We start from the raw sequence: 121896 nt of genomic DNA, 5'->3' as shown, positions 1-121896 counted from the left end.
GGGAGTTAAAAATCCACCCATCTTCAGGTTGCTAAGCTCGAGAAACCCTGATTGAGCCACGACCCCAATCCGTTTCATTCGTTGTTGTTTTTTTGTGAATCCAACTAACCCAAAGCGATTTGGTTAGTTTGTGGCGCCAAATCAGGAAAAAAAAAGGTTTCAAGAAGTCAGGACCCGGATCCGCAGCTCGTGGGAACGCGCGACCCGGCGACGAAGAGGCTGGCAAACACCGGGAGAATCCCAGCTCGGCCGATCCGAGGTTGGAACTGCACGTCTGAACGGCTCCAGCTGGTCTGGCTCGCTCCAGCGGCGGCCCCGACCCCAGTCCCTCGCCCACCCGTGTCTAGACGGGCCCCTTCCGCCTTCCCGACGCTGCCCGTTGGCTGGGCTGCCCCGTGGCATTCCGACGTGGCCAGCATCGGAATCCCGGGCAGCTTTTGCAGCGCAGCAGCCGGAGCGAGCGCGCAAGCGAGAGGAGGGCCGCCCAGGAGGAGGCGGCGGCGGCAGCGGCGGGGACGAGGGATCCGGAACAGGCGAACGGGGCGGGCTCCTGCTTCCACCGCCGCCCGCCCGCCAGCCCGCCCCCCCTTCGGTCCAGCCCTTCCCCGAGCGGCGCTCCCTGCCACAGGAAGCCCCGCCAGCGGCCTCCGAGGGCCCTGCAGGGCGAGCCACAAGGCCGAGCAGGTCCAGGTGAGCCCATCCCGCCCGGCGCCCGGCGCTTCTCCCCTTCCACCTCGCCGACTTGGCCGCCGGGGCAAGCCAGGCCGTGGGAACGGGCGCGGGAGAGGCCGCGGGAAAAGGGGACGCGCGTCCTGCTGGCTCCGCCGTGGCGGGTGGGGAGCGGGCATTGTCTGGCCGCGGGGCATTTGCAGCGGGGAAAGAAAGGAGCGAATGCAAGCGGGTCTGGGGGCGCCGGGTTGGTTTGTTTGTTTGAATGCCCCCCCTCCCCTCCCCTCCCCTCCCCTGCCCCGCCTAGCCGGAGTCCCGTGCAGGCTCCAGCTTGCGGGCGCGCTTACTCTCGAGTAAGTCCCGGCTGGAAGGCGACACCCGGGAAAGCGTCGGCTCGGGGTCCAAACCCCGGACTCTGGGAACGAGGGTGCGGGGCTGGCCGCTCGCTCTCGGGGCTTCGGTCCGGGAAGCGTGTGTGTGTGTCTCTCTCTCTGTGTGTGTGTATTTTGCAGGGTTCCGCCCGGCTGGGGCTGGGAAGGGAAGGAAAGAGGGTCTCTGAGCGCGCGCCGAGTGCGTTTTCTTGTCTCCTCTCTGCGGAAAGCCCCACCCACTCCCGACCCCTGTTCTGGGAAATCTAGCCTTGGGGATGACGGGGTGATCTAAATTCTTCCTTTGCGGGCGGGGGCGGGGAGGAGATGGGGGGGAGGAGGATTAAGAACCTGGAGCAGATGTGTTCTGTACATGCTCTTTGTACTCTGGTCTACCAGCTTGAGCGCTGGCATCAAGATCTAGGGTTAACTTGAAAAAAGTATTTTTTTTTTTTTTAAAAAAAGTCCTAATTCCTTTCCATTCTGGGTTTGGCATTTAAGACCAAGAAAGGCAAAGACACCACTGAGTGGTTTTTTTGTTTTTTTTTTAAAAAAAGGGGGGGGGTTCCTGGTTTGTTCCCTAAAGACATAATGGCAAGGTGGGTTCTAGGATCCAAAATACAGGTAGTCCTCGACTTACATCCAAAACTGAGCCCTAAAGGCAGTTTATTAAATGCTTTGGCCCAATTGTTAAGTCAGTAATGCAGTTTGTGCCAAAGGGAAAAATAGTTATGTAGTTCCATAGTTTTCTTCTGCTCAAAGGGTTTCCAGTGCTCAGAGCTACTGGATCCAACTGGCTGTCTTGCTAATAAGCTGGAAGGGACCTTGGAGGTCTTCTAGTCCAGCCCCTTGTTCAGGCAGGAGAACCTATATATCATCTCAGTGGTAAATGTGAAAAATGTCCGTAAGTTGCTTTTCCTGTGCCATTGTAACTCAAAACGGTCACTAAATGAATGGGTGTAAAATCTACCTGCAACCAAGGACAAGATGAGAATATAAAATGCACTAATATAGGGTAGAGTCCTCTGCAGTGTGATAATTGTGTATGTGTGTGTTGAGAGGCAGTAACCAACTTTTTTGTAAAAAAAGAATCTTTTGCATTGCTTCGCATCTTTGAATGATAATCACATCTTTAAAGAAATGCAGATTTACTTTGCAGGCGTTTATGGATTGATGAGAGCAGAACATAAAGTCTTTGTGAGCACCAGCTTGAAATGTGCAATAATGCTAGATTAGCTACTCTCATTTTTCCAGATTCGGGTTAAGCTTTGGATAGAGAAGGGCCCACAACTTGCCTAGGAGCCATCAAATGCTTAGAAAGGACATTCTTTTTTTTTTTTAATCAAATAATTTTATTACCTTTTGCGAAGCATGCACGTTAAAAAAACATTAACGAGAAAGATAAAAAAGGAAAATAGGGATCAAAGTGCGAAAAGGTATAAAGAAATAGAAAGGAAAACAAAAATAGAACATATAGAACACTGTTGTTCGATTCTTAGTTTAAAACTGCAATAAAATTTCCATTTTTCCCCCTCCAAAAAAAAAGAAAAGAAAAGGGGAAATTAAAAGTTGCGGGTTTTTTGGCCACTATTTAAATTTTAACAATCAACATATGCATTTGTCGAAATTGGATTTTTCTCTATTTCCTGCAAAAAGTCCGTAGAGGGCTTCCAATTATAAATGAAATTTCTTCAGTGGTTTTTCTCTCTCCCAAGGGAGGGCCGTTAAATTAGCCATGGTTGCCAAGTCTGCCATCTTTATTAATCATTCCTCTTATTGTGAGAAGATGTTTCTGAGGAGAAATTTCCTGACAGCTGAAACAATTCATCAGTGGAACGGCTTGCCTCCAGAAGTTGTGGGTGCTCCCAACACTGGAGGCTTTTAAAAAGAGATTGGACAAGCATTTGTCTGGAATGGTTTAGGGCAGGGGCAGGAAACCTTGGCTCTTTTATGACTCGTGGACTTCAACTCCCAGAATTCCTGAACCAGCCATGCTGAGGGGAAAGGGAGAGGTTTCCAAGCTGAGCCAGGCTGGCTCAGGAATTCTGGGAGTTGAAGTCCACGAGTCATAAAAGAGCCAAGGTAGCCTACCCCTGGTTTAGGGTTTCCTGCCTAAACGGGGTTGGAGTAGATGACTCCAAGGTCCCTTCCAACTCTATTACAGGTAATCCTTGACTTACAACAGTTTGTTTCGTGACCGTTACAGCAGTACTGAAAAAAGTGGCTTATGACCGTTTTTTTCACACAACCATTGGTCACGTGATCAAAATTCAGACGCTTGGCCACTGACTCATATTTATGACGGTGGCAGTGTCCCAGGGTCTCACGATCCCCCTTTGCAGACCTTGTGACAAGCAAAGTCAATGGGGCAGCCAGATTCACTTAACAACTGTATTACCAACTTAACAACTGCCGTGATTCACTTAACTTAGCAATATACATTTTGGGCTCAAGCTGTGGTCGTAAATTGAGGACCACCTGTATTCTGTTATTCTGATGGTCTGGAGCATTAAAATTCTGTGTAGCTTCTTCAGGCCTGGGATCAGAGTCAAAACAGTCCCTCCCACATGGTTAAAGTTTATCTTTGTGCCTGGTGGTATCCCTTAGCTCATGCAGTAGCTGTTCATTTATTTATGTTTATTGCACCCCCTTTAATCCCAGAACAAGCCTTCTATCACAGTCTTTATCCAGCCCATTTCCCAGGGCAGGGTCTTGTTTCAGGACGTTTATAGGAATGTTCTAACTAAATAGATAAATTGTAGAACAAAACTAGATGCTCTGAAGCTGATAACATCAGAAATACAGGCCTTACAGCTTAGAGGCCCAAAAGACTCTCCTGTGTTGTCCAGAGGTGCTATTATTATTATTTATTATGGTTGATCGCACAGTAAGATGTTTAGATTGGATTTAGCATTTTTATCTACTTATTGAGTCCTTCCCAAGGACCTGGGATAGGCAGATGGGGATGGTGGATGGTGTTTAAAGTCTTTGTGGCAGGAGGTCAGTTGTTCCCGGCAAAGCTGCCTTTTGCAATTGACTGATGATGATTGTGTCAATGCCGACAAGTGGTGCTCCACAGTTATTTTGGGATCGCCCCCAAAGGCATCTTTTAACTAATATTGGGATTAATTTTGCTTTCCCTTGCCACAGTCTTTCTGTTTTTTTATTATTATCGCCACTTTTCTTTGCCATCCCTCTCGCGGTTCAAAGGAGCTCTGAGCTACAATAGCATTACCTGCGTTTTCCCCCAACTGTCCACCCCATTGGCAGGACAGATTCTCCCGTTTCCTCATCCCTGTGACTATCCTGGGACAAGCCTATGTGTGCCAGACATTTTTCTATCCAGGGAGGCCAAACAGGCCTCTATAGCCGGTGAGGTCAGTGACAGGGTACATGCCAAGAGACGTGTGGTTTGGGGGGAAGGGGCAGGAAAGGCCAAACTTTCTCTCTCTCTCTCTCTCTCTCTCTCTCTCTCTCTCTCTCTTCCTCCCTCCCTCCCTCCTTCTGTTTTTCAGCTTGCTGCTTGCTGCCATATCCTCTCCCCCTTAATGCCGTGAGGCCATACCATATGTTTTCTACCAGCAGACCATAACCCCCCCTTCTCCCACCCACCCCCCATTTAATCTCCATCACGATTAGCAGTGCTCTGTGTTGTGCTTCTTGGCTACAGGACAGGATGACCACATTTGCAGAAGAAAGTTTGCTTCTTTTTAACACAGCTTATTTTGGATGCTTCTGAACCTTGGCAAGGTCCATTCCCAGAATTCCCCATTTTGCATAGGACCCTAAGGCTCTCTCTCTCTCTCCAGTTGAGCCTTGTAAAGAGATCACAGTTACAAATCCCTTTTTTGTTTTTAGTTTTTTAATGTTCTAGACCTGAGTTCCCCAACCTTGGTAATGTTTAAGATGTGTGGGACTTCAACTCCCAGAATCCCTCGTTTTGCACAGGACCCAAGGCCCACCTGTTGAGTGTAGATGTAAAAATGTTGCTCCGAGTAAAAGAAAGGGAGAAAGAAGGGAGGGGAAGTTAGCACGCTCGCCTTACTTGTAATAATTAGGTGGTATGATGACTCCAACAGGAAATTACACTGGTTTCATTTCTTTGCACCTGATTTGACTTGGGTTTAGAAAAAAAAAAAAAGTTCTTTCTTGCTCTTTTCAAAAAATCCTTTGCTATAAAGGGATTGTCACCAGAGGAGCTGAAGAAACTGGAAAATGAGAGAGGTGACTTTTTAAAAAATTGAATTTACATGTTTTGATGGCCACAGGAAATAGGTGCATCCTAGTTGCTGTAACTTTTTATTGCATTGTTAAAAAAAAGCCGAAATGTTTGCCACTGTAACCTTATCTCTCTGTTATCATAACAGTTGACATTCCTTCCGTCATTTTTAAATGGAAGGCTACTTATATTCTTCAGATATTCTGTAACCGAGGTTTTAACTGCTCGGTAGTAGACCAACTTGCCTGCCTTATTTTGGGTACCCGAAGATCTGAAACAGAATCTGCTACACTAAGCCAAGTAGCTGGAGAGAAATAGACAAAGACATGTGATTTTTTTTTCTTAACATGATTGAATTTGCAGCCTTGGGGGTGGGGGAAATTAACCATGGCCCACCCTTCCCTCTGGCCTCTTGACTTATCTCTAAGTCCCACCTCCTCCATTTGTTTTGGGGGGGGGGAATGAAAGCTAGCAGAGGTGGGAAAATCCCAGAAAAAAAATGAGATGGAGGGAAGAAAGAAATGAAAAACATAGGTTAAAAAAAAATTAGGGAAATGAGTTTGTAATTCAGATGGCGATAAGGACCACGAGAAGTGAGTTAGGGTGGCATTTCCTGTGAGATTGCTTTCGTTTTGATATCGCTCTGCAAAGTTGGTTGTTTCCAACCGTTTCCAACTGTTTTTGTTTGTGCTTTGTCTGGGTCAGGCAGATAGGGCACCTGTGTGGACAAGAAGCGTTTTGGGGACTCCCAACCCCAGTTTTTAGCATGCATTGAATTGGTGGGGAGGGATTCATGATGGAGTTGGCCCCCTTTCCTGACAGTTAGAACAATTAATCGGGAACAATGGATGAAAACTAAGCAAAGAGAGAAGCAACCAAGAACTAAGGAGGAATTTCCTGACAGGGAGAATAATCAGTGGAACAGCCTGCCTCCAGAAGTCGTGGGTGCTCCATCATTGGAGGTTTTTGAGAAAAGATTGGACAGCCATTTGTTTGAAATGGTATAGAGCAGGGGTAGGCAACCTTGGCTCTTTTATGACTGGTGGACTTCAACTCCCAGAATTCCTGAGCCAGCCACGCTGAGGGGAATGGGAAAGGTTTCCATGCTGAGCCATGCTGGCTCAGGAATTGTGGGAGTTGAAGTCCACGAGTCATAAAAGAGCCAAGGTGGCCTACCTCTGGTATAGGGTCTCCTGTTGGACTAGAAGGCCTCCAGTGTCTCTTCCAACTCTGATGTTCTGTGTATGCTATTAGGAAGAGAATCATCCATTCAGGCATTCAGAGAGTATAAAGAAATTCAGACAGTGTAATAAAAATAGTTAAAAACAAGAGTAAGATCATCAAAATTAAAAAAAAAAAAATCATTTCTGGAGCCCAAAGAAGAGGGGGGTCAGCTTATTCTCCAAAGCACCTGAAGGCAGGACAAGAAACAATGGATGGAAACTAATCAAGGAGAGAAGCAACCTGGAATTAAGGAGGAATTTCCTGACAGCGAGAACAATTAATCAGGGGAACAGCCTCCCTCCAGAAGCGGTGAATGCTCCAACACTGGAAGTTTTAAAGAAGAGATTGGACAGCCATTTGTCTGAAATGGTCTACGGCAGTGGTTCTCAACCTGTGGGTCGGGACAGGGGTCGCCAAACAAAGCAGTCCGCCATTTTTCCCCCCTTTTCCTTAGCTGTGCTACTCCCTTTTATTCTATTGCAGTGGTTCTCAACCTGTGGGTCGGGACCCCATTTGGGGTCGAACGACCATTTCACGGGGGTCGCCAAACAAGGCTGTCTGCCATTTTTTCCTCCTTTTCTTTGGCCACGCCCCTGGCACCCGGTGATGTATAAGTGGTTGGGGGTCAACACAATATGGGGAACTGTATTATGGGGTCGCGGCATTAGAAAGGTGGAGAACCACTGTTCTATTGGCTTTTGAAAGCCAATAGAATAGACTCTCTTGAATAGAGTCTAATTCTGTGGGCTTTCAAAAGCCAATAGGAATTGTCCAGGCTGTCTCTGCCCTGCTGAGCCCGCCAAAAGTCCCATTCTGCAAACGGTGCTGCACCAGTTGAGTAGTCCTCGACTTACGACCGGTTGGGGGTCGTGGCATTAAAAAGGTTGAGAACCACTGGTCTAGGGTCTCCTGTTTGAGCACGGGTTGGACCAGAAGACTTCTTCTTACCCGTTTCCTCAACTGGAATAAGACTTTTTGGGATTCCCTGAGAAGACCAGAGAAACAGTTACGTTTGTAATTCCCATAAAAGTGTGGACCACAGTAGGGGACAGCAAGAAGAAGAGTTGTGAAGGACCTCACCAAACATCTGAAAACAATTAGATGAAAATTGTTAGCAGAAGCCCTGGACAGTCTTGAGTTTTGTGGCAAGGAGGAGGAGCATGAGTTTTTTTGGGGGGAAGGGGCTGCTTTGTATTTTGCATAGGACCCTGAGACCCCACCCCATCAGTCTCAACACAGAAATGTTGCTTCAAGTAAAGAGATCACAGTCGCAAATCCAGAGACGTATCTCCAGACCCGAATTTCTCAACCTGGGCAACTTTAAGATTCTTGGACTTCAACTCCCAGAATTCCCCAGCCAGCTGGCTGGGGAATTCTGGGAATTGAAGTCCGGGCATCTTAAAGTTGTCCAACTTGAGAAACAACGATCCAGGTCGTTCAATTAAGGTATTTGAAAGGTAGTGTTAAGACGTCATTTAAAGTTGAGAAACTTTTCAGATCTGCTTTTAGATCTGCTATAGCTCAGTGATCCATCTACTAACTAGTAGATTCTAGTACACCTATTCCTGATTTGCATATCTCTTTACTGCCCAAAGATGTAGATTACTGGTTTAACTCTTCAACTTTCCTTTTATGAAGTTAAACTGCCTTCTGACATTGTCAAAGTTGGTTATGTGCTGGTAGCTCTTCAGAGCGCCTCTTGCTCTGCAGTTGTGTGTGTGTGTGTGTTTGTATGTGTATGCATGTACCCTTACATCACTTCCTGCTGCAGGAAGTTGGTGCGATCTGAAAATACTGTGGGCTGATTCCTTTGTTTAATAACCTGAGTGAGGCAGAAATTGGCCTGTTCAGCCAGGAGGGAAAATCCCAAGGAATGCAAGTGTCCTGTTGTGACTATCGCCACCCTGTTGCCTGTCATTTGGATTAATCTGATTCTCCTCCTCCTCCTCCTCCTCCTCCTCCTCCTTCTTCCGACAAGGGAATTCTGGGAGTTGAAGTCCACATTTTTGCCAAAGTTGAGAAACATTACATTAAAGCAGTGTTTCTCAACCTTGACAATTTTAAGGCACGTGGACTTCAACTCCCAGAATTCCACAGCCAGCAATGCTGGCTGTGGAATTCTGGGAGTTGAAGTCCACGTGCCTTAAAATTGTCAAGGTTGAGAAACACTGCATTAAAGGATTAGGAACTTGTTTGGTTCACTTGATTTCAAACTGTCTTCTCAAAGGGAAGCTTGTGCTAACTTTACACCCCCAGAGCTTCCTTGATCCCTTTGGCTTTTTCTGTGATATATAGTGGCAGCTGATGCTGACTTGTTTTTATTTGCAAATTTCCATTTATTTGCTTGCTCTTTGCTCCAGCTCTCTAACATTGCAGGGTCTGTGATAGGCTTGTGTCTTTTGCATGTTCTCTTTTGCAAAAGATATATTTCCTGATTAAACAGAGGATGATGGCTTACCGCATTCATATATATATATATATATATATATATATATATATATATATATATATATATATATATATATATATATATAAATGTGGTAAGCCATCATCCTCTGTTGGATGTTTAATATTCTTAAGAATATTAAAAACAAAACAGTGATTCCTGGGTAGATTCATGTTAAATAATAAAATATACGAACACCAGGAAATTATAAAACTATAAAAAGCGCCACATTTATAAATAGCTTCTCCCATCGACTGGATGCTACCCTGATGATGCTGGCAGTAGCCAGCGAAAGCTTGGTTTTATTCTATTAAAACTTTTTATAGTTTTATAATTTCCTGGTATTCGTATATTTTATTATTTTATATATATATATATTTGGTGCTTTGATGCACTATTTTTGGTCACGTTTCTGCCTCAGTTAGCTACGTTTTATAGAACCTTATTTTCCCATTCAAATAGCATACTGTAGATAATGCCGGGCTAATTCCTATTGTAGCAAGGAAACAAAGAGATGTATTAAAAAAAAAATGCTGGCTCGCTACCAGGCTTTTATGTTCTCCAGACTGAACCTCTTTAGGTGTATTACCACAGTTCCCATCATCCTCTGCTGGCTGGGAATTATAGGGGTTTTGTTAGTTTGTATCCTGCCAAACATACCCGATATACCTTCCTCCTATTTTCCCCACAACAGCAACCTTGTGAGGTAGGCTGGGCTGAGAGAGAGGGACTGGCCCAAAGTCACCCAGCTGGCTTTCATGCCTGAAACAAGACTAGAACTCACCGTCTCCTGGTGATTGGCCCAAAGACACCCAGACGGCTTTCATGCCTAAGGCGGGACTAGAACTCACCGTCTCCTGGTGATTGGCCCAAAGACACCAAGGTGGCTTTCATGCCTAGGGCGGGACTAGAACTCACCGTCTCCCACTTTCCAGCCTACAGCCTTAACTTCCCAGACCAAAGTGATTCTTTCCAGCTGATCTGAAAACCTAACAGGTTGTTTCCATAGTTATATTGGGGGGCTGTAATTTGGGGGTTGTCATTTCTCTTTGACTAAGCAAATCTTATGTCTGTTTATTGGCAGAAAACCAACAGTAGCTCAGCTTTTTCTACTAAGTACATAGGAATGTACATAAGAGCAATATCTTGAATTTCTGGGTGTGTGTCTTTGGCGGGACCGACTGTTAAAACAAAAACAACAACAACTGTGGAGTTTCTTTCAAGGAAAAAAATATATCCTTAGCTGGAAGCTCTGTGCTTAAACGTGAAATTCAGTTTCAAATTCAGTTTACTCTTACAAATGTATGCCTGCTTATTACAAAGCTACTAGTCCTCAGGAATGTTTACTGTCCTGAGTTTGCATTTCTCATTCTTGTGGGCTGTCAACGGGCCCAGATGACAAAAGCAAGCCTAGCTTTTGATTTAATTTGTTGTATGTTGTCTTCTGGAATTAATTTCTGTGTCTGCAGGTGGCTAAATGATGGATTGCTTATGATGGGAGGGGGTGTAAACATGTCCGCAAAGGAACTTCCCAATCTGGTTTCATTTAATGTGGACAAATTTTGTTGAGCCTCAAAACTTGAAAGTGCCAAAACTGCCTGCTGAAAAAGCCCATTGTTTTCCATTAGGTGGCTGCCAGTAGTAGCCAGACAGTCCTTAACGCCAGCTTTTAACTCTGAGTCCTAAGAAAGGAATAGAGATAGTCCTCGACTTACATCCATTCGTTTAGCACAGTGGTTCTCAACCTTTTTAATGCCGCGACCCCTAACTGGTCGTAAGTCGAGGACTACTCAACTGGTGCAGCACCGTTTGCAGAATGGGACTTTTGGCGGGCTCAGCAGGGCAGAGACAGCCTGGACAATTCCTATTGGCTTTTGAAAGCCAATAGAATTAGACTCTATTCAAGAGAGTCTATTCTATTGGCTTTCAAAAGCCAATAGAATAAAAGGGAGTAGCACAGCTAAGGAAAAGGGGGAAAAAATGGCGGACTGCGTTGTTTGGCGACCCCCGTGAAATGGTCGTTCGACCCCAAATGGGGTCCCGACCCACAGGTTGAGAACCACTAGTTTAGCAACTGCTCAAAACAACAACACCACTGAAAAAAAAAGTGACTTATCGGCCATTCCCCACATTTACGACCATTGCATTCTGTGATCACCAGTTGCAACCTTCCCAGCCGGTTTCCAACAAAGTCAGTGACCGGGGGAGGGGAGAGTCAGATTCGTGTAACGACCACATGATTCGCTTAACGACTGCAGTGATTCGCTTAACAGCCGTGTCCAAAAAAGGTCGTAAAATCCGGTGCAACTCATAATCATCACATTGCTTAGCCACAGAATTTATGTGGCTGTATATTCATGGACTATTTCTGTTTCCCATTCTTGGAGGAGGATGTGCCGCTTAGTGGCCAAAAAGCCCCTTGGCATGTAAAGAGGACCAGCCGAACCCCCATCGCTGGGTTATTCAGCCTTTTCTCCCTTGAGGGTGATGGAGCGTTGGTGTTTGGGGAGCCCTGGTGGCGCAGTGGTTAGAATGCAGTATTGCAGGCTGACTCTGCTCAGTGCCAGGAGTTCGATCCTGACCAACTTAAGGTTGACTCAGCCTTCTGTCCTCCTGAGGTTGGTAAAATGAGGACCCAGATTACTGGGGGAAAATATGCTGACTCTTTAAACCGCTTAGAGAGGGCTGTCAAGCACTGTGAAGTGGTAGATAAGTCTTAAGTACTATTGCTATGACTGCCTGCCTGCCTGCCTGCCTGCCTGCCTCCGTCCCTCCCTCCCTCCGTCCCTCCCTCCCTCCCTCCCTCCCTCCCTCCCTCCCTTCCTTCCTTCCTTCCTTCCTTCCTTCCTTCCTTCCTTCCTTCCCTTTCTCATTCTCCTTCCTGGTGGCACAGTGGTTAGAATGCAGTATTGCAGGCTGATTGTGCCCACTGCCAGAAGTTCGACCCTGACCAGCTCAAAGTTGACTTGGCCCTCCAAGTTGTTAAAATATGCTGACTCTATAAACCACTTTGAGAAGGCTAAGAAGCACTGTGAAGCAGTATATAAGTCTAAGTGCTTCTGTTATTGCCCTTCCTTCCTTCCTTCCTTCCCTCCCTCCCTCCCTTTCTCATTCTCCTTCCTAGCAGCACAGTGGTTAAAATGCAGTATTGCAGGCTGATTGTGCCCACTGCCAGAAGTTCGACCCTGACCAGCTCAAGGTTGACTCGGCCTTCCATCCTTCTGAGGTCGGTCAAATGAGGACCTGGATTGTTGGGGGCAAATAGGCTGACTCTGTAAACTGCTTAGAGAGGGCTGTCAAGCATTGTGAAGCGGTAGATAAATCTAAGGGCTATTGGTACAGGCAGTCCTCGACTTAACAAGCAGTTCATTTAGCGTCCTTCGAAGTTACAACGGCACCGTTCGTTTTTCAAACTTCCAATCCCTGCAGCATCTCCTTGGCCACGCGATCAAAATTCAGACGCTTGGCCACTGGTTCCTACTTACGACCGTTGCTGTGTCCCAAGGTCACATGGGATCCCCCTTTGGCGACCTTGTGACAAGCAAAGTCAATGAGGGGGGGGGCAGATTCACTTAACAACCAGGTTGCTAACTTACCAACTGCAGGGATTCACATGAATCAAGAAAGGTTGTAAAACGGGATAAAGCTCACTTATCGAGTGTCTCACTTAACGACAGAAATTGGGAGCTCCAATGCCGTAAGTCGAGGACTACCTGTTGAAGCGCTATTGGTATTGCCGTTGGGCAGAATCCCACCCTAGAGCTCTCCAGGGTGTGGCAGTGGGATGCTGCTTTTTTCCTTTTCCGGTGTTGACCCATTTCCCCCCCCCAACAAAAATCAGCTTCTCCCTCCCTTAGTGCCAACCAGCCAGCCTGCTGGATTGATGCCCTGCATGAGTCAGGCTGCCTGTGGGGTGTGGACTTTCCCTACTGCCACCCGCTTCTCTGAGGCCTCTTTGTAGGTAACAGAGGCGGCATTCATGCCACACTCACCTCCACCTAAGGCAGGAATTTCTGAGTAATGGGGCTGGGGGTAGCTTGAATACCTTCCTGTGTATGAAATCTCTTCCACCCCCCCGCCCGTTCTATAGCTTTTTTTTTTTTTTTTTTTTTGCATATAGCCCTGGAGAGGGGTTGGAGACGTTTGTCTTCTTCCACACCCACCCCAAGCAAAACCATGTTGAATCTATTCAATCAATCCGAAGTAGGGCTGGAAGGGACCTTGGAGGTCTTCTAGTCCAACCCCCTGCTCAAGCAGGAGATCTGCCTATACAATTTGAGACAAATGGAGCAGTGTACAGGAAGTCCACAAGTCTTAAAGTTGCCAAGTTTGGCACTCCTGGAGTTACAACTCTGGGATAATAATAACAATAACAAAACAACAAAAACAACAACAACAATAATAATAAAGTTGGAAGGGACCTTGAAGGTCATCAAATCCAACCCCCTGCTCATACTGTTTCAGACAAATGGCTGTCCAGTCTCTTCTGAAAAACTTCCAGTGTTGGAACATTCCCCGCTTCTGGAGGCAGGTTGTTCCACTGGTTAATTGTTCTCACTGTCAGGAAGTTTCTCCTTAGTTCTAGGTTGCTTCTCTCCTTGATTAGTTTCCACCCGTTGCTTCTTGTCCTGCCTTCGGGGGCTTTGGAGAACAGCTTGTGCACTGGTGATACGGTTGTCCATTTATCCACCTCTGCCTATCACAAGTCCTTGGGAAGGATTCAACACAAATGCCAGATCCAATCTAAACATCTGGCTGACTGCAACAAACCATAGTAATAATAACAATGCATCAAAACATTATGACATCCTAAGTTCTTGAGAAGAACTTGTTGCAAATGAAGGTGAATACCAGCTAAAGAACAGGCACTAGCTCTGTCACATTGTTATGTATATTATAATTATAATACTATTTTTGTGGCACTAGGTGTATGCTGATCCAGGCTATTTGGACACCTTGACTCAGCTGCTGGGACCCTCCCCCCCCAAGGGGGCAGAATGGAGTTAGAGGAGGGTTACAATGGAGTAAGTAATTGGCTGGGGTGTGCTTGCAAATAGGAGGGAGGGGGATGGATGGATGGATAGAGAGATAGTTAACAGACAGGTAAGCAGACAGACAGATTGGCACAGACAGATAGGTGACAGGTAGGGAGGGAGGGAGAGAGAGCGAGAGATAAGATAGATGATAGATAGATAGATAGACAGACAGACAGACAGATAGATAGATAGATAGATAGATAGATAGATAGATAGATAGATAGATAGATAGATAGATAGATAGATAGATAGATAGATAGGCAGGCAGGCAGGCAGGCAGGCAGGCAGGCAGGCAGGCAGGCAGGCAGGCAAGCAGGCAGACATGACAGACATGACAGACAGACATACAGACATACATGACAGGAAGGTAGGTAGGTAGGTAGGTAGGCAGGCAGACACACACAAATGAGAGGCAGACAGATTGCAGACAGGTAGACAGACAGACAGGCAGACAGACAGACAGACAATGTCAGAGGGAAGACCAGTGCACCTGCATATAGGAGCTTTTTGATGCAGATATAGATATATTGTGTGTTTGTGTGTGCTCTTTTAAGTCATTCTTGACTCTTGGCAACATGTGGACAAGTCCCTGCCTTTGGAAGGGACTTGCTATTGTTTTCTTTCTAAGTTGAGAGAGACAAGTGACCGGCCCAGGGACCTTACAACCGGCTTTGTGCTTAAGCAGAACCGGAAGTCACACTCTCTTGAGCTTCTAGTCCAGTGGCTTTTAGTTGGTTCCTATTCTGAATTTTATTGATACCGAGTTTTCTGGGCTTGCCATCTTAACATATCTGAAGGGCGCTGTGGGAAATTGGCTTTTAAGGGAAAGCAGTGGGTGTTCGTAAATTAGGTATATTAATTAATGCTGGGGACAGGAAATAGGATTCCCTCCCAGAGCTTTTAATCTAACAATAGAGGGGATGGGAAAAGAGGAAGTAATGTGAACTTCTTCCAACAAATGGAATGTTTAGACCCTTTTTCCGGGGTAGAGAAAGGCCCACTGGTTGAGGTGAGCTTGGCTAGATAAGAAGATCTCCCTGGGTGTTGTTGCCCAACTTCAGCAACTTTAAGATGTGTGCGTGTTTATTGGGGAATTCTGGGAATTGAAGTTACTGGATTTGAGAGAACCGTGGCCTAAATCAGGGGTCCCCAACTTTTTGGGTTCTGCGGACCACTGGCAGCGGCACCAGTGGCTTTGCCGGTTTGGGCATGGGGGGGAGGGGATGGTTTCATGCATGCAACCGAAATCTCACCCGTGTGCAAAGGAAGCTTCATACCCTTGCCTGCTGCTTTGGCGGCCTGGTTCTCAACCGGCCATGGCTCGGTAATGGGCTGTGGCCCCGGGGGTTGGGGACCCCTGGCTTAAATGATCCTGGGGGGAATTTCTGATGTTTTTTTTTTTCCCCAGAGTTCAGCTCCGGGAGCTCAAGGAGGCGTGGCTATGTCCATCATTGGCGCAGAAGATGAGGACTTTGAAAATGACATTGAACCTGTAAGTGGGGAAATGCAAGAGGGAACGTAAGAAGGTTAAGGGGATAAAATGAGCCCCCTACAATAGCAGCCCCCAAAGTTTGGGGTACCAGGGAGACAGGCTTTTCCGTGGACTGGAGGAGGTGTGGTTTTGCATGCTGCCTGCATCCTACAAAGGGGACTTTGCTTGCTTGCACGGCCCAGTTTTTGGCATGGCACAGATTGGTACTGGTCCATGTGGGGGTTGGGGACCCCTGCCCTACAAGGAAAGATGGAGGGATTAAGTTGGGAAAAAGCATGGAAGAAGTAACATTATAACGCATATAGGTAGTCCTCAACTTACGACAGGCGTTTAACGACTATTCAAAGTTACCACAGCCCCCGAAAAATGGATAATAATAATAATAATAATTCAATTGCAAAAGGTGGCCTTACTAGGAACTGCTTCTATCCTGCGACGATATCTGTAATACCATCAAATATCCACATCTGCCTATTCCAGGTCCTGGGTAAGGACTTGATAGGTAGACAAAATGCCAAATCCAGTCTGAACATCTGGCTGATTGTGCGATGATCCATAATAATAATGATAAAGTTGGAAGGGACCTTGGAGGTCATCTAGTCTAACCCCCTGCTCAGGCAGGAAACCCTATACCATTTTGGACAAATGGCTTTCCAGTCTCTTCTTAAAAACTTCCAGTGTTGGAGTATTCACTGCTTCTGGAGGCAGGTGGTTCCACTGGTTAATTGTTCTCACTGTCAGGAAGTTTCTCCTTAGTTCTAGGTTGCTTCTCTCCTTGATTCGTTTCCATCTGTTGTTTCTTGTCCTGCCTTCAGGCGCTTTGGAGAATAGCTTGACTCCCTCTTCTTTGGGGCAGCCCCTGAGATACTGGAAGACTGCTATCCTGTCCCCCCTCGTCCTTCTCTTCGTTAAACTAGACCAGGGGTAGGCAACCTTGGCTCTTTTATGACTCGTGGACTTCAACTCCCAGAATTCCTGAGCCAGCCATGCTGAGGGGAAAGGGGGAGGTTTCCAAGCTGAGAATTCTGGGAGTTGAAGTCCACGAATCATCAAAGAGCCAAGGTTGCCTACCCCTGAACTAGATATACCCAATTCCAACAACCGTTCCTTATATATTTTAGCCTCCAGTCCCCTAATCATCTTTGTTGCTCTTCTCTGTACTCTTTCTGGAGTCTCAGCATTAACAACCCGGTTTCTAAGTTACAACATCTGACACACACACCCCCCATGACCCTGTTTGGGTGCTTGGCAATCACATTTACAGCCATCTGCAATCATCTGACCATGATTTGTGATGTTTTTGTTCGGAGCTCAGAGAGCACTAAGGACCCCATCGCTATTTCTGATTTTCCTATGTTGGGTTCTCTCCACAGTTCCAGCACCCGGACGCTCAAACCGGCTTGTTCCAAAACCTGGAGATCCTCATGAAGCACCCTGCCTACTTGATGGTCTTCATACAACATGTGGTGTTGCAGTTTGATTCAAGCCCTGTGGTGAGCTGACGCATCCGCCCTTGCATTATTTTTTTTTTACTGCAGCTGCTCACTTCTCTTCCTCTTCCTTCCCCCCTGAACCAAGAACCTAACCACCATGAAGCACACACCCTCTCCGCTGACGAGGGTGAACCACTGAACTTTGGGGCCCAACAGGCACTGAATACACACATGTTTGTGCTGGTACTGTTCACGTAGATGTGTGTTAATGGCTGTGCAGTGGATTGAGTTCCAAGGCAAAAAAGTGCCAGGCTGTGGAATGCTGGGAATTGAAGTCCACCCATTTTAAAGTTTACTAAGGTTGAGAAACACTGCAATAGAAGACTCACCGATGCATTTCTTGCTGGACTGGATGAGTCTAGTATGACAGGAAATTGCATGATTCTTGCCACCTTCTTTAAGTAACATTAACGTGTGACATAATATAGTGCTAGCAAAATTGGCAATGGACAATAGAGATTGTTGTCAAGAGCGACAAACACAACATACCTCTTCAAATAGTAAAACAACCTGGGGCCCCATCATAAACCCAATATCCCTCCGTGACTGCTAATTATTTCTCTTAAAGATTGCTAGAGAGAGTGGGTAAATCTTCAATCCCAGTTGTGACAACCGTCTTGATTTTTCAACTCGCTTCCTCACCCCACTTTTAAGATGGGTGGACTTTAATTCCCAGAATTCCCCAGCCATAACTACAGATGTACTCTGGGAAAAGCTACTCAGCTATTCCAAGCCTTTGGAAAGCAGCCCCCTCCCTCCAGACTGCCTTCCACCTTCCACACTTTTCTTTCATTCTCCACAAAGTAGACCTCTAGCATCGCTGCGAAATTAGGGGAAAAAATGGCCAGATAAGGAAGTTTTACAAATCTCAACTAGAAGTCGAGTTCTCCTTTTTTTCAGTAGTGATAGAAGAGAATATTTATAGCTGAGGATTGAACTGCAGTGTCTTTGGTGCTCTCTCAGCTTGGTGAATTTTCTTGCAGACGTTTCATGACCAAACTAGGTAACATCATCAGTGTTAGGAGGGAGTGGGGTTTGCACAGAGGAGGAGAAGGAGAAAGGTAGGAGGAGGGAGGAGGATGACAGTGGGGTCTTTGGTGCTCTTTGAGCTTGGTGGTTTTCTTGCAGACCTTTCATGACCAAACTAGATAACATCATCAGTGCTAGAAAACAATGGAGTCTGTGGAGTAGGTGGGATCTTTGATAGTCAATGAGCTTGGTTGTTTCTTGCAGACATTTTCCCCATCTCATCAGGGCCAGAAAGGGATTGGGGTTGCTCTCTGTGTCTGTCTCTGTTTGTTCAGAGAGCAAGCAAATCCTACCCTCTTTTAGTACTGATGATGTTACCTAGTTGGGTAATGAAATGTCTGCAAGAAAAAAAACAGTCTCTTCAGTAGCTTTTTTTGTTTGTTTGTTTCCTTTAATATCTTCTCTCCTTGTAGCTCTGTTACCTGCACGTGGACCTCATCCTAAACCGCCTTGGGCCCAAGGAATCCAAGAAGCAATTTGTGGATTTCTGCCATGCCTTCTTAGACAAAACTGGGGTGAGTAGACTCTAGCACAGGGGTCTTCAAACATGGCCCTTTTATGACTTGTGGACTTCAACTGCCAGAATTCCTCAGCCAGGCACGTGGCATAAAAGGGCCTAGTTTGAAGACTCCCTGTTCTATCTAGGACAATGGTTCTCAACCTTTTTAATGCCGCGACCCTCAACCGGCCGTAAGTCGAGGACTACTCAACTGGTGCAGCACCGTTTGCAGACTGGGACTTTTGGCGGGCTCAGCAGGGAAGAGACAGCCTGGACAATTCCTGTTGGCTTTTGAAAGCCAATAGAATTAGACTCTATTCAAGAGAGTCTATTCTATTGGCTTTCAAAAGCCAATAGAATAAAAGGGAGTAGCACAGCTAAGGAAAAGGGGAAAAAATGGCGGACTGTGTTGTTTGGTGACCCCCGTGAAGTGGTTGTTCGACCCCAAATGTGGTCCCGACCCACAGGTTGAGAACCACTGATCTAGGAAGAGCTTTTGAAGAAATCTTTCACCCAAATCTTTTGATAATTGATCATGAGGGGCAGGTCCCTTTTGTTTGCCTTTCCAGATCAGGTTTATACCATTTGTTCTCATTGCCCTGGTTTACAGGGTGGTAGGAACGTAAAGGCTTCAGATAGTCTTCATGATTGATAGTTGCTTTATCTTCAGTTACTGTGTTTTGATCTGTTTCTTGCATTCTCTTATCTCTTTCACAGCTACTGAGAGTCCCTGTTCCAAATGCTGTGCAGTTTGAACTGGGTAAGAGCCAACTTTCATGGGGCGGTATGTGGTGTGATCTGAAGCAAGAGTTTAACAAGTGGACCAGATGTGAGCTGCAAAAATCCAGATGACCACCAGATGGCAGCAAAATATTCAGGTTTTCTGAATATCTTTGCTGCCCTCTGGTGGTTGATTTTCTCAGCCTAGATGAGGTTGACCTAAAGCAGGGGTAGGCAACCTTGGCTCTTTTATGACTGGTGGACTTCAACTCCCAGAATTCCTGAGCCAGCATGGCTCAGCTTGGAAACCTCTCCCTTTCCCCTCAGCATGGCTGGCTCAGGAATTCTGGGAGTTGAAGTCCACGAGTCATAAAAGAGCCAAGGTTGCCTTACCCCTGAGCTAAAGATTGTGTAGCTTCTGCTGTGTTATACTCCAGCATTTACTAACTGGATATAAGGGTTTTGTTGGCCGTATTAGCTGGGAGTTATGGGAATTGCAGTTTGAGCACATCTGGAGGGACATCCCATTGGAGAAAAACCTATTTAAGCAGTTATTTGCATAAATCTCTTTTGTCTGGTGCTGTGCGCACAATTCTTTCCTTTGTAGAACATATTCTGGCAACTGGGGAAAACAAATAGTCTATGGTTGTTCTTTTGGCCAGAGTGACTCATGTAAAATCTGGTTTAAATTGTGAATTCAATTGAAAAATGGAACTATTTCAGTTCAGATATTTGAACAGAATCCTTAACTTGGATCGGTTTAGTTTGGCATTCCAGATCAGTTCAGAAATATATATTCTTTCACCTCATTAGTTCAGTCCACACTCATCACACTGAGTGACACTTCAGTCCGGAAAGTGATTTGAAGTATTAAATCACCATTAAATCTTTGAATCCAATATTGGTCAATTTTACTTTTCCCCATTCCTGCAAAATTGTGGAAAAGCCACCGGATTTCGGGTGGCGTAATTAAATTTGGGGTTTTTTTTTGTTGCAGCTCTGCTAATTATGGTTTGTTGGATTGTTTACATTGAAAGAGTAAAGTTTTGGTTCATTTGAGTGCACGTATTTCTGCTGCCTGAAGGGATGGCTAGAGAATTCTGGGAGTTGAAGTCCACAAGTCTTAAAAGTTGCCAAGATTGGACACCCCTGAAATTTTAGACAGAAGGAAAGGAAAAGATGAAAATCCGCCTTGCACCCTTGAAAGTCAGTGTTCATTGTGAGACTTGCGGCTGGGTGGACGTGCACGGCTGAGGGCCCCTAGGATTGCAGGGGCAGGCATGACAGCCCTGGATCCACACACAATATTTGTGTTAACTTTCTGCAGTGGGGCAAGACAACATGGCGGGTTCAGCTGCTGTTCCAATCCGCCCGACTTTGATCCAAGCTGCAGGTCCCACCCACTTGCTAACCTTCCCCATCTCTGCCAAAGCCTCTCCTCTCATCTACCCTACACACACACACACACACACACACACACACACACACACACACACACACAACCTCTTAGTTTTGCTACAGCTGCTGGCACGGGTGAAACTAAATGAAAGACAGGAAGCTGAAGAACAGTGGGACAGCTGCTGTTTTCCTGCCAACAATTAGCTCATCTCATCTGAGTCGTCCCCCCCCCAGCAGGGAAGGACGGGAGCCTTGTTGGTGTGTGTGTGTGTGTGTGTGTGTGTGTGTGTGTCCCCTAGGGCCAGCTGGTTCCATAGCCTCTGAGTGTCACCTAGCGGCCACACCTGCAGATTGCAACACCATGCCACCCACTTGTGGGTGAGCACACATACCAACACATGCTCCGGAAGACTGTTTTTTTGTTTTGTTTTTTTCACTCAAAAGAGATCCTGAAATAGCAGGGGGGGGGGAGTTAGGAGGCCAGTTGGAAGCTCTGTAGGCAGAGCATAAATCTTATTTCTGGGGTGGGGAAGCCCTTTGAGCTGTGCAGAAGGGCTCCTTCCCCAAAAGACTGGGGAAGGGAAGGGCTGAGCAACATCCTGTCACCCTCTTCTGTAAGGGAGGTCTCTGAGGTGTATCAAGAGAAAAAAAAAAAAGAGAAGAGGCAGAAGCGTAGCGGAGGTTCCTGGTTTAGAAAAGGTGGCAAAGAAACTCGCATTTTTATTTCGTTGTGCGTTTAAGTATTTATTTATTTATTTTAGGGTTGGTTTTTTTTTTAAAAAAAATTATTTTTATAAACAAGTCAAAGCTGGGAATATGCCTAATACTCCATCCTCCTCTTATTTTCCCCATGACAACAACCCTGTGAGGTGGATTGAGCTGAGAGAGAGAGGGGGCGGGGAGGAACCGGCCCCAAGTCACCGGTCTGGCTTTCAGGCCCAAGGCAGAACTAGAACTCACCATCTCCTGGCGATGGGTCCAAAGTCGCCCAGCTGGCTTTCACGCCCAGGGCAGGACTAGAACTCATAGCCTCCTGGTTTCTAGACTTCTAGCGCCTTCACCGCTAGACCGGGTTAGAATAAATGCATATTAAATAACTGCAAATCTTTAGCAAGTGGTAGGACTCTAATCCTGGAGGGGGAAGTGAGAATTCTCCAACCAGCCTGCTGGAAGTTGATGCCCAAACGTTTTTAAAGTTGCCGAGGTTGAAAAAAGCTGCCATAACTATGAATAGCTTCCTTTCCCTTGCCAATATTTTCCCCATGTTCTTATTTTTGATCTGAGGGACCTCTTTGGGCCTCGCCAGATCACCGCCCTATGGATCTCAACGGAGGAGACCAACTGCTTCAAACCCAGAATTGTCCCCTCCGCCATGTCTGCCAACAGCTGCACCACCCTACAAATGGTCGCCTCGTAATTCTAGCAAGGTTTCTTCTGATCCAGGAACAACTTCCTTTATGGGAGCAGGCCAAGGACCGTGGCATGGGAGCAGCTGCAAACAATTTGCCTTGCTTGTGCTGTGTTTGCACAAAATCACAGCCCGGGTCCCTCCCCTGGAGCGGACTTCAAATCCCCCCATGGTTCTCAGCTCACCACAGCAGACCAAGCCCTCCTATTTATCCTGCAGGCCAGTTGCCAGGACAGCTGGGAAAGCTTTTGGAGGGATTTATTCTAAGTTTATGTCAGTGTCCTGTCTTTTGGTCTGCAGTCTTTTTTTTTAATTGCTCTTTTTGTACAAATATAGCAGCAGAAATATCCCTCTGGACTTGGAAGGCCGCTAACCACAAAAAGAAAGTCCAAGCGATGCAGTGTTTTCACAGGGGCTCTTTGTGGCAGGACGAATTTAGACACGGGATGGAGGCAGGAGCAAAACTCCACCAGAAATCTTTGGGAATGGTAGCCGTGCAAAATCCATGTTGGAAATGGATTCTTTTGAGTGTCGAATTGACCAAAGTTTTGCAAGCTTTGCCTAGGTTAGGGCTGGGAAACTTGAAGTTGCCGATACTCTCTTCTATACAAATCTATTTGTAGCTCAGGGTGGAACTGTGGGGTCTCTCTGAGATTGGTGGTTTTATTGCCGACGTTTCATTACCCAACTAGGGAACATCATCAGTGTTAGAAAGGAGTGGAGTTTGTGGCGTGAAGGAGGAGGAGAACTGTGGGCTCCTTAATACTCTCTGAGCTTAGTAGTTTTCTTGCAGACGTTTCATTACCCAACTAGGGAACATCATCCGTGCTAGAAGGGAGTGGGGTTTGCAGAATGGAGGAGAAGGGCTGTGGGGTCCTTGATGTCCTTCAAGTTTGGTTGTTTTCTTGCAGATCTTTCATTAGACCAAACTAGGGAACATCATCAGTGTTAGAAGGGAGAGCAAATTCCACTCACTTCTATCACTGATGATGTTACTTAGTTGGGTAATGAAATGTCGGCCTAGGGCCCTTGTGACTCTTTTTCCTTGCCCCCAAAGCTGTCTTAAACCATGACTGCTGAACAGTTGGCTGTGAGTTTTAGGTTTTCTCTTCTTTTCTGATCGCAGACCGAAACAGACCTGATCTCATCCCGGAAGACCAACTGAAAAAATATTTGCAGGACATCCAATCTTTTCAAGCAACGGAGATCTCCCAGCAGTTGGAGGACTTCAGGTTTGCAATCCGCCATTCTCAAGACCCCCTCAAAAGCCTTCACTGCAGCTTCCCACAATCAAAGTCACAAGCAGGAGGTCACAAATACCGGCCATGGGGCATTGTGCTTAATGGCCACGTGGGCTTCACTTAATGATGGCAACTGGCATTGCCAGGAATGCTGTCGCTAAGTGATACCACCGCCTCACTTAATGATGAAAATTCCAGTCTCAACCGCTGTTATTAACGGAGGGCTGCCTGCAATTGGGTCAAACAGTTTTAAGAACCACTGTTTGCAGAAGGATTTAGCTAATCTGGTCAGGGATTGTGCAGCAGGGGTTCAAATGAAGTCAGAGATGCTGACCTGAACTTGTAATTTTATACAAATAAATATATTTAACATCTGTGTTTACAGCAAACAAGATAGGCAAACGGGAGCATTATGAGGTAAATCACAGGGCACGCAGAAGAAAAAAAGGCGGGAAAAATGGGAAACTCTCCTTTTACACCCACAGTAACCAGTCACAGCACAGATTGCCTCACACAGGAGTCAGCACTCTCCAGTCAATCACAACTGTGTGTTCTGGCTCACTGTAACAACCTCATTGCTCCAGCTCCTAAATTTAAATATCTTAACAAGGCTTTTGGTTCCAACAGCTAGAGAAATAAGTGACTGAGTTCATTGTAAGGATGGGTTGGGATGTAGATTCAAAGAGGAAAATTAGGATAGAAAAGAATAAAATAGAAATGGAATTGGAATTGGAATTGGAAATGGAATGGAATAGAATAGAATAGAATAGAACAGAATTAAGAGATTATAGAATAGAATAAGAATAGAATAGAAATAGAACAAGAATAGAAATGGAATGGAATAGAATAGAATAGAATAGAATAGAATAGAATTAGAAATAATAGAATTAAGAGATCATAGAATAGAATAAGAATAGAATAGAAATAGAATAAGAATAGAATAAGGAATGGAATAGAATAGAATAGAATAGAATAGAAAAGAATATTCTGGTGTACAGGTAGTCCTCAATTTATGACAAATTCTGGGATCAGAATTTCCATTACGAAGTGAGTGGTGGTTAAGTAAGTTGTGCCCCAATTTTACAACCTCTTTTTCCCATGGATATTTAAGTTCTTGTGAAGAGCTTCATCTGTTGGAACCACGACACCAGGTGTCAGACCTGACCACCGTGTGATGGGGTGAGCTCCCGTTCTCTGCTTCAGCTCCTGCCCACCTAGCAGTTTGAAAGCACGCCGATGCGAGTAGATAAATGGGTACCACTTCAGTGGGAGGGTAACAGAATTCTTTATGCCTCGGCGTAAAGTCATGCTGGCCACATCACCACAGGAAATATCTTCGGACAACGCTGGTTCCCTCAGCTAAGAAATGGAGATGAGCAGCGTCCCCTAAAGTTGGACATGACTGGACAGGGGAAACCTTTAGGTTTATGTTGTACAAACTCAGCCTGTTGTACGCGCAATCTTAGATGTCTTCGGACAGGCATGGGCAAGCTAAGTTAGGAAAAGTATTTGCACAACTTGCTGGGTTTGGTTAGTTTCACACTTCATTAGGTTTCTCTATAGCTTAGCATGTTGTGCTCGGGGCTTTGCTGATGACTCCAAGCTTTTGTGCCAACGCTGGAAATGGATTTTAATTCCGTTGAATTCACCTATTAATTCCATCCTGTGGACAGAGCTCGACTGCCTGTTCTTTGTTTCCGCAGGGAAAAAAGGAAAATGGGAATGACTCCAGGAGAGAAGGAGCTTTTTGAACTGGAAGGCTATCGGACCAAGGACAAAGGCATCAGAGAGGCCAAAGAGAAACAGCTGGCGGAGCAGCTGTTGGTCAAACTGGAGGAGATGCAGTGAGTGAAGTTCTCCTGACTTACTGCTGTGCGTGGACTATTAGCTTGCCCTTTCAGCTTCCTCCTTCATCATAGCAGAGATGCCGTCCCTTCTTGGACGTTGTTCTAGCTATGCTCCAAGCCTTGCACCCCTGAACCCCTTCTGCTAGCCTTCATCTCTTCCAGGCGCCATCTTGATTCTAAGTTGCCATCATACTTGGGAAGATGGTCTTCCACATCCATCACAGCAGAGTTGGAAAGAGTCCTAAACACCTCCACACCTTGCTGCAGGTGTCACCCTCGGGTTTATGGACCCACGTGGAGGATTAAGATCTTGGCATACCTCCGTTAATGCCTGTGCCGACATTTTGTAACAATAAATGACTTTTAGGAAAATCAGTGCCCAGAAGTTCTTTGAAGTGTTTCATTAGCCGGAAGCATAACAACGTGCCAAGATCTAAATTCTCTTCCCCTGAGCAATTAAATTATCAGCATGTTCCCTTCCCAAAGTAGCTGTCATATATCACGGTTATCCAATTAGTAAAAAGGTCAAAGGTTTGCTTCCTCTCTCTTTCCCTTTACCCTCTTCTGCTCTGCATTAACTCTAAAAATACCAGACAGTTCTGCATATTGTCAAAAGCAAGAATATACAGTATTTGCAGCATTGACATCTGTCCTATTGGGGGGCCTGTAGCTGGGCTGGGGCAGAAAGCACCCCTCATTCTCAGAAAGGAAGGAGAGAACCAATTTAGAACTAAGGAGAAATTTCCTGACTGTTAGAAAAATGAATCGGTGGGACAACCTGCCTCCAGAACTTGTGAATGCTCCAACACTGGAAATTCTTAAGAAAAGGTTGGACAACAATTTGTTGTCTGAAATTGTATATAGGCTTTTCTCCCCTGAGTAGGGGGTTGGACTAGAAGACCTCCAAGGTCCCTTCCAACTCTTGTTAGTCTGCAACCATTTAGCTTTGAGTAGCTGTCCCTGCTGGTCTACCTTTATAGTGGACCATCCTCTGTTCTATTCCAGGGGCAGATCCCATCCATGGTTTCTATTTCAAGAAAGACCCCCTCCCTGCCAGCTGGGATCTCCCTTCCTAGCCCTTATTTCCTCCCATCCTTTTTTTCCCAGGCTGGAAGCCTCTGGGTCTGGCAGCCATCCCATCAGGGCTGGGATGAGAGTGGGGAGCCAGCCAGATCATCAGTAGCGAGACCCTGGCAAGTCCCTGCTGGATAATAGGATCCAGCTGGCAAAAGGGGAGGAGAGGGGAGGGGGAATGTTCCCCACCCATCCGGGGATGTTGCCTCTGGTTGCATCATCCTTGCCGGCTGTATAAACGCCCCTGGCGGCCCCTTGCCCCTTCAGTTGCTGTATGCCACTCCATCCAGCAGCCGCTTTCTGCTCCAGACAGAACATGTTTATTTGCCTTTTGAATACTTTTCTGCTTCTGCTGAGCAAAAATGGGGCGGTGCTACCGGTAAGTTTTCCAGAAACAAAAAGGGGGGTGGGCAAGGGGCATACAGTAAGACAGGGGTGGCTTGGAGAGTCTGTTGTCCCGGAGGAAGAAAGGGGGCATCGCTGACAGACTATTATCTGTCAGAGGCTTTGTACTACAACTCCCATTAGCCCCAGCCAGTGGCAAGGGATCATGGGCCCCTAAACATCTGGCTGTAGGTGGTTTGCTTTCTCTTCGTCCTGGGAAGGCAGACTGAATTGTTAGAGTGGCGGGTATGTGTGTGAAGGGTTGAAATTTCCACCTCCTTGCAGCAGCGCTGTAGGCCAGCTGTTAACCTCTGGACAAACAGCTGGATCCTCCGGATCCAAACATAACCCAGATGTGTGCTTCACACCCTAATTTTTTTTCCCCCTCTCTTTTCTCTCTCCATGGATTCCAGCCTCACCATTTCTGCCGACGAGGAAAAAAGGTATGCAACCGACAGGTGCAGAGTGCTTTGTGTGTGTGTGTGCTTGTGTGTGTGTGTTTCTGGAAGGGGGGTGCGGGCGGAAATACACTTTTGCACTCTCCTAAATAGAACCGGATGTGGCTTTGCAGCACATTGAGTTCAGGAAGTTGGGAGGAGGGGAAGAAGAAAAAAGTCATTTAACCCTTCCAGAATTGGATCGTGAGAGAGGTCCCAAGTGCTTAAAAACATCAGAATCCTCTTTCCCCAGCATCAGTCCATTTGCTCACACTACAGGTGGTCCTCAGCTTATGACTACAACTGAGCCCAAAATTTCTGTTGTTAAGGGAGACGGTTGTTAAGTGAATTTTGCCCCCTTTTATGACCTTGCCACAGAGATTAAGTGTGCATGGCCTCCCCATTGACTTTGCTTGCTAGAAATTCCCAAAAGGGGATCACGTGACCCCGGGACACTGCAACCGTCATAAATATGAGTCAGTTGCCAAGTGTCCGAATTTTGATCACGTGACCATGAGGATGCGGCAGCGGTCGTAAGTGTGAAACACGGTCATAAATCACTTTTTTCAGTGCTGTAGTGTCTATGAACGGTCACGAAATGAACTGTTGTAAGTCAAAGACTGTGTGTAGTCGGGAGTGTCTCTCTGGATGCATGAACTAATTTGTTGACCCTTCCTTGGTGAGCTGGACTAGACTTTCCCAAATCTCAACCAGGGATAGTGGGTGGAGATGATGGGAGAGGGAATCCCACCCATGGGATCAGCAGGATGCTGGAAGCAGCTGGTCTCAAAAAAATGCTTTTGAGGTTTCAGTGTCAGCAAGGGAGGAGGTAAGAGCTGTGCAGCCTAACAGATTTGTGAATTGGAAGATGTGTCAAGCTCTCTTTTTTTGCCAAATCTTTCTTAGATTTTCCACATGCGTTATGCATGTTTATACAAAAAATAAATTTAAGTGAAATTTGTTAATAACTCTTGGAGCTGGAAAAAGGAAGTAACGCGAGAGAAGTCAAAGCAAGGCTCATTTATTCCCTGTTGTATATGTATTGAGTCCCTGTTCAATTAAGTGGCTTGGATTCTGCATTTGGTTGTGTCTTTTGAAACAGATGCTGCTTTGAATCCTCTCACCTGGTAGCCTTGCGGTTTTGCTTTGCGCGAACCTTACAATTGTTGCTGTTTTTCTTTTCCTCCCGTTTAGCTCTGCCATATTTACCGCCATTGTCACGTATATGAAGCATCTGGGGGTTAAGACGAAGACAGCTGATAACAAGAAGTCCAAAGCAAACTTTTTCCGCAAAAAGGTAGGCTTAAGAGCGTAACAGAATTGGAAAGGACCTTGAAGGTCTTCTAGTCCAGCCCCTTGCTCAAGCAGGCTTTGAAATAATTGGCGCGCCAGGACAAGGTAGATATACCTCCCTAGGAGAGGAGACCCCGCAACATTCCCTACCTCCCCGCTCTGGTGGGTCGGGTGAATGTAACCGGAAAGAGATGGTCCTTCAGATAACCTGGTCCCAAGCCACGAAGGACTTTAAAGGCGAAAACCAGCCCCGTGAATTGAACCCAGAGCCAGTGCAGCTTCTGCAGGAGAGGTGACCCACTTAGGATTGGGAAAACAGGTGACCGATTCTCTTCTCTGACTGATCCAGATTTCAGGCACCAAGAAACAAGAGGAAGCCCTCAAACCAAAGAAAGGCTTCAGCATTTTGGACCCAGCCCGGTGGAACCGTGGGGATTCCCATTGTAAGTACGCAAAACAAACTCGGGGATTCCCCAAACGCCCTTTATTTAACTTGCTATCCTAAACCCCCAGTTGTCAGGTTTCCTTAGGAATGGGGGGGGGGTCTGCAATCATCGGTGGCCCCGTGCAATCTGAGCCGCTCTTTTGAGGCTCTTGAAGTCTCCCCAAGATTTAACTGTCCAACTTCAGCTAGTCCTCAACGTACAACTATTTATTTAGTAGACCATTTCAGTTGCGACAGCACTGGGAAAAAGTGATTTAGAACTGGTTTTCACACTTTATGACCGTTGCAGCATTCCCGTGGTCGCGCGATCAAAATTCGGGAACTTGGCAACTGGCCTGTATTTACGAGAGTTGCACTGTCCCGCAACTGTCATGTGATGATCACTGTTTGTAAACTTCCCAGCCGGTCTTTGACAAGCAAAGTCAGTGGTAGAAGCCAAATTCATTGAACGACCGCATGATTCACTTAACAACTGGGTCATAAAATAAGGCAAAACTCCCTTAACAACTGACCTGCTTAACAGTGAAAATTTGGGGCTCAGTTGTTGTAAGTTGAGGACTTTCTGTACAGCATTTTTTTGTTTTTAATTTTAAAACAAATAACAGTAAAACTGACCCTCGAGTAAGCTTAAGAGAAGTTGCAATGGGGAAGATCTCCTTCAAGCAGGCAGAGCCCCACAATTCCAGAAATATTTCCATGACATTCTTTTGCAAATATGTGTGTGTGTGTGTGTGTGTGTGTGTGTGTGTGTGTGTGTGTGTAGGTCTTTGGTTATTCGGGTTTTCTCCTGCGTAAAATTGGAAGTGTCTTGGCAATGTTTCGACAAAGTCTCATTCGTCATCTTCAGGCTGGTGTTTTCGGCTTCGTGCTTCTAGGAACAATGTGTGATGTTCCTAGAAGCACGAAGCCGAAAACACCAGCCTGAAGATGATGAATGAGACTTCATCGAAACGTCGCCAAGATACTTCCAATTTTACGCGGGAGAAAACCCGAATAACCAAAGATCTACATACAAACACCCACGAAAACCTCAGACTCACCCCTGGAAAAAATGTCACCAGACAGTCCTTACATAGCTTAAACCAGGGGTAGTCAACCTTGGCTCTTTTTATGACTCGTGGACTTCAACTCCCAGAATTCCTGAGCCAGCTAAGCTGGCTCAGGAATTCTGGGAATTGAAGTCCACGAGTCATAAAAGAGCCAAGGTTGACTACCCCTGGCTTAAACCAATCATTAAGATATTCCTTTTTGAGGCAGAAGGAAGGAAGAAAACTAAAATGTTCTTTCAGGAAAAAGTCGCTTGGACTGCATCTGGATTTAGTCCAGTCTGACTGGGTGCCAGCACTGGCTTGCAACTCGCTCTAGGGTCAACCTCAAAGGAGTCTTCAGAAGCATCCTTTGGAAACTGGCTAGTTTCTTCTTTTTCTTCTTCTTCATTTTTTTTTTTTGAAAGCTTGTGGTTACTGTTGCTAGGCAAGTAAAGAAAACAAATTCCAACAGTTGATCCATTTGTGTGCATCAGATCATCTGGTTGGTGAGTCTGGCCTGTGATTTGCCCAGAATCAATTTGGGACAATAGCTAGGAAGGGATTAACATGACATCTCTTTCCCCATTGTTCTCCATTATATTTTTTGCTGCATTTTTTGTAGATTCTGATTACAGACAGCCCAAACCTGAGGGTGAAGGTACTAGCACCCTACTTTTTCCTCCTGTTACCAGCTCTGTAGTAACGCATGGCACCCCGTGTACCCATCCACCCTTCTGATCAGGAAGCCATATAGAACTAATCTGCCTCTTATAACATCCGCCACTAACTTTTTAATTCACTGTTGCACTCACCCATTAAGTAATATACTAATGAAAATCATACACATGCCTACAAAAGTTCATCACACCTTGTCACATTCCCAGACAAAGTTCTTGGCATGCTCACTGTGTGCTCCTCTGTCTGTCTGTCCCTCTGGGTCCCGCGTTGAATCAACAACGAGGGGAATAAATCACAGATGCTATCGTTTTGCTCTATGGCTTATGCACAAATTAAGCACTTGCTCCATTTTACTTGCCAGGGTGAATTCACCTTATATGTAGATAGTTAATATTAGGGATCAAACTTTGGTGGTGGTGGTGGTGGTGGTGATAACAAAAAAAAACAAACAAACACACTTGTCCTTCTCAGTATTTCAATTTTGCACAACTTGGTTGCCTGCTCGATTCCGCTTAGCTGAACTTTCTCAGTCCTGATGTTAGTTTCCTCAGCATCTGCTAAAACTGAATGTGACTGTGTTTCCAAGCAGGGTACTTTTAAACCAGATTTTATGTCCCAGAGGTGCTTTTTTCAAAAGGCAACCTGAATAGTGCAAATGGGTGTGGAACCTTCTTGGAACTGCTGAAAGGACTGCATTGTAAACAGGACACTATTCAGGTGACCCCGAGGACACAGATAAACCTCCAAGTCAGTGTTTCTCAACCTTGACCGTTTTAAGGCATGTGGACTTCAACTCCCAGAATTCCACAGCCAGCAATGCTGGCTGTGGAATTCTGGGAGTTGAAGTCCACATGCCTTAAAACGGTCAAGGTTGAGAAACACTGCTCCAAGTGGCCTCAACAACTCTCAGAAAGAGCGCTAACGACCAGATGACTGCAAGGAATATAAGTCCTTCCATTCTCCACCGTTCAGTCTGAACCGAAGAAGCTTCTTGGATGAGAAGTGAAATGTCTTTAACGAAAAACAAAGTCCCAGTGGTCTTTTGAAAAAGCACCTTTGGGACAACCATGAACCTGGATGATTGAGAATCTCCACAGACATGGGTGAACGCGAGGAGGTTACATGAATTCCAGCAATTCATGTAAACAAGATGTTGAGACTCTAGAAAGAGTACAGAGAAGAGCAACAAAGATGATTAGAGGACTGGAGGCTAAAACATATAAGGAACGGTTGCTGGAATTGGGGATGCCTAGTTTAACGAAGAGAAGGACGAGGGGGGACACGATAGCAGTCTTCCAATATCTCAGGGGCTGCCCCAAAGAAGAGGGAGTCAACCTATTCTCCAAAGCACCAGAAGAAGGCAGGACAAGAAGCAACAGATGGGAACTAATCAAGGAGAGAAGCAACCTGAAATGGTATAGGGTTTCCTGCCTGAGCTGGGGGTTGGACTAGGTGACCTCCAAGGTCCCTTCCAACTTTATTATTATTCTTATTATTAAATGGAATATAGAAACAATATATCCCCATGTGCATTAGGCAGAAATGTCCTGATATTCTAACACAGTGATGGCTAACCTTTTAGAGACCGAGTGCCCAAACTGCAACACAAAACCCACTTATGCATCGTCGGGTGCCGGGTGGCCATTGGGTGGGTGTGGCCCATTGGGTGGGCGTGGCTGCAGTGGTAACGGCAGACTGGGTGGGACTAAAAAGTTCAATCAATCAATTCCAACTTTGCAAGATCTTTTTTTTTTTCCCACAAGAAGTTGAAATTGACTGATTGATTGAACCTTTTTTTTTTTCACACGGCAGCAGAGGCCTAAAGCGAAAAGGTTTTATAAAACCCAGCTGAAGGCCTAGGACTGGGGCAATGGCGCACGTGCCCACAGAGAGGGCTCTGAGTGCCACTTCTGGCACCCGTGCCCTAGGTTCGCCACCACTGTTCTAACAGCTGTCCTATGACCTGGTGAAGTGGTCTCTTTGCTTGAGGCAGCTTGCAGCTGGCTCTTTTCATAAACATCTCAAGAACCTTTATTAATCCAGGAACTGACTTATGTGCCATGGAATGGTAACTGCAAACTAGAATTGGGCCACAGCAGACATGAATGAAGGCAAAGATACGTGTCCCGGGGATAATGCTGCAGGATCCAATGTGGGTCGGTCAAAGGAACCGGAGGTTTAGCTTCATGCTGGAGCCCATCCGAAGGGAAGTCCTCTCTCACCAGAATGTGCGTGTGAGAAGTTTGTGAGACACCTTCCTTGAGGATGGACGTCCAGCATGAGTTTGAAAGCTTGGAAGACAAAACACCTAGTTCTGGTGACCGACCCAGATTGGATCCTGCCACAGCAAAGAGTTGATTTCCTGTTATTAGGATGAAGGAATTGAAGGTGTTTGATTCTTTATTGTTGGTATAATGACACCTTTCCCTTGATTGCTGCTGGCTCTTCAAAAGATCTCTCACAGTAGCTACCAAATTTAACCAAATAATTCCTTCTGTGACAATCCACCAAACGCATTTGGTTACACCAGTGGTTCTCAACCTTTTTAATGCCGCGACCCTCAACCGGTCGTAAGTCGAGGACTATTCAACTGATCGTAAGTCGAGGACTACTCAGCTGGTGCAGCACCGTTTGCGGAATGGGACTTTTGGCGGGCTCAGCAGGGCAGAGACAGCCTTGACAATTCCTATTGGCTTTTGAAAGCCAATAGAATTAGACTCTATTCAAGAGAGTCTATTCTATTGGCTTTCAAAAGCCAATAGAATAAAAGGGAGTAGCACAGCTAAGGAAAAGGGGAAAAAAATGGCGGACTGCGTTGTTTGGCAACCCCCGTGAAATGGTCGTTTGACCCCAAATGGGGTCCCGACCCACAGGTTGAGAACCACTGAGTTACACAGAGCGTGCTAAAACGAAACAAACAAACATGGCTGTGGTTTGGTATGACATGTCCAGGATGTCCTTCCATCCCTCGTACTTCGCCCTTGCTGTGTCTAAAGGAAATATCTTTATCTGTGTTCAGTTCAGTGCCCTTGGTACAGTTCACAGACCCATCGAGCATATCAACATTAAAAACAACAGACCAAAGTTCAGTAAAATAAGATAAGGGCATGAACAAAGTGGAAGAAATAAAACACTGTAAAATGAGAGGAACAATGCAGTATTCTGTGCCACCTAACTAGTTATCAATCCCGTATTTCCCCAAAGAGTTCCAGGATTGCAAATGCAGACTTAGTGACAAGCTCATTTGTTTTAGGGGCTTTATCTGCCAGTTAGAAGAAAGCGGAGTAAAATCTTAATTCAGCTATCATCAGCCCTCTCTAGTGGGATTTTACATCTCTGTTGAGCTGCACCTAGAACCTTGGCCCCTGTCCTGGCTTAGAGAAAGCAGATTATCAGACCATCATTTTTTTTTATCCACCTGAGCATTATGGCTCCACCTTGACCAAGTTATGGCTTGCCTTCTCCAGTGTAATGGAATGCATTAACTTTGAGGCAAGGAGAGAGGAGGCATTGCCTTTGTTGTTAGTTGCGAAGTCGTGTCCGACCCATCGCAACCCCATGGACAACGTCCCTCAAGGCCTTCCTGTCCTCTTCCATCTTCTGGAGTCCATTTAAGCTCACACCTACTGCTTTAGTGACTCCATCCAGCCACCTCATTCTCCGTCATCCCCTTCTTCTCTTGCCCTTAATCTTTCCCAGCATTAGGCTCTTCTCCTTCTCATTAGGTGACCAAAGTACTTGAGTTTCAACTTCAGGATCTAGCCTTCTAAAGAGCAGTCGGGGTTGATCTCCTCCAGGACTGACCGGTTTGAATGCCTTGCAGTCCAGGGGACTTGCAGGAGTCTTCTCCAGCACCATAGTTCAAAGGCCTCAATTCTTTGGCGCTCAGCCTTTAGGTGACAGTATTCCAGCTGAGCTATTCAAAATCTTAAAAGACGATGTGGTAAAAGGGCTACACTCAATTTGCCAGCAAATTTGGAAAACTCAACAGCGGCCACAGGATTGGAAAAAGGTCAGTTTACCTTCCAATGCCAAAGAATGTTCAAACTATCGCACCATTGCACTCATTTCACATGCAAGTAAAGTTCATTAAATAAGAGTATACCAGGCGGGGGGGGGGTTTCCTCGTCTTTTTACCTGGAAATCGCTTTCGATCTGGGGCAGTGGTTCTCAACCTGTGGGTCGGGACCCCATTTGGGGTCGAATGACCGTTTCACGGGGGTCGCCAAACCACGCTGTCCGCCATTTTTTTTTCCTTTTCCCTAGCTGTCCTACTCCCTCTTATTGGTGGCCACACCCACTTGGGGGTCACCACAACATGGGGAACTGTATTATGGGGTCACGGCATTAGAAAGGTTGAGAACCACTGGTCTGGCATGTCCTAATCTGTGCATAAGCCCATTACGAAGGGTGAGGTGGGAAGAGCAATTTGGCAGAGGTCAACGGCTTCTTGACAGTGTTTGATTCCTCTTGTCATTTTCTCCTCGAAGCAGCTGAGAAGACACCAGCCTTGGACAAAAAAACCAAGTCAACAGAAGGAACTTCCGGGCGGAGCAAGGGGACCCCTTCGGCGCAGGATCCCTCTGGTGTGTCTGTCACTGTGCATCCCCCACCTGGAGAGAGCAATGACGGAGAACAGGGTGAGAGGGGATGAACGGGAGAAAGGGAGTGTGAGGGAATGTGGTCTGGATTCCCAGAAAGGAGGGGCTGCTTTCTTGAGAACCAAGAGACGGCAAAGTTAAGATCGAGGGTGTCCAACCGTAGCAATTTTAAGACCTCTGGACTTCAACTCCCAGAATTCCCCAGCCAGCCATGGTCTAAGGTTTCCTGCTTAAGCCGGGGGTTGGACTAGAAGACTTCTAAGGTCCCTCCCACGCTGGCTGGGGAATTTTGGGAATTGAAGTCCAGAAGCCTCAAAGTTGCCAAGGTTGGACGCCCCTTGGTTGGGAGGAAGAGAATCAAGAGTCAACTCCCTAGAAATTCTCAGAGTATCTCTTTAATGTTGCAAGTAGTTTGCTTTAGTTGGGCAAAATTTCTGCCTATAGGTGAAGAACGATAAAGGAACCTCAACGTGCCTTTCTTGGTTTTTGGAGCCAGATATTAATCTTGCCAAACTTAGACAAGCACCTGCAATCACTAAAGATATACTCTGAGAACTTCTAGGGAGGAGCAGTCTTGACCCTGTTCCTCCTAGCCAAGGGGCAGGCAACCTTGGCTCTTTTATGACTGGTGGACTTCAACTCCCAGAATTCCTGAGCCAGCATGGCTCAGCATGGAAACCTCTCCCTTTCCCCTCAGCATGGCTGGCTCAGGAATTCTGGGAGTTGAAGTCCACGAGTCATAAAAGAGCCAAGGTTGCCTACCCCTGTCCTAGCCAAACTGTCTAAGCTTCACTGTCTCTTGGTTCTCTGGAATTCAGCCCCTCCCTCCTGGGAATCCAGACCACCTTCCACTACAGGAAGATAATGAAATTAGGTGATTTGGCAGCGTGTCTCCCCTCCTCCTTCACACCTTCTTCTGTTTTCCTTAGGATTGGACAGTGCGGGTCTAGCTGATTCAGGAGATTCACCGGTTACTGAGCAACCTCTGGCTGGAGAGCAGCTCTCGCTGGATGAAAGCGCAGAAAATGAAAGGTGAGGGCAGGTGGGGGAGGGTGTTGATGGCCTTGCAAAGAGTGAGTTGGGGTCCTTATGAAGCCTACAGGTGGACATAACTTGTTGGGCAAATCTAGGCAGCTTTTTTGGCCAGAAGGATGTCCCACAAACTTTGGGAGTTATATCTGGACAAACCTAGATTGTAAGGCTGGCCAGGAATCTAAAGACTATGTCAATGTGTCCTTGGAGAGTAACAGCTATTCGATCTAGTGATAAAAGGTATCTGGGTAGAGATCAGGAGACTGTGAGTTCTAGTCCTGCTTTAGCCATGAAATCCAGCTAGGTGATTTGGGGCCAATCACCAGGAGGCTGTGAGTTCTAGTCCCGCTTCATCCATGAAAGTGAGCTGGGTGATTTGGGGCCAGTCACCAGGAGACAGTGAGTTCTAGTCCTTAGCCATAAAACCAGATGAGCGACTCAAAGCCAGTCCCTCTCTCTCAGCCCAGAATACCTCACAGGGTTGTTGTGAGGAAAGAGTGTGAGATATGTTCACCACTTAGTGTTGTTTATAAAAAAATAATAACAAGGGGGATATATTTAAATAGATTAAAATAAAATAAATACACAGTTCCTGTTGTCACTTTGGCTACCTCCAGACTTATGTGGAGGTTGGTTTTCTATCTCCTCGATCCTGGTTCCTTGGTGTTCAACTCACATTTAAACAGCATTTAACCCCTTCCTGAGATTTCATATGAGGTTTGCCCAACACCCTCCCTCCCCTCCCCTTACACACTCCTCCTTTTTCCTTTTTTTTCTCTCCTATCGGGATTAACACAATCACCCTTCTGTATTCTGTTCTTCCCTTCTAGAAGGCGAAAAAGGTTGGTGGCTCCCTCACCCCCTACTCACCCTTTGCATGAGTTTCTTCCTCAGGGGAAGACACACAAACTGAGTTAAGTATGACCTCTTTGTTCTCCAGAGCTGCCTTGGGAAGCCATGTCTCCCTTCCCGAACCGATGGCTGGAGAAAAGGTTAACTCCAGGTCTCACCTGGCCCGGGTGCTCCTTCTCTTCCCATGCAGCTCCTTCTTGTGGAAGACCTTATTTTGAGCATTGACAAGGGGCAGGAGGTGGCTGGGGTGGTATTGTCAACCCCCCTCCCCAAGAAGCAAGACCTTTTTGGGGGGTGTCGCTACAGTTGGGCCCAGCCACGGGTTGGATCCAGCTTGCCAGGAGTGTGTGTGTCTGCCTCGCAGTGCCACCCTCCCTTCTTCTGGTGCATGGATATCTCAGTTTGTTCTTGGGGAGGGGGTCTCACATCTCTCTCTCTCCCTTTCTCTTCCCACCACTGCCTGTGGCAAATTTGTCCTCCTCCTCCTCCCCCCTCTTCCCCTTCCCTATTGCGTGTACCCCGGTTGTGATCCCTGCCACTTTCTCGGTGTCAAAACGGTCTTTGTGACGCCTCTCCGTGTGTGTCGCTCACGACATCTGTCTGTGGCTCTTGTCCACCTCTTGTGATTCATTTCATCTCCCCTCCGTGTCACGTCTCTTTGGCTTGTCACACCCAACGTCCCTTGGTCTCGCGTTGGTGGTTTTTTTGTTTTGTTTGTTTTTTGGTTATTATTATTACTTGTCTGTGGCCTGGCTGTGCCTATCCCCTACCCCTTGCCAGGCTGCCAGGGAAGTTGGGCCGCTCGGAGAGCTTGCGGGTTTACGAGCGGAAGCGGTCTCAGCGAGGCTCGGCCAAAGGCAAACAGCCGCGTTCGCGGAGCGATGTGGACATTGAAGCCGCGGCCCGGGCCAGCGAGCTGGAAGAAAAACCAACTCTAGAACAGGCTCGGCAGAAGCAGGGAAGCCGCAAGTAGGTGGAGAGGCCGCCATTTCAGCTGCCCCAACGTGGGCAGAGAGGGGCGCATTGTCAAAGAATTACAGGAGACCCTGTGCCACTTAGGATCATCAGTCTTGGCAGATCCCCCTGGAGATCTTGAGTAGCCTAAACAATGGATGCATTCCCAGGGATCGTCTCCAAGGATGGGGAGCAGGGAAGATCCTATCTGTCTGCAAAAGAAATTAAACAATTGCTCCATGGTCCTTGACGCTGAAAGAGTTTGCAGCAAGACGAATGACAAACAAATTGAATTCATAAATAAACGAAAGAGAAGATGCCTCTCTCTCAAATGTCTTCCTCTGAAACAAGGGTGTCCAATCTGGGCAACTTTTAAGGCTTGAGGACTTCAACTCCCAGAATTCCCAGTCAGCACATCTGGCTGGGGTCTTCTGGGAGTTGAAGTCCAGAGGTCTTAAAGTTGCCAAGGTCGGACACCCTTGCTCTAAAACGTGAGAGTAGGAAAGATGCAGCCTTTAAAACAGTGTTTCTCAACCTTGACAATTTTAAGGCATGTGGACTTCAACTCCCAGAATTCCACAGCCAGCATTGCTGGCTGTGGAATTCTGGGAGTTGAAGTCCACATGCCTTAAAATTGTCAAGGTTGAGAAACACTGCTTTAAAAGAACCACTCTTGGCATCTTGGAAGGAATAAAATAGTCCAGCACAGCTCCTGAATCAGCTGTGCCACCTTCTTTACATGTAAATATAATTTTCAGTAGATGTTGAAGTATAATCTCTTGAGATTTAATAATAATAATAGTAGTAGTAAAGTTGGAAGGGACCTTGGAGGTCATCTAGTCCAGCCCCCTGCTCAGGCAGGAAACCCTACACCATTTCGGACAAATGGCTTTCCAGTCTCTTCTTAAAAACTTCCAGTGTTGGAGCATTTACTGCTTCTGGAGGCAGGTTGTTCCACTGGTTAATTGTTCTCACTGTCAGGAAGTTTCTCCTTAGTTCCAGGTTGCTTCTCTCCTTGATTAGTTTCCACCCGTTGCTTCTTGTCCTGCCTTCAGGCGCGTTGGAAAATAGCTTCATTTAAATTAAATTCACCCACTACTTTTTTTCCTTTCGGCAACTATGACTGGGAGAAAGGCTTCTGTTGAATTGGGAGCTGTGCAGTGACAAAATGGTGAAAAACTGTCCTAAACTCTTAACAAAAACCCAGCAGCATCTCATAGGTGTTCTTGAATTTACCCCATTGTAAAATCCTAGGGGAAAAATGCTTCTGTGATGAGTTGAAGATGATTGTGGTAGATGATTAATAGCATTTTCTTAAGATGATCTGCCAAGAGCATTTGCTGTAGCAATGCTTTTGGCACTTGGAACAGATCTATGTTGCAAATCTGGAATTGCACTGGTTTAATGTGATGGATTTGGCCTGGAGACCAGGAGATCCTTGGCATTGAACCCAATCTCCTGACAAATTAATGAACACATCTGTACAGGTAGCCTTCAACTTATAATCACAATGGGGACCTGAATTTCCAACATTAATCATTGTGGTTGTAAATCAAGTTGGTCAAGTAAGTACAATTTTACCATAATTTTTATGGCGGTCGTTAAGCAAACCATTGCAGTTCTTAAGCGAATCACGTGGTGGTTAAATGAATCCAGCTTCCCCAGAAATTGGCAAAAATGGTCTCAAATTCCAGCCATTTGATCCTAAGATCTCACAACCGGTCAAAAATGTGAGCCAAGCGCCCAAGTTGCAATCACATAATCACCAGGGTGGTGCAACAGTTGCGAGTGTGAGTAAGTCACTTTTTCTGAAGCTGTTGAAATTCTGAACCATCCTTAAACAATGGACACAAGTTGAGGGCTAACTGTATTTTTTTTTTTTTTCTTGGCAAGACTGTGTAGGTGGTTTGACATTGTCTTTTCCTGGGATTCTTCTATCCCAGTTTAGCTTGTGCAATCTCGGGATTTCCTAGTGGTCACTTAATCCAGTTACAACTCTGCTTACCTTTTGCTAGATCGGGAAGGCAATCTTGGCTCTTTTATAACTTGTGGACTTCAACTCCCAGAATTCCTGAGCTACCATGAGGGAAACTTTGGCCCCTTCATGACTTGTGGACTTCAACTCCCAGAATTCCTGAGCCAGCCATGCTGAGGGGAAAGGGAGAGGTTTCCATGCTGAGCCATGCTGGCTCGGGAATTCTGGGAGTTGAAGTCCACGAGTCATGAGGGGTCCATAGTTCCCCCATGCTGGCTCAGGAATTCTGGGAGTTGAAGCCCACGAGTCATGAGGGGGCCATAATTCCCCCATGCTGGCTCAGGAATTCTGGGAGTTGAAGTCCACCAGTCATGAAGGGGCCATAGTTCCCCCACGCTGGCTCAGGAATTCTGGGAGTTGAAGTCCACCAGTCATGAAGGGGCCATAGTTCCCCCACGCTGGCTCAGGAATTCTGGGAGTTGAAGTCCACGAGTCATAAAAGAGCCAAGGTTGCCTACCCCTGTTCTAGATCAACCATAGTTGACTAGAAGTTGCTACCACAGTGGGACCTGGAGCAGAGCAATCATGATCACCAGAACATTGAAGAAGGGAGGGACAGATGGAGAAGTAAACGTGGGATTATCCTGACTGGATCTTTTGTCTTTCACTTTGACTCCTACAGTTTGGAGCCTGGAGGGGCCGGGGGAGGGGAGCCCCCGCCGTCCTTTCTGCTTCCCCAGTCTGAGGAGTTTGAGCCGCGTGTTTCGGAACTGGAACAGGACCCGCCAAACTGGCGGGAGCTTGTCCCCCCCGACACCCTCCTCAGGCTGAAGAAAAGTGAAGTGAAGCGGCAAGAAGTGATCAACGGTACGTGAGGAATTTCCTTTTTTTTTCATAATATTTTTTTATTTTTCCAAACTCTCCCCATACATATACCGTGATATTTATCAGATGTTAATATACATTCTTTTTACATTCATCTATAAGATACTTTTAATAAAATGAAATAAATACATACACATGACTTTTGGTGTTGCTCGCCCATTTCCCCTTTCACTGTATCCACACTCCTCCTTCTCTGCCTTCTTTCTCCCTTTCTTCTCTTCCCTACTTCCCTCTTCTTCCTCTCCTCTTTCCTTCACCATTCTCCTCCCCTTTCTCCCCACTTCTCCTCCAACCTTCCTACTTCCTTACGTGAGGAATTTCCATCAGCCCTACTAGGTAGACCAGACTCAGAAACTCATGGAAGTCAGGTGGAGTTTTTACTGTAGCATCTAGAACATCTATTGTAGCACCTAGAACTCATCGTTTCTTAACCTCATCAAATGTCTATGGATATTCTCAATCATCCAGATCATGATTATCCCAAAGGTACTTTTTTTTTTCCTAAAAGGCAACTGAATTTTCTTGGGTTTTTTTTTCCTTGAAAACATTTTGCTTCTCATCCAAGGAGCTCCTTCAGTTCTAACTGAAGAGCCGAAGAAGCTTCTTGGATGAGAACCGAAACATTTTCAAAGAAAAAAAACAAACAGAAGTCCAAGTTGCCTTTTGGAAAAACAGCCTCTTTGGGTTAACCTCAGCAACTTTAAGCTGTGTGGACTTCAACTCCCAGAATTCTCTAGCTAGCATGTTTCTTACTATTAACAACCATTAAAAACAAAAGTAACAGGTAAAAAATATTTTGCAAACCCAAAAAGTCAAAGAGACGGGAAACAGATGAAACAGACAAAATGACAAAGCAAGGACTTTGCAAACGTCATGGAAGTTTTAGGTTTCCAACCGTTTTTTTTTTAAGTTGCAGGTTGTTGTTGTTTTTTTAATAATCTTTAATTAAAGTTTATGTTGAGATCGAATGCCAATAGAAACAAAAGTCAAGAAAGTGAAAAAGGAGGAGCGTAAAAGATAAGGAAAAAAGAAACAAAAAGGGAGTGACTTGTGATTTTTTTTCCAGCGAAGAAGAGTACAAGAAGAATTAGAACCTCAATCTTTTGCTTTACATTTCTAATTACTTCAGACCACTTTGGTAACCCCAAAGTCAATCTAGTCATTAAAACTTAAAAGCAAAGCTTCCTTTTTGTCCATATAATAATAATAATAATGATAAATTTGGAAGGGACCTTGGAGGTCATCTAGTCCAACCCCTTGCTCAGGCAGGAAACCCTATACCATTTCGGACAAATGGCTGTCCAGTTTCTCTTAAAAACTTCCAGTGTTGGCACATTCACCGCTTCTGGAGGCAGATTGTTCTACTGGTTAATTGTTCTAGCTGTCAGGAAGTTTCTCCTTAGTTCTAGGTTGCTTCTCTCCTTGATGAGTTTTCATCCATTGCTTCTTGTCCTGCCTTCAGGCGCTTTGGAGAATAGCTTGACTCCCTCTTCTTTGGGGCAGCCCCTGAGATATTGGAACACTGCTATCATGTCCCCCCCTCATCCTTCTCTTCATTAAACTAGACATACCCAATTCCAGCAGCCGTTCCTAATATGTTTTGTCAAGCATCAAATCTCAAAGCGGTTTCCAAGTGGAAACAAAAGTAGATAAATTCCTCTCCTTAATTAAGACTTAAATCTAAATTTAAGACTTAATTTAAGATTTAAATTTAATTTGGCCCTATCTGCCTTAAACCTTCTGATCTTTTATTGTAGGAATTGATGTGTCTTTCCACCTCTGTGCACACAAAAATTCTAATCGTAGTTAGACATTTCATAGATTTCCTAAAAGCTGATTTTTTCCTTCATCTTTCCTACTTTAGAACTGTTTATCACAGAGCACGCCCACATGCGGATGCTTCGGGTATTGCTTGAGGTTTTCTATCAACCGTTGTTGACCGAGGGATACTTCACGGACAGCGAACTGGTGAACATTTTTCCCAGTCTGGAAGATCTGATCGACGAACACAGTGAGAACAGAGGAGCAAACAGGGTGGAGTGGAGGCAGGGCAGCTGATCCAAGGCTTCCAAGCTAAATTTACTATACAGTAGTGGCCAAAATTGTGGAAACCTTTTGAGAAAAGTGTATTTTTGAAGTTTGATGGCTAATAACACCACTTTTTGGGGGAAATAGTACCATAAAATTATATATCAATGAAAAGATACTTTAATCAAGAATGTAATGCAACAAAGTTTGTTCAATTATCTGTACTGTATGCTATGAAAAGTTATAGCCAAATAAGCAGAAAAAAGAAGCACAACTTGCTTAGGTTGATCTCAGGTCGCTTTCCTTCATCTGATGGTAGCCAATGAGCATGAGTGTTTAGAGAGCCAATCAGATGTCATCTTGTTTTGGCAATGAGCCAGTCAGATCACGGTAGGATCCAGTTATTGATGTCCTGTATTGAAGCTGAGAGGAGGATATTTGTCAATGTGTTATGTGATCGCTATCAAGTTGGTTGGGTTTTTTGATGTTCTTTCATTGAGTGAGCTTGTAAAATGTAATAAAATTAAAGACATGGTGCAAAGAGTTGACTGGTTGCCCAGAAAGCGATGTAAAATAGTATTATTAAGTGAACAAGGCTACAGTTATAAAGAAATTAGAAGGAAAATTGATGGAGACTTAACCAAAGATGGCATTTCTACTGTACATTTTTCCCAAAAGGTTTCCACAATTTTGGCCACTACTGTATTTAGCAGGAATAATCGGAATTGCTGTGGTTGATTGGACCATTGTCATGGCCTTCTTGCTTCTCTGTTTCATGTTTTGTCGCTGTCTCATCTTTTTTCAGAACTGTTTCTGGACAACCTGAAGAAGCTGAGGGAGGAAAATAATTTGATTGTCTCTGAAATTGGAAGCACTCTGCTGGCTAGAGTAAGAGCAGGGTTTAATCTGGGTTTAATAATACTTTGTGTGGAAGCAACTAGAAGGGGCGAAGTTGGCAAGGCAAGTTCTAATGATGCTTCTGCCAGACACAACCATTGAGTGCCATCTCTAACTCTGAAAACCAGCTAAAGATCAGACAAATATCCACAGGCCCCGGACAGTGGGAGGGGAAGATTTGAGATTTAAACCCCGGGGCTGGGAATGATATGGGAGGAGACCTTTCAAATGGTTGACCTTCTTACTATCTTTTCCCTAGTTTGATGGGTCTGAAGGAAACTGGTTTCAGAAGATCTCTTCCCGTTTTTGCAGTCGCCAATCTTTTGCATTAGAACAGCTGAAGGCAAAGCAGAAGAAAGAAGCTCGTTTCAACCAGTTCATTCAGGTAAGTGCTGAGAGAGGAGAGGAATCCGCCATTCCTGGAACAGGACTGGGATGGGTGGGTGGGTGGATGGATGGATGGATGCAGTAAGTAAGTAGGTAGGTAGATGATAGATGGATTGAGGGATGGATGGATAGATAAATAGGAAGAATAGGTAGATGGATAGGTAGGTAGGTAGGTAGGTAGGTAGGTAGGTAGGTAGGTAGGTAGGTAGGTAGGGATAGATAGATAGATAGATAGATAGATAGATAGATAGATAGATAGATAGATAGATAGATAGAGATAGGGTGAATGGATAGATAAAAAGATGATAGGATGGATGGATGGATGGGGGATAGACAGACTGGATGGATAAATAGTTTTGAGAGCATCTTCTTCATGGGAGAGACCAGCTACACCAGTGGTTCTCAACCTGTGGGTTGGGACCCCATTTGGGGTCAAACGACCATTTCACGGGGGTCGCCAAACAACGCAGTCCGCCATTTTTTCCCCCTTTTCCTTAGCTGTGCTGCTCCCTTTTATTCTATTGGCTTTTGAAAGCCAATAGAATAGACTCTCTTGAATAGAGTCTAATTCTATTGGCTTTCAAAAGCCAATAGGAATTGTCCAGGCTGTCTCTGCCCTGCTGAGCCCGCCAAAAGTCCCATTCTGCAAACGGTGCTGCACCAGTTGAGTAGTCCTCGACTTATGACCGGTTGGGGGTCGCGGCATTAAAAAGGTTGAGAACCATTGAGCTACACAGATCTGAAAGGCAACCCCAGAGAGGGCCTTTCCATAATACCTTTTCCAGGTACCTTTTCACTGGTTGTTGAACGGTTCTTCTCCTTTTTTCCATAGGAAGCAGAAAGTAAACCTCGATGCCGGCGATTACAGTTGAAGGACATCATTCCTATTGAGATGCAGAGGCTAACCAAGTATCCGCTGTTGCTCCATTCTATTGCCAAATGCACTGGTGAGCAGAGAGGGGACCACAGGATGCCAGACCCCCCCCCATCCTCCACCATCTCCCCGAGTTGGCCCAAATTCATGCTCATTGCATCGCTAACACTGTCTAACCATCTCATCTTCCCCATCCCCTTCTCCTTTTGCCCTCAGTCTTTCCTGATGTCCAGTTTCGTGGAAAATACACCTAGCTTAATTTCAGCGGAAAGATCAGTCTAAAGAAACATATCTTCACAGACCTTTCATTTTTTCTTGTCCCTGGCTCAGAGGAGGCTGAGGAACGTCAGAAGGTGGAAAGGGCGGCTGAGTGCTGTCGTCAGATCCTCAACCACGTCAACCAAGAAGTGCGTGTCATGGAGAATTTACTGGTAAGGATCCTCCCTCGAGCAACCTCTGAAAAAGTCCTTCCCTTGCTCTTCACAACTTCAGTGTTGGTTAAAAAAAATGGGCATCCTAATGCAAGGCGTTTCAACCAGTGGTACGGGAACCACCTGTGGTACATTGGCACCTGGCAGGTGGTACGCGACCATCCTAGAAAAGTGGTAGCGGGGGAGGGGAATGAGCTGAACCGGGGGCAGCACCGCACAAGCCTGAGCGAGAGATGGCTGGAGCTGCAGGGCTGTCAGGGCTCAGCGGAAGCGCCAGGATCAGTGCCAGGCTCCAGCTGGAGCTCGGCACTGATCCTGGTGCTTCCGCTGAGCCCAGAAGAAGTGCCGATCAGCTGGAATGTTGCAGCCTCTCCAGGGTCTTGTGATTTACATTCAGATGCTTGGCAACTGATTCATATTTATGATGGTCACAGTTTCCCAGGATCATGTGAAGTGACCAAAACCTGCTGCAACCACCCAGCAGATGGGGGGAATAAAAACCAAACACCCCCCACCCCACCCCCGCTGCCAATCCTCAACAGAAATGCTCACAACAATGGAAACCTCGGACAGGAGGAAGCGTGTCACTGGGTGGGCAGGCAGGTGTTTTGCTCAGCTGTGGCTTGGGGGGCACTTTTTTCAGTGCCATTGTAACTTCGAACAGTCACTAAGCGAACTGTTGTAAGTCGAGGACTACCTGTACTTCATCACTTTTTTCCTTTTTTGGGGGGGGGTCATCAGGTTTTTGACACCTTGCTAGGCGACTGGTGGTACTCGGATGTTGCCATATCCTAAAAGTGGTACAATGGGTGAAAAGGTTGAAAAGCCCTGTCTAATGTTTTTCAGAAACTCAAAGATTATCAGCGGCGTTTGGACCTCTCCAACCTTAAACAAAGCACCGATCCTCTGCTGAGTGAATTTCGGGTGAGTCCCAACAGAGCGTTCAACCCAAGTGGGGACAGAGGAAGCCATAACAGTAAATGAATTGTCCTTAAATCTCTGTACAGGTAGTAGCCCTTGACTTACAACCATAATTTAGCCTAGCGATTGCAGTCGTAAAGCAGGTCGTCGTGAGATGGACCTGATTCTATGACCTTTTTAAAGGGGGAATTAAGAGAATGCCTTGTTTACTACGATATGTTTCTTTTCTGGAAACCAGAAATCAACAACCATTTCCAGAAAAAAAGTAAATTGCAGTCATGTGATCCTGGGGCAGTGCAAATGACCAATAAATACAGGTCTGTTGCTGAGTGCCCCAAACACAGGTCACTTGACTGTGGGAAGGAGGCCTGGACATTGCAGCTTCTGAATTGGGTCAGAAGTAGCTTTGGGGGATCTGTTGTATCTTTGAATGGTCGGTGAGTGACGGTCATAAATTGAGGACTACCTGTAACTTAGTCAGGGCAAGCTTCTGAGATTGTCTTTTCTGAGTCATTACCTCCATGGTAAGGAGCCCAGTGGTTAGGACGTGGGGTTGGTGTTTAGCAAAACCCGCGTTCGAGACCCCGTACGTGGCACGGTGAGCTCCCATCATTTGCTCCAGCTCCTTGACGGGGACATGAAAGGAGCCCCCACAAGTATCCCTTGGGCCACAATGAGGTCACTGACTAATCTTTTCAACCCAGAAGTGCCTTAAAAAGGTGCTTCTGACCCAAACGGGATAGGACTTCTAGGGTCATCAACATTTCAACAGCTTTGACATTACACATTTACCCTGCTTGGCTGTCCCTGTGGAATTTTGGCCTGCCTTGCTGTGATGGGAGGCATAAGACCCCTCAGGAGAAAAGGGAACTTGTTTTTCAAAACCCGAACGGTGATGTGTCGTTGGGGGGGGGGGTGTTTATCAGAAATGGAAAACCTTTGCCAGAAGACAGAATCTAACCAGCTCTTCTCCACAGAACACAGATATCACCAAGCGCAACCTTGTGTACGAGGGACCCCTGACGTGGCGTGTTACCAAGGATAAATCAGTTGGTGAGTTGGGACCGTCTGGAGCGCCGGGAATGAGAAGGTCTATCTGCTCTTCCCCACTTTTTTTCTGCCTCTCTTGCTCGATATTGCTTGCCTGTATTATTCTTTCTCAAGTTTCTTCTGATTTATATAGAAAGTCATTTCCGTTTTCAGCGCTGCCACTTCCTTTTCTGGATTTTCCATCAGCTGTATTTGTTGGTTCAATTGAGTCCTCTGTCTGAATATTTGATTGTCCCACTTCTTCTGTTATCTTCTGCATTGTTGGTTCTTTGGTTGTCGCCAAAGTTCGGGTTTGAGTATCTCAGCTGGCGTCTTGATCTTTTATTTTAAGTCTTATTTTATCACAAGCTAAAACAGGGGTAGTCAACCTTGGCTCTTTTATGACTCGTGGACTTCAATTCCCAGAATTCCTGAGCCAGCCATGCTGAGGGGAAAGAGAGAGGTTTCCATGCTGAGCCATGCTGGCTCAGGAATTCTGGGAATTGAAGTCCACAAGTCATAAAAGAGCCAAGGTTGCCTACCCCTGATCTAAACCAACCTTGCCATCCAATTATAGGAACTGGAGCACAGTGCATTAGACCAGCTAAGGAAGACAAGTTGGGGGGTCACAGCCTGGCTGAGAGACCTATTTTAGGGCTCCCCTCCCCACCTTCCTCCTCACATCCTCTTCCCCAGCACCTTTCGCTTCATATGTCTCATGCCTTGATCCCTTCCAGATGTCCACGTCCTCTTGCTGGATGATATCTTGGTTCTTCTCCAGAAGCAGGAAGAACGCCTGGTGCTCAAGTGTCACAGCCGCACAATCACCCCAACCCCCGATGGGAAACAAATGCTGTCCCCCATCATCAAGCTCAACTCTGCCATGACCCGCGAAGTGGCCACAGGTGGGTGCAGGAGACGGTCACGGGAGCTGAAAGCAGACGCGGAGGACTTTGGCCTTGGGTGTTGATTGGTTTGGACCTCTGCCCACATTCTCATTCCAGGTTGGACGTGGTCAAGGCTCGAAATAAAGGTTGTTTTCTTTTAGGACAGGGGTTCTCAACCTTGGCAACTTTAAGACTTGTGGACTTCAATTCCCAGAATTCCTCAGCCAGCAAAGCTGGCTGAGGAATTCTGAGAATTGAAGTCCACAAGTCTTAAAGTTGCCAAGGTTGAGAACCCCTGTTTTAGGAGGAGGATTCATGGTCTCCTCTTTCTTGCAGACATCAAGGCTTTCTACGTGATCTTCAGCTGGGAGAACGGGGCTCAGATCTACGAACTGGTGGCTCAGACGGTGTCAGAAAGGAAGAAGTAAGAAATTGGGGTGGGAAGGGAGATTTAACTTGCCCAGATTACAGGAAATCCTCGACTTACAACCGTTCATTTAGTGACCTTTCAAAGTTACAAAAAGCGACTTACGACCGTTTTTCACAGTGACAACCGTTGCAGCGTCCCCAGGGTCACGCGATCAGGATTCGGACGCTTGGCAACTGGTTCATATTTATGATGGTCGCATCATCCCTGGGGGGGGGGGGAATCACGCGATCCTCCTTTTGTGACCTGACAAACCAAGTCCATAGGGAAGCCAGATTCACTTAACGACTGGGTTACTAACTTAACAGCTGCAGTGATTCCCTTAGCAGTTGTGGCAAGAAAGGTCATAAAATGGGGCAAGCCCCACTTTGCAACTGTCTTGCTTAGCAAGAGAAATTGCGGTCGTAAGTCAAGGACTACCAGTACTGACAGGGGTGAGAGATTGATTGATTGCCTACTTAGTTTGGATGAAGGGGCATCTCTCTCTCTCTCTCTCTCTCTCTCTCTCTCTCTCTCTCACTCATTCTCTTTCTCTCATTCATTCTCTCTCTCTTTCTCTCTTTTTTTCTCTCTCTCTCTTTCTCTTTCTCTTTTCTCTTTCTCTCTCTGTCTTCTTTCTCATTCTCTCATTCTCTTTCATTCTCCATTCTCTCTCTCATTCTTTCTTTCTCTCATTCTCTTTCTTTTTCTCCCATTCTTATTCTCTTTCTCTCTCTCTCTCTCCATTCTCTCTCATTCTCTTTCTCTCATTCATTCTCTCTCTCTCCCTCTCTCTCTCCCTCTCTCTCTCATTGTCTTTCTCATTCTTTCTCTCTTTCATTCTCCATTCTCTCATTCTTTTTCTCTCTCTCATTCTCTTATTCTCTTTCTCTCTCTCTCTCTCTCTCATTCTCTCTCCATTCTCTCTCATTCTCCATTCTGTCTCTCTCTTTCTCTTTCTCTCATTCTTTCTCTCTCTCTGTCTTCTTTCTCAATCTCTCTTTCATTCTCCATTCTCTTTTTCTCTCTCATTCTTTTTCTCTCTCATTCTCTTATTCTCTCTCTCTGTCTTCTTTCTCATTCTCTTTCATTCTCTCTCATTCTTTTTCTCTCTCTCATTCTCTTACTCTCTTTCTCTCTTTCATTCTCCATTCTCTCTCATTCTCCATTCTCTCTCTCTCATTCTTTCTTTCTCTCATTCTCTCTTTTTCTCTCTCATTCTCTTATTCTCTCTCTCTCTCTCTCTCTCTCTCTCTCTCTCTCTCTTCCCCCCCCCTCAACTGGGATGATGGAGAGGACTCTTCTATCTTTATTTAAAGCACCACTTTAAATAGTTAAGCTCTGTTCATGCAAAATTGGGACAGAAAGATGCTGCTGCGGTTGTACCAAATCTCATCACAACAGAAAACCTTTGTGTTTGGTGGGAAATTCTGTGGGGGAGGGGGTATTCGCTGTCCCCAAATTTTGGGAGGATGCTGGCTTGGGAGAGATGGTACCCTTGACTCTCTTTTCTTTTCTTTTTTTTCCCCCATCCTAGCTGGTGCAACATCATTAGCGATACTGCCGGGTCACTGAAGCTGCCCGCTTCCAGTAACAAACCTCGGCTTTCTGTAACAAACCGGACTTCACCACATAGTCCCAGCTAGTAAGTAATGTTGTAAGGAGGAAGGGGAGGAGATGGCGAGGGGGGGGGGAAAGGATAATGGAGACTATAATGCAGAGATTGGAAGTTGTATTTGTGACCTTTTCTTCCGATAAAAGAGATCTGAGTAGACCTGAGTCCCATTCTGCAAACAGTGCTGCACCAGTTGAGTAGTCCTCGACTTACGACTGGTTGAGTAGTCCTCGACTTAGGACCGGTTGGGGGTCGCGGCCTTAAAAAGGTTGAGAACCACTGATCTAGATGGAAGGACAGTATGTCAGTCCTAAAAAGCTGTAGAAATAGTTATTGTGTTCTGTCTGCTGATCAATACAGGTAGTGTTGACGTATAACTATTTTTTCAGAGACTGTTCAAAGTTATGATGGTGCTGAACAAAAATTACTTGCAATCGGTCCTTGTACTTAGGACAGTCGCACCATCCCTGCAGTCACGTCATCATGATCCGTGCGCTTGGTAACCAGTTCACATTTATGATAGTTGCAGCGTCCCATGGTTATGACCGACTTTTCCAGCCAGCTTCTGACAAGCAATGTCAATGGAGAAGCTGGCAGGAAAGGTCACAAATCGCAATCATTTGATGTCTGAGTTAACCACCGCAGCAAAAAAAACGGATCTAAAAACAGGTGCAGTCATGTGATGCCTCTTAATGACCGCACCACTTAATTTTCCAGTCCCCAATTGTCATCGTAAGTCGAGGACCATCTGTAGAATATACAAACCTTGGATTCTTAGCAAAATGGGGCCAGAATTGCAGGCTGTGAACCACAAATCCCACATTGGCCAAGAAAAGAGATCAGGAAACTCATTCTTCAATGGGAAGACAGACACTTGTGTTCAAGTCAGAAGGCTAGGCAGGTATGTGACCAAGACTGACATCTCTCGTTTTTTTCTTGGCAGCTACTCAGAGACCCTTTTGGGTGGAGCAGAAAACGGCAGCCCCCTTAAGGAGGCACTGCAGTCAGAGGGTAAGGAGGAAGGTTGGAGGAGGGAAAAAGGAGAAGATGGGGCAGATAACCTAAATTCTTACCTCGTCAATGAAAATCACTCTGTTGGGATTGTCATTTCAGAAAAATCAGCATGGTGTGATTTACACCAGGGGTGACCAACCTTGGCCACTTTTAAGACTTGGTGGACTTCAACTCCCAGAATTGCTCAGCCAGCCAGGCTGGCTAGGGAATTCTGGGAGTTGAAGTCTACAAGTTTATTTTATTTATTTTATGAGACTTATATACCGCTTTAAGTGCAAGCACTCTCTAAGCGGTGTACACCAGTAAGCAATGGTGTACACCGCTTAGAGAGAAGGATGGAAGGCTGAGTCAACCTTGAGCCGGTGAGATTTGAACCGCTGACCTGCTGAACACAGTCAGCTAAAGTGGCCTGCAGTACTGCACTCTAACTGCTGCGCCACCTCGGCTCTTGAAAAGTAGCCAAGATTGGACACCCCTGATTTACACTTTCAGATTTAAATTCAGAACAGGTAGATCTGAGCTAGATTTCTGAGTCGATTCTAGAAAAGGTATTTTGGGGAGTCATCTGGAATTGATTTATAAACACCCGATTTAATCATTCGAGTTTTCAGCTTGATCTGGAGGTTCTGCAATACGACCTTGGAACCAAATCTCTCAATATCTTAGAGGACGGGCTGAAGAAATGTTTACGCGGCTTTTACTGCCCTCTGAGTTTGAGAGACAACAGCGGGGATCCGACTGTGTCTTGTTTTTTGCTATCCCAACTCAGAGCAAGAAAAAGATGGCGTGCTGGAAGGCGCAGAGTTTGAGGACCGGAATCCTGTTGGTGGAGCAAAGATGGACAAGGCGGTGGAAGCCTTCGTGGCTGACCTACAGACTTTCTGCAGATCTCAACCTCCTGGCCAGGTCACTCTAGCTTCTGCTGCCCAGGACCGAGGTACTTAATAAATACCTTTTTTTTCCTTCTTCTCTGCTGAGCAAGTCTCTGCTGCCCACAGAGGATGTAAAGGGACAATCTTGTCTCCTTCCAGTTTTGGCCCTCAAGAGGCTACTTCAGATACCAGACGAAGGAGAGGCCCTTTTTCCTGCAGAACCTACAGATCTTTCTCCCGAGAATGGAGACCCCCAGGAGGCAGAAGAGGAATGGGACGGGACTTTCAGGATGGAAGGAGACAATAGCAGGAGGCTTCCAGGTGAGCATCGTGGCTTACGACCACAATTAAGCCCAAAATTTCCATTTATTTATTTATTTATTTTATTTATGAGACTTATATACCGCTTTAAGTGCAAGCACTCTCTAAGCCAGTGTTTCTCAACCTTGACAATTTTAAGGCATGTGGACTTCAACTCCCAGAATTCCACAGCCAGCAATGCTGGCTATGGAATTCTGGGAGTTGAAGTCCACATGCCTTAAAATTGTCAAGGTTGAGAAACACTGCTCTAAGAGATGTACACCAGTAAGCAATGTATATATATATGTATGTATGTATGTATGTATGTATGTATGTATATGTATATGTATATGTATATGTATATGTATATGTATATGTATATGTATATGTATATGTATATGTATGTATGTATGTATGTATATATATATATATATATATATATATATATATATATATATATATATATATATATATATATATTTACATTGCCCCCAACAATCTGGGTCCTCAATTTTACCTACCTCGGAAGGATGGAAGGCTGAGTCAACCTTGAGCCGGTGAGATTTGAACCGCTGACCTGCTGAACACAGTCAGCTAAAGTGGCCTGCAGTACTGCACTCCATTCCTAATCTAGAGCAGGGCTTTTCAACCTTTTCACCCATTTGTACCACTTTTAGGATATGGCAATATCCGAGGACCACCAGTCGCCTAGCAAGGTGTCAAAAACTTGATGACCAAAAAAAAAAACGGAAAAAAGTGATGAAGTGCAGGTAGTCCTCGACTTACAACAGTGCGCTTAGTGACTGTTTGAAGTTACAATGGCACTGAAAAAAGTGCCCCCCAAGCCACAGCCTAGCAAGACACCTGCCTGCCCGCCCACCCATGCTCTTCCTCCTGTCTGATGTTTTCATTGTGAGCATTTCTGTTGAGAATTGGCAGCGGGGATGGGGTGGGGGGTGTTTGGTTTTTATTCCCCCCGTCTGCTGGTTGGTTGCAGCAGGTTGTGGTCCCTTCACATGACCCTGGGACACTGTGACCATCATAAATATGAATCAGTTGCCAAGCATCTAAATGTAAATCACAAGACCCTGGAGATGCTGCAACATTCCAGCTGATCGGCGCTTCTTCTGGGCTCAGCAGAAGCGCCAGGATCAGCGCCGAGCTCCAGCTGGAGCCTGGCACTGATCCTGGCGCTTCCGCTCAGCCCTGCAGCTCCAGCCATCTCTTGCTCAGGCTTGTGCGGTGCTGCCACCGGTTCAGCTCATTCCCCTCCCCCGCTGCCACTTTTCTAGGATGTTTGTGTACCACCTGCCAGGTGCCAATGTACCACAGGTGGTACCCATACCACTGGTTGAAAAGCCTTGATCTAGACAGTTGTTAAGTGAGTTTGGGCCCATTTTGAACTACCTCAATCATTATGCTGTAAAAAATTTTTTATCTCTACAGCCAATTCTTTGAATGGCCCTCCAGATCCAGAGTGGAGTTCTGAGCATCTGGATAAGGAAAGTCCCCGTTTCCCCATCGTTCTGTCCCTCCAGCAATCTGACGGGGTGAAGCATCACTTAAGGCTTCTAGAAGATGCCATTCAGGGTCTGAAGGTGAGCGTGGATTTTTCCTCTAGTTCCATCTCATCCTTCTTCCCGAGTCATCACCTGGCCCCCGATGGATGGTGGCACGTTTTCCTTGAGGGAATTGGCTTTCCCAGACATTAAAATATTTGGAAAGTTCCTGGTGGAGACAGGAGAAGATGGAAGCAGGCGTGGGAATGTGACCTAAGAAAGGCCTAGAGGCGGAGTGCAAGGGTGACGATGTTCTTAGCAAGAACAATAGCACTTAGATTTATATATCACTCCACAGTGCTTCACAGCACTCTCTAAGTGGTTTACAATGTTAATATATTGCCCCCAACAATCTGAGCCCTCATTTCACCGGCCTTGGAAGGATAGAAGGCTGAGTCAACTTTGAGTCCATGAGGACTGAACTCCAGACTTTGGGCAGAGTTAGCCTGCAAATACTACATTCTAACTACTGCACCTCCAGGGCTACTTTGCAATCTTCATCCATGGTTCTCTTTGAGTTTTGAAGCTTTTTGATGAAAACGAAAAGCAAGACAATTATTTCTGCAGACTGAAACTTCATACGGACCGAGATGGATAATGTAGGAGAAGAGCAGGCAGAGCTGGGGATAGAGTTAAATGAGTCATCAGCCTAGAATCCTTACGTTGTCGCAAACGGTCCAAGTCCCTCTTGAATTCCATTGAGTCTTATCTGGCGAATCAATTTATCTGTCTTATCAATTTAACATTGAACTTTATTTCAGTAGATTCTTGAGTACGGCTTGAGCATTAAAGCTTTGAATTACAACAAGGCACGGTCTTGATCCTTTGCCCCTAACAAATAACAGGCCATATTCCTTGCAGATTCCCCTTAGTGTGACACTCTCTGTCTGTCCTACTAGGATATAGAAACAGAATACTGGAGGCTTCAGCAGCTGATGGGCAAGTTTACATCATCTCAGCAACCTGGTTCCACATGAGACTTGGCCAAGCAAGGTAGGCAATGGGCAAAGCAGGCAAGGGTTGAGATGTCAGCCGTTTGGGTCTTTGATCCCGCTTCCTTCCCATCCCAGGGATCCACAACAATCAAGGATGATAGATGAGGCTGATTGGTCACAACTGGCAGATGTTCATCTGACAGATGTTTGGACATTTGAAATAAACACTTTTGCCCCCAGTTTCAGTCCAGAGGAACTAAGGCCCTGTGTGTGAAGAGTGTCAGAATCCCTGCTTTTGGGGAGTTACAGCCATAGTTGAGATCAGAATTTTGGTCACTAAGCAGTGTGGTCCCTAAATGAGTCGTCACTTAACCAGACCTGATTTTATGACCCATTTTTACTGCAGTCAATAAGGGGGTTGTTTTTGTGGTTTTAAGCAAAGCACACGGTTAAATGAATCATGTGGGGTCGTTAAGCAAATCCAGCTTCCCCTCCCCCCCCCATGACTTTTCTCGTCAGAAGCCAGCTGGGAAGGTCCCCCATTGCAATCCTGTGAGCACAGGAGCCGTCGTAAATGTGAGTCAGTTGCCAAGCACCCAGTGACCACGGGGGGGGGGGTGTGTGGGCGTGACGGTCATAACTTCGAGGAAGGGTTGCTTAGAAATGTCCCTTTCTGTTTTTTCTATGCGAATGATTGATCTCTTTGCTGTTCTAAGTCAGTGGTTCTCAAACTTTTTAATGCCGCGTCCCCCAAAACCGGTTGTAAGTCGAGGACTACTCAACCGGTCGTATGTCGAGGACTACTCAACTGGTGCAGCACCGTTTGCAGAATGGGACTTTTGGCGGGCTCAGCAGGGCAGAGACAGCCTGGACAATTCCTATTGGCTTTTGAAAGCCAATAGAATTAGACTCTATTCAAGAGAGTCTATTCTATTGGCTTTCAAAAGCCAATAGAATAAAAGGGAGTAGCACAGCTAAGGAAAGGGGGGAAAAAATGGCGGACTGCGTTGTTTGGCGACCCCCGTGAAATGGTCGTTCGACCCCAAATGGGGTCTCGACCCACAGGTTGAGAACCGCTGTTCTAAGTGATAATGGCTTTCATATATAATAATAGTAGTAAAGTTGGAAGGGACCTTGGAGGTCATCTAGTCCAACCCCCTGCTCAGGCAGGAAACCCTACACCATTTCGGACAAATGGCTGTCCAGTCTCTTCTTAAAAACTTCCAGTGTTGGAGCATTCACCACTTCTGGAGGCAGACTGTTCCACTGATTAATTGTTCTCACTGTCAGGAAGTTTCTCCTTAGTTCTAGGTTGCTTCTCTCCTTGATGAGTTTCCACCCGTTGCTTCTTGTCCTTCTTATCTCGGTGGTTCTTCTTTTTTTTCCAGGTCTGTTCAAAAACGAAGGAAGAGGCTGTGGGCCAACCCGTTTATCCTGCCAGCCAGTTCTTTCCCAGCATGAGGCAGCCTCACGGGGATTTAAGCTGCTGCTTGTTTTGTATAGGGAGCGATGCTGTGGATTTTGTACATAGAATTTTCTGCCTAGATCACAGTATAAGGGGAAATATTTAGAGCAGGGCTATCCAACTTTGACAATTTTTAAGTCCTGTGGACTTAACCCCCCACCCTCCCCCCGAATTCTCCAGCCAGCCATGCTGGCTGGGAAATTCAGGGCATTGACATCCACATGTCTTCCAAGTTGCCAAGGTTGAACACCCCTGATTTAGAGGTCGAAGCGTCTTATTTTGAAAAGTCCAGGTGTGTGGAGAGGAAAGTTCACACTAGGTCAGAAAGAAAGATGCTTTCTTAGGTCAGCTTCACTTTTAAGCCAGGGGAATAGTTTACAGTGCTGGTTCTCAGGGGTGACATATTACAAAACTGGGATCTGATGATCTTCTCTGTTGGCCAAAAGAGGTGCTGGGCTAACCAAGAACTCAGGTGCCTGAGACCAGAGCTCATAATTCGATGGCCTGTTTACTAAGAGGCTCCCAAGATACCTCAAAGAGGGTGTGTAATTAAGAACACTTAGTAGCTATTGTGCCTTCCCTCAAAAGTTTATCCTCAGCTCCCAGGGGTGTAACTCACCCATTCATGTATTAACTTCCAGACATGTATCACTGTTCTTGTTAAAAAAAAATGCAATTGCAGCCAAGCTTCCAGAGGAAAGAGAAACAAACTCAATTCTGAAATCTCTCCAATTTATATTCTTAGGTTAATATTTTATCCTTGCATAGACACACATAGGTAAACCCTGCAGACATTCCTATTCTTCTACCAATCTTGGTCTTATAACTATCTGAACTCATTTAATCAGGTCCCCAATTCTTCCTGCCCCGTCATGTTTTTCCTCCAGCCGGTCAACCCAAACCCATCACCACCAGAAGCGTGACATTCTTACAAAACAGAAGGAGAGAGGTGAAAACCTAGGTGGGTGCTTTTCTTTGTGACACATCTCCAGAGCACAGTCCTGAACGGCTAACTTCCCAGTCCCCATACTTCGTAATGTTGGGTCTACTGTTTCCTGAATGACCAACCAAAAGCCATGTTAGCTGAGGACTTCTGGACATTGTCGTTTCCATTTATGTTGAGGGCTTCCGAGGTTAGGGAAGGCAGTTGATCCAACGATGGACCCTTGGACTAAAGTTCTAAAGAATATACATTCCAAATACAAAGAGAAGTAGAGGACAAGAAAGAATGAGTCCTGTGTTTAAGGTTGGGTGACAAGTTGGCATGGTTCTAGAATTGAAGGCAGTGCCTTTAGAAGTCTGAGAATTATTTTCTCACTGGGAAAAAGGTAACAACCAACATGCTTCCCAGAAGCCTAGTTTGCCTCATGCTGCCAGTCTTCCCTTGGGTACAAATGGGGATACCTGCACCCTGAACGGAACGTCATCCTGAATCCTTGGCTCTATGCAAGGGATCCCCTCACCTCAAAGCTTTTTGCTGGGGTGCTGAGCAAGGAAACATTCCTCCTATGAAAAGTCAACCATTCCTGAAGCTTCATTCCAATTAGACCTTTCCTGTTTACATACCCCTTCCGTTTCCCCCCCCTTCAATCGTCTATTATCTTTTCACTAGGGAAACCACCCCCCATTTCTCTTCTCCGAGTCCAAATATCATGTATCCTAAGTGCATTCTGAATCACGGATCCGACCGTGAGCCTGTTGCCAAAATCGGCACTTAGCGCTCATTCCGTTCGACCTCGGGCCATCCTCCCCTGCTCTTCCTTGCCTGCCAATAGTGCCACAAGTTGTTAATCACGAGCCACACACAAGCAGCACACTTTTTGGAGTGCAGATACGGGCCTCTTTCGAACCCTCACATAATGCAATGCACGGATACCTCACTGCTTTTGATGATCTGCTGTTCTGCGCTCTGTTCAGCAGGTGGTGCCACAGCTGTGTGTATGTGTAATGTATAGGTATGTGCGCGCGCACACACACACATGCATACACACATGGTGCTACTTCTTGGTGCTTCTAAAGGGTCTAGGAGTTATTAAAATCCTGGAAGAATTTCTCAACCTCTTTGCTCAATCCCTCTGCAGCGGTTGCATAAGTCTGTAAGCTGCCATTGGTGACAGTTGGTCCCAGGAAGTAGAAGAGTTTTAAAAATTCAGGGAGGATTTGGCTTTGCTATATCCACACAGCATCCAATCCCTTCGTTTCGCTTTTTCTGCCTCCCAATTAGGAGGGATTAGCTGTTGTTAAGCAATCACAAGAGTGCTTCCTTTCTCTCTTGGAAAAAAAAAAGCCTTGCTGGTGACAGAATGGAAAGTGATGGGTTAATGGGGGGGGGGGATACTGGAAAGTTTCTGGGAAAGAAGCTGAATCTAGCCAAGAGGTGAGAAAAAAAAGTTTGGATGTGGGAGGGAAAAAAGGGATGGTGTCTGCCCCACAGAGGGAATATAGAGATGAGGGGGCCAATCCACCAGCGATTTTAGAGACAGATCTTTATTCAATTGCTTCCAAGTGTCTTTATACTGTTTTGATAATATGCTAGTATTTTAAGAAAACTTGTTTGGTTTTTTTTTTTTGTTAGCTGGGAAACAGTCCCCATGTTAAGGGAATGATGGGGAATCCAGGACTGTCTTATGTAGAGCGAGATCATGTTTAGTTGTGTCTATTTTTTTAAAAATCTATTGTTGTACAAAGCGTGTAAACCAATATATTCAGTGAGACTTTTTTTCTGTGACCTCCCAGTATTATGAAGTATATAATGTTAAAGGGGTGGAGAAGAGGATGTTGGTCCTAAAAGACGTGTTTTCACAACTGACGCCTTTGCAGTGTTAAGAAATATTCTCAAGATCGTCCCTAGAACTCTTTTTTTTTTAATCTACGGACAGTATGTTTCTGGCTCTCCGCTCTTTTTTTTTTTCCAGGCAGAAATTAAAGGAGAATACATTTTTCTTTTCCATTTTTATAAACAGGCTGTGGCCTGCCCTGCGTTTCTTGCATAGCTCTATCAGAAGAAAACATGATGTGATCAGAACATCACTTTATATTTTAAGCCCCAAAAGAGACACAAAAAGCTGTTTCCCAGGTTTGATCAAAGTGGAGAAAAATGTTGGGGTTAGCACACACATTCCGGATTCCTGGCAGGGCACATTTGGTGCATAACTTTTATTTTTTAATCTGCTCACTTGGTGGCTGGATCACAGTCCCCAATTCCAAATTCTTGGGAATTTCGAAGCTTAAACCAGTGATTTGAAATCATCCATTTGCCAAATTCAATATTCTTAACCTAAGTGCATAATCCAGTGGTTTGGTGATAAATATACATTATATTAATGAAGATCCTTATTATAGGGATGGGCTATTTTAGCTATATTTTACTTGCTACCCCATGCATTAGCTCGTAACTTCCTGAGAATCTTGACGCTGGGATATTTTAACCTGGTTCAATAATTTGCCATGGCTTTCTTTTGCTCTATCACACGTCCACCCAAAAATAACGGGAATTTTAAAATTGTAAATACCATTGGGGACCAAAATATTTAGACTGTTACTCTTTTTCCAAGCCGAGCCAGGCAGCATAAAGATTCTTAAATATTTATTTGTACCCATTCTCTCAATTCTATATCAATCTCTTTTTCTATTTGTGTTTGAGATATTCTGACCTGGGAAATGTTTCTCTAAATGCAGTTTTTGTTCTTTAAACCCCACTCTGGGCAAGTGGCACTTTTTCCTACTTTTTCCTGGAGTTTTATGGCAAACAGTCTTGAGAATGCTTTCATAATGGCACCATGGTAGGTTATGCTCCGTTGAATGTTTTAATGTTGGATTTCAGTTCCCACATAAAGCAGAAAGTAGACGGGCAGTTTTTGATAGAAAAGCATCATAGGAGTGGTAGAAAGGGGGGGGGGTCCTCTTAATTTTGTCATCTGTTTAATGATGGGGTGAAAAAAAAGGGTGGGTATTATGGGATATTGCAACATTTCCTGTTCTTCCTTAAGAGCGTAGGGGTCGAGACTCCTGTTTGCTTGCATCCCATCCTTTTAATCGGCTTCCTTAATCTGAGCCTCGCTAGATCTGCTGGACCTACCATTTCCAGAATTCCTTCTAGCAAAATGTTTAGGAATTCTGGAGGTTATACTCCACTACCTAAAGTAGAAAAGATTTGAAAGTCTTAAACGTACATTGCAAAAGGGGTAAAGATGGATGAAAGTGAGCAGTGAGTAAACCAAAGACAATCGTGTAAAAAAAGATATATATGAATAATATTCATATATATATATATATATATATATATATATATATATATATATATATATATATAAATAAACCTTATCTTTCCATTTCCTTTGTGCTTCTCATGTATTTGGTTATTTACTTCTTGATTTTTGGTTGCCCAATCATACCTCTTTGGAGCGGTGATGGTAGGATTGCCCCTAGTCTTCACCTCTTGTGGTCTCCAGCCTGAAATGGCCTTCATTTTGAAAAGCTAAACAAGCTAAGATCCTTGTAGGCTGTTCTGCCTCTCAATAGGTTCAGTGGGAAAGTCCATGGGCAGGGGTCTCTGTTAATACGTGGATTTTAAACCAATATCTTGCCTTGTTGTCATGGCTCTCCAAGGAGACGAGGGGAAAGGAACAGGGCCCTTTCTGGGTATTTAAACCATGTCTAACCCTTCTGGGAACTGAATGTCTGGTAGTGTAGTGGAGGAGGAGATGGAGAAGAGGAGGAGAAGAGGAGGAGGAGAAGGAAACAGAAAAAGAAGAAAGAAGCAAAGCAGGAGGGGGGGGGAAGTAGTCTCTGTTTCTGGTCCTTAACAGACTTTTCAGCAACTCCTGTAACTACATTTCCCAGCATTCTTTGCATAAAATAAAACGTATCCAAGCAGCTTGGAATTCTGTTCCAGAAGAACAAGATGCAATTAGAATCGCTCCCTCCTTTGGCGAGATTAAGATTCCTCCCGTTACCCTCATAATGCTAGATTTTCAGTGATTATTCTGCTAATTAGCTCAATCCAAGGACAATTGCAGTGCTGAAATTCTGGAAGTGTGTGTGTGTGTGTGTGTCTTTAGCTGTGGGAAAATAGGTGCCATTGAACTGAATGGGACCTTCTGATGCTCAGTGTTGTCAATTTATTTGCTCTTTAGAGAAAGAAATATAAATTCTTTGAGACATTCTCTTTCTCTCTCTCTCTCTCTCTCTCTCTCTCTCTCTCTCTCTCTCACACACACACACACACACACACACACACACACACACACACCTGTCCTGCCTTTACTGCCTTTAACCTGTGAGCAGAGAGGATGCAGCGAATAGATATTTTATTGCTTTTGAGGCCAGCGGGAGCAGCTGGCGTAAAATTTTCCATCTCTTGTTTTTTGTTTTGTTTTTTACACTCCATAAATTAATGCAATATTTACAAAAAAGAAAAGAAAGGAAGAGGAGGAATGGGACTTGTCACAACTTCTTCATATCCACCACACAAGTACAGTTTCGTTTCTCTTGTTTAAAACACGGAGTCACAAGCACAGCGATGGGGTGAAACGTGTGTTTGCTCACTTTGGAGAAGTGGGGGTGAGGGGTGGGGTGGGGTATGTTTACAGAAAGGTCACACCAGAATAGACAAGACAATATTGCACTTCAAAAAGCTCAGGATGGGGATATGGAATAATAAAGCAATCAACTGGCCCAAATTCTTCCTCAAATTCCAGTGTCCTGCTTCTGAAGTGCAGCTGGATTAGCCAGCTGTTTCTGGCCATTAACCAAGCTCATCGCTTCCTTAGGGCCATTCGGTGTCATCTCCAGATGTTACTCGAAGAGGTACACTTCCTAAAGAGGCCACACTGCCATGCAACAACTTAGTTGCGCTCTGAAAAAATGTAAAATGTAAAGAACACTTCTTCCCAGCAACAATTGGTATTTGGGAGCCCATAGAGATAATCCCCGACTTACGCCCATTCCTTTAGTGACCGTTGGAAGTTGGAAATGGAGCCGAAAAAAAGCAACTTAATGATTATTGGTCCTCACACACAGGACCATCACAGCATCCCCACGGTCACGCAGTCAAAATTTAGACAGTTGGCAACCGACACCTATTCATGAGGGTTGCAGCATCTGGGCTCGTGTGATCGCCATTTGCAACCTTCCCAGCTGATCTCTGACGAGGACATTAGATTCATTTAATGACCGCATGAGTCACCTAACCGCAAGGATTCACTTAACAGCCTTGGGAGGGGGGGGAAGAGGAAAAATCGGGTGTGGCTCACTTAACTGCTTTGCTTAGCATCAGAAATTCCCAACTGAGGTCGTCAAAAAGTTGAGGATTTCCTGTACTTGAATCCTGATTTATAAACCTCAATAGGTGTTCCAGCAGCTGATCCTTTGAAGGACAGGAAGTAGCAAATTTTCAAAACGGGACAGCCTTTAAGCCTCTGGCTGGGACCAAGAGAACTGCTACCTTTCTTAAATTTCTGTAAGGACCACCTGCAAGGGCGGAAAACGGAGTTAAGCCACCCCTGGGCATACTTTTTGCCAGCAAATTCTCTCTGCACTTCAACAAAGTTCTCTGGAAGAGATTTTGACGAATTCAATAGGAGGAGAGCCATGTCACATCGATGTGGGCAACCAAGGCATCGCATTTTAAATCAACGTGGTTAGTCGGGAAAAGGTCCTGCTAGGACAGTGATGGCGAACCTTTTAGAGACCGAGTGCCCAAACTGCAACCCCAAACCCACTTATTTATCGCAAAATGCCAGGGCTGCATCAGCATTGTGGTGCCCTTGGGGGGGGCATGGCGCACTGGGTGGGCGTGGCTGCAATGGTCATGGCAGACTGGGTGAGCATGGCCGGGGCCAGTCCCTCGCCATCTCGGGGGCCTCCCCGGGGGCCAAACACTGCTTGCTCACTCACTTCCTGCCCTGTCGCTTCCAAACGCCACGTGCTCGCTACTCTGGCAAACTCTGGCAACAGCTCGCGTGCCCACAGAGAGGGCTCTGAGTGCCGCCTCTGGCACGCGTGCCATAGGTTCGCCGCCACTGTGCTACTACCTTGGGCAATGTTGATCTCTATTCACTTCTGGTAGATGCCTGATTTGGGGCCGGTGGACCGAGCTGGCTGAAGCTACTTTGGGGGTTCTCCCTCGGCCACCAGAACCAAGTAAACTGGTTCTCTCTACAGGTCTTTAAAAAAAAAAAAAAGCTATTGCACATTTCACCCTTAGGAGAAGGATTTCCTTGAAACGTTTTTAGCTGTTGTGGAACTGGCCAGCCCATGAGCATGGAGGTCAATGGTGGAGAAGATCTGGGGTGGACGGTGGTGGCAACAGGGCTTTGAACGGATAGTAGCTTCTCGGAGGAAATAAATTTGAGAGGGAAGGAGGGAAATGTGTGACCAGGAAACTCAGATCGGTCAGCCAGGCAGGTGGGATCTGGGTCTGTCTTTTCAACCACCACCACCACCACCATCAACCAGCCTCATCTCCAAGAGACGGTCTTTTTTTTTTTGTCTTGGCATCATTGATCCTTTTGAGCAGGAGAGAATCCCAGCCTCCCCTGAAGGACTTAGAGAAGGGGTGATTGTATGGGGAATTGGGGGCAGGACGTGGGATTAGACTCAGTATATTCCTTGAATAGAACTTTCCTATAAAAATAGACATCAAACGAACAGAGAGGGGTGGGCGTGTGTTGTTTTGTTTCTTTTAACCTTGATTTCGAATCGGGACCAGAGAGAAGCACCGGCCATCAAGCTTTTGGGGGGGCTCGGTTTCAACTGCTCGCCACAGGCTTCCTCTGCTTGATCAGGGCCAGGCCGACTCCCACCTCCCCATCGAGCTGACCAGGCCTCGCTCTGGCCGTCCGCTCGCGCTCCAGCCGCTTGTAATTTGGCACCTGGCTCTCTAACGTCTCCAGACTGGCGGGGCTAAAGTCGCCCCCTTCATTTTCCGAACTGCATTCACTCAAATCTGTAATTTCCAACTCGGAATCGGACGCGGTGTCCTCTTTAGCCCCTCGACCCCCCGAAGGGCTGGGCGGCCTGGTGCCCAGCAGTTCCTTATTGCGAGCGCTCGGTCCGTGGACATCCCCGCGAAGGGGCAGAGTTGTGCTATGGGGCGGGAGGCAGAGACGGGGCACAGAGCTGCCCCCCAGGGCGGCCGTTCTCTCGGGGTTTTCGCTGGGCAGGAGGGAGATGGGTGTGGGGAGCTGGGCCAGGGAGCCAGACAAAGGGTTGGGGTAGAAGTGAGGGGAATACAGAGAGGTGGGTAGCTTGGAGCTGTTCAGAGGGAAAGTGCTGGACAGGTAAGGGTTAAAATTCCACGGATATTCGGGAAAGGTATTCCGGCCATATGGAGTCAGCAAACTGGGAGGCTTGGTGTACCCAGCCATACCTGTGGGGAGAAGGAAAGAGAGGTGAGCAGACACCCCCTCACTGCGGAGACCAAGAATTGGATAAACGTGTTTGAGATATTTCTCATTTCCAATATAATATCCATATCTTTTGAAAGCCAGTTTGGTCTCCTGGTCAAGGCACTAGACTAGAAACCCAGAGACTGTGAGTTCTACTCCCACCTTAGCCGTGAAAGTTAATTGGGTGACTTTGGACCCACCAGCAGGAGATAGGGAGTTCTAGCCTGTCTTAGGCCTGAAAGCCAGTTACCTGGGCCAATGAAGAGGAATCTGGGAGTTCTAGTCCCACCTTAGCCATGAAAGTTAGTTGGGTGACTTTGGACCCATCAGCAGGAGATAGGGAGTTCTAGCCTGTCTTAGGCCTGAAAGCCAGTTACCTGGGCCAATGAAGAGGAATCTGGGAGTTCTAGTCCCACCTTAGCCATGAAAGTTAGTTGGGTGACTTTGGACCCATCAGCAGGAGATAGGGAGTTCTAGCCTGTCTTAGGCCTGAAAGCCAGTTAGCTGACTTTGGGCCAATGAAAAAGAATCTGGGAGTTCTAGTCCCACCTTAGGCATGAACGCCAGCTAGGTGACTTTGGGCCAGTCCCTCTCTCTGAGCCCAACCCACCTCACAGGGTTGTTGTGGCGAAAATTGGAGGCGGAAGTTGTGTTGAATAACTTTGCCACCTTGAGTTGTTTGTAAAAAATAATAAAGACAGGCAGGATATAAAAAAGGGAGGGAGGGAGGGAGGGAGGGAGGAAGGAAGGAAGGAAAAAGAAATGAAAGAAAGGGAGGGAGGGAGGGAGGAAGGAAGGAAAGGAAGGAAGGAAAGAAGGAAGGAAAGGAAGGAAGGAAGGAAAGAAGGAAGGAAAGGAAAGGAAGGAAGGAAAGGAAGGAAGGAAGGAAGGAAAGAAGGAAGGAAAGGAAGGAAAGAAGGAAGGAAAGGAAGGAAGGAAGGAAAGAAGGAAGGAAGGAAAGGAAGGAAGGAAGGAAGGAAGGAAGGAAGGAAGGAAGGAAGGAAAGGAAGGAAGATGCCTTTAAATTTAAGCCTTTAGCCCCTTGGCTCTCCAGCCTACACTCACCCAGACACACACTCACCTGATCCCAAGAATGGGAAGGCTGCATCCAGCCTCAGTTTCTCTGGTTCTGGCTGACGTTCAAAGAGTGGGGTGCGGCTGGAGGGATCCCCCAAGCGAGGGCTTGAGAAGAGACTTTGCAAGGCCTGCAGAGGGCAAATCCAGCAGGTGAGAGATCTCAGCAAAGCGGAGAGGGCAGGATTGGCGGCAGTGAGAGGACCGTGTTGGTCACCTTGGTCCAACACCAAGCACCAAGTCTACTTCACTTGAAAATTAGCCCTGGTGATCCTTGAGTTAGGATCACAACTGGGGTCAGAATTTCCCTTGCTGAGCAAAGTGGTTGTTAAGGGAGGCGTGGCTGGTTTTACAAGGCTATTCCGCCCTGGTTGTTCAACTGACCGCTGCAGTTATTAAGTAATCCCATGGTCATTAGATTCAGTTAAGGTAATCTTACAATAAAGTAGAATTAGCAAATCTGGTTGTGTAAGTCTGATAGGACAAATCTCCTGTCTGATCTCTTTTATAAGCTGAGAAATTAGATGGGATCCTTTCTGTGTCCCTCTCTGCTCATTATGCAGCCGCAGACTGTGCCTTCTCTGACATTCCCCAGGCCAGGGGTAGGCAGCGTTGGCTCTTTTATGACTCGTGGACTTCAACTCCCAGAATTCCTGAGCCAGCCATGCTGAGGGGAAAGGGAGAGGTTTCCATGCTGAGCCAGGCTGGCTCAGGAATTCTGGGAGTTGAAGTCCACCAGTCATAAAAGAGCCAAGGTTGCCTATCCTGGCTTATACCCTGTGTTTGCCCGAAAATAAGACCAGGTATTATATTAATTTTTGCTCCAAAAGACGCATTAAGGCAGGGATAGGCAACCTTGGCTCTTTTATTACTCGTGGACTGAGAATTCCTGAGCCAGCCATGCTGAAGGGAAAGGTTTCCATGCTGAGCCATGCTGGCTCAGGAATTCTGGGAGTTGAAGTCCACGAGTCATGAGGGGGCCATAGTTTCCCCCATGCTGGCTCAGGAATTCTGGGAGTTGAAGTCCACCAGTCATAAAAGAGCCAAGGTTGCCCACCCCTGCCCTAGGCCTAGGCTGCTTTATGACTGATGAACTTCAACTCCCAGAATTCCTGAGCCAGCCATGCTGAGGGGAAAGGGAGAGGTTTCCAAGCTGAGCCATGCTGGCTCAGGAATTCTGGGAGCTGAAGTCCACCAGTTATAAAAGAGCCAAGGTTGCCTACCCCTGCCCTAGGCCAGGATCTTCAACCTTGGCAACTTTAAGACTTGTAGACTTCAACTCCCAGAATTCCTCAGCTGAAGTCCACGAGTCTTAAGGTTGCCAAGACTGGAGAGCCCTGCCCTAGGCCGCATCTCTCCCCACCTCCTCCCCACCTCCCAAGGTCTTTCGCACATACCGTTACATCCTAGCTCTGTTCTCTCCCTTGCTTGTCATACCTCGGGGGTCAGCGGGGTGCAGTCAGCCCCGTGGTTGCTCCCGTTGAAAGGATTCTGAGTGAGAAGAAACGGGGAGTTGGCAGCCATGTCCAGGAGTGGGTAATTAACCAAGACCACTTTGCTGAAGTTAAACTTGTAGGTGAAGCGTTTTCCCTTGGTCTTATGGAGGATCCGCTTGTTGTAGTAATATCTGCGGAAAAGAGTGGAGAAGCCAAGCTATCAGTTGGTGGACAGATCTAAATTCCTCATTCTAAAAAGAATAGCAGGATATGTTATACATCATGGAGGCACAAGATGGGAACTGCTTCCTCAGAACAGGTCAGTTCCGGAGTTAAAACTACATGCCAGGATAAGTCAGTGGGCTTCCATTTATTTTGCACCATCCATCCTGCATTTAATCAGGAGTGCAAAAGGAAGACAGAAGTTCTCAAATCACAGTCACACCCCCAAATGTTCAACTTTTTGTTAGCCACTATCTGAAAAGAGGAAAGAGGAAAGAAGAAGAAGAAGAAGAAGAAGAAGAAGAAGAAGAAGAAGAAGAAGAAGAAGAAGAAGAAGAAGAAGAAGAAGAAGAAGAAGAAGAAGAAGAAGAAGAAGAAGAAGAAGAAGAAGAAGAAGAAGAAGAAGTTGTAGTAGTAGTACTTAATTCTGCGTTGTCCAACAGCAGATTTCAAAACGTGTGAGGCAATTGATCTGGAGTCTTGACAATCACTTCTAAAGCTGGTTGAGTATTCCACCTTGTGGAGCGATGGGAGACTCATATTCACTTCCCTCTCTCTCATCCTCTAATAAAAATCATTGAAACCTGATTCAGGCTAAGAGTTTGGGGCAGAAGAAGGCAAAATCCAAAAGATTAAAAAATCTTTTTTCTAATATCAATCACCAAAGCACTGCATTGACTTAAAACGATTCGATTCTTATTTGCACATATGTAACAGTGGTAGGCAAGCTGCTTTTTTAAAAAAAAACTCACATAGAATTCTCTATTTAAATTCTATAGAGATTATAGCTAAACCAACTGTAGAACCTTTTAGATCCTTTTTTTAAAAATTTCAGCAATGATTTAGCCTTGTGGGGGAAAATACCAACTAAATCAGTGGTTCTCAATCTGTGGGTCGGGACCCCCATTTCACGGGGGTCGCCAAACAACGCAGTCCGCCATTTTTTTCCCCCTTTTCCTTAGCTGTGCTACTCCCTTTTATTCTATTGGCTTTTGAAAGCCAATAGAATAGACTCTCTTGAATAGAGTCTAATTCTATTGGCTTTTAAAAGCCAATAGGAATTGTCCAGGCTGTCTTTGCCCTGCTGAGCCCGCCAAAAGTCCCATTCTGCAAACGGTGCTGCACCAGTTGAGTAGTCCTCGATTTACGACCGGTTGAGTAGTCCTCGACTTACGACCGGTTGAGTAGTCCTCGACTTACGACCGGTTGAGTAGTCCTTGACTTACGACCGGTTGGGGGTCGCGGCATTAAAAAGGTTGAGAACCACTGAACTAAATAGACCTGTTTCGCATTCTTTTGGAAAGGAGATGAAATCACACTTTCCTTCTTGAAGTGCAGTGCCCCCTAATGGTGTGTAGTTGGAGAAATCAACACAATTTCAAATAAAGCGCCCCCTAGCAGGCCATGTAGCGTATTGCCCCCATGTTCCCTTTAAGTCTGTGCTGGCAATCCATTTCTTTTGAGTTTCTCCCGTGCGGTTACCAGGGCCGTCTTCAAAATTTATTTACTGGGCAAAGCCGCTGCTGAATTCCCTGGCTGAGTTAATAGGAAGTGTCAATAGCGTTTAGCTCCTCATAAATATTAATTAGGAAAGAGGAATCTCGAGTGGCCAGAGAAATGCAGTTAATTAATAGGCGATAACAAATATTGCTGTCGATCAATTACGGAGAAGGTAACCGTGGAGCACTTGTGGGTTTTATCGTGCACTTTGAAGAGGTGGAAGAAAGTCGAGGGTTTTGAGGTTTTTTCTGAAACCTGAAAAGGAATGTACCGTTCATGACATGACAGGATGATAAACTGATATTACAGGTAACCGTAATATTTAATAGGGTTGCTGCTACATCACGGAAGTTTTGCTAATTAATCATAAGAGTTTTGGTAGGCCACTTAATTAATCAAGAGTGCTTATAAATACGCCAGCCGTTCTCCGAAGCAAAAAATAATAATGGTTCTATGGCTTCTTTGGAGTTAGATGATGAACGAGCCTTTATGCAAACCCCTTTAAAATGCAACAGATCATCCTTCATACAGAGAGAATTCCTCTTTTGAAGATGGCAGTCACTGTCTAAACTTTTTTTGAGTCCTTATGCTGGAAAATGAATGACTGTCCATTTGTTAAAACACTTTTCAAAGACTATTTTTTTTTTTTAAATAACCGGTCAAACATTCAGGCACTGGAAGTTGGCGTTAATATAGTCCATTTTTGGGTGCTCAAAGCAACGTAGCTACATTCTTCCAATTTCTTTCTGTGATTGTTGTAAGCTGCACAGAATAGTTGAGATACAGCGTACAAGTTAATAGGTTATTATTATCCTAACTTTTCTTGCTAACTTCCTTTTTTTATAGAAGCAAATTTAAAGGCAAGGCAAACTTAAATCGTATCACTTCCCGATTGCTCTCCTTAGCTGTATTTTTATCTCCAAAAAGAGAGCCTCAAACCATGTAAATAATTATATTTTTCATGCTGCGTTAAAATGCTGAATGTGGTTTTAATAAGTTTGAGTTTGCTCATACAAATCTTGAAACACAGGACATTCTCCACAGGTGTTTTCTTCGGGAATGGTGTGCAGTTTGGGATAAATTAAATCATTCTGTTATTCTTCCCCTGGTCATATGCTTAATACATACTGTGTGAACAGCAGCTCTGTATGACCGGAAGTTTTGAACTCAAACAAGATCATAACCCCATTACAGGTGATCCTTGACTTACGACCACAATCGAGCGCTAGATTTTCGTCGCTAAGCGAGTTAGCTGTTAAGTGAGTTTTGCCCCAATTCTTGCCACAGTTGTTAAAGCAAATTACTGCTTTAATCAACACATGAGTTCCCCCCCTCCCAAAAAAAAAACCCTAGGTGCACTTCAAGCCTTGGACAATCCTAATTCCCACTGTTAATGAGAATTGGGTGCAAGTTTGTAATGCAGCCTAGATGGGAACGCTGAAGACCTACCCTCAAGCTTTCGTACCCTTCCTCACCTAAGAACGGTGTTTCTCAACTGTAGCAACTTTAAGATCTGAGAGTGCTTGCACTTAAAGCGGTATATAAGTCTCATAAATAAATAAATAAATAAATCTGTGGACCGACTCCCAGAATTCTATGCTGCCTGGAGAATTCTGGGAATTGAAGTCCACGACTCCATTCTCCAATTAGCCTGAAGCGCCGGCTCCCTCTCCAGCTCTTCAGCCTGCCAAAACGTTAATAATAATAAAGTTGGAAGGGACCTTGGAGGTCATCTAGTCCAACCCCCTGCTCGGGCAGGAAACCCTATCTCATTTCAGACCAATGGCTGTCCCGTCTCTTCTTAAAAACGTCCAGTGTTGGAGCATTCACCGCTTCTGGAGGCAGGCTCTTAAAGTTGCCACAAGGCTGAGAAACAGTGGACCCACTTCCCTTCGACCCCAGAGGCTAAAATGAGCCCAAATCGGTGTCTTCTCCATCTCTCACCTTAAAGCCCGGCTCAGCTTGTCGTAGTTCATATGGGGCTTGCATTTACGAATACCCCAGAGCCGGGCCACTTCGTCGGGATCCTTGATGACAAACTCGCCGTAGTCTCCTTGCCAGGCGATGACATTCTGGTATTCTTCCTTCTGCAGCAACTCCAGGATAAAGTGCCAGAGCTGGATCTGACGGGAACCGGGACTGGACTCCGGTTTATAGGCCCAATCCGGGAAAGCAAAACCTGTCAGTGAAAAAAAAAAAAAGAATGAACTGATTGCAGGTCACAAGTTCTAACGAGCTAGTCGTCCTTCATTTATCTTTTTAAAAATCCTATTATTCCATATAGAAAGACTTTTGTTTAGGTTCTCCTGCTTGCTTTAGCCTGCCCAATACTTTTATAGAATATAAGTTTTTAGTAGGAGAGAATATTTGTAGCTCAGGATGAACTGTGGGGTCCTTGGTGTTCTCTGAGCTGGGTGGTTTCCTTGCAGACGTTTCGCGACCCAACTAGGGAACGTCATCAGTGCTAGAAGAGAAACAACCAAGGGGTTAGTGGAGTGGAAGAGGAGGAGCAGGAGGGGAGGAGGACTATGATGTCCTTGGAGCTCTCTGAGCTTATTTTATTTATTTATGAGACTTATATACCACTTTAAGTGCAAGCACTCTCTAAGCGGTGTACACCAGTAAGCAATGTATATATATATATATTTACATTGCCCCCAACAATCTGAGTCCTCATTTTATCTACCTCGGAAGGATGGAAGGCTGAGTCAACCTTGAGCCGGTGAGATTTGAACCGCTGACCTGCTGAACACAGTCAGCTAAAGTGGCCTGCAGTACTACACTCTAACTGCTGCGCCACCTCGGTTGGTTGTTTTCTTATAGACATTTCATTACCCAGCTAGGTAACATCATCAGTGCTAGAAGGGAGTGGGGTTTGTGGAGTGAGGAATGAGGAGGGGAGGAGAGGAGGAAGACTGTGGGGTCCTTAATGCTGTTTGAGCTTGGTTGTTTTCTTCCAGACATTTCATTACCCAACTAGGAAACATCATCAATGCTTTCTCTGTATCTTTGTTCAGGGAACAAACTCCGCTCCTTGGTTGAATTGGGTATGTCAAGTTTAACAAAGAGAAGGACGAGGGGGGACATGATAGCAGCGTCCCAATATCTCAGGGGCTGCCCCAAAGAAGAGTGAGTCAAGGTATTCTCCAAAGTGCCTGAAGGCAGGACAAGAAGTAACGGACGCTTAGAAGAATGGACGCTTAAAGTGTCAAATTTAGCAGAAATGGCGAAAATTTCTGCTTACTTGAAGGATCATTCACAAGAAAGATACATTGCAGTCTGGAGAAGATGGATAGATTATATTCAGAATAAATATGGGACTAAAAAGTTCCATTTATGAGTAAATTTTAAAGTATTATTATTATTAATAGTTTATTATAATTGAATTTTTATTAGTTTTATTATTATTTTTAGTATTGGTATTGTTTAACAATTTGGATATTGTATTGTTTAATAATATTGACTTATTTATATTATGTTTATTTTAATTTGTTTATACTTATGTTAAAGGGGAGTTAAAGCGCATTATGGACTTGGTTATTTATATAGTTGCTTAATGTTAGTTAGAGTTTGATTATTATATTTGTAACCCTGTACTCAGCTCTGGGAAGTGGGGGAGGGAGAGGGGGGGTTTAGGGTGGGTAGATTTTGGGGTATATACTGCAATTTTTATAAAACTTTTCAATAAAAAAAAAAAGAAGTAACGGATGGAAACTAATCAAGGAGAGAAGCAACCTAGAACTAAGGAGAAACTTCCTGAAGAACAATTAACCAGTGGAACAACCTGCCTCCAGAAGTGGTGAATGCCCCAACACAGGAAGTTTTTAAGAAGAGACTGGACAGCCATTTGTCCGAAATGTTGTAGGGTTTCCTGCCTGAGCAGGGGGTTGGACTAGATGACCTCCAAGGTCCCTTCCAACTTTATTATTATTATTATTATTATTATTATTATTATTATTATTGATTGTGCAGAATCAGGCTTCATTTAGTGATCATTCGGAGTTACAACGGTACTGAAAAAAGTAAGTTATGACCGTTTTTCACACTTTACAACCATTGCAGCGTCTCCACGGTCACATGATCCAAATTCAGATACTTGGCAACTGACTCATATTTATGACGCGTTCCCCTTTTGCGACCTTCTGGCGAGCAAAGTCCATGGGGAAGCCAGATTCACTTAACAACCCGTGTTTCTACCTTGACCACTGCAGCGATCCACTTAACAAGCGTGGCAAGGTTTTATATTTCTTCTCTTTTTTCCTCTCTTTTTTTTATTTTTTTTCTTCTTTCTAAGCATTTTTTTTTCTTTCTTAATATTTATGTTTTTTTACACATAGATTATTGTTAATCATTTTATAAGTTGTTTAAGTAATGTATTTAGACTTATTTATGGTTTATAATTTTTTTAAAGATTTTTTGAAGAAATTTCAATTAAGCCTATATTCAGCTCTGGGAAGGTTGGGGGAGGGAATGGGAGGGTTGGGGAGGGTTGGGCAGGGTTGTTTTTGTCAAATTTCAAAAATTTTCAATAAAAAAAAAACAAGCGTGGCAAGGAAATGGGGCCAAACTCAACTCAACCACTGTCTCGCTTTGCCACAGAAAGTTTAGGCTCCGTTGCGGTCGTAAGTCGAGAACCTCCTGCATTGCTCAGCGTCGTGCGTGACCAGTGCCAAGAAACTGTTCAAAGGCCGCTTCTCCACGTGCTCTGAAAATGCCGCCCAAATCCTCGGAGATGTTCCCCAGAAGTTAAGACGTTCTCCTCCTCGTGGTTATTTCCACGTTCTGGATCTTAATTCTTCCCTGGGCTTTAATAAACCGCCTGACACGGTCTTTCAACAAAGGGTGCTCTCTAGGGCGCTGGGCTAGCCAATTTGGCCACCTCCACTTCCACTCTCCATCCTAATTAATCACGGCTCAAAGCTGGCTCCAGAGCAGGAGAGAGGATGGACTTTCAAGGCAGAAGGCGCCCTGTCTCTCTGGTGCAGACTGGGTCAAGCCAAGCCTCCTCCGATCTGTGCCTCTATCTAGGAATCTGTCATTAAGAGGCCTAATGAATTGCTGATCGATGCCTTGATTTTTCAGTTACACACCGCACCTTTGGCACCCCTGCAGTAAATTACATTCACCTTCCCCAAGGCCTCCCTATACATCACGGCAGATGCCATGGCTCGCCATGTGTCAGATGGGTCTTTCTCCAGAGAGGCATCTTGCTAGTTGGAAAATCTCCATCCCTCCCTTGTTCGGGCTTTTATGCCTAGCTCAGGCGTCGGAGGCTCTGGGGGATAGAATAGAAATACACGGTGCTCGACGTACGACGCAACGGAGCCCAAGGTTTCTGTGGTTAAGTGAGACTGTTTGCTCAGTGAGTTTTAACAACAACAACAATAATAATAAAGTTGGAAGGGACCTTGGAGGTCATCTAGTCCAACCCCCTGCTCAGGCAGGAAATCCTAGACCATTTCAGACAAATGGCTGTCCAGTCTCTTCTTAAAAACTTCCAGTGTTGGAGCATTCACCACTTCTGGAGGCAGGTTGTTCCACTGGTTGATTGTTCTAACTGTCAGGAAATTTCTCCTTAGTTCTAGGTTGCTTCTCTCTTTGGTTAGTTTCCATCCGTTGCTTCTTGTTTTGCCCCGTTTTACGACCTTTCTGGCCTCAGTTTCAGTGGTGGGATTCAAATAGGGGAACAACCGGTTCTCTGTGTGGATGCCGCTTCCGGAAGTCTGTTCTGGGCCTAGGCAGCAAAAAAAATTAGCTACTGGTTCTGCCAAAGGGGTGGGAACCAGCTGAATCCCACCACAGGCAGGAAGGAAGGAGGGAGGGAGGGAGGGAGGGAGGGAAGGAAGGAAGGAAGGAAGGAAGGAAGGAAGGAAGGAAGGAAGGAAGGAAGGAAGGAAGGAAGGAAGGAAGGAAGGAACTGCTAGGTGGGTAGGAACTGAGCAAGTAACAGGAGCTCAGTCTGTCACCTGGCACTCGGATCTCGAAACCCGGGCTGTCAGCTCTGCAGCTGACAAGCTCAGCATCTTTAACCGCTGAGCCATGGCACCATTAATTACTACACCAAACTTTGTAACGTTTCTTTGTGCAGTTGATCTCCCACACATTTTCATTGCCTTTAACCCTAAGCCAGTGGTTCTCAACCTGTGGGTCGGGACCCCATTTGGGGTCGAACGACCGTTTCACGGGGGTCGGCAAACAAGGCTGTCCGCCATTTTTCCCCCTTTTCTTTGGCCACGCCCCTGGCACCCAGTGATGTATAAGTGGTTGGGGGTCACCACAACATGGGGAACTGTATTATGGGTTCGCGGCATTAGAAAGGTTGAGAACCATTGCCCTAAGCCAACCTACTTGAGCAGATCTGTAGCAATGCTCCAATTCTACTTCTAGTCTTGCATAAAAACTTGATGATATCAGCTGTTTTATTTTGGGCTTCTTCGCTAATGATGCCTGAGGGGGGCAATCCACTTTTTCTACAGCTGCTGTATGATGTGTAAATGGTTTAATTAAGCTCTGAGTTACTCTTCCTTCCATTTCCCATCCACACACTGCGGAAATTTGGATGTTTGCCTCGACGCAAATCATGTTCTACTCTAATATAGCCCAACACTGGAAACTTTATCAATATGTCCCGTTAGTTTTCTTGGCAACTGTACTGAACAGGTAGTTTTTGACTGACAGCTGTTCCTGTGGTCACATGATCAAAATTCAAGGGCTAATGAACTCAAACAGGCAGGGCGTTCTTTTTAAACGTCTGAATGGGAATTCTGCGAGTTGAAGTTCAGCCATCTTAAAAGTTACTGAGGCTTGGAAACCCTGCTTTACCCTACTAATTACTCTTGATTTCATTTAGGTTTTGTCTTAATTAACCATAACTATCTAAACCAGGGGTAGGCAACCAAAAACACTCAAAGAGCCACTTGGACCCGTTTCCCACCGAAAACAAAACACTGGGAGCCACAAAACCCTTTTGATATCTAAAATGAAGATAACACTGCATATATCCTTTTTATTATTTTTATAGTTATTAGGGACATTATGCTTTTGCCGTTTTTTAATTAAACTTTTATAGTTTTAACTACCCTGGTGCTCATTTTATTTTAAACATGAATATACCCAGGGTTCATATTTTTAATGCTATTACATTAAACCTCATTAAACCTCAGAATATATATATATATATATATATATATATATATATATATATATATATATATATATATATATATATATATATATACACATTGTTACACATATATATTTACATTGTTATTGTTGTTATACATTTTGATTATGTCTGGCCTTATGGCTGTAATAAACAGATTGATTGATAAACAGATTGATATATATAATGTTCCTAATAACTATAAAAATACAATCGTAAACGTAAAAATGGATATATGCAGTGTTATCTTCATTTTACGTGTCAAAAGGGTCTCTCTCTCTTTCTCTCTCTCTCCCTCTCTCTCTTTCTGCCCTTGGTCTGCCAGTCCTCTTCCCCCACTCTCTTTCTTTCTCTCTTTCTTTCCTCTCTCTCTCTCCCCCCTTCTCTCCCTCTCTCCAATCTTCTGCTCACCTGGCAAGCTGGCTTCAAGTTGTTCTCCAACAACCTCAGGGGTAGGCAACCTCGGCTCTTTTATGACTCATGGACTTCAACTCCCAGAATTCCTGAGCCAGCATAGCTGGGCTACCTAGCTCTCTCCTGTCCTTCCTGCTTCCTGCTTCCTGCTTCCTGCAGAGATGCAGCAAAGGGAGGAACCTCGCCCAGTAAGTTTTTCAGCTCATAGGAGAACAACGTGAGTCCACTCTCTTTTTTACACACACACACACACACACAAACACACAGAGAGAAAGAGAGAGAGAGAGAGGGAGAGAGAGAAGGGAAGCGCAATTGCCTCTCTCTGTCTCTGTCTCTCTCTGCAAATGGCAGAGGAGGCTGGGAGCCACAGAGGAAGGCTCAAAGAGCCGGATGTGGCTCTGGAGCCGCAGGTTGCTGACCTGTGAACTAGACCCATTGGCTGTAATTTGCTCTGTTCACACATTTAAAAACTGCACACCAACTGTTTGAGTCTGTTAAACCCACAGCAGCCTTGATTTAAATTTGAGGTCAGATAATCCACTTTTGCAACTCAAGCAGCAAGCAAAACCAATACAGGAAGTCCTCACCTTATGGCCACAATTGAGCCTCAAATGTCTTTGTTCTTAAGTGAGTTTTGCCCCATTTTACGACCTTTCTCTTTAAGGGAATCATTGCAGTTGTTTAGTAACACAGTTGTTCAATGAATCGGGCTTCCCCATTGATTTTGCTTGTCAGAAAGTCACAAAAAGCGATTGCGTGACCCTGGCCCACTTCAACCATTATAAAAATGAGTCAACTTTGATCAGGTGACCATGGGGGAGGCTGCAATGGTCGTAAGTGTGAAAAATGGTCATAATTCACTTTTTTCAGTGCCGTGGCATCTTCAAATGGTCACTAAAGGAACTGTTGTAAGTTGAGGACTACCTGCCTGCCCCATGGAACAGCAGAGTAGATGCTTCAAGGAAATGTAGCATGCAGGTGAAAGCACTTATGCGCCTGTATAATTGAGACTTACAATTTGCAAAGGGGAGCCAGTAATATGCAGAGAGTCTTCAACTTATGACAAATAGGACCAGAATTTCTGTCGCTAAGCAAGGTGGTTTTTAAGTGACTGATTTTAAAATTCTTTTTATTTTATGTTCTATTCTATTCTATTCTGTTCTACTCTACTCTACTCTACTCTACTCTACTCTACTCTATTCCCCTGGTTGTCAGGTGTCCAAATCTTAATCACGTGACATGCGACGGTTGTAAGTGCAAGGACTGGTTGTAAGTCATTTCTGTCAGGGCTGTTGTAACTATTACAATAGTATGACAAAGAATTACTAGGAAGTGGGTAAACAACCCAGAAATGCATAAAAAAGAGAAGGATGTTCTTTACTTCCAATTCTAGGATGCTAAATACCGTGCCAAGGAGTATCTGGGGGGATGGGGTTGAAAAAAGTCAAGATGGCGGTCAAAATTATGTGCTCAAAGCTTTGTACATGGGGGACAGTGTAGGAGAAGAGCAGATAGAGCTGGTGACGGAGTTAAGTAAGTCATGAGCCTAGAGTCCTTATGTTGCCACAAACAAGTTCAACCTCTCCTGAATTCCGCAGCCCCTTCTCTGGCGCCAGTTTAGTCTTGAACCTTAGTTGACTTGATTCTTGTATAAAGGCTAGAGCAGTAAATCTTCTGAACCACAACTTAACACCTGTTCCTGTTCCTGACAGGCAGGGCTTCGGTGGCTGCCATTTTGGTTCTCTTGACCCCCCTTTGAACAGACATCCTCGGCCCAAGGCAACCAACTAAAGCCTGTCTCACTATTTCAACCCAGACCACGAAGAGTCTTCTTTTGACTACCCTGCTATTATTCCAGTCTTTGCAAAGGGGGGGGGGGGAGAAAAAAAAGAAAGATTGAAGCAGCTGGCTAATGAAACATACAGGATTCGCTCCTCAGAGGCCGAGCGAGGGAAAGGCAGCCCGGAGGTTAAAAACAGCTCTCTTTGATTGTCGCAATTGCCCCCAGCCTTCAGCTGGGAGCTATCAACTTCACAGCTATCTGGATTCCTGGGGGAGCCACAGCTTGGAGGGAAAGGGTACAATTAATCGCTGTTTGGAAAATGTTTGTCTACTGCTAACTGGCAGCAGGCAAGCCACACAATCGGCTAGGGCAGCCTGGCATTTCCTCGGCAAGTCACTCCAGTTGCGATCTCTGCAGCAGCCAGTCCTTCTCTTATCAGCACCAAGATAGAGTTGCCAATTTTATTTATGTATTTATTTAGAGGCAATGGCTCTGGAACCTTCTGAACAGTTTTTCCATTTGCTAAATGTTCCCAGACGGTTGAAATATATATATATATATATATATATATATATATATATATATATATATATATATATATATAGATATATAAAGTAAAAAATAAAATGAACACCAGGGTATTATTATATTACCCTGGTGTTCATTTTATTTCTTTACTATGTATACTCCCAGGGTTCATATTTTTAACCTTTTTAACCGTATATATATATATATATATATATATATATATATATATATATATATATATATATGTCTTTGGTTGTTCGGGTTTTCTCCCGCGTAAAATTGGAAGTGTCTTGGTGACGTTTCGACGAAGTCCCATTCGTCATCTTCAGGCTGGTGTTTTCAGCTTCGTGCTTCGAGCAGCAATGTGACCTCAGAGAAAACACACACACACACACACACACACACACACACACACACACACACACATATATATTGCTAAAGAGCCACTAGATATTTGATGCATGCCTTTGACATCAAGCCTAAGAAAGCAAAGTGTGGCAGAGAAATATTTTAAAGAAATAACTCTTAGCAGCCGGCATCCATTCAACAGCCAGCTAGGCACCAAATTTGTAATTTTTTTTTTCTCCTTCACGCCAATCAAATTTTTAAAATGTCACCATGGCTGGGTTTCCTCCAGTGTGGGAGAGATTATGCTCCCGATACAATACCAGGTTTTCCCCTTGAAAACTTATTTTTTTCCCTGTGCTTCCTAAAATCATAATATTTACTTAATTTGGGGAAAGAGATGGCTTTATTTTGTTGTATTAGAAAAAGAAATCATATTTTTCTAAGTGTGTCTGCTGACTTTTTCTTAGTAATTATATTGCCTGGAAATGCTTTAATTTTGGTGAAGAAAAATGAGGCCTGTCTTTTAAATCACTAAATTAGTAATTAAAAGGTGCGGGATGGGATTTCAGTTTAGTTGTGCATTTAGTTATACAAGTTGATCCTTGAAAACAACAGGACTGAATGCATCAGTATTTTAGATTTGCTGTTTCAAAATACTGATGTTCAAAAAGAGTGGCATTTGACGAGTTGGCCTGCGATGGCATAACAGGTTTGGGTGTTTTGGATAAAATTGATATAGCTGGCTAGGTGTCATATTTCATCCCTAAAAATATTAAGACATGCCAAGTGTTCAAAAGAGTGTTTTTTTCCCTGTATGAGTATATAGTAATAAAATAGATTTTATATTCAGATAATAGTTCTTTTCAATATTCAAACCTGAAATCTCAAAACACAAATTTTGCATTCTCAATTTCAGGGTGACAATTCAAAAAGATCCGAGTGTATCTTTCAGTTGTATTATTATTAATAACAACAATATTTCAACTAGTTTAACACTATACTAGATAGACAAGTGCATCAATGCACCAGATCTGGTAGGTTTTCTGTGCCTGTGGGAGATTCAGATAACATGTATAACCAAATCAGTTAAAACTCCTGCTGCTGCATTCTTACAACAGGCTAGATTTGGTTAGCTGGAAACCTGGTTTCTTTCGGGAGGGCAGTGACTTGACATGTTGTGTGACTTCAGTGTTACTATTGTGGAAATCTAGAAAGGGAGTTAATTCAGTAACCAATTTGAACGTGTTGTCGGAATCAACCAGTGTGTAATGCCAGGCAAACTCGGGAAAAGAGGGTTAATTGAGGATTGTAAACCACGATTAAATTAACCGTGGGTTAATTGAGTGAACCCAGGCAGAGAGAAGTCTTAAGATGTCCACATCAGAAAACCCCTCAATTTTCCGCCTAGAAAATGTCCTCCCTTGCTAAGAAAAGCTTGCAAGTTTTCAGGGACTGAAAACCTGCAATCTAAACTTACTAAAAGTAAGGCAGAAGCTCTGCTTATCTACTCTAGGTTTGCACATGCGTCACATACAAACAGCATAAATTCCAGTTTGCAACTTAGGGCTTAGGACAGTGGTGGCGAACCTATGGCACGCGTGCCAGAGGCGGCACTCAGAGCCCTCTCTGTGGGCACGCGTGCCATGCCCCGGAGATGGCAACTGTCCCTCTTCAACCAACCACCCGCTTACTCGCTGAGGTCCCACGTGGCAGGATGCATCCCACCATGGCTGGTTTCCCTCCCCTCCATCCCATCCCTCCTGGCCTCGCATGCTCTCCTTTTCCTGGGCGTGACCCACTGCATCGCCTCCTCAGCTGTCGGCCGGCTGACCAGCTCAGAGGCGGCTTCTCTGAACTGCTGGCCGTGGACTGTGGAGCCCCAGAGTGCGCTGGTTGAGGGGCCGGCAGGCTGTGGCTGCTGACGGATACTGTCGGCCCCCATGCGCTCACTGGCCTCTGTATGTGGGGACCGATGGTGTCAGGCAGCAGCCACCCTGGCCCCTGCCTCACCTTGCCCTGCGACAATAGCACCCCCACCCTGCCTCGCCTTGCCTTGCCTCACCTGGCAGGTCGAGCCTCCTGCACACTGCCCCACCTGTCAGAGACCCCCTGGATCTCTCCCAACCCTGCCCGGCCCCCACAGGTGTCCCTCCCCACAAGCAACATCGAGGTGACTACGCCCACCTTGGCCACACCCACCCAGTCTGCCATGACCACCCCAGCCACGCCCACCCAGTGGGCAACGCCCACCTGGCACCCGGGCGATAAATAAGTGGGTTTTGGGTTGCAGTTTGGGCACTCGGTCTCTAAAAGGTTCGCCATCACTGGCTTAGGATGTAGCATAGGAAGGAAATTAAGCCAAACCAAATTTGACAGCTGAGCAAGCCGACACTTAATGGCCTGAACCCACCAAGTGCAGAGCCCTTGCAGGTGAGAATAGGATGGGGCCACTCCTGGTCAGACAAGCCCCAACTACCAGTATTTTTTTAAACCCAGTGCAGGTAGTCCTCGAGCTACGACCACAACTGAGCCGAAAACTTCTGTTGCTAAGTGAGGTGTTTGTTAAGCGCGTTTAGCCCCCTTTTACGACTTTTCTTGCCAACGCGGTCAAGTGACTCGCTGCAGTTATGAAGTTAGCCACACGGTTATTGCGTGAATCTGGCTTCTTCCCCAAGGTCTCTGCTTGTGAGAAGGTTGCAAAAGAGGATCCCGTGACCTTGGGACACACAGCGACAGTCACAAATAGGAACCCCTTGTCAAGCATCCGAATTTTGATCGCATGATCCCGGGAAAGCTGCAAAGGTCACAACTGTGAAAAACAGTTGTAAGTCTTTTTTTTTCAAACAGTCACTAAACAAACTGTTGCTAGTTGGGGACTCCTCGTGTCTAGATGGTCTCACGTGGGTTCAGGCCGCATCTTAACCAAAGGGAGTTGCCCTTGCCAGCCGTTCTAACTGTGGTCACTTTGAACCAGGTTAGCTTTAGAAGAAGTACTAATTAAGAAAATTCTAGAGTGTGCAGGAATGGATAGATTGACTTTAGAGATTAAAGAGAAAGAAGACTCAGTGTATTTTAGAAGGTGGGATACCTTTCATCAATGGCTATAAAAATGAGTCAGAGAGAAAGGAATGTGACATGTAATTTTGAATATATATTAGTAAGAAGGCTACTGAGTGATTAATACTGTTTATGATAATTAACTACATCTATTATTCTTAGTTAAATACATGTACCCAGAAAATATGCTGTTCGCTACATATTGAAAATGTTACCTGGGAAAACCCCAGTCCTAATCCCGACCCCATTTTATCCCTAAACCTATTAAAACCAATAACATATTATAATAATAATAATAATAATAATGATGATGATGATGATGATGATGATGATAAAGTTGGAAGGGACATTGGAGGTCATCTAGTCCAACCCCCTGCTCAGGCAGGAAACCCTATACCGTTAATACTAATACTAATAATAAAGTTGGAAGGGACCTTGGAGGTCATCTAGTCCAACCCCCTGCTCAGGCAGGAACCCTACACCATTTCAGACAATTGGCTGTCCAGTTTCTTCTTAAAAACTTCCAGTGTTGGAGCATTCACTGCTTCTGGAGGCAGGTTGTTCCACTGGTTAATTGTTCTAATTGTCAGGAAGTTTCTCCTTAGTTCTAAGTTGCTTCTCTCTTTGATGAATTTCCATCCATTGCTTCTCATCCTGCCTTCAGGCACCTTGGAGAACAGCTTGACTCCCTCTTCTTTGGGGCAGCCCCTGAGATATTGGAACACTGCCATCATGTCCCCCCTCGTCCTTCTCTTCATTAGACTAGACATACCCAATTCCAGCAACTGTTCTTCATATGTTTTAGCCTCCAGTCCCCTAATCATCTTTGTTGCTCTTCTCTGTACTCTTTCTAGAGTGTCAGCGTGTGTGTGTGTGTGTGTGTGTGTGTGTGTGTGTGTGTGTGTGTACTTTCAACCATATAAAGAGCCACAGCTTAGCAGCTTGTGAACGCAAGCCTTTTGGTTACTGGTTGAAAGTCTTTGTGCAGGCCCAGATTTGGAGTTAATTCAGTAAACAGGTCAAGCAGCTGTGTGAAAACATAGCCAGGGTCCGTCGGAAGCCTAGCCTTACATCAGGAAAGGCAATTTACTAACCCGCTAGCATGCCAGGCCCGGCTAGACAGAGGCCAAGCGGCTTGAACACACCGAGGAGATGCCCACTACCCACCGCGCAGCATCCTTGGCTCACGGATTAACCCACATGCAGGGTCCGGGAGGGGGGGGCTTCGCTCATATCTCCCCAGGGGTCCGGATTACCTGGGGTCCAGAGAGCTGGCACAGGAGAGGTGAGCAGCAGATCTGAGACGCAATTACAGTCCATAGCGAGGTGAGGAAGGCTTGTATCTGCAGGAAGGGGTGGGGGGCAGGAGAGAGAGAGAGAAAGAGAGAAAGCGCATTGAGGAAGGGTCTCTTGAGGTGCAATTTGACACACAAAAAGAAAAAAAGGAAAGGAAAAAAGCGGTGTTAATCTCCCCCCCCCACCTGCTTGGGATGGGCGCAGAAGAGAGGGCGCTGCATTTTTGGTGGGTGGGTAGGTGGGGGGTGTCCTGTGTTTCTTCCCCACTGGCAAGGAAGAGGGTCTCGGAGAGATGGCTGAGTTGGCGGGGGGAGGCGGGGGAGGGAGGACCCCAACTGGAGCTTCAGTCCTGGCCCGGAGGAGTTGGAGCCGAGGCTTCCACGCAAAAGGTCCTGGGTTGGAAAGAGCCCACGCGGGATCTTTTGCACCTTGGGTGGGCGGGGGGGGAAGAAGAGGATGGAGGCAAACCCACGCATAAAAGCCAAAAGCACCTCTCCGTCTTTTTGCTTCTTGCTGCTGTTTTTGGAGGGAGTGGGGAGAGGGGGGGCTGCCGGGTGAAAGACCCCTCCCCCCCAAACGGGACCCCACCGAGCGCAGCTCATTTTGGAAGTGACTCTCCCCCCCCCCCACAGTCAAACCTCCGCCAGCCTCCCTCTTCTTAAGAGCGTGGGAAACGCGGCGCCTTTCGACCCGCGTTTGCGCCCGTCAGAACGGTCAGGATTCCGCGCAAATCTCAGCCTGCGCTCTTGAAGGCGCCGCTCGACTCTCCGAGGGGCTCCTAAATAAATTCAATCGTTTCGTGGTGGGTTTTTTTTTGTCCTCCCCCCCCTCCCCAGCGCTGCCGGGTTAGCTGCGTTTGGCTCTCTCATTCAAAGGAAGCTCGTATCTATCTGCACGTGCGAACACGCTTCGTTCAGTCAGGGCAGTTTCCAGCGCGTGTATTTCAGTGTAAGCACCCTTTTTTTCGGCTGCTTCCACACGCGAGGGGTTTCCAGCGCCGTCACCCAATCCCTGCTGTGTCAAGGGGAAAAAAAATCGACAACCCAACTCGTGTTAAAGGCAGACTTTGTTGCGTCAAAACGGGGCTGGGTGTTTAGTAGAAGGCTCTCTAAATCACGGGTGAGAAATTGATCTCGATCCCTTAAAACAGTCCGGCCATCCGTTATCCAGACAATCTAAAGCCGTCTCCATTACGGAGAGATCGGCCCCGCGATGCTCAGACGGCGCTATAATTCACGGGTGTGGAAATGGCGGGATTAGAACCGGCCTCCGCAAAGCCCACCGCGGCAAAGCTGCTTGGAGGTGCCGTTTTATATAAAGGCCAGCTCCCGTTTTGTTCATCGTTGCCAGGGGAGAAAAAAAAACAACATACCAGCAGAGGACTCGGGAGACAACCCCTCCCCCCCAGGATCAGGGTCCCCAATCTCTTAGGGCAGTGTTTCCCAAACTTGACCATTTTAAGGCATGTGGACTTCAACTCCCAGAATTCCACAGCCAGCAATGCTGGCTGTGGAATTCTGGGAGTTGAAGTCCACATGCCTTAACATGGTCAAGTTTGGGAAACACTGTCATAGGGCACAGATATGGAAAGGGATGAGGGGTGATACGCGCTTGAAGCTGCGGAACGGGAAGAGCGAAGTTTCGCTCCCAGCAGTGCGAATCAAGAGAGCAGCCCAAACATCCGGCCTTAATCAGAGAAGCTTTGCTTGACCCTCATTTCCGGTTGAAGCTGGCAGATTTCCACCCTGACCTTCCACTGAGTCAAGATTAGCATTCCAGTTGGGGTGCGGGTGTCACAAGGCCGCCCACCGCAGTTTCTTTTCAGGAAGGCAAGTTAAGTCTTCTTGAGCCCCCCCTCTTAAAACTGTGGAAATAGGAGAAAGTGCCAATAAAATCCCTCAGTCTCTTCACCCCCCCCCCCAGTGAAAACTTCATAGTTGAATGAAAGAGGAGGAAACAGAATAACATGATGGTTGCAAGTACCCCCCAAAGAACAGGCCACCAAATGCTTAATCTGACCCTTGCAAATCTCTTGAACTAAAATAGGGGAGTCTAGACCGGACGGGGTGTGGGGGAGCAAACAGAGCCCTTCTTTGTCTATCATTAAAATAGTCATTAAAATAGTCTTCAGCCCCACCTCACCCATCCACCCCCGCCGCCTGTCCCCTAGAAAGGTGATTCCTGAATGTGTTCACACAACACAGCAAAGACTCAACAGCCTCTTTGATTAGTACTCAAAGCTTGAATAACTGTACATCTATTTATTCTGTTGTGCGAACACGGGCCAGGGAGCATGACAAAACCAACCAACCCCGTTCCACCCCCACGGGAGTGGAATGGGTCAAAGACAGGAAGAGCAGAAACCAAACAAGGATTTAAAAAAAAAAAATCCTTGGTGTTTTTAGAGGTGAAATTTGGAAGCCAGGTAATTTAGAAAATCAGACCGGAAGGCCTTGGTTTAACTAACTGGATTAGTTATTGGAAACGCGTAGCTCGAGATCGTCAAATACCAACACAAACCCTGGCAGGTCCCGGCTGCCGGCGGCGGATTTCAGCACCGGGGACAGCTCCGGCCGCGCCTTCTGAGCGCTGCCCATCTCCGCGCTCCACGCCGTTTTCAGTTCGCCCCCTTTCCCTTCCCTACAAAATCTCCTATCCTGCACACACACACACACACCCCACACACACACACCGCCAGCCCGGTGCGCGCTGCTCGGGTGTCCCCAAAGGCCCAGCCCTCCCCTCTCCCCCTCGTTCTCAGCCTCCCCTCCTTAGTTGCAGTAATTTTCCGTTTGATTTGGGAGGTAATGCATTTTTTACAAATCAAAGAGGAAGACGGCCGATTCCCCCTCCAGGCCCCCAGAAGCTGGGGCCCAGACGAGAGGCGCAGACCATTTCCTTGTTAGTTTTGATTTCGGTTACCAGACTTTCAACTTCCCTCCAACCTCCTGGAGAAATGTTATAACAAGTAGCCGAGGGAATTTTCCGCCTTTGCTTCTCTTCCCCCCCCCCCCACGCCCGCCCGCCCGCCTTACTTCTCCCGCTCTCCCCCCCCCCTTTCTTTCGCCTCCTCGCCTCCCTTCATCTCTGCATATTCCTAAAGCCGAGTGGAGAGCCGCAGAACCCCAATCTGGAAAGACAGAGGTCGAGAGAAAGGGGATAAGGCGCTCCGTATCCACTCCAAACACACACACACACACCCCACACACACAGCCCTATGCCGGTTCTTTATCGCCTGGCGTGTTTCGTTTCCCAGATTATTTCACACGTCCTCCGTTAGGCGAGATCCCGTTCTTTGAACGTCTCTTTAAATTAAAAAAAAAACACACACACACACCTACAATCAAGACATCAACTTTATTAGGGGGGAGAAGTGGAGAGGGGAGAGCATACGTCCTGCCCTATTGCAACTACAGGTGGCTATACTAATAGGTGGTTCTGCTTCGGCTCCCTCCGCAGAATTTCCAGCCTTGATTTCAACCCCGTTGCCTTGAGTTGGCATTCCTTTAGTGTACCTTAAACTAGAAAGCTGCACGAGCTACGAGCTACGTTCCTCCTCGGTGGAGGAAGCCAAGCACGCCGCTCACTCGTTCGCGTGCACCTGTCAGAGCAAGAATATACAATATTTGCAAGCTAAATATGCAAAAGACTTTTAGGAAAATCAATGCCTGGAAGTTCTTTGCAGTGTTTCATTAGCCGGAACCGTAACAGCACCTTCTACTAAGGCTCCGAGTGACATAGTAATAATAATAGTAATAATAATAATAGTAATAATAATAATAATATAGTAATAGTAATAATAGTAAAGTTGGAAGGGACCTTGGAGGTCATCTAGTCCAACCCCCTGCTCAGGCAGGAAACCCTACACTATTTCGGACAAATGGCTGTCCAGTCTCTTCTTAAAAACTTCCAGTGTTGGAGTATTCACCGCTTTTGGAGGCAGGTTGTTCCACTGGTTAATTGTTCTCGCTGTCAGGAAGTTTCTCCTTAGTTCTAAGTTGCTTCTCTCCTTGATGAGTTTCCACCCGCTGCTTCTTGTCCTGCCTTCAGGCGCGTTGGAGAATAGCTTGACTCCCTCTTCTTTATGGCAGCCCCTGAGATATTGGAAGACTGCTCTCATGTCCCCCCTTGTCCTTCTCTTCGTTAAACTAGGCACACCCAATTCTAGCAACCGTTCCTTATAAACCTAAGTTTAAAGACCATAGTTTGAAGGATACCAAAAAAAAAAAAAGGAGTGAAAACTGACCCCAAAATAGGTAACGGAAATTAGATTGCCCTGGGAACCTGCGTTCTGACTCAGTAATGTCTGGTTAACACTTATCTGCCTTTTTAAACCCTAAAAAACTTTTTAAAAAAATTGATTTACAGATTCTGAAAGGGGTGTGCGGCTTGGTATTAAAGAAAAAGTGGGCAAGAAACTAAAAGCTGCCACTTTATCTTCATTTCTCTCTCTCCCCCCCCCCCCTACGGAGGGAAGCAACAGGCTAAACATTGGGGGGGGGGGTCCTTGGTGCTCTCTGAGCTTGTTTTCTTGTAGACGTTTCATGACCCAAGCTAAGTAATGTCATCAGTGCTAGATGATGTTACCTAATTAGGGTAATGAAACGTCTGCAAGAAAACAAGCAAGCTCAGAGAGCACCAAGGATCCCACAGTCGTCGTCGTCGTCCTCCTCCTCCTCCTCCCTTCTAGCACTGATGATGTTCCCTAGCTGGGTAATGAAACGTCTGCAAAAAAACCACCAAGCTCAGAGAGCACCAAGGACCCCACAGTCCTCCCCCCCTCCTCCTCCTCCCCATAGCCCCCACTGTCTTCTAGCACTGGTATTACCTAGTTAGAGTCATGAAATGTCTGCAAGGAAACCAGCAAGCAGGACCCCTCATGTCAACCCTGAGCTACCAATATTCCCCTTCATTGGTAGATTAAAAATTAAACCGAGGTTGTTCTTAACTTCTCCGTTTTGTCTGCCGAAGACTCGGCTAAAGCGCCGGCTAATTAATCCACCCGCGTCTGGGCGGTGCAAGTTTATGCCTTCATGGGTTTCTTAGCGTGGTAAGAATTCCCACCGATTCTTCACAAAATCTTTATTGGGGAGAGAAGACGGTTGGTATGCCAAGTTGTAACCCCCCCCTCCAGAAATCTGCACCAACATCTGGGGGGGGGGGTGTGGAAAAACAAACAGACCCAGACGCGCTGCCGTCTTTTGCTTTTGGTAAGCCAAGTGCGTCTAACTCTTCCCCCCCTTGCAAAAATAATAATAATAAATAAATGAGGGACGCTCCCTTTCGAATTGGGGAAAGCGGGCAGGGGGTGGGAACGGAGCGCTTGTACAATTTCCCTTTCCTTCCTTCTAAATCTTGAAGGGTATGTTTGCCAACATCTCCCTTCTTTTTTTGGGGGGGGGGAGAAAAATCAATGCCGTAAATTATTCATTGTCATTAGTTATCGATTTGGCTATCTGGCGGCGGCGTTTGCAGGATGAAAAGGATTCTTCCATCTCCCCTCATTGTTCTATAACCTCCGGCGAAAAAAAAAAAGCTGGGAGTGGAAGTTTTTCCTCCCCCCCCTCCCTCCTCCCTCCCCCCCTCCCGCCTTCTCCCTCCCATTCCACCAAGGCTGTTCTAAAGCAGCCCCGATACACACGTTAGGGCAAACTCCGCGCGATCAATGGGGGATCAATGCCTAGGCATGAAACTAATCGCCAGCGAAGCTCCTTTGATCTTAAATCTCAGCTCAGAACTCAAATACCTGCTTCTAACAAGGCCAGGAGAGAAGGCGGTCGTCGGAGGGGGGGGGAAGAGGGGGTGTCGGTTTGGAGGGCGAGGAAAGGTGGGCAGGGGGCGACTTTTAATGCCAGACAAATATTTCAACATCCAGGTTGAGGAAAAGGAGGATTTCCTCCGAGTTCCCTTGCAGAACAAAACGGGGGGGGGGGGGCTGGCAAGGAGAGAGGGAGGCAAGCGGCTGATTCTTGAAACGGCTGGGCTTGATATATTGGGTGGGTGGGGGTGGGTGGGGGGGCGACAACGTCGCCCGTGGGTGTGAGAGGCAGCAGGGCAAATGTGGCACGCGGGGGGGGGAAGGGGTTTTAAGGAAGAAGGGGTGGACGTTGGAGTAGAAACGCAAGCGGCAGGATACCACGCAGGGAAAAAGCGGACGATTTAACACCCCGTCCACGTTTCCCCCCCCCCACTCCTAGCCAGCGAGCTGGCCAGAAAAGCGAGCAAGCAATTTATTAAGTAAAGTAATTAATAATTATTTTTAACAGCCTAATAGAGGCTTCGCCCTCCTCTCCCAGCTTCCGCTGCCTCGTCTCATTATCGTTAATGCGGTTCGAAGCCCTCCACACAGTCCCTTGTTTGTTTATTCATTTTTATGTATTAGAGACTTGAGACTCAAGGCCCCCCCCTCTGGTGAGCCCTCCCCTCTCCTCAATAATTGTTGTTACTTGTGTCCGACCCATCGCGACCCCATGGACAACGTTCCTCCAGGCCTTCCTGTCCTCTACCATCTTCTGGAGTCCATTTGAAGCTCACGCCTACTGCTTCAGGGACTCCATCCAGCCACCTCCTTCTCTGTCATCCCCTTCTTCTATTGCCCTCCATCTTTCCCAGCATTCTCCCCAAAAATATCCAATAGAAAAAAAGTCGGCGACGCTCTTTAGATCCCGAGGAATCTAAATCTAATCACCTCTATCCATCCCTTTTTGAAAATCTCTCAGGAAATGACCAGGCCAGGTTGATCGTAATATGAATTCCAAGGAATCTTGCAAGTATCCCTAATCTAATTTTAATGGCTTGGTCCTTGCCCACATCCCAAAAAGTTCTGCGGCCAGTTTTTTTTTTAAATTTGGCCTTTGTTTTTATTAACTCGGATACTTACAAGTACTGTGTACAATTAAGCATATAGCAAAATATCATTTCTGCCAATACAAAAGTGTATTGTTTTTCTGGAAAGATTTGCGTGTTTTTCAATGGAAGCCCAGCCTCTTTACGACTTGTTACTTGATCTGTCATTTTCCAACAGCATTAAGCAACAAGGTTTCTTCAGACTGCCTAGATTCCTGCAGCGTCCTCCGTACAGGAATTTGGGAAACTGTAAGGAAGTGATTTGGGATTGTCTTTTGGATTCTGCCCCACCCCTCCTCCAGCTACCCAATGTAGGCTAGTCTTGGGGCTTCCTGGTGGTGCCCCATCCTTGTATCACCCAGATTGATTCTCCTTAGCTTCCGAGATCGGCAAAGGGGATGGCTGGGTGCTACCCCACGTCCTTTATTGTCAAGCGGTGGGACTGGGGAATAGGGAATTGTCGGGATACTCAGCAAGGTGGATGCCTACGGTGGTTTTAAAAACCAAATATTCATGCATATCTTGGCTGGATTGAAAGTCCCCCCCCCTCTTCCCTCCCAGCGGAAATTCAAGAGAGCTTGGTTAAAAAAAATCCAAGCATTGCATGAAAGTCTGCAGTTTAGGTCTTCTCCTGCGCGTTTTCTGGCTTGTAAACACTGCCAGCGAAAGGAAACAGTTGAGTTCAAAGCAACGGAACAGAAGGAAAGAACAAACAAGGAAGGGGGGGGGGGGAATCCACGGATTTCCAAGACGGGAGCTCAACCTGGGACTTCTGCAGCCGTGCTCCGGGGGAAGCTGCCGAAAATCTCACATCTAAAGCTTTGAGTGGGTTGGGAGAGACTCGGATTTCCCCCCCCCCCGTTTTTTTCTTTTTTAAATCACTTTTCAGCCCTGCTTATTCCAGACGGGAGCCTTTTGAACTTGCTAAGGCGGAGGGATGAGCGGAAAGCATAGGAAGAGACTCGCGGTGCTGAAGAATGCGCCAGCCCTGGAGGGGGGGGGGGAAGGGAAACCACGATCAGAAGTAGCAGCAGAGACGAAGGGAAGGGGTGGAGTTGCGAGGGATAGTAACGTCGTCGGAAGCATCAGCAGAGAGCCTTGAAATATCTGGGGTCAGGCCAGCCATGCCAAGGAGAGGCTGAACTGCTTCGTACTGGCTGAAAAGCACTCAAGGACTGTCGTTATATAATGTTTCCCAACCTAGGGGACTTTAAGATGGGTGGACTTTCCCCCCCCCTACTCCCATGCTGGCTGGGGAATTCTGGGAGTTGAAGGCCAACCATCTTAACCTCCCCCCCCCAGGTTGAGAAATACTGACACAGAAGGAAAGAGATAATTATTTTCTCAAACTTTTTTTTGAGGCTTCTAAATCTGGGCTCCAGAAAGTCAAACACTAAGGGCTCTCTGCCTTTAACAGAATAACAGAGTTGGAAGGGACCTTGGAGGTCATCTAGTCCAACCCCCCTGCTCAGGTGGGAAATCCTATATCGTTTCAGATAAATTGTTGCCCAATCTTTTCTTAAAAACTTCCAGTGTTGGAGCATCCATAATTTTTGGAGGCAAGTTGTTCCACTGATGAATTGTTCTAACTGTCAGAAAATTTCTCCTTAGTTCTAGGTTGGTTCTCTTCTTGATTAGTTTCCACCTGCCCTACTCTCAGGTGCTTTGGAGAATAGCTTGACTCCCTCTTCTTTGGGGCAACCCCTGAGATATTGGAACACTGGTATCATGTCACCCCTCATCCTTCTCTTCATTAAACTACTAGACGTACCCAATTCCTTATATGTTTTAGCCTCCAGTCCCCTAATCATCTTTGTTGCTCTTTTCTGCACTCTTTCTAGAGTCTCAACATCTTTTTTACATCGTGGTGACCAAAACTGGATGCAGTATTCCAAGTGTGGCCTTCCCAAGGCCTTGTAAAGTGGTATTAACACTTCATGTGATCCTGATTCTATCCCTCTGTTAATGCAGCCTAGCACTGTGTTGGCTTTTCGTAGAGTCCCATTCGTGAATTATACGGACACCTTCATAGAGAGAGAGAATTATTCCAAACCATGCAGATCAACAGAAAGCAGGATTTGCTGCCAGGATACAGCTTGGCTTGCTTTCTTGAGTCAGCTGGTGTGGGTGCTACTCTGGGGGGGAATGACTCAGGGGCATGCCTACTTTGCCCATAAGCCACTGCAGGTATCTTCCACCTGGCCATGGAAAGCCCCCCCCCCCCGTCTGGATCTGTAGCTAGTAGCCCTTACTCGCTTTGTATCTTATAACAAGGATAAACCTCCCAACCAGCAAGGCCTCTGCTCCTGGATTCTCCCACTTTGCTAAGGCTGAATATTCTTGCTTTGATTTGAACTGGGGAGAAAAGAGAAATTTGGAGTGAAATAGAGAACAACTGGAAAAATTAATGCAAAATCGGAAGACATGGAGAGACCTGGCCCAAACAGTCGCTAAGAGTCGGACACGACTGAATGGATAAATATCATCACTTGGTAGAATATGCCAAGTGTCTCCAAGACAAACTTCCCACTTCTAAACAGGCCAGGAAAATTAGACTTATTTTTGAGTCCCTGAGCCCAGCGAATGTCAGCTGAGTAGCAGGACTGAAGGGGGCGGGGTGGGGGGGGGAAAGAGAGAAGATAAAATCTTTGTTCTGAAAAGTCCGAACAATGGAAAAGGGGGCGGAAGGGGGGAAATTGAGGAGGGAAAGGCTACACTGAGAGAAGCTCCAGAGAGTCAGACTCATCTAGCTGCCCCGTTAACACCATCTTCTAAACTGAAATTAAAATTGATTTTTTTTCCTCTTTAAAAAAAAATCATATTTTTTTCCCTCCCTGATCTTTGCAAAAAGAGAACGAGTTGAAATAAGAGGACCCAAACAAATGTCACTCGGTCACTGACTGGGAGAGAGGAAAAATGGAAGATCCGTTGAACAAGAGCCCTGAAAATTTTCATTAATTTCCAGAAATCTGGAACGATTTGCTGGTCGAAGTGCTTTAAAAAAAAAAAAAAAACCAGAGAGAGAGAGGGAAAAAAAAAAAGGAATTGTAAAAAGGTGAAAACTCTGTATTGTTTTCTTCAGAGCCGGCTGCAATTTTGATATTTTGCCCTGTGCTTTTCGTGTTCTTCTCTACCACATTAAAGTAAAGTAAAGCCACACTTGGAATACTGCATCCAGTTTTGGTCACCACGATGGAAAAAAGATGTTGAGACTCTAGAAAGAGTACGGAGAAGAACAACAAAGATGATTAGGGGACTGGAGGCTAAAGCATAAAAGGAACGATTGCTGGAATTGGGTATGTCTAGTTTAATGAAGAGAAGGACGAGGGGGGACATGATAGCAGTGTTCCAGTATCTCAGGGGCTGCCCCAAAGAAGAGGGAGTCAAGCTATTGTCCTGAAGGCAGGACAAGAAGCAAGGGATGGAAACTAACCAAGGAGAGAAGCAACTTAGAACTAAGGAGAAACTTCCTGACAGTTAGAACAATTAACCAGTGGAACAATCTGCCTCCAGAAGCGGTGAATGCTCCAACACTGGAAGTTTTTAAGAAGAGAGTGGACAGCCATTTGTCTGAAATGGGATAGGGTTTCCTGCCTGAGCAGGTGGTTGGACTAGATGACCTCCAAGGTCCCTTCCAACTTTATTATTATTATGGATCATCGCACAGTCAGCCAGATGTTCAGACTGGATTTGGCATTTTGTCTACCTATCAAGTCCTTACCCAGGACCTGGGATAGGCAGATGTGGATGTTTGATGGTATTACAGATTATTATTATTATTATTATTATTATTATTAATATTAATATTAATATTAATATTAATATTAATATTAATATTATAATAGTAGGCTTGAGTACACTTTAAAAAAAATCTAATCACAATTTAATTTCAACTCTTTTTAAACGTTCCCCCTCCCGACCCGAGTATATTACTTCGCAGCCCACCTTCCGGGACGTCTGTCAGATCACCTGGTTCTCACCCCACTCCCCCTTTTTACCTCCTCTCTATTTAATTGTGATTTTTTTTCTCCCCCGATACCCTCTAACCTTTTTGGGGACAAGGAAAGAGCCCCCCCCCTCCAGGAACCAGGAGGAGAAAAAGCAGCACATTTACTGGGCCGGCTCCTTCTCCTGTCAACCTTCAAGGGAAGCGGAAGGAAGGAGATTTACTTTCTCCGCGGTGGGTGGGGGGAGAAGGGAGGAGAGGAAAATTAGCGGTGCAAAAAAAAAAAAAAAAAAAAAAAAACCAGACCAAGAAAGGCAAGATATGAGTAGACCTAGAATCGGGGGGGGGGGGAATTAGGAAAGGGGATGCGGTTTTGTGTCAAGCCAGGCTCACAAATACACACAAAAAACAGGAATTCCGGGGGAAGAACCCAGAAACGTGCTCTTGGGCAGCTGGATTTCAGCGGGTTCAGAAGAAACCGGCAGCTCTTGAAACGCTGGTGGAGTTCAAACGCCCGCCCGCCTTACCTATTCTCCCCTCTACCCAATTTCTCCTTCCTCAAAAAAAAAAAATATAAATCCCCTTCCGGCTACTTGCTTTCCTTTGAAGTCTCCGTGTTAACGAACATTTCCCAGAACGCCTGAATGGGTGCACGTACCGCCCTCACACCCCGAGTGTGCGGAAAGGGGGGCACGCCAGGGTCCCCCTCGTTTGCCCCCTCCTCTTTCTTTCTTTCTTTCTTTCTTTCTTTCTTTCTTTCTTTCTTTCTTTCTTTCTTTCTTTCTTTCTTTCTCTTATACTTTTTCTCTCTCTTTCTTTCTCTTTCTCTTTTTCTTTCTTTCTTTCTTTCTTTCTTTCTTTCTCTTTCTTTCTTTCTTTCTCTGTTTCTTTCTCTTTCTTTCTCTCTTTTTCTTTCTTTCTCTCTCTTTCTTTTTCTTTCTTTCTCGGTCTCTTTTTCTTTCTTTCTCTCTTTCTTTCCTTTCTCTCTCTCTCTCTCTCTCTCTCTCTTTATTTCTTCCTTCCTTCCTTCCTCTCTCTCTCTCTCCCTCGTTCTCTCTCTCTTCCTCCCTTTCTCTCTCTCTCTCTCTCTCTCTCTCTCCCCCTCTCCCCTCCGCTGGCCTGCAAACTGGGCGAAACCTGGCAGGTTCGGCCCAGGCGGCTTGGCAAGGAAACCGGCCCCAGAGGAGGTCGTGGCGGGCAGGGGGCGCACAGATAGACCCCCGCTGCTCCTTAAGCGCCCTGAAGCAGCTGCTGCGCTTCTGGAAGAAGCCGGCTTCAAGCGCTAGAGGGCGCCAGAGAGCAGCCGCTGCCTTCCACCCGTGGGCGCTTGGCTTGGGCAGCCCGCGCGTGAAGCTTTCCAGCAACCAGGAGGAAAGACAAGGCGGCAGGGGGTGGGGAGCCCAGAGGGTCCAGGAAGAGGCGCGCGGGGTGTGTGTGTGTGTGTGTGTGTGTCTGCGGCTCTCTCTGCCCCGCTCTCTGCAGGCTGGCGAGTCCCTCGTGCAAGGCAGCTGGAAGTCAGTGCGAACTGCTCCACTCGCGAAAAGTCCTGGAACTGCCGGGGAGCCGATAAAGGAGAATATTGGTAGCTCAGGGTTGAAATGAGGGGTCCTTGGTGCTCTCTGAGCTTGGCGGTTTTCTTGCAGACGTTTCATTACCCAGCTAGGGAACATCATCAGTGCAAGAAAGGACTGGGGCTTGTGGGGAGGGGGAGGAGGGGAGGACTATAGGGTCCTTGGTGCTCTCTGAGCTTGGCGGTTTTCTTGCAGACGTTTCATGACCCAGCTAGGTAACATCATCAGTGCTAGAAGGGAGTGGAGTTTGTGGGGAGGGGGAGGAGGGGAGGACTATAGGGTCCTTGGTGCTCTCTGAGCTTGGCGGTTTTTTTGCAGACGTTTCATTACCCAGCTAGGTAACATCATCAGTGCTAGAAAGGAGTGGGGCTTGTGGCATGGAGGAGGAGGACTATAGGGTCCTTGGTGCTGTCTGAGTTTGGTGGTTTTCTTGCAGACGTTTCATGACCCAACTAGGTGACATCATCAGTGCTAGAAGGGAGTGGGGTTTGTGGGGAGGAGGAAGAGGGGGAAGAGGGGGGGAGGAGGACTCTGGGGTCCTTGGTGCTCTCTGAGCTTGCTTGTTTTCTTGCAGACGTTTCACGGCCCAGCTAGGTAACCTCATCAGCGCTAAAATGGAGTGGGATCTAGCGCTGTTGATGTTACCTAGTCTGGGTAATGAAACGTCTGCAAGAAAACCACCAAGCTCAGAGAACACCTCAGTGTTGGGGAGGTTAGGGGACACCAAAAAGTTCCTCGTGTAGCCTGGCTTACACCGCCTGGGTCGGGCATCCGATGCCAGCTACACGTGTGAATCTGCGTCCCAGGACTCGTAGGATCATTTAATAGGAATCGGTTAAATTAACAATGGAAGAAGATGTGGGGGCTAAATCTGCTCCCGAGTTTATCTTTAGGAATTTTGTTTCATGCAGAGTTGATATCTTTCGTGGCTCTTTTTGTTTTAAGGATTGGCGCTAAAGTCGGCAGAGATGGTCTTTATCGCTTAGGTCAGGGGTAGGCCACCTTGGCCCTTTTATGACTGGTGGACTTCAACTCCCAGAATTCCTGAGCCAGCCTGGCTCAGCCTGGAAACCTCTCCCTTTCCCCTCAGCAGGGCTGGCTCAGGAATTCTGGGAGTTGAAGTCCACAAGTCATGAGGGGGCCATAGTTTCCCCCATGCTGGCTCAGGAATTCTGGGAGCTGAAGTCCACGAGTCATGAAAGAGCCAAGGTTGCCTACCCCTGGCTTAGGTTTAGGAGAGTACTTGCAACTGTCCTCCGAGGTCACTGCCAAAGAGTGGCGTGGCATTTATGACCAGGGACGTAGGTATAGGATCGCGCGCGAGAAAGTGCCCCCCTCCTTTTGCCCAGATGGCTTAGACCAGGGGCCCTGCTGGTTGGGGAAACGCCGGGAGTTGAAGCCCACAAGTCTTAAAAGTTGCCAGGGTCGGACACCCCTGTTTTAGACTCTTTAATTCGAATTGGAAAAAGGAGGGCGCTTCCAGTCCTGCCGGCTTCGGATTCGATCTCCTTTGGAGGAAAGAGTTGCAAAACTAGTTCTCGGGGAAAACTTGGGGGGGGGGCGGCAAAAGACGAGCTAGCCTTCCCTTTGGGAAGACAATTCCAACACACACAACGTTCAGCTTCACCGGTCAGGAGAAGCCGGACAAGGACGAACGGCATCTAAGGGGGGGGGGAAGGGTACCAGGCCCCCCCCCCGGGTGGGTTTGCCAACCGCATCGATTTGCAATTAGGCCGCTCTAATATGCGCCAATTTGTGGCAAGGACGCGAACGGGAGGGGGGGGCAAGAGCGTGGAAGAAGAGCTGGAAAACCTTTGGCTACATCAAAGCGAAACACCACCTGACCCCCCCCGCGCCTCCCCAGGAGAATTTCCCAAGGCAAATCCCGTTCTATCTCCGAGTCTCCCCTGATCTGACTCGAGACCCCTTCCCCCCCACACACACACATACGAGAATGAAACACACACACACACAGAGAGAGAGAGAGAGAGAGAGAATCCAGAAGCCTTCCCTTCCGCCTGCCCAAATTCAAACCGCCCCTTTAATAGTATAAATTCTCCTTGCCTTCCCCAGTTCTTTTCATCAACCCATCTTCTCCCTTCTCAGCTCACTACGAGCCTCCTCTCTCTCCCTCCCTCCCTCCCTCTCTCTCTCTCTCTCTCTTTCCTTTCCTTCCTCTCCCTCCCTCCCTCCCTCCCTTTTTCCTTTCTTTCCTTCCTCTCCCTCCCTCTCTCTCTCTTTCCTTTCCTTTCCTTTCCTTTCCATCCTCTCCCTCTTTCCTTTCCTTTCCTTCCTCTCCCTCCCTCCCTCCCTTTTTCCTTTCTTTTCCTTTCCTTTCCTTTCCATCCTCTCCCTCTTTCCTTTCCTTTCCTCCCTCTCCCTCCCTCCCTCCCTTTTTCCTTTCTTTTCCTTCCTCTCCCTCCCTCCCTCCCTCCCTCTCTCTTTCCTTTCCTTTCCATCCTCTCCCTCTTTCCTTTCCTTTCCTTTCCTTCCTCTTCCTCTTTCCTTTCCTTCCTCTCCCTCCCTCCCTCCCTCTCTCTTTCCTTTCCTTTCCTTTCCATCCTCTCCCTCTTTCCTTTCCTTTCCTTTCCTTCCTCTTCCTCTTTCCTTTCCTTCCTCTCCCTCCCTCCCTCCCTCCCTCCCTCCCTCTCTTTTCTTTCCATCCTCTCTCCCTCCCTCTCTCTTTTTCCTTTTCTTTTCTTTCCTTTCTCTCCCTCCCTCCTTCTTTCCTTTCCTTTCCCTTCCTTTCCTTTCCTTTCCTTTCCATCCTTCCTCCTTCCCTCTTTCCTTTCTTTTCCTTCCTCTCCTTCCCTCTTTCCTTTCCTTCCTCTCCCTCCCTCCCTCTCTCTTTCCTTTCTACTCTCTCTCCCTCCCTCTCTTTTTCCTTTTCTTTCCTTTCTCTCCCTCCCTCTCTCCCTCCCTCCCTCTTTCCTTTCGTTTCCTTCCTCTCCTTCCCTCCCTCTTCCCTCCCTTTCCTTCCCTTTCCTTTCCTTTCCTTCCTCTCCTTCCCTCCCTCTTTCCTTTCCATCCTCTCCCTACCTCCCTCTTTTCTTTTCTTTCCTTCCTTCTCTCCCCCCTCTCTTTCATTCTTTCTTTCCGTTTTTCCCTTCCTTCCTTCCTTTCTCTCTCTCTCTCTCTCTCCCCCCACTCCCCCCCCCCCGCCGCCGCTTTTCATGCCAGGCGGCTGCGGGTTGTTTGAGCTGGTGCGGATCCCAAAGGAAGCCTGCGGAAGCCGGAGACGCGTTTGGGGAAAGGGGGGGGGGTCTGCGTGGATTGGCCTGGAGCTGGAGGGCTGGAAAACAAGCAGGCTCCCCGGTGGGGAGGGGTCTGTTGGGCCATCCCCAGCGGAGGAGCATCGACGTCAAAGCAGAGGACTGCTGGTGCTGATCCAAGTTCTCAGCCAAAATAAAAGCTAAAAATGCCCCACAATTGGGGCAAATTCATTTCACGCCTATTTCAGCTATGTACCTTAAGTTTGTTCAGCAAACATCAACTCACGTTCTGGGTTTGCCCCAGCGACCCTCAGCTTCCCCAAACTGGCTGGGCTTATGCAAAGAATTCATCCTTCAGAACGCCTATTTAGCTTAGCCGATGGGGCAAATAGAGTTGCTAAATATTTACTAGACCTGGTTATGTAGGCTGCTGGAGATGGACCACTCAGCAGCTGTGAAAGTTTGAGAGAAGCAACCATTTGGTTGACCTGTATGTTTTTATCTGCTTCTTTTATCCCAGGGAACAGTGTTATGGAAGGTTCTGGAACAGGGGTGTCCAACCTTGGCGGCTTTTAAGACTTGTGGACGTCAACTCCCAGAATTCTCCAGCAAGTATGTTTTAATGCAGGGGTCCCCAGGCACTAGTCTGTGGAAAAAGCTCTCTCCATGGAACAGGTCCCTGGTGCCCAAAAGGATTAATTTTGGTCACAGCATTACAAAAAAGATGCTGAGCCTTCTTTCAGTGCAAATGTACGTGGAGCTGGATGTTTTCTGCCCTGTGTCCTGCAGCCAAGAAAGCTCCACACATATTTGCACTACTCAGGTGACCCTGAACACCCAGACAAATCTCCAAGTGGCCTCAACAACTCTCTAAAACAGTGTTTCCCAAACTTGACAATTTTAAGGCATGTGGACTTCAACTCCCAGAATTCCACAGCCAGCGTTGCTGGCTGTGGAATTCTGGGAGTTGAAGTCCTCATGCCTTAAAATTGTCAAGTTTGGGAAACACTGCTCTAAAAGAATACAAATGACCAGCTGTCTGCAAGGAATATAAATCTTTCTATTCCCCCACCATCCAGTCAGAACTGAAGAAGCTTCTTGGATCAGAAGCGCAACGTCTTCAAAGAAAAACAAGGAAGTCCACTTGCTTCCTAAAATAAAGCACCTTTGGGACAACCATGACCTGGTCTTGGAGAACTGAGAATCTCCATAGACATATATCTCCATTAATTGCCAAGAAAAGACCCCATTTAACAGTCTTTCCAAGACTGGAAAGAGTAATTTAATTTCTTCAAGCCAAGCACTGGGAGCTTTGTAAGTCTTGTTTTAGAGCTTTGTACAAATCCAGCCCATAATAAACTAGGCCAGTGATGGCGAACCTTTTAGAGACCGAGTGCCCAAACTGCAACCCAAAACGCACTTATGCATTGTCGAGTGCCGGGTGGGCGTGGCCCATTGGGTGGGTGTGGCCCATTGGGTGGGCGTGGCTGCAGTGGTAATGGCAGACTGGGTGGGACTAAAAAGTTCACTCAATCAATTCCAACTTTGCAAGATCTTTTTTTTCCCATAAGAAGTTGAAATTGACTGATTGATTGAACCTTTTTTTTTTTTTTTTGCACACAGTGGCGGAGGCCTAAAGCGAAAAGGTTTTATAAAACCCAGCTGAAGGCCTAGGACTGGGGCGACGGCATGCGTGCCCACAGAGAGGGCTCTGAGTGCCGCCTCTGGCACCCATGCCATAGGTTCGCCACCATTGAACTAGGACTTAGCCTGGCCTTTGGAGGTAGCAGTTCTGCAAACTAACAATAGATGGCAGTAAATAGTCAAATTTCTCTGTGCTTATTTGCTGCCACCTAGTGGTTGTATCTGATTTCTCGAATCTCCCTTGCAGATTAGGGTTTCCAAAAAAAACAGACAAACACAAAACCCAGAAACCAAACTTGGAATTAAATGGAAATCATAGAAAAAGGAGGGCGAGAGAGTCCGTCATTTGCACAAGGGAGGCAAAAAGAGAGATTTAAGTTATGCAGGAAGACGAAAACCCCAAAGAGTTTGGAAGAGGAAAAGCACCCCAGCCCGCCCGCCCACCTCCCCCAGCCCGCCCGCCCACCTCCCCCACCTTCCTGCCTATTTAACTAACCCAAGTAGATCCCCACCAGAACTCCAGAGATGATAATTTGTTAATTTATCAAAGTGACGGGTATTTGATCTCAATCTTTCATAATGCCGGGGCCTTAATTAAACTTGTAAGGTCACTTACACCCAAGGCTTGCTCGGTGTGTTTGCTAATTGAACTTTGGGTTCCCGACTGCACACACAATTTGTCAGGGGCAGAAACCGGGAGAGGCACAGGAAGGGGGCTTGCGGTGGGCTTGGGGGGGGGGAGGCAGCAAGACAGCAAAGGGTTTGAAATGCTGATCAGGGGTTCAAGACAAAGGGCAATGAAACCAGTGAAGGACTGGGCAACATAGCCTCAGTTTCTCCAAATGCTTTTTTAAGCTCGGGAATCAGGTCTCTTTTCTCCTCGTTCTTGATGCCTACTTATTTTTATTTATTTTACTTATATCCTGCCTTTATTATTTTTATGAACACCTGAAGACGGGGGGACAGTTCTAATATTCCGCCCCCCCCTCCTATTTGCTCCGCAAAAACAACCCTGTGAGGTGGGTTGGGATAAGAGAGAGCGACTGGGCCAAGGTCACCCAGTTGCTTTCATGCCTAAGGCGGGACTAGAACTCACGGTCTCCTGGTGATTGGCCCAAGGTCACCCAGCTGGCTTTCATGCCTAAGGCGGGACTAGAACTCACCATCTCCTGGTGATTGGCCCAAAGTCCCCCCCAGCCGGCTTTCATGCCTAAGGCGGGACTAGAACTCAGAGCCACCTCTGAGGGGTGATTTGCACATAGAATGGAACCAACCCTGACCAATCTACCATTGCAAGCACAACTTTTATTGCAAAGGTCAGAGTCACCTTACAGAGGAGATGGATGGATTAAAAACGTATTTAATTAATTGATGAAATAAATAACCATTCATTCCTTGGCTTTTCGGGGGCCATGTATCTGCGGACAAAAGCTTTGAAACATCCACGATGTGAAAGAAAGCTAGGATTCTAGCTGTTTTTCCAAGGATGTCCACAAACATACAAACCAGAGCAAAACATGCATGTACAACAGGAGAACATCTTTTATTCATGCATATGAATAATTACGACTGAATTGTTCAGTGACTGTTTGAAGTTATGCTGGACCTAAAAAGTGGGATTTACAACCTGATATAAAATTCTGACTTTCTGGCAGTTGGGCCCCCCTCTTAGATAAAGCTTAGATAATCAGACTTCAAACACTCGGCAAATTTATAGTTGTTCCCACAGTCACGTGACCGCATTTTATGATGGTTTTGCCAAAAATCATGATTTCTGGTTTGGGGCATAAACCCTGCCTTTAGGAAACCATTGATTTGCTTAACAACCAGGCTTAATAACTGTGGTGTTCAATTAATGATCACACAAAAAAAGTCATAAAACTGGACCATCGTGACACACAGTGGTGATGGTCAAGCTTCATTAAGGTTGGATGTATGCAACCTGTATGCAAATCTACCACATGTATTGGAGCAGGGGCCTTCAAACTTGGCAACTTTAAGACTGGTGGACTTCAACTCCCAGAATTCCTCAGCCTGGGGGTTGGCTGAGGAATTCTGGGAGTTGAAGTCCACAAGTCTTAAAGTTGCCAAGTTTGAAGGCCCTGTCCTTTGGAGCAAAGATATATATCCTTTAAAAAAGCAATGATAAAGGTTAAGAGAGAGAGAGAGAGAGAGAGAGATTGTATAAAACTACAGGAAACCCACCCATGCTAGAAACAGAAATATTATGGCTGGCCTCTTTTACTTTAAAAGACAACAGCACAAGACTACAGAGATATAAAACTTGAATTAACCTCATTCTATTTACTACTCCTAAGGGATATCAAACTACAATGGATAACTAAAAGCCCTTCCCAAAAGTTGCCTTAATTTTTGGAATAAAAAGTAAAGGCGGGAGTGGGGTGGGGAGATGGTGTGTGTGTGTGTGTGTGATAGAGACTATCAGGGAGATACTGGCCATTAAATCAACCCCCTATTAAATAAAACAAACAGACAGCTGTCAGTTCTGACAAGGAAAGCTTAGAGCTGGCTTCTCTGAGTAATAGGACAATTGGCTGGCAGAAATGTTACACAGGAGCTGTCACTAAAAGAAACATTGGCTTGTAGTAAGTTTCCCTTTTCATTTTGGTTCAAATAAACCTTGATTTCAAAACTTTGGCCCTTAGGATCAGCACAATTGGGGCCTTAGGATCAGCACAACTGACTTGAAGCAAAGTTCAGAATCAAAAATACACATCTGGTGTTTTTGAGCACGGTCAATTGTCAGATCTTTCCCCCAAATGTGAAACGTTGCTACTCTCCTGTACTTCACACTCGTTGTAACAACGGGTTATTTTAAATTCTGCTAATTCTACTTCTCCACTTCTGAATCCCGTCTAACCTCCCAACAATGAGATATTGAAAAATGAATTGATGTAATGGCTGGACTTTTTCAGAGTTCATTAAATTAGCAGGTTTTCTTTAAATTCCCCGTGGAGATCTAAGCAGTTATTTCTGCTTAGTCCCGGGAAGCAGCTTGTATCCAGAGTTCAACACATCAGATGCAACAACTGTGTTGTATAATGCACTGCTTTCTTTCTCATCTTAAGCATGATTTCCAAAGGGTCCAGTGTCTGGCACAGCTGTATCCCATTCTCCCACATTTTTTTTCCTGAAAAAAATCTAAGCTATAAATCAGGGGTCTTCAAACTTGGCCCTTTTATGACTTGTGGACTTAATAATAATAATAATAGAATGGAGGTCATCTAGTCCAACCCCCCCCTCAGGCAAGAAACCGTATCCCATTTCAAACAAATGGCTGTCCTGTCTCTTCTTAAAAACCTCCACTATTGGAGCATTCACAGCTTCTGGAGGCAGGTTGTTCCACTGGTTAATTGTTCTAACTGTCAGGAAGTTTCTCCTTAGTTCTAGACTGCTTCTCTCCTTGATTAATTTCCATCCGTTGCTTCTTGTCCTGCCTTCAGACGCTTTGGAGAATAGCTTGACTCCCTCTTCTTTGGGGCAGCCCCTGAGATATTGGAATACTGCTATCATGTCCCCCCCCCCCCCGGTCCTTTTCTTCATTAAACTAGACATACCCAATTCCAGCAACCGTTCCTATATGTTTTAGTCTCCAGTCCCCTGATCATCTTTGTTGCTCTCCTCCATACTCTCAACATCTTTTTTACATCGCGGTGACCAAAACTGGATGTCGTATTCCAAGTGTGGCCTTACCAAGGCATTGTAAAGTGGTAGTAACACTTCACGTGATCTTGATTCTATCCCTCTGTTAATGCAGTCTAGCACTGTGTTGGCTTTTTTGGCAGCTGCAAGCATGCTGAGGAATTCTGGGACTTGAAGTCCACAATTCATAAAAGGGCCCAGTTTGAAGATCCCTGCTATAAATACTCTCCACCAAGGCTGCGTTTTTGCTAAACTTGACTTGCCTGTTTGAATTCTATATTGTTTCTGACACGTCCTTGTCTTCATCTCATTCTTCCATGCTCATCTCATCTCCTGTCCTCCGTGCATCACTGAGCAACAGATGTTCTGGCCCCAGTTCTAGTCTTAAGTCAAGGATTATTTGATTTAGAGCTGCTTTGTCTATATCCCAACATCGAATTGGGAATTCTGGGAATTGAATTCCATAAATCTTAAAAATTGCCAAAGTTGAGATACATTGTGTCATGGTTCCAACAGATGAAACTCTTCAAAGAACTTTGAGGCATTGCTTACCTTAAAGCATCTTTATTCGAGCAGCAGCATATGGGAACGTACATAAGCAAAGCCAAAATCCGGATTCCCCTCCCCTGAGCACATAGTATCAAGGCACAATTCCCTCCCCAATTAGTTTGAAATGTAGACTTTCCCTCCCGTTCTCCAACCCACCATTTCTTATCACCTCTTACTTCAAAAGCCCTGAGTTCACACACTATTACAATATTGTTACGTCTAACTAACTCCCATCACATTCCTCCTCCCTCCCTCCCAGCATCATCTAATTCTAAGAGTAAAGCATAAGAAAGAAAAAGGCTGCATCTCCATATGTTGTCAAAGCAAGAACATCCGATGTTAGCAGCGTTGACACATTGCTATTCAAGCTTCAGCTCCTAGCAACATTTCCCATTTGACAGTCTTTAGCAGATACGGTATTTTGCAGCCCACCGCCGATAAACCGAACTTCCTAAGGCTGTTTTCTCTCGCTTAGGAGTCCCTGCAGATTTTACTCTGCTAGACGTTGCCATCCTTAGAGGATGGTGCTCATCTCCCTTTCAAGGCTCTTGAGCCAGTGCTGTCCGAAGACATTTCTGTGGTCATGTGGCATGAGGTCATGAAACACCTTCCCACCAAAGTGGTAGCTATTCGTCTACTTGCAGTTGAACTTCTAGGTTGGCAGGATCTGGGGCAAGGACAGTACTGGGATCTTGAATCCAGGCGGCCGGCTTTCCAGCTGACAAACCCAGGGTCTTAACCATGAGCCACCACGCCGCTCTTCCTTCGCTGAAACGTACGTTAATATATACTATTCAGCTTAAGAGTCTTCGGTGAATACAGTTATCCTGCAGAGCTGAGACAGGCTGCCCCATTGTGGGTAGGTGTGCCTGCAGCCGTTTAGTTTGTTAACCAATGCATTCATATTATAGCACTTGGTTTATTAAAGGCACAGAGCAAAGCGGAGTGTGCTTTTCGAGTTTGTGGTGTTTGCATTGGGTGACTTGGTCAGTTAATCACAACTGACAAGAGGCTACAGCTAGCTAAGACAGGCAGGCAAGCTGAAACATCCGTTGTTTTAATGCAAAAATCTGGGTGATGCTCTGAATTGCCATCTTGTTTTTTTTTTTTAAATCAAGATATCCTGCAAGATACCAGACATACAGTATCCGTAAAATGCTGTTGTTTTCATCCAATGTTTTTCAGACTTGGCAATCTTGTGAACTTCAGCTAGAGCAGCGGTTCTCAACGTTTGTGTGACGGCAACCCCCGTCATACAAACGTTATGCGCATGCGCATGCGCGGCGGCGCCCCTGGAGGGGAGAAAATGGCGGATCGCCACCTTTGGCGACCCCCGAAAAATGGTCGATCGACCCCAAATGGGGTCACGACCCATAGGTTGAGAACCGCTGAGCTAGAGAATAAAGTCCCCGTGGATTAAAAGTTGCCAAGTTTGAAAAATACTGTTTTAACTCTTCTCTCAAGTCCTCTGAACTCTTCACCAGAAAGAGCCTTTTACATAAGAAATTTTTTGGTTACAATATACATCAACCACGGTATATACCGGCGATCCCCATCCCAAGCTTTTCTGGCACCGGGGACTGGTTTTATTGAAGACCATTTTTCCACAGATCTAGATCCTGTGCTTCACTCACTGGCCTGCTGCTTGCATGGCCCAGTTCCTAACAGGCCACCCACCAGAACTGGTCCAAGAGCCATGGTGGCACAGAGGTTAGAATGCAGTACTGCAGGATACTTCTGCTGACTGCCAGCTGACTGCAGTTCAGCAGTTCGATCCTAACCAGCTCAAGCAGTAAATGCTCCCACACTGGAAGTTTTTAAGAAGAGACTGGACAGCCATTTGTCCGAAATGGTGTAGGGTTTCCTGCTTGAGCAGGGGGTTGGACTAGATGACCTCCAAGGTCCCTTCCAACTTTACTACTACTACTATTATTATTATTAAGGTTGACTCAGCCTTCCATCCTTCCGAGGCCGGTATAATGAAGACCCAGATTGTTGGGGAGGGGCAATACGCTGACTCTGTAAACCATTTAAAGAGGGCTGTAAAGCACTGTGAAGCGGTATATAAGTCTAAGTGCTATTGCTATCCCTTTTCGAGTCTTGGCTGACATATACTAGGAAAAACAAGCTTTAAACAGCCAAACTGGCAATACAGCTAGTCCTCAATTTATAACCCCAGTTAGGACCAGAATTTTGGTTGCTAAGCCGGCTCGTTAAATGAGGTGCCCTTGATTTTATGACTTTTTTTGTGCCGCAGTTGTTAAGCAAACAGTGCAGCTGTTAAGTGAATCACAAGTCATTAAGCAAGCCCATTGACTATGCTTGTCAAAGTTGGCTGTGAAGGTGGCAAATGGCGATCATGTGATCCTGGGATGCTGCAACTGTCGTAAACACATGTTGGCTGGTCGAGCACCCAAATTTTGACCATGTGTCCCTGGGGATGCTGTGACGGTCATAAGTGTGAGGACCAGTCATAAATCATGTTTTTCCCAGTGCTGTTGTAACTTTGAATGGTCACTAAATGAGTATCGTAAGTCGAGGACTACCTGTACATCATATTTTCAGTCCAGGTCTTCCAGGAATACCTTTAAAAAAGGTTGCTGTTTCAAGCTTGCTGGTTAAAACCTGTTAGAATCCATAGACCAGCTCAGCACACATTGCTAGAATGAGGGAATACGATTTTTTTTAAAAAAATGTATTTAAATTTATAGCTTTCTCTCTCCCAAAGGCTCCGAGGAGGTAAAAAACAAATAGAAATATCCTGTTAAAAATCAATTAAAACACAGTAGAAGGTTAACAGATCTTAAATTCTTCTAGTTTTTCGCTGGCTTAAATCTTATGAAAGCTTCACCTTCATAAACCAAGCCAAACTGGAAAAAACTAACAGTGATGTGGGAATACTCTCTCTCTCTTTCTCTTTCTCTTTCTCTCTCTCTCTCTTCCCTCTCTCTCTCTCTCTCTCTCTGTTTTTTTCCCCTCTTACATTGTATATAGAAAAATGAAGAGGAATACATATAGACATGCATATTCTGACAATCTTGTTGAGATTTTGGCAGTGGTTTGCTCTCCAAGCTTGTTTCAATATGGTTTCTGAACATTTCCTTACCAAACTAGGTCAGATCCTGCTGATGAGATTACCTTACTGAAACAAGCTTGGAGAACAAGCCACGGCCACAATGTTGTTGAGAACGAGGGAGGTTAGATGACCATCCCCTAGCCAACAGGATTCGTTCCAAGGCACAGAAACATGGTTTATTTTGGTGCAGAGTTCAACTCAGGAGACCTACTGCAGTAAACAATCTGTGGTCCCACTTATTCTGTACACCAGAAAGACAAACAATTCTCAACCATGCAAAACGGCCCTTTGAGTGGTAACCCAAAGAGTTTAGAGGAGGACAGCAAGATGGATGATGAAACTCTTCAAAGAACTTCGAGGCATTGTTTACCTTAAAGAATCTTTATTCAAGTTGCATGGCATCGGCACATCGAAATCTGAATTCTCCTCCCCTAAACACATAGTATCAAAGCACAATTCCCTCCTCTAATTAGCCGTCATAAATCACATTCTCCAATTAGTTTGAAATGCAGACCTTCCCTCCAGTTCTTCAACCCACCATTTCTTATCATCTCTTATTTCAAACAACCTTAAAAAACACTTTACTACGATGTTGTTATGTCTAACTAATTCCCATACACATTCTTTCTCCTCCCCCCCCCCCAGTATCATCTAATTCTAACTCTAAAAATAATACAGGAGTTGAAATTGGCTCCATCTTCATATATTGTCAAAGCAAGAACATCCGATGTTAGCAGCGTTGACAATGGACAGATCTAAAAATATAGTACATAGAGTCCCATCCTATACAGGTAGTCCTCAACTCATAACCACTCGTTTAGTGACCAATCAAAGTTACAGTGGCACCGAAAAAAGTGACTGACAGCCTGACCTCACACTTATGACTGTGGCAACACCCTCACCGTCACGTCATCAAAATCCCGACGCTTCCCAGCCATCTTCCAACAAGCAAAGTCAAAGGGGGAAGCCAAATTGTTTAACGACCACATGGTTCGCTTAAAAAACTGCAGTGATTTGCTTACCTTGCCACAAAATTGGGCATGACCCACTTAACAACCAGCTTGCATAACAACGGAAATTTCTGATCCCAATAAGTCAAAGACTAACTGTAGACTAACAGATCTTTGTTTATGTAATTGCAATTTAAATGCCAATCGGTTTCTTGAATAGTTTACAGCAGGGGTCCCCAACCCCTGGTCCGTGGACCGGTACTGGGCCACGGCATGCCAGCAACCGGTCCGCACAAACAAGCAAAGCTCCATCTGCGGGATGCAGGCAGCACACAAAACCACACACCCTCCGGTCCGTGGAAAAACCTCTCTCCACGGAACCGGGCCCTGGTGCCCAAAAGATTGGGGACCCCTGGTCTACAGTATTATTATCAGAAGATTAATACAAACAGGCTCGTACAGGTAGTCTTGAACTTACAACAGTTCATTTAGTGACCGTTGGGAGATACAATGGCACTGAAAAAAGGGGCTTGTGACCGTTTTTCACCCTTGCAACCGTCACAACATCTCCCATAGTCACATGACTAAAATTCAGGCACTTGGCAACTGACTCATTTGCCTGTGGAAAATTGGGCATCCGAGAAAAATATTCAAGCATAATATATCATATAACGTGCTTTCCCCCCCCGTGTAAGGATTCCACTCCTATTCATTTGCATTTTGCACTAGGGCAGCACACATTTGCGGTGTAAAATTATTGCCTATCTAGACTCTTTGGGGCAAATATTCCATTGATCCTGTGAATGGGCAGGATCTGAATTCAAAATCACTTCCTAAACTGATTTTTTAAAAATATATATATTAACGAATCAACCCAAATATACACTTCTGGGTCTCCAATTCCCCAAACAATTTTCAGCAATAACTCAAGACGTACATGAATTTTACCGGCAAGTGGAAATTATCTTCCAGGATAATCTGAGAAACAAATTATTGGGTGTCTTAAAAAAACTGCAGCCAACTCAAGGTCCTTCGCAAATCTTTGCTGAGGGCCTAGAAAGACACAAGGAAGTAAATCTTAGTGACCTGAAGGCCTTGTCAAACAGCCCAGGCTGGCTGAAAATCTCTTTGGAGGAAATGAGAATTCAGTACAATATCTCTAAAAATTGTCCCTACCTATTAAAGACAGCCCGGTTCATATAATGGACAGACATTTATAATACCCCTTTGGCCTGCAACTTGGGAAAGAAGCTCGAGACGCCAAAGTGCAAATTGTTTGTGCCTTTGTGTGCATGCAGCATTCGTGTGTTGGCGTGTGCAGGCTGTTGCGGGCCTGTGGACACAGGTGCACCGTATTTAGCAAGCTCAAATCTTTTAGGAAAAATACAGGTAATCCTCAGCTTCACCACCACAATGGGTCCAATGAGCAAGAGAGTTGTCAGGTTTTGCCCCGCTTTATGACGTTTCTTGCCACCGTCGTGAAGTGAATCACTGCATTTGTTACGCTAGTAACGGGGCTGTTAAGTGGATCTGACTTGCCCCTTGACTGTGCTTGTCAGAAGCTCGCAAAAGGGGATCACGTGATCCCGGGACGCTGTGCAACCGTCGTTAAGTACACGCCAGTTGCCGAGTGTTTGAATTTTCATCCCGTGACCACGGGGATGCTGAAAATGGCTGTTAAGTGTGAAAAGCGGTCACGGGTCACTTATTCAGCGCCGTTGTTAAGTTTGAACGGTCATTAAATGAATCGTGGGCAAACTGAGGGCGATCTGTGGCGTGACCACGATGTTCGGCTGAATTCTCACCCCCTGACTTGTCTTTCCAAGGACCAATTTCAAGGGAGACTGGCCTGGTGCCCCTTTGGAAGGTGGGGGTCTTCTCAACCCCCCCTCCCCAAATTCCAGGTCTCTCCCTCCCCCCCCCACTCCTATTTTTTTTCTTGCACTCTGATGTTCCTCCAGCATTACTAAAAGTTGTTCCTTAGCTTTTGGACTGCTTGCATCACCTTCAAAGTCCTCTCCCCCCCCCCAATTTCTCCAGAAAGCCTTTTCTGTTATTCTGTGAATCCCCTTTAACCGCCCCCCTCCCCAATAATCTCTCTTGCAGACTCCGGTCTCCCCCCCCCCGCAGTTCAATATCTACCCACTTCTTTTATTTTTTTAATAACTTGCCTCTCCGAGGGGTTTAGGTCTAATGCACCGGCTGCCTCTCCCCCTGCCCACCCAACCCACGGAAAACCCCCGTGAGTCCCGGGTGCTCCCCCCCCCAGACCCCTTCCCCAAACTCTCTCCGTGCCCCCCCGCCTCCCCCCGCAGCCCAGCCCATCGCTTGCCGGTGTCCGAATCAATTAGACCCGAGATTGGAGGATCCGCGCGGAGGGTAAATATTAAAGCCGGGCGCTTCGCTAATTCAAACCATCGATCAGGCGGGGATGAGAGCAATAAATTATTGTGACAAGATGCAATCCTCGCGGCCGGCGCCTCTGCTGCCATCGATCCAGGCGGCCCGGCTCGGCTCGGCTCGGCTCGGCTCCGGCAGCCACCGCCGTCCAAGCTAGCCCTCTGGGCGGCGCCCTGCACCCGCGCTTCCCCGGCCGGGGTCTTCCCTTCGCCCCCTGCCCAGATCAGGCGCCCAGGGAGCTGGATTTGGCCTCCTGGGGGATAAGTGCCGAGATAGCCCCGGTTTGGCCTCGCTCTGCTCTGCAGCCCCCCCCCCCAACTCCTCTCCAGCTTGCATGCACCCCACTTTTTTTCTGCTTGGCTTCTGCACCCACTTTCTGCCCTCTCTTAAAGGGCCCAGCTGCTGAGGTCGCCTCCCCAGACGTCTCCCTATTGGGGCCCTGCTAGACCACCAAGGCCCCCCCCCCTCTAATTGTCCACCTTGGGGCTTGGTTCCCATCCCAATGCTTGTTTTTTTGACGTGCATGGGATCCCTGTGTCTCTCCCCCCCCCCCGCGCGCTGCTAAAAGCTAGGTCCTTTTGGGGGGAGCCTTCTTGGTGGGATCTTTGCGACTCTTGGGCTGGAAGTCTCTGTTTATTTATTTATTTATGAGACTTATATACCGCTTTAAGTGCAAGCACTCTCTAAGCGGTGTACACCAGTAAGCAATGTATATATATATTTACATTGCCCCCAACAATCTGGGTCCTCATTTTACCTACCCCGGAAGGATGGAAGGCTGAGTCAACCTTGAGCCGGTGAGATTTGAACCGCTGACCTGCTGAACACAGTCAGCTAAAGTGGCCTGCAGTACTGCACTCTAACTGCTGCGCCACCGCGGCTCTTTTCTGTTCTGGAAACAATACTTTTTTTTCTGCTGTCCCTGTTCCGCCGCCTTCTCTGGCACCCCGAGCCTTTTAAAACAGGGGTCCCCAATCTTTGCGGCTTGGTGGCCCGGCTGGGGCATGTGCAGCTCCACGCATGCACCCTTTGGGGTGCCGCTTTTATGCGAGTGGAGCTGCACCGTGGCCCCAGGGGTTGGGGAATCCCTGCTTTAAAAGACTGTCCTGCGATGACAGTCTCAGTGCCAGTGGCAGCCAAATCTACAAAGGCAAAAAGAGTTCACCCCCCCCCCAAATAGGAGCTAGATATGGTGTGTGTGTTGGTGTGTGTGTTTTGCAAGTTATAGTGGCAGATCTAATCAGGCAGACATAGGCAGAACCTCAAACTGCAACATTATTCTCCTCTGTTCATTCAATGCTGCAAACCATAAGGTGGTTTTCTCTGATTAGGCTAGGATGGTCTGTGAAATCATGCAGTTTAGTTGGCCAACAACAATTTATTTACAGTGGGGTTGGACGCCTGGAGAATTTTGGGAGTTGAAGTCCACAGGTCTTAACATTGCCCAGGTTGGACACCCCTGATTTATAGTACAGAATGGTTCACAAATTCACAATTCACACTCCCGTGGTTTCCTTAACCATGGTTTATTGAATAAACCACCATTTGCCGAGCTCATGTGATACGATACCCCAAGCCCTAAGCAAGGCTGGTAAGCCCAACTTGACATGCTCAGTGAAAACCAGACCAAATCCTTCATGCCTTAATGTGATTGTGGCCTCCTCTCTACCACCCACCGCTTGCTTACAACTAGGAGTAAACCTTGCCAGCAGAGTTCCTCCTTTTTCTTTTGAAAAGAAAAACTTCCAGACCTACCTGGAAATATCAAGTGATTTCAGCATGCAAAGAATGTATGTTAGGACTGAATCTGTTTTTTTTTTTTTTAATGAAGATTTCCTCACCTCGTTTATTTTCCAGGCACAGGGACTTTTCCCCCCTCCATCTGCACACAGGTAGCGCGTGAAAAGGAAGAGAGAGTAATTTAAGTGCTCAGAGATAGGCTAAAGTGTAGATTTGTCTGTTAATGGGAACCTGGAGAGGCTGACATAAGAATCTCTCCACACTCCAGAAAATCTGAATTCAGCAGGCATGACCTCTCCTTTACGGACATCGGGAGCATACAGATTCCGGCCCTTGAAAGATTTGAGCCCTTCTTTTTCACCAAGAGCTTGACTGCTTCTCTTACGACAGGAGTCCCCAACCCCAGGTCTGTGGACCAGTACCGGGCCACAGCACACCAGCCACCGGTCCGCACAAACAAGCAAAGCCTCATCCGCGGGATGCAGACAGCACACAAAACCACGCATCCTCCGGTCTGCGGAAAAACCTCTCTCCATGGAACCGGTCCTCAGTGCCCAAAAGGCTGGGGGCCTCTGCCTTACGACGCTCCCCTGCTCCCCTGTGTGGTGATTACAGGTAATCTTCGACTTACGACCGCAAGGGAGCTCAACATTTCTGTTGCTAAGTGAGCCGTTTGTAAAGCGGGTTTTGCCCTGTTTCACCATCTTTCTCGCCACATTTGTTAAGTGAACCACTGTGATTGTTAAGTTAGCAACACCGTCATTAAGTGAATCTGGCTGGCCCCCATTGACTTTGCTTCTCAGAAGGCCACAAAAGAGGTTCAGGTGACCTTGGGATGCTGCACTAGTCATAAATGTGAGACAGTTGCCAAGCATCTGAATTTTGAACACATGTCCATGCGGATGCTGCCACGGTCGTAAATGTGAAAACCGGTTACTTTTTTTCAGTACCGTCGTAACTTCAAACGGTCACTAAATGAACTGTCAGGATTACCTGCCAATCGGCACAACAGAATTATCCCATAGCACCAGCATTTTCCCAAACTGGGTTCACACATGAAGTTCTCCCATTTAGTAAAAGTCTAGTATAAATCTGGATGATTTAGCCAGATCTGGTAGACATCAATCCAAACGTTGTTTGCTTGGTTTTAACCTCGTGTTACATAAGCCTTACTGCTATAAACCACAGTTTACGATGCAGAATGAGATGTGATCCCAACCAGCCAAGGGGGCTTAGTCTAGAATCAAAGTTTAGGCCAGGGGTAGGCAACCTTGGCTCTTTTATGACTGGTGGACTTCAACTCCCAGAGTTCCTGAGCCAGCATGAGGGAACTATGGCCCCCTCATGACTTGTAGACTTCAACTCCCAGAATTCCTGAGCCAGCCATGCTGAGGAGAAAGGGAGAGGTTTCCATGCGGAGCCATGCTGGCTCAGGAATTCTGGGAGTTGAAGTCCACGAGTCATAAAAGAGCCAAGGTTGCCTACCCCTGGTTTAGGCAAATTCAAATCTAGATGTGGTCAGTGTGAATCATTCCAAAGAGTCTGGTTTTATAAAAGGGACCTTGGAGGTCATCTAGTCCAGCTTAAGGGGAGCCCTTATACTTGGACATTCCTATATTTTTATTGCAAGGGGAGAAAATAAGATTAGATTGGTATCGTAAGTGTTTGTTTGGATATAGCTAGGATTGCCAAGGCCTGCCACCATCTTCCAGGGACTTTCCAGCTAGTGTGGACAGCCATTTCTAGAACTTTCAGCAGCCCAGCCAAAGGGATTATGGGAACTGCAGTTTTTTTAAACAGAGCTTGATACTGCTAGATTGGGCATACTGTAGTGTCCTAATGTCCTTCAAGCCAACCTTGACATTGCCCTCTTCTTTGGGCTGAAAGAGAGTGACTGGCCCAAGGCCACTGAGCTGGCTTTGTGTCTAAGGCAGGGATGTCAAACTCGCCATGTCGCGTGATGTGTCACGACATATTGCGACTTTTTTCCATCGCCGGCAATGGGGTTGGCATGGTTTCGCCATGATCCATCTGATTCACGGGCCAGCAGTTTGACACCCCTGGTCTAAGCCAACAATTAAGGTCTCATGGTTTCTAACCCAGTGCCTTAGCCACTACAACAGTGGTTCTCAACCTTTCTAATGCCGCGACCCCATAATACAGTTCCCCATGTTGTGGTGACCCCCAACCACTTATACATCACCGGGTGCCAGGGGCGTGGCCAAAGAAAAGGGGAAAAAAATGGCGGACAGCCTTGTTTGGCGACCCCTGTGAAATGGTCGTTCGACCCCAAATGGGATCCCGACCCACAGGTTGAGAACCACTGCACTACACCAAACTGCTCTCTGTATCCATGGAAAAATAAAACACGCACAGCAAACTCCACACATGATACTTCAGGTTCCCTCCTGTCCTTGCTGAAATAAATCCTCGGTTGGGTTCACACAACAATCTTACACCGCTTATGAAATTATTCCGTGGGGAAGAGGATGCTGGACAATACATAGAACTGTAAGCGAAGTGGACAAATTGGGTGGGTGGGTGCATTTGTGTGTGCCTTCCAGTCTTTGTTGACTCCTGGCAACTGTCTGGAGAATTCCCTACAGAAGGGGACTGCAACCTTGACAACTTTAAGACTTGTGGACTACAATTCCCAGAATTCCTCAGCCAGGGCCTTCAACTTGGGCAATTTTAAGATTTGTGGACTTCAGCTCCCAGAATTCCTCAGCCAGCATAGCTGGCTGAGGAATTCTGGGAGCTGAAGTCCACAAGTCTTAACGTTGTCAAGGTTGCAGACCCCTGCCCTACAGTTTTCTTGGCAAGATTTTGGAAGGGGTTTACCATTACCAGCTACCTAGGGCTGAGAGTAAATGCCTGGCCCAGGATCATCCAGATGGCATCGTGCCTAAAATGGAACTAGAACTCACAGTCTCCCAGTTTCTAGCTTGGCCGCCTTAACCATTACACCAAGCTAGCTCTCAACTGGACAATATACTAACCGTGGGAAAAGAAAAACCCAAACCAAGTTTAATAATTAACCCGGTACAGTATTTTCTGCAAATGCAACTGCTTAAAAGAATCACTTAAGCGGATGTGCAAACATAGGGAATGTCTGGGAAAGAGATAATTCAAGTTTTTCTAAAGTAGAAAGTAAGCAAGTAATTTATGATTGGGGGGTGTGTCTCACCATTTGAAGCAATATAAAGTAGAAATAGAAATCTAGACTTAGAGTTGAATTGGGACATCGTTGTGCTATATAAGTACAGCTTTCTTACTTCCCAGTTGAATCTATAACCTTGAGAATTTTGGGTAGTTTCCCATCCAAGAATTGCCCAACTCTTATCCTGCTTAGCTTCTAAGATTAGGCAAGAATAGTTCCAAGTGATCTTTTTGAAACACCTGTAAATATTCTAGTTAATTAACAAAAAGGGCCTTGATGGAGAACTAGCTCACTGCTTCCACACGTAATTCAGCCTTTTTTGTTTTTAAATCTCCTCCAAATCAGAAAATCCCCAGAGAAGGCTGCTTGATTCTCAGATTTATTTCTAAGTTTCAAGTTTAAACAAAGTGTGGCGATGAACTTCTGAGACCAGAAAAAGGTTAGATAATAATACTTACTTTTTCTCCTGCTGTTTTTTAATGTATTACAAAAAAAACTATTTGGAATTTAAAGCATCTAATTTGGAAGCAAGACACCTACCTCCTTTCTCTGCTATATGAACTCTAAACAGATTGCTTCTTAGTCACCTTAATTTGAAATTAAAAAGTATTTTTTTGTTTTGTTTTATTAGAGGGCTTGCTTCAGTTCTTTGATAGTGGACAGTACTAAAAACCTTTGGCAGATGGGAACGTTTCCATTTCTGTGTTAGAAAGTTTGCAGGAGCACCTGGGAAAGAGCACACAATTTTTCTGTCTGGGGTTTCAGTTATTGGAATAGCAGATTTACACTCTGAAACTCTGCTTCTTTAGTTTGAGAGAACTTACATGAAAATGCCTGTCTATCTCCGTGTACCTTTTATTTGTACAAAATTACAAAGGTTTTGGGCTAAAAGCGAATACAATTGTTAAAAGCTTAAATTCTTCCAGGCTGTAGAATTGATAGGAAGAAATCAGAGTTGCCTTGTAAGGGAGGTGGGTGGCACAAACATTTCATTTAATTTTAAAGTTTAATAAATAAATAAGAATTGTGCCCTAAGGAGACCCTGAATTTGCCAATTAATTTCTGTAAGAAAAATGAAGTTGAGAGGCAGCCTGCTGCGTATTTGGTAGTTTGCTTCCCCATTGTTTCTTGATAAAGTTGGCTTGCTCTTCAAAATCCATTAAGCCACCATATGGCCTGCATGTTGTGTGAATCCAGCCACTGACTTAAAGTGACTCAGTGAGTTCTTTCCGCATTATGTACCATCCCTAATTCCAGAATCCAAGCTGAGTCTCAAACTCGGATGCATACTGATTTACCGCTAGCACAAAATATAAACTATCAAGAGATTCTAAAGGGAGCTATGGAAGAACAGTCTATGTCCCCTGCTAATATTTCGGTTGAAATGTTTGCTCTGCTCTGAAGTTTATTAGATAAGTTAAGGCTGACCAGGGCTGCATTAAACCATAATATGGCCTGCTCGGTTTGGGCTTAGCATACTGTAAGAACCCTATCATTATTGACTGTAGGTAGTCCTCGGCTTAAAGCCATCCATTCAAAGATCATTCAGAGTTACAATGGCATTGGAAAAAGTCCTTGGACACAGAACCATTGCGGCCCCCCTAGAGTCACATAAACAAAATTTGGGTGCATGGCGACCCGCATGTCCAGCTCTCAATGGGTGCATGGCGACCTGCATGTCCAGCTCTCAGATGATCACTATTTGTGACCTTCCCATCTGCTTCCGACAAGCACAATCAAGGGGGGGGGGAACTAGACTTGCTTAATGACTGTGTGAGATCCACTTAAGAACTGTAATGATTCTCCCAGCAACTATGGCAAAAAAAAAGATTGTAAAATTGGGTTTGGCTCATTTAACAACCGCCTCACTTAGCTATGTGAGCTGCTCAGAGTCATTTGCTGAGATGGATGGCCAAAGGAAAGAAAGAAAAAGAGGAAGAGGAAGAGGAAGGAAAAAGAAAGGAAAGGAAAGGAAAGGAAGGAAGGAAGGAAGGAAGGAAGGAAGGAAGGAAGGAAGGAAGAAAGAAAGGAAAGAAAGAAAGAAAGAAAGAAAGAAAGAAAGAAAGAAAGAAAGAAAGAAAAAGGAAGAAAGAAAGAAGGGCAGGGAGGGAGAGAAAGAAGGGAGGGAGGGAGGAAGGGAGAGAAAGAAGAAAGGGAGGAGGGAGGGAGGAAGAAAGAAAAGAAGGAAGAAAGGAAGAAAGAAAGGAGGGTAGGGAGGGAGAGAAAGAAGGGAGGGAGGGAGGAAGGGAGAGAAAGAAGAAAGGGAGGATGGAGGGAAAGCAGGAGGGAGGGAGGGAGGAAGGAAGGAAAGAAAGAAAGAAAGAAATTTTGGTCCCAATTGGCTCCCTGCAGAAGCTATTGTTTATGGGTGGGGTGTGATCCCGGCCTTTCAGATTATCAGCAAACATGTCAAACCTTCAGCTACATCCCTCTTGCTTGTCTGTCTCAGTCTGATGGGTCTACAGCAGGGAATTCTGGGAGATGAAGTCCACATGTCTTAAAGTTTGCCAAAGTTGAACATCCCTGGCCTAAGAGATGCTGTGGACCTTTAAAGGTGCAAGAAAGAAAAATCCTTCAAACTAAGGAATTGCTCTCCTTTTCTCACCCGGTTGACGCGGTGTGGTTCTATACAGTGTGGGCAGGGGAAATTGTGCAAAAATAAATAGGAAAATTATGACTGGCCTGGGCAGGGAGGATTCAGAAAAACTACAGGGAGAAACGATCCATACGGAAAGAGACAGGGTTGCACCAGCGTCCTTGTTCCTGCCTGCCCCTTTCCACCACACCTGCTTGTGTCAGCAGCCATGGAAGCTGTAAAGAAGAGAGATGGAACTTGTCCTAGAGGAGATTGGTTCTCAAGTACAACATCCTGGCCTATTTCAGCTGTGCTGCCCACAGCTCTTCTCCCTGTTTATTTGCAGCCGGCACCTGTGCCCCCCCCCCATTTTTGACCTTTCTGGACAGAGGGTGAAACAAGCCAGGATGTCTCTGATGAAGAAGGGAGAGAGATGGCGACATTCGCTCGGTCTGAGTCAGGGGTAGGCAACCTTGGCTCTTTTATGACTCGTGGACTTCAACTCCCAGAATTCCTGAGCCAGCCGTGCTGAGGGGAAAGGGAGAGGTTTCCATGCTGAGCCATGCTGGCTCAGGAATTCTGGGAGTTGAAGTCCACCCATCTCCGAGTGGCCAAGGTTGAGAAATACAGGCCTAGGCCAGGGGTAGGCAACCTTGGCTCTTTTATGACTCGTGGACTTCAACTCCCAGAATTCCTGAGCCAGCAGGGCTCAGCTTGGAAACTTCTCCCTTTCCCCTCAGCATGGCTGGCTCAGGAATTCTGGGAGTTGAAGTCCAGGAGTCATAAAAGAGCCAAGGTTGCCTACCCCTGGTCTGAGTCAAGATGCAACACAAACAAGTTCTTAGCTTGGCTGACAGGGGCGCAGGTTTCTGAGTCAGACAGAGCTCTACATCGGAGTGTCCTTTTCCTCCAGGCTAAGCTTTGAGACGGTTGAAGGTGCTGCTGTAAAGCAGATCATTTTGTTTAAAACAGGTAGTCTTCAGACTTACAACAGTTCATTTAGTGACCCTTCACAGTTACGACGGCACTGAAAAATGCAACTTATGACCGTTACGACCTTGGCAGCCTGTGATCGTGTGATCAAAATACAGATACTTGGCCACTGGTTCATATTTATGACCGTCGCTGTGTCCCGGGGTCACGGGATCCCCTTCTGCGACCTTTCAACAAGTAAAGTCAATGGGGAAACCAGATTCACTTAACAACTGGGTTACTAACTTATCAACTTCAAGGTTTTGCTTTATAACAAGAAAAGCGGTAAAATGGTGCAAAATTCAAAACAAACGTTTCACTTAACAGTGGAAGTTTTTGGCTCAGTTGTGGTCATACGTCGAGGACTACACGTATGTGATGAAGTCCTTTGGGGCTTTTTAAGAACTGTAAACTTCAACTCCCAAAATTCCTGGCTGGGGAATTCTGGGAGTTGAAGTCCACAGGTCTTCAAATGACCAGGGTTGAGAAAAAAAAAATCTACAATAGACCCATTTCCTGCCAAGTGAGGAATTCTGGGAGTTGAAGTCCACATATCTTAAAGGACCAAGGTTTTGAGAAACACAGGACTACATGATCTCCAGGATCCCTTTCCACTCTTTCATTCTATGACGTGATCTTAGAAATTTCCTGTTACTTAAGGAGTTTATCAGTTATGGAGAAAAGCATCCTACCAAATATTTATATTCCCTTCTTTTCTTCAGTTAATCTAACTAAGCTGTAAAATAACCTGTTCAATTTGGTTTAGCATTTTGTCGGCATTCATCCCCCACCACTTAGAAATATAAATAATAATAATAATAATAATAATAATAATAATGATGATGATGATGATGATGTTGGAAGGGACTTTGGAGGTCATCGAGTCCAACCCCCTGCTCAGGTAGGAACCCTACACCATTTCGGACAAATGGCTGTCCAGTCTCTTCTTAAAAACTTCCAGTGTTGGGGCATTCACCGCTTCTGGAGGCAGGTTGTTCCACTGGTTAATTGTTCTAACTGTCAGGAAGTTTCTCCTTAGTTCCAGGTTGTTTCTCTCCTTGATCAGTTTCCATCCGTTGCTTCTTGTCCTGCCTTCAGGCGCTTTGGAGAATAGCTTGACTCCCTCTTCTTTGGGGCAGCCCCTGAGATATTGGAACCCTGCTATCATGTCCCCCCTCGTCCTTCTCTTCGTTAAACTAGACATACTCAATTCCAGCAACCGTTCCTTATATGTTTTATGGTTTACCACAACATCTGAACCCGCTGAGTGGTCACCTTTAGTCAAAATAAACCATGGATTATTAGGGCTATAATTAGCCAGCCTAAATTCTAAAAATCGCTGTAGGGATAAAGTTGGTCGAAAGATCAGATGTAAGCAATGGTAATACAGATTAATTTATTGGATTTATATCTTGTTTTTTCTATTAAAAAGGGGTAGAATACATTTGTGAAGAAATCTAAGCTGACTGAAGTCATTGTCTTAAAAGATGTTTGCGCAAAGAATATTTGCGAATAGAATCCTGTCCTTTATGCACTCTCTCTATATATACTGCAACCATCTCGTCCTTTGCAAATCCAAGAGATGGTGGTGTCTTTATTTTATTTTATTTTATTTTATTTTATTGGTTAAAGATCTAATTGCGGGTCGAGAGGCAAGATGCAATGTGTTATCCACACTTTAAAATATATTTCCATGGATGACACAACAGAGGAACTGAACGCACCTGCAGAAGAATTAGAGGTACGGAGCTGAGATGATAGACAGTAAATCTGGAGGTTTAATATCTAAAAAAATTCACAATAGAAAAAGCCAGACTTTGAGGAACTGCAACTGATAGTAAGAACATTTTTTAAAAATCTAGCTTGACAAGCAGTGAGACCCTCAGGCTGGACTGTTGAGTGGACAAGCAGACTTCCATTCTGGAAGAAGACCCTTGCCCACAGCGAGAAGACCATGCTGGGTTTTGTAGTACGTGCTACAAAAGATGAAGGCTTTGGACTTCCTCAAAAGACTTCCTTGCTCAAGGGCATCACA

At 45.9% G+C, this 121896-nt stretch overlaps 2 protein-coding genes across 8 annotated transcripts; one reads left to right on the top strand and one right to left on the bottom strand.

Moving 5' to 3' along the window:
* The first annotated feature begins 545 nt into the window (after window positions 1-545).
* ARHGEF1 (Rho guanine nucleotide exchange factor 1) lies at window positions 546-59258 on the top strand. 7 transcript variants are annotated; one of them, XM_039352185.1, is made up of 33 exons: window positions 546-690; window positions 13853-13950; window positions 15371-15454; window positions 16828-16947; window positions 18390-18491; window positions 19193-19235; window positions 23128-23233; window positions 24946-25086; window positions 26961-26990; window positions 28179-28281; window positions 28627-28720; window positions 30373-30408; window positions 34922-35068; window positions 35959-36061; window positions 36892-36903; window positions 37694-37882; window positions 40525-40709; window positions 42592-42738; window positions 43561-43643; window positions 43912-44037; window positions 44872-44986; window positions 45244-45344; window positions 46191-46268; window positions 47243-47318; window positions 48032-48199; window positions 48518-48605; window positions 50125-50232; window positions 51146-51213; window positions 51986-52153; window positions 52248-52409; window positions 53835-53986; window positions 54847-54940; window positions 56271-59258. In XM_039352185.1, exons 2-32 carry the CDS (start codon window positions 13924-13926, stop codon window positions 54922-54924), a joined length of 3240 nt encoding a protein of 1079 aa, XP_039208119.1. In that variant the 5' UTR covers window positions 546-690; window positions 13853-13923; the 3' UTR covers window positions 54925-54940; window positions 56271-59258. The 7 variants fall into 7 exon arrangements, with proteins under 7 accessions (XP_039208119.1, XP_039208118.1, XP_039208121.1 ...); XM_039352184.1 differs by having other exon boundaries at window positions 34919-35068; XM_039352187.1 differs by lacking the exon at window positions 30373-30408.
* A 2678-nt stretch (window positions 59259-61936) lies between these two features.
* ERFL (ETS repressor factor like) lies at window positions 61937-83581 on the bottom strand. The gene is made up of 5 exons (XM_039352246.1): window positions 83518-83581; window positions 70914-71148; window positions 67249-67438; window positions 65819-65942; window positions 61937-64718 (listed from the first exon to the last, which is right to left on the bottom strand). The coding sequence occupies exons 1-5, from the start codon at window positions 83579-83581 to the stop codon at window positions 64099-64101; spliced, it is 1233 nt and encodes a 410-aa protein (XP_039208180.1). The 3' UTR covers window positions 61937-64098.
* Window positions 83582-121896: the final 38315 nt, after the last annotated feature.

The sequence above is a fragment of the Crotalus tigris genome, unplaced genomic scaffold (assembly GCF_016545835.1).
Source record: "Crotalus tigris isolate CLP2741 ecotype Arizona unplaced genomic scaffold, ASM1654583v1 scf7180000018413.2111637, whole genome shotgun sequence".
NCBI lineage: Eukaryota > Metazoa > Chordata > Lepidosauria > Squamata > Viperidae > Crotalus > Crotalus tigris.
The sequence above is the reverse complement of the archived record's forward strand: the minus strand, read 5'-3'. Positions and strand labels throughout refer to the sequence as shown.

What these genes read in the sequence shown, in the direction of transcription:
- ERFL (XM_039352246.1), bottom strand. Translation starts at nt 83,581, where the DNA reads ATGGACTGTAATTGCGTCTCAGATCTGCTGCTCACCTCTCCTGTGCCA. An exon ending in GCACCCCGCTGACCCCCGAG is followed by an intron (nt 65,943 to 67,248) that starts GTATGACAAGCA and finishes TGCCCTCTGCAG; the next exon opens with GCCTTGCAAAGTCTCTTCTC. An exon ending in CTTCCCATTCTTGGGATCAG is followed by an intron (nt 64,719 to 65,818) that starts GTGAGTGTGTGT and finishes TTCTCCCCACAG; the next exon opens with GTATGGCTGGGTACACCAAG.
- ARHGEF1 (XM_039352184.1), top strand. Translation starts at nt 13,924, where the DNA reads ATGGAGTTAGAGGAGGGTTACAATGGA. An exon ending in CCTTCTTAGACAAAACTGGG is followed by an intron (nt 18,492 to 19,192) that starts GTGAGTAGACTC and finishes TCTCTTTCACAG; the next exon opens with CTACTGAGAGTCCCTGTTCC. An exon ending in TCTGCCGACGAGGAAAAAAG is followed by an intron (nt 26,991 to 28,178) that starts GTATGCAACCGA and finishes CCTCCCGTTTAG; the next exon opens with CTCTGCCATATTTACCGCCA.